A 144,179-nucleotide genomic window follows, 5' to 3' on the forward strand; every position below is an offset into this window, starting at 1 on the left:
AATGGGTTGAGTCATCAAGACAATGCCAGATGCCAAAGGTGCAGTCAGAAGAGTTTGTGTGCAGACCAAAACCAGCACACTGGACAGACCCGTGAATAAACTGTGCCTGCTTCAAGAAACAGCCAATGTTTGAAATATGAAATTTTTAAAATGTTTGTTTGCAGTGTTATTGCTAATGATTTGAAAAGAATAGTTAATAAAAATAATTGGCTCATATTGAAGTAAAGTATAGTAATTGTCTCGCTCCTGCATAGCCAATTAGGGGCCGGAAATGTAAGAGCCAATCTTAGAAAGTTAAAGTTTTGAGTTAAACTCATATTGATGTTTGCTTAATTTGAATAGAATATAAATTCCTTTCATAGTCATAACTTATGGTATAGTCTTTTCCCCCTATAAGTTAACAAGAGATAGAACCTTCTTACTATAACTGAATAACAGTGTGATAATAAGCTTTTGTTTGGAACAAGTCCCAGTAAAGAAGGACTTGAAAGACCATTTAAGCTTAGAAATGGGATAAGCATACAGTTTTCTGACCGTTTTGAAATGGTTCAGAAATATTAAGTAAATAGTAACGATTTGAGATGTAACAAGATTAAGCTTAGAATTGAACTTTTCTTAACATTAATTTTTCCTTTTTTGCTATTTTAATTTTCCTTTTTTGTGTAAACTGTTTTACTTTAAAACTTAACTAAACTTTTAAAAACGAAGATATTTTGTCTGTGGAATCATTTCTGCGCGTCAGGCTTTTGTTGAATCCCATTTTTTGAGTTGAAGCTGCAGAACTTTGATAATTTTGGGAAAAACGCAGCTACAGTATAGATATGTATATATATGTTTGTGTGTGTGTGTAAATATATATATATATTTATATATATATATATATATATATATATATATATATATGACAGCAACACTCATCACTCACAACAGTGACAAAACAATTACATTGACAATCATGTTACGTTATTTTCAAAATGTTTCCTTTTCTTTTCATTGCTTCTTTAACACACTACTTCTCCGCTGCGAAGCGCGGGTATTTTGCTAGTCTATACTAATAAAAGGCAAAGCCCTCACTGACTCACTCACTCACTGACTCATCACTAATTCTCCAACTTCCTGTGTAGGTAGAAGGCTGAAATTTGGCAGGCTCATTCCTTACAGCTTACTTACAAAAGTTAAGCAGGTTTCATTTCGAAATTCTACACGTAACGGTGATAACGGTCGACAATGTCCGCCATGTTGAACTTTCTTATTTATGGCCCCATCTTCACGAAATTTGGTAGGCGGCTTCCCTGCGCTAACTGAAACCGATGTATGTACTTATTTCGATGGTATGACGCCACTGTCGGCCACCATATTAAACTTTCCAACGTCACGAATTTTCCAACTTCCTGTGTAGGTAGAAGGCTGACTCCATCTTCACGAAATTTGGTAGGTGGCTTCCCTGCACTAACCAAAACCAATGTACGTACTTATTTCGGTGGTATGACACCACTGTCGGCCGCCATATTGAACTTTCCAACATCACTAATTCTCCAACTTCCCGTATAGTTAGAAGGCTGAAATTTGGCAGGCTCATTCCTTACAGCTTCCTTACAAAAGTTAAGCAGGTTTCATTTCGAAATTCTACGTGTAACGGTCATAACGGTCAACAACGTCCGCCATGTTGAACTTTCTTATTCATGGCCCCATCTTCACGAAATTTGGTAGGCGGCTTCCCTACGCTAAACAAAACCAATGTACGTACTTATTTTGGTGGTATGACGCCACTGTTGACTGCCATATTGAACTTTCCAATGTCACTAATTCACCAACTTCCCGTGTAGGTAGAAGGCTGAAATTTGGTACTTATTTCGGTGGTATGATGCGACTGTCGGCCACCATATTGAACTTTTCAATGGTCTTTGTTACTTATAGGCCCATTTTCAAGAAATTTGGTACGCGGGTTCCCAACGCTAACTGAATCCTACTTACGTACATATATACGTCCATAGCTTGCAGCTCAGTCACCGTGTGAGGCAGCGTTGGGTCCCCCATCCCAACCCCTCAACACATTGTTGGCTGCCTGCCTATATAAGGCCGTCCGTCGCTCCAGTCTCTACATTCCCTTCCTTGCTTCGCCACAGAATTCACGTCTCCCTGCTGATAACTACAGCCTTTTTATTTAATCCATGGTTTCGCCGCTGTTTTATTGTTCATTTATTACGATTATAGTTATTGTTTAGGTATTTTAGACTTACTTTACAATGTTCAGGTACCCATTTCCTTTATCATTCCAACCGTACCCCCATTAACATGTCTATCGAGGTGATCACCATCGATCAAAGAACTGTCAATTACTGAGTGGTTTCCATGCCTGGAGATGGCACCTACCTTTTCCATTCTCTTTGTTACATATTGCACGGCCATATCAGGCTCTTGATATCCGGAGGAACATTGTGTCTTATGTATTGAATGACTGGGACAGGTTCAAGGTGTGGACTGATGATGGTACAGGAGATAATTATACTACACAGGAGCACTAGAAGAGTGAAATACTTAAGCCCTTCACCTATGCATCTGCATGTGAGTAGATGGCTGCCGGTGAATTGTTCGGTTGTCGCTTCAAGTGTACAGAAATGGCCAAATATTTTACACCTTTCGACAACCGCCAATGCCTCTTAAACATCTTAGATTGACAGGTGATGATTTCAGTAGTGGACACTTTGATGTTTATGAATGTTTAAACTCTCAAAAGCTGGATGTGAAGTTATTGATGAAACCGGTTGTATACTTACAACGCTTGACAGATGCCGAATGTCTCTTCAACACAAGTCCTACAAATACTGTTGTAATTGAAACAAACCATGAAACTCAAACCGATTATGACAGCAGCAATCCAAGCTGTGAGATTTGAAACAAGATTACTGTTCACATGGCCAACTGTATATTGCATGCTTAAGAGTAAGCTCAGCGCATAGCTTGGTCATATTACAACCGGAGGGCCGAACTCACAATGTGGTATACAAAGAGATCCTTAACAAATGATTATTGGTATATTTTCCCTCAGTTTAAAAAGGTTTAATTTTCTTCTTAATAAAAATTTTAAGGCAGTACTTCGCCGCTGCGAAGCGCGGGTATTTTGCTAGTATACTATATTAACTGAGACTTTGTAGGTATATAACCCAGTACATGATTTAACAGAGATAACAGACAATCAATCAATGACATATTGAGTTGATTAAATCAAAATGAAACAGAAACATGCATATATGTTATAGTTTAAACTCCCAAATCATCACTTCTTACACCACAGCATAAGTGAAAATTGCAACAAGACACAAGGTGGTCATCCTGTAACAGCAAAGGCCTCCCCCACTGACAAATTTCAAATTTCATAGATTTAATATGTGCTGTCCAATGAAGAAGCTCCAGGAAACTGGCAGGGAGAAGAAACCCAATGGTGGAATGTCATGGAAACTGCACTAAAGATGATAGATTAATCAAAAAGGTGTTCCTTCAACATTAAAATAAATGGTATAAGGTCTGGAATCACAGAAACAATTGAAACACCAGTACATTCCTCTGCAGTCCAGCTTAACCTTCTCAGAATTGGTCTTCATGGAAAGGTTGCTACCAAAAAGCCAAAAGACTCAACAATGCACAAAAGCACAAGGACTGGGGTGCTGAACAATGACACCAAGTGCTCTGGACTGATGAATCAGTTTGTTTATACTAGAACTGGACAGCCCTACATAAATAAGTGTCTGCAGCCAAAAACTGAAGGACAGCAGGACAACTGAAGGACAATACTCGGCAAATATGAGGTTTGTGACTCGTTTCATATTTATCAGGCATCACAGGGTAGGGAAACTGTCCTAACTTGCTCTAAAACTGCTTAAACCTGAGTAAAATCAATTTTACTTAAGTTATGAAACTACTCCTAACTTCACTAGGATTTAGGTTAGCTAGTGAGCTGTCCTAGCTCGCTAATATCCACCAGAAGATGGCATTTAGAGATCTGCATGCACATCCCGGGAAAGGCTGAATGTTTTGGAAATTCTGGAAAATAATACACTCAAAATATGCTGATTTGAAAGTGAATTAATAATATTCATAGCATTATATTATTCATGTACATTATGTAATTGATCCATATATGCGGAGAATCAATGCACTGTCAGCTGAAATTAAAGTGTTGGTAACAGTATGTTTTTAGGCCATAGGGGAAATTCAGCTTTGCAATAGCAATGATTTAGGTATGTCGCAACCAAAAATTATTCCACTTTTGCACCAAATTTATATGTAGATGTATATATTTTCTCAACACTCCAGGTTAGGTAATGTTAAAGCAAGCTGCATTCATGCAAATCGACATGTGCATTAAGATCATTGCTCCAGGTGTGGATGAGCATGCATATATCTATCACAATTGATATCCCAGTATCAACACACCTGATCCCAAAATCATCAAAGCTTTCTGGGATTACCTGGAGAGACAGAAACAAGTAAGATATCTTGTGTAAGTTCTCCAAAATGCTTGGAACAAACTACCAGCTATTTTTTATATGGCCAGGAGCCATGCCAGATGCACTTCAGAACAGGTAATCCACTTGAAACTAAACATGTTTGGGCCTAGCCTGTGCTTGGATGGGAGACCATCTACAGAAGGAAAAGCTTAGGTTTCTGCAGGAAGAGGTTTTGGAGTGGCCAAGTGGGGGCACTTACCCTGTGGTTTGTGTATGGATCCTAATGCCCCAGTGCAGTGTTGGGGGCAATGTGCTGCAAAAAATTGGGCTGTCATTTGGATGAGATGTAAAACTGAGATCCTGACTCTCTACAGTCATAAATGATCCCTCGGCATCCTTCATAAAGAGTAGGGTGTAACCCAATGTCCATGCTAAATTGCCCACCACAGCCTAATCATTCCCTGTCCTAATTGGCTATCTCTTAAAACCTATGAGATGTATGGTGATCATATTGGCACAAAATGGCTACCATTGCATCACCCTGGTGGGTGCTACACATTGACGATGGTTAAAGTGGCTCCACACTCTCTATGTAAATTGCTTTGACTGGTTAGAAAAGCCATATATAAATAAAAAGAATGATTATTAATTTTTATTAAAACTGCATTACAATGTACCTAAGAGAATTAATATACTTGTAAAGGGATAGATAGATAGATAGATAGATAGATAGATAGATAGATAGATAGATAGATAGATAGATAGATAGATAGATAGATAGATAGATAGGGTGCACAGAGCCCCAAACCTGAACACATAAACAGTTCTGGGTTTAAAATAAGGGGAGTTTATTACACAAAACATCTTTTTACAAACAATGTATACAGTGACTCTCTCTCTTTTTCTCGCTCTCCACACTTCCAATCCTCCAGTCAAGTGTTTCTTTCCTTCATCCCAGCTCTGACTCCCAGAGCAGAGGCAGACACTTCCTTTTAAGTAATCCCTGGAAGTACTTACATGTTCCGAAAGTTTGACTTGGGAGCACTTTTGGGTAAGGCTGCCCAGTCCCTGCAGCACCCACAGCACCCAACCTTCGTTCTTTCTTTCCTTTTTTTTCCCTCTTTTTAGCTGACTCGCGCTTCTATTTATCAAGAGGGGATGGCAGCTGTGGCAAATCAGCGGCCCCAGGAACAATAACGGAGGTGGATAGTTTCTCACCTGTGCACTTAGGTGAAAAATGTTCACACCACGAATAGCTCCGAGAACCTCTTCAGCCACACTACCACGCCCCCTCGCTAAACCGCGAGCACTGTGATTATTTATTTAAAAGTGGCCCTTTTGTCGTGCGCTGTGGACCCGCTACACCACAAATACTGGCCAGTAAAATTCACAACAAAACCAAAAGCAATGAGTATGTCTCACTTCATTAAAATACTGACATTATTCAGATACTAAACAATTAGTATCTCATCATAAGCTTTAATATTCTGTATCTAAAAAAATATTGCCAATTTTAAGTATACTTATACAAATATAGGCATACTTTTTTTCACCTGTATTTTTCGCAACAAAAATTAGTAGACTAATAGCCCTATTTTTATTTTAACATTATCAAATCTAAAAGAAACTACAAAAGTAATTTCAATTTATTAAGCCAGTGCAGTTTTAACAAATTAACATAACTGCATAAATTCTTTCCAAAATTAACTTTACAAATGAAAAATAATCTGTACTGTTTCTTTTAGTAAGAATACTTCACATCTATAGCTACTAGCTCGTGACAAGAAATCTCTCAAGCATGCAAAACTCTAGTTTGCAGATGCTTATTGACAGGTTTCTATGAGACCATATGACATGTCACCCTCTGGTGTCAGCATTTAGAAGGCACAACATGAAAGAGATGTAGGAAATGAAAAAAAAATGTCTTGTTAAAAATGTTGAGGGTTCTAAAATAATTATTTCATCTGTAAATTCTTCCACTGTGTATCACTGAACATGTTCGAAATGAAACTCAATTAATTGACTGATAAATTGCTTTGACAGAACAACTAACTGAATTATTTATGTCAGTTTATTATATAATATTCATGGAGTTAAATCTTAGTCAGTACTTTTTGACAAAACTATTACCAATGAGCCAAAAAATGTAATCATTGTGAAGATAGGCCCATTCTGCAGGGCTTTCCAGTGTAGGAGATGGGCCAAAAGTTGCCCCAGTAGGAAGTGCAGTGTCTATTGCTCTGTCAGTATAAATAAGTTGCTATCACTTTGAGATACTGGATCCGCTGAAAATGGAATGTGCCCCATATTAAATTGTCTTAGGAATTAAATAATGATTTATATTATTTACTAGAGTATGAGTCTCCTATAGTTGGCAGCAAAAGCACAAGACTTATTATTTTATTCATGGTTCTTTGGTGTATATTGTATATTAGTTACGTTTAGGGTTTTGTTGAATACCCCTGCATGGACGAAGTGGTAGCTCCCTATGAGGGTGCAGGCAGGATTGGGGAACTACACTTGATTTATAAGGATGGTGCTAGCTGTAGCAAGAAGTTGGACTATAGAAAGATAGAGCTTTGTGGCCAAGAAATTGGCTGTATAATCGGGTTGTGGTTCCCATTAGTATAGACTCCTGAATTTACTGTTTGGAGGAGCTTAACTTTTGTCTGTAGGGTGATTCAGAGCTCAGATTTTGGCTTATTATTGATTATTTTTAAAGGAAGTTAGAAACCCATGGTCTGAGTTTATATTTGGGTAAGATGTATACTTTTTTCTGGTTTCATCAAAGGAGTATTTATGTTTTTGGTATACATATATTTATTTTAATTATTTTTTCACCTTTTTTTAATGACTGTAAAATAAAATAAAATCTACCTATTGTTTATACATCTGTTACTTTTCTTACCTTTCATTCCAATCCATGGTCCCTGTTGGTTCAGAACTTCTAGCAGGGCACCATCTCCCACAAGTGGCTTGTGACATCTCTTCCATTCTATGATGGAAGCACTTCCAAAATTTCACCTATAATTTCAGATGGACCCAAACCCATGAGACGCACCTAATGCTCACAAGCATGACTCCTCCAACAGGTCACTGTTACAAGTATCAACCACCTTTTGGCTACTGCGCCCTCCACTGCTGAGGTCTCCACTTCAGGATCCACTTAGAATCCTTGTCCATAAACCATGTGCTTCACTTTGATCATATCCCTTTGTTGCTTCCTCATAGAATTCCAGCATGTTGCTAAAACATGACCACCAACTTCTGAACCCAAGCTGACTGTTTAGTAAAACTCCTCTTCTTGCCATGTGTTAATCAATCTTTGCTTTAATAATTCCTTCTATTAACTTATCTGTGATACATGTAAAGCTTACTGGTCTATAGTTGCTTGGATCTGCCTTGTTACACTTTTTTATATAACTGGATAGTATTTGCCATTTTCCAGTCTTTTGGAACTTCCCCAGTGTGTAGTGACTTCCTAAAAAATATTTGTCAAGTTTTTATATACAGTATGTACTTGCTAACCTTCTTGAGAACCAGATAATAATAAATATTACCTGGTCCTGGTGAATTGTTTAATTTCAGTCTAAGTAGTACTTTTCCCACTATAATTTCCTAATCCGTCAGTGCCTCCTTAGTAGTTTCTTTTACTGCTGGAAGGTTATCTTCCTTTTACTGCTGGAAGGTTATCGTCTTCCTCACATTTGAAGACCTCAGAAAAATGCGAGTTAAGAACATCCGCTATTTCACTGACTGTATTTTTTAAATCCCCCTTACTATTCCTGATTGACTTCACCTCCTCCTTGACCTTTTACTACTAGAATTTTGAAAGACTCTCTTTGGGTTGTCTTTCGCCTTATTTGCTGTATTCCTCTCTAACTGATGTAGCAGACGGCCGGCAGCTCAGCCCGGCCAGGATGCCCCTGAGATGGAAGGATGGGGGAAGGCAGCTTTTATGGGACACTGCCTCCTCCAAGACGCTAGATGGCAGCTTCCCTGGACTGCAGCGGTGCCCCGGATTCCCGCAGGGCACTATGGGACATGTAATTTAATACCACAGCCCTGCTGGGTACCGTGGGTGCAACCAGGGATGCTGCAAGAGAACCTGGGGAGTCATGTCTCACCCATAGCCCGGAAGTACTACCAAGTCACAAAGACAAAGGCCCAGAAGTACTTCTGGATCGGGGACTATTTAAAGGACTGTTGGGACCCAGCAAGCGAGCCAGAATCGGATGGAGTTGGACAAAGCTTGCTGGGAAGTGCGGAAGAGAAAATAGAGAGAAAGAGAATTGTGTTGATTATTGTAATTACTTGACTGTTTATTATGGCTGTGGTTCTTGGGAAGCACTGTTGTAAAAATAAGAGAATTAAAAGGATCTTCTCAGTGCTTTTACCTGGTGTCCTGAGTGTCTGTCTGTTGGGTTTAAAGGAGCAACAGTGCTACCTAGCATTCATAGTGGCATAGTCAGCAGGATTCTGGCCATCAGTTTTGGTCAGAATCCTTTAAAATTAATATGGACACAAACCCAACAGGCAGCGCTGTGACACAGGGGAGCCGGTGAAAAAACCTTCCACTTACATTGGACCGTCATAGGGAAGAAGAAGATGAGGCAGATCGGCAACGCTGCAGAGAAACAAGTGCTCGAGGACGTCAGTGTCAATAAAGAGAAGGGAAGAGACATTCGGCTTCGGGAAAGAAAACTGCTGGATAACTACGTCCAGGATGAGATATGTGCCCGGGAAGGACTTGGTAGCTTCTACGAATTAATAAACTGTAATGCTTGGGGGGGCCCTGCGGTGGGCTGGTTCCCTGCCCGGAGTTTGTTTCAAGCCCTGCGCCCTGTATTGGCTGGGATTGGCTCCAGCAGACCCCCGTGACTCTGTAGTTAGAATATAACTGGTTGGATAATGGATGGATGGATAGTGCTTGGGGAGCACTATTATAAGAAGAAGAGAATAAAAAGGATCTTCTTGGTGCTTTTACCTAGTGTCCTGAGTGTCTGTCTGTTGGGTTTAAAGGGGCAACAGTTCACACTGACTTTCAGCTTCTCTAATATCCTTCTTAATGGTCCTCATGTTCTCATACGCCCTGTGATTCACATTGGAGTTAAAAGTTTCATATGCTTTATACATCTGTTTTTTTCCATGGAAGCTTCTTTTTCAACTCTTTATTAACCCACTGCAGAGTTTTAAAAAAAATCTGTTCCACTGTTCATCAACTGTCTGCACACATGAAAAATTATCCCAGTCCATCCTCCTTAGACTTTGCTGCATCTGCTCAAAATTTGCCCAACCAAAATCAAACTTAACAGTTTTAGTCCTTGCATCCACACTCTTCCAAAACACTGAGGATAGCATTATATTATGGTCACTTGATCCTAGTGGTTCACTAACCTCTACACCCTCAATCATATCCTGATTATTACAAAATACTAAACCTAGACAGGCTCCCCTGCATCTGATATATGTCTGTATATTAATGTGAATTGTATTATTGTTTCTTTGCTTTTCCCAAGTTTAGGCACAATTACACTATAGGGTGGTCCAGATCTAATTATGCAATTTTCATTATGCTAAAACTTATTAAGTTTATTACATAGAATATCACCCGAAAAATCCCGGACCATCGAGAAGTGTGAGAACTGACGACATGAAGAATCGTCTTCACGCCGAACTGGAATTGTCCCCGCATAAATCAAAGTCATCCAGATGATCTGGATCTGCATAATTAGATCTGGACCACCTTGTAGATGGAATATTTGATTAACAAAATACCACTTTTTGTTCCTTTTTTTTGAGGCAATTATTAAAGAAGAAAAATGTGAAATGAATATTAATGACTTGTTTCTAACAGTCACATATGGCAAAATTCTTCCTTCTTATTTTGCCTCTTGGTGCAGCTTACATTAGTTGGTCTTTGCCTGTCACTATTTTTCCTCTATCATCATGGAGATATATTTTTACATAATTGGCAGAGTTTAATGGTAACCTTGTTAATTTGACAGTGGGCAGTGAAATATTGCTTCTACACAGTGCTTTGCCGAAAACACATTCATAAGGGTTTCCCCTCTGTTTCTTGAGGATTATTCTAGAAATATCTCTTAATATATTTGATTTTACTGAGCCAAGTAATAAATTTCAAATCAATTTTATCAACCCATGACACATAATTTTTTAAAAATGGTCCATGTTACAGTGGAGAGTGAGAACAATTTCAATAAGACAGACTTGGAATGATGAATACAATAACAAGGAGTATCATTCCCTAGTGTTTCTCTTACAAGGTGAAAGTGTTTTGCTGTGACATTTTTAAAAAGTGATTTAATTGAGCAGAAGAGATCAAGTGTGGCTATATTTGCAAACAGGTATTGTATCAGTGGAAACCTGAGCGTGATTAATTCAATAAATGTAAAAGGTCAGTGCTGGTGATTAACAATGACTGCAATAAATTTCAATTTACAGAATCCCATATTTTACTATGTTTATTTTGCATTTTATGCAGAGAACTTTGCCAAAACATCTGTTATGCAAGTGACCGGGAAAAAAAACATTAAAGTTATTTTCACAGATCAGAGATCTGACATAATGCTGTAATCTTAGTCAAATAATTCAAGGGCATTGCCAAAATTCAAACAGATGTATTTAAAACCATTAGCATGAAGTAATGCACTATGCCACATGTACTGTATTTTATGAATTTGAAACTATACAATAGATAATGCAGATTTATCATTTTTTAAAACATGAAAGGACATGGGATGCAATTAAATGTTTTTAAATAATTGCAGCAGATTTATTTTTAAAAAATAATGCACTGCATGTAATAGGAATATTTTAAACACAGATAGCCAAATATTTACAAAGTAATTATGAATAAATATAAACATCTTACTGTATGATTTCAAATGAATGTAAAAAAAAGAAAATATTAATTTTGAAGTAATTATTCAGGCCAGTGGTTCTACACTTCCATGCTCTTTTGGTCTGTGTATCAGTAGCATAACCTCTGTTGAGCTGGTGCTTGTTGGAAAGTTCCATTTGACAGATTTTTATCTTTTGATACTGGCAATATGCAAAGTATCTGCCACGAAAGGCAACAGTCAGTTGATGACATAGATATGTACACCATCTGTCACCATTTACTATTGTAACATTTTTATTTATTTATTTCTACGAGATTGCTGTCTGTCCTTAAAATGTCAAATCATGTGATATAATTGATGCAATGCTATTTAAACCAACTTCATGTTTTTCTTTGTCCAAGTTTGTGGATACCCTCTGAAAGTCTAGTGCAATCACTTGAAGTGTTTTTTTTTTTAGTTTGACTTTGGATTACTCCAATTTAAAATAGGCCTAATATGTTGTTTTGACCCTCGTTTTGTATTCCAGACCTACATTTAATTTCCTGGTCCATTCACTCCTTTTCTGTTTGTACCTTAGTAGTTAGTATGGTTCTATATTCTTCCTTTCTGATCATTTCCTTTTGTGATTCTTTTGTTCTGTAATGAAAGGCTGAGTAAGACAAATCAAGTGTTATAATTATCTCTGACAATTAATTGGTCAACAATATTGTCTGTACTCTATAAGTAAATATACTGCTCAAAAACATTAAATGAACACTTTGAAAACACATCAGATCTCAATGGGAAAAAAAATTCTGCTGGATATCTATACTGATATGGACTGGATAATGTGCTAGGAACGAAAGGATGCCACATTATGTACAGCGCTTCAGTCAGTTGTAATGCTGTGTTCTTAAACGCTCAACAAATAAAAATGGTATGGTATGGTACATTGTTTGATGGAAATGAAAATGATCAACCTACAGAGGGCTGAATTCAAAGACACCCTGAAAAAATGATGAGGCAGGCAAGTCCATTTTGCCGAATTTTCATTGCAGCAGCTCAAAATCGTACTCAGCAGTTTGTATGGCCCCCACGTTTTTGTATGCATGCCTGACAACGTCGGGGCATGGTCCTACTGAGACGACGGATGGTGTCCTGGGGGATATCCTCCTACATCTGGATCAGGGCATCACTGAGCTCCTGGACAGTCTGAAGTGCAACCTGGTGGCGTAGGATGGACCGAAACATAATGTCCCAGAGGTGTTCTATTGGATTTAGGTGAGGCGAGTATGGGGGCCAGTCAATGGTATCAATTCCTTCATCCTCCAGGAACTGCCTGCATACTCTCACCACATGAAGCTGGGAATTATCATGCACCAGGAGGAACCCAGGACCCACTGCAGCAGCATAGGGGCTAAATATGAGTCCAAGGATTTCATCCCGCTGCCTAATAGCAGTCAAGGTGCCATTTTCTAGCCTGTAGAGGTCTGTGCGTCCCTCCATGGATATGCCTCCCCAGACTTTCACTAACCCATCACCAAACTGGTCATGCTGAACAATGTTACAGGCAGCATAACGTTCTGCACGACTTTTCCAGACCCTTTCACGTCTGTCACGTGCGCAGGGTGAACCTGCTCTCATTTGTGAAAAGCACAGTGAGCTAGTGGTGGACCTGCCAATTCTGGTATTCTATGACAAATGCCAATCGAGCTCCATGGTGCCGGGCAGTGAGCAAAGGGTCCACTAGAGGACATCGGGCCATCAGACCACCCTCATGAAGTCTGTTTCTGACTGTTTGGCCAGAGACATTCACACCAGTGGCCTTCTGGAGGTCATTTTGAAGGACTCTGGCAGTGCTCATCCTGTTCCTTCCTGCCCAAAGGAGCAGGTACCAGTCCTACTGATGAGTTAACGACCTTCTATGGCCCTGTCCAGCTCTCCTTGAGTAACTGCCTGTCTCCTGGAATCTCCTCCATGACCCTGAGACTGTACTGGGAGACACAGCAAACTTTCTGGAAGTGGCATATATTGATGTGCCATCCTGGAGAAGTTGGACTACCTGTGCAACCTCAGTAGGGTCCAGGTATCGCTTCATGCTACCAGTAGTGACACTGACCGTAGCCAAATGCAAAACTAATGAAAAAAACAATCAGAAAAGATGAGGAGGGGAAAATGTCAGTGGCCCTCCACCTGATAATCTATTTCTGTTTTGGGGGTTGTCTCATTGTTGCCTCTCTAGTGCACCTGTTGTTAATTTCATTAACACAAAAGCAGCTGATTATCAACATCCTCTGCTATTTAACTGACCAGGTCAATAGCCCAGATGTTTCATTGACTTGATTATGTACTCTTACTAAAAAGTGTTCCTTTCATTTTGTGAGCAGTTTATAAATACAAATATATTAATTTGTCAGTGTGTAGTCTGTTTTGATTCTACAGATATCAATCAAAAGGGAACTACAGCAAATGATGGCAAAATACATTGAAAGTGGGATGGATTACTTACAGAATATTGTCTATCTTTTCAAACTCTTCCAGTTTTACAGCATGTTAACTTCATTTTTATAGGTGTGTGTCAAGGGTCTTTTGACTATGCAATTAAAGGTGTTGATATAGTTATGTTTCAACTAAAATTATTTTTTCCCCTTCTTTTTTTGTTTTTTACTTCACCTTATACAGTTTCTTGTTTTAGGAATTTATTAGTTTTCATATACCCATTGGGGTCAGAGCGTAAGGTCAGCCTTTGTACAGCACCACTGGATCAATAGAAGGTTAAGGGCCTTGCCCAGCAGAGTATTGGGATTTGAACCAGCAGCCTTCAGGAAACCAGCACAGATCCTTTTGTTGCAGTTTCATAACAGTTACTGTAATATTGTCAGATAAATTTATGCTTTCTTTAAGAAATAGAAAAAGTTAAAGCTATGATGTGTTCCCCTTAAATTTACTTATTTAATGCCAACAAGCACCAATGAGAAAGAGGCCAAAGCTAACCCATTAATAAAAAACATAAAATGAGTCTGCAAGGGCTAGCTTCACTCACCTGATTTTGTGCATCGAAAGGCATACTTAATAAAAAAAAAACTGTCTTAAATAAGTACAAGACTAGTACAATGGTAAAAGGAAATAAGAATAAAATTCTAACATGTTTGTGTCATAATTCTTTAAAATTTTCTGCAGGAAATATATTTTTTCTATAGGTTTTTAATGGGGGTAATTATGGTCTTTAAAGTTAGGGAACACAATTGTATTATTAATTTTTCATTTTGTACTTTAGGGAAAAGGATTAAATTAATTGTTGCTATTTTTTTTTTTTTATTTATTTACCACACCGGAGCCCTGTTTTTCCTTTGGGTCATGGTGCTGTGAGTTGTTGCTGGGGGTATGGCTCTGATTTTTGGTCACTGTGATGTTGCTGATGTTGCACTTCATAAGCTTATAGAAAAACTCTAAAAATTGAAAGAAATGCCTTTCATGTGAATATGCTTAGTTTTACTGTTCAACTGCTTTGTGTTTTGTTTGCTTCTTACTTTATGGCTTGGGTTTTGTTATTCATTTATTTTACCTTACCAATTTTGACTCCTACTAATTTTTTTGCTTACATTTTCATTTCTTGCACCTTTTCCCTTGCCGTTTGGCTCACCAATTCTGATCTATGGCAGAACAGCTTGAATGGAAAAAAATCAACTTGTAAAAGTACTAATAAACCAAAATGAAACTGTTATAATGTAGCAAGGAAAAAGATCAAGATGACAAAATCTGATCTTCCAAAGAATTATCAAAAGAGCGTCCTACCATTGTCACAGACATGTGCTTAGGAGGCAGTCAACAAGCCCTGAGGTGAGTGAAACATCGCGAGGTGAAGGGTTGATTTATGGTACTAACGCCTCTCTCTCTTTTTCATCAGACCAGAAGAAGACAAATAATCCAACATACTCACCACACCAACTTCCAGATTCCCAAAATGGCCACCCAATGTCACTCCCACACTAAATCCCAGATGAAAAAGTCACTTCTGGTCTCCCACTGATGACGTCACTTCCGACTGCTGATGATGACGTCACTCCTGTCATGTCATTTCCTCCAGTCATCTTTTTTTCTGTATAAAAACGCCATTTTTCTGTTTCCATTTGTCAATTGCTTTTTTGAAGTATTTTGATAGTTTTTACATCTCTTCTCTTTGCTTTGTCCACCGGACAATATACGAGGTCATTTCCCAACTCTTTGTTTGTGGTGGAAAGTCTATTATTTCACAATACCATGCTTCCTGGTCTTCTTTTATAAAGAGAAAAATTACCTCCATTCCGTCACACCTTCAGCTCCAATTGCCATGTCCATCATGGCATACAGTAATCCCTCCTCGATCGCGGGGGTTGCGTTCCAGACCCCCCCGCGATAGGTGAAAATCCGCGAAGTAGAAACCATATGTTTGTGTGGTTATTTTTATATATTTTAAGCCCTTATAAACTCTCCCACCCTGTTAACATTATTAGAGCCCTCTAGACATGAAATAACACCCTTTAGTCAAACGTTTAAACTGTGCTCCATGACAAGACAGAGATGACAGTTCTTTCTCACAATTAAAAGAAAGCAAACATATCTTATCTTCAAAGGAGCGCCGTCATAAAGGAACGTGTCTGGAGCAGAGAATGTCAGAGAGAGCGCTCGCAAAGAAAAGCAAACAATCAAAAAATCAATACATGCTTTTAAGTATACAGAAGCACCGCGATAAAGCGGCATTTTGTAGAGGAGCGTCCGTGTCCTCTGTGCAAACAGCCCCTCTGCTCACACCCCCTCCGTCAGGCAGAGAGAGCGAGAAAGATTGAGAGAAGCAAACAAGCATGGCGCGGGAAGCATATCTTATAGCATTGAGGAGTTTTAGTTAATATGCAATACATGCTCTGATTGGGTAGCTTCTAAGCCATCCGCCAATAGCGTCCCTTGTATGAAATCAACTGGGCAATCAAACTGAGGAAGCATGTAACCTAAATTAAAAGACCCATTGTCTGCAGAAAGCGGCGAACCAGTGAAAAATCTGTGATATATTATGTTTAGATGTGCTTACATTTAAAATCCGCGATAGAGTGAAACCGCGAAAGTCAAAGCGCGATATAGCGAGGGATTACTGTATAATAATGCACAGATTACCTGTAACAATAGACGATTACCAACCAGACACTAATAGATGAAAAACAAGCAAAAATAAATAATAATAATAAAAAAGACTAAAAACTAGACAAACATTATCTAATAACATGGGAGGTAGTGACAGAAATGAATGATTTTGGGTCTGGGCATGACTAGAAGAACCATAAAATTACATTCTTAAATGAGTTAATTCAATCTAGCATCACTGGAGACCAGGAATGAAAATTTGAGACTGTAGTCAAAACAACAGACCATTACAGAACCCACTTGTCTATAAACCAGACTAATTTTACAACCTTAAACTACACAAACATTTAAGTCACTGGTAATGAGGGATAAACACTTCAGTACCCAGAGGAAAAATCAAAAGCAACCACACATAGAATGGGCAAACTTCGCAAAGATATTGATTAGGCAAGGAATATGAACCCATAATCCATAAAACAGCAGCACTGTTTAACACGGTAAAAAGAGCCATTCTTAACACACGCACAAAGTTGATAGCCCCTTTGAATAGACGCTTAATACCTGGAAAAATTCTGAATAGTTTATCTACTATATAATAAAATACTAAGATCTGTATGTCCTGTCCCAATACAATTGGCCAGTTTGGTTTAGGTGTGATTGGTCAATTTGGCTTCAGTGACATGGTTAAAAGAGGAAGTTCGAGTGCTAGACACACAAGGAGGAGAAACGGCAAAGGAGGCGTGTAGAGCAACAGAGATGCCTTCAAAGGTGAGAGTATAAAACCAAGACAGGAGGAGAGAAAGGTGCTTCAAAAATGTTAGAGTCCACAAATAAAAATAAAACAAAATATAAAAAGATGCATTCCAATAATTCATAATATGCATTTTTAAAAGTGACTTTCTGAAGATGCAGCATAATTTGGGCAACAGGGTTAAAAAATATGAATGGCAAAATTCTGGATGATCTAAGTATCTAATTTTAAAATATCTCTGACCTGTTAAGTTAAAAATTAAGATTCATAGTCTAGACATGAAATCAGAAGGCCCGGAAGCATGCATCATGTCAGGTATGCCGAAATAATGCTAAATTTTCTGTTGGCAATAAAGAGAAATCAGGCAGGAGTATATTTAAAAGCAAATCCCACTTATAACCTTGGCACTCCTGCAGTGTGGCAGATGTTGATCATTGACATTAAGTCACTGCAGGCATTTATTTGAGATATGACCAAGGTGTAATTAGAGATAATGGTTTGTATCTTGCAGCATAATGAAATGATTTCACATTTTGATTTAAACTCAGATCCCTTCTCAGTTCCTGAATGAAGCCATCAAAGAGCAATACTGGTACAAAATAAAACTGTGAAAACTAAAAAGAATCATTTAAATTTTCGATAATGCTCTCACCTATTTAAATTTGTTGATGTTAATAAAGAATTATAATGTGATGACTCAAGTTTATTTTCCTGGTAAAACTCCCTTTTAAATATAAGGATGGCCTATAGACATGCACTACTACAATATGGATTTTTTTTTTACTTTCTCCAGTGTTTTTAGTCTTCCCTTATCATGTCATTTACAGAACCTATATATATATATATACTGTATATATATATATATTATATTAAATATATTATATTATATTATTATATATATATAAATAATTCTAAATTATAGCTTTCAGGATTGGGAAATGTTTTGATCAGGCTCCATGTGACCGTAAAAAAAATGGTTGAACGAATGCTTAACAGTTTCAACTAATCATATGCATAATTAGACTGATATTACTCCCAGTTTTGCATTGGTTATTTCTGCTTCTCACAGGTCTTTGAAACTGAAGTGAGGTGTATGGTGACTGTAGGTGCTCCTCATATTTAAGTGAGGTTTTTCAACCAATTTGCTTTTTTTTCCCTCTCATATCTCAAAGTTGCTTGTATCTGCTTAAATGACAATATTATTTAACCTGGAATAAGCTAGTGTACTGTGCTGTTCCTCCAGAGTCGAACCTTGCACCTAAAACTGCTGGTACAAGCTTTAGCTCCCTTGTCCCTAAAATGTTCAATAAATAAACGGAATAATGTGTCCTCAAGCTATACCAATATAATTCTATCTGTGTAGTTAGCAAGTTCTCCATGGATTTTCTCTGCTTTCCTCATATTTTCAAAAGATATGCCAATTAAATTGACTTGTGACTTGGCCCCATATGCGAGCATGAGTGTGCCAAGTACAGGGCTAGCTTCCCATCCAGGGTCAGTTTTTGGTGTGCAACTCCAACTATCATCTCCCATTGCCGCACCAGACTTATTGGGATAAAGCATGCTAGTAAAATAACTGTGAGTGATGTTATTACAAGCTGTTAAACAAAATATTACTTCACATGCAGTTTACATTAATAACCTGGATGTGAAACAACTGTCTGTACCTCTATTCCTAAATGGCCTGCTTAGGGCAGATATAACAACACAAAGAAGTCCACAGAATACTTAAAAGACTCTGAAGTACACATTGTTAATTTTTATATGTAATTTTTATCTTACACATTCAAGATAATTTATATATATTCATATAAGAATATGCAACATATGAGACAGAAAGCACTTCTCCACATTTTGTATATCTTATAGTTCAGTACTGTGTACAAAGAAAGTGGTTCAGTAAGCCACACATAAAAAATAAATAAATCTGGCCCATAAAAGCAATGAGTACATGCATACAGTAATATTCAACACATCAATTGATCAATATTTTTTTTTTGTTTCTGCAAATTATATTTTGCTAAATATAATTCACTTGTGATAAAAAGAAGGATGACTGGAGCCCTTATACAGTAAATGTTGTGCTAACTGAGCCACCCCGTTTAATGTAATTGTCCAAAAAACTGAAAAGAAACAACCTCTCGTTAGTGCAACAGAAAACAGGCTTCTAATGTGTCATCTCAGCCAACTAGATATACATAGTGTGGCAGTAGGGGGCACTAGTGCTCCCTTGAACCCTCAGGGATGACTCCAAACAGCAGGTAAAAGTCCAATACTTTTTATTTTGACTCACAGTGCACCAAGCACCTTCCACACTACTCATTCAATAAATCAACACAATAACCACTCCTCCTCGCCCAGACACTTTGCTCCTATCCCACCCAGCACAGCTCAGTGTCTGGACTGAGGCACCGTCCTTTTATAGCCCCTGACCCGGAGGTGTTTGTCCCATCAATCCATAGTTCCTAATTCCTTCCGGGTCAGGGCAATCAGTCCTTTTATTCAACCTGGGAGCACAACATTTCTTCCCGTCACGTGACCGTGACGTACTCCACAGGGCCCATAAGCCCCCCCACAGCGACTCCTGGTGGTCCCCAAGGTATCCAGCAGGGCTGTGTATAAACACTACAAAGTCCATAAGACCCTGCTGGACCTCGGGGCACGATCCTGCTGTCAGGAGAGCTCCTCCTGGCGGCCTGGGGGTGCGGACTGACATGGGAAGCCGGCAGTCCTCCACAATAGACAAAGTGGCTCAATTAAGTGGGTCAGTCACACGGAGTTCCGTCATGCGGAGACTTCTTCCTAAAGTGAGATACCCTCCTCTGGGAACATCTCAGTTTTATATTGTCCCAGTCCATCGGTGAGGGGCCTCAAGGGGTGGCTTCTCAGCGCTGTATAGATAAAAACACATGACATGGTTAGCGACCATTCCCCCTTTTGTCCTGGGGTGATATTACACACCTTAGTAAAATCTGGAAAGTTACCCTCAGATGCCCATGCGTGACACACTATAATGTATTAGAACACAATTCAATAGAAATGTGCATGAGTTTTTTCAGCCTATATATTTCTGACTTCATTTCATATATTCAAAATTTATTGTGTATTTTTAAAAATTATTATATTTATATATATTGTATTTCACTTCACTTTACATATACAGGTTTGACTTTATATATGATGACATTGACTATTTACTGTATATACTGATTTTGTCTTTAAATATTAAGTTAATTTCTTTACACAGTCAGAATACATATTATGTACTCAGAATTTGACTATATATATATATTCAGATCGTGACCTTGTACAGTATATACCAGGCATTCATTTTTAGAATCTTAGTTTTATTTTTCTTTAAGTCATTGTATTTTTGGGACTTACAACTATGCTAATTTTAGTTTCACTTTTGTTTTGTGGTTTCATTTTCTATGAGGTTTTACTTTAATTTAAAGCTACATACTAAATTAGACTCTACATATTCATAATTCATGCATTCAAAACTGACATTATATAGTATATTGACTTATATATATTAAGAAATGAATTCAAATACTGTATTCAGCCAATTTATGTATTCAGAATATTACGTTATACATTTAGAATTTAACTTTATATACAGTGGATTCAGAAAGCATTCAGACCTCTTCAATTTCTGTATACTTTATTGTGTTGTAGACTTAAACTTAAATGGGTAAATATGACATTTTTGCCCACCAATCTACACTCAAAAACCCATAATGACGAAGTGAAAACATGCTTTCAGAATGGTTTGCAAATCATGGCAGGGCATGAAAGTACAAAAATAGGAGTTTATTAAAAAAAAGAAAAGGTGATACCAATAAAATCAAATATCAAAGGTTAAAGAAAGTGATTTCAGTGTTACACTAGTTACACAAGCACATTCATTAAATCACTGTTCAGGTGTGTAAATAAATATGATGAAAAGAAAGTAAAAAACTCATTATTTCCCTTCATTCTTCTACAGGCTGCTCAAAGGGACTTCTAAGACTTTCTAAATCAAAAGACAAGCACAACAAGAATCCCAGTCCTTTTCTCTTATTTTGGGCTCTTAACAGGATGAAAAGATTTCATTGCTACCTCTCAGTGCTCTATGGGTTAAACAAGAGTAAGGGCTCTCCCTTCTATCCTTAGAAGGGCTACTCAGGAGTCCTGCTCTGCACCCTCCACTAGTGAGAGACTTTCTGCTGCAAACAAAGATGCTCTCTGAACCCCATCTTCCCTTTCTTATATTCCATGGGATTGCTTCCTCCAGTCCTAAAGGATACCTCACCCAGCCCCTCCAATTACCAAGTGTGCCTTCACATCATCATCTCTACACACTGTAAGCCCATACATCTGTAACTGACACTTGTGTGTGTGCACAGCCACGGACATTCCAACAAGTAATCTTTGTATCTCTTCTGTCTCTCTAAGGCCCTTTTTTCACACCTGAAGTGGTTTTGCTAACTTTTACTCATCACCTGCAGCTTGGTACCTCACACTTGGATGACTTCTGACATCCTGGCTGGGTCAAGTGGTGTAGTGCTCACCCCTCACTCTCACTCACTGCCACAGATGTGTGCACCCATAGAACTCGCCTGCTGTTTCTCTCTGCCAGAGTTCTCTCACTGGTAACAATTTTCAGCACTCAAAAAAAGCACAGTTTGTAGCTATTTAAACCAAGTGAAAACATATAAATTGTTAAACACACATAGGTAAACACTGTTACCATAGCGTGACTTACCACAAATCTCGAAAACCAAACTATAGACTTACAAAGACTAGCAGACAACTGGGCGTTTTGGATCTTACAATTTTAATTGGCCATGACATTTAATTGATGTCTCACATGCAGACAGGAAGTTCGCAAAGCACGTTAGAAACAATTGCGTTACTATTAAATCATCTGGCATAGAGAGAGCAAGTGCAGAGTGCCAAAAGTTATTCATATTGTGCCTAACACAATGTAAATAAAACAAGACTGAACACACTATTTTGTTATGGATTTAAAAAAAAAAAGTATATGACCATGTGAGTGGTTCTAGTAAGGCTACAGCACCGGTTATGAGTAACAGGAACTATTATTAGAATCAGCATTGAAACAAAAATACACACAAAAAAAACAACTTTTCAGATACATTGGAAGTATCAATTGGTTAAATAGGGAAGATATCTCATAAGCTGGTGACAGCTGCGACGACAGCTAAAAGCAACACCCCTGTGTTCTATGCACCCATAAACTACTGATACAAGTGGTCCTTTTTTCAGACTCAGTGAATTTTAAGATAAAAATGATTAAAAAAAGTACAACAACATTAGCACGAGAAGGTACTACAGTGACAAAAGAAACACCAAAAGCCAGAAGTATTGATATGCAGTCGCTCTTTAACTTGGAATATGTAGTTGCAAAGAAGGCTAAACATCTTTCTGACTATAAGATGTTGTGTGCCACGCAGATGAAAAATGAATGTCCATGACCTGGGAAAAAACTATTTGTCAAGAAAAAAAATAAAGTTCTATATATTGCTCAAAAAATGAAAATTGCTTTCACAGAGGAAGTAAGACTTGCAAAATGTGCTTGTATTTATGGTGGTTTATCTAATGATAAGGCAGTAATTGAAAGGAACAATTTTCTTAAAGTATATCAATAAACATAGTGAACCTATAACTAAAGTAGTCAGTCTGAGTACAACAGGAACCCTGCAAACCATAAACTCTGGCCTGGGGCTTATTAGCCTTTGTTTGAAGGACACAAGCCAGACTCCTAATTTAGTTAGCTGTAAATTTGATGGCACTGCAGTCATGATGGGTCCAAAAACAGAGGTAGGTGGCTTGTAGGGCCATACTAGTTAATTGTTTGAATCATAAAGTTGGAATTGTGGATGTAATAAAAGAGTTCAGCTGCATTGCTGAATTTGAGAAAAGTTTGGAAAACTTGTTCAAGATGTATTACTATTCTCCAAATAGGAGACACAATTCTAAGAAAGTACGTGAATCTCTGAGTGAAGAAATTGCAACATATGGAGATATTACTTCAATCAGATGGGTTTCATCAAAGTTGAGAGCAGCAAGGGCACTTAAATCTCATCTTGTTGCAACCTCAGTCCACCTGGAACATATAAGCAAGAGCAAAAAAGTGTTGATGAGGCATCCAGGGCTGGGACATTTTTTAGGACAATGTCATCATTCAGAGTTGCTCATTTTCTTCATATAATGTAAGACTTCTGAAGAGCTGTCACAATTGCTTCTCTTAAGTTTCAGAGGAAAAACTGGGCTTTACCAGAAGTTGTGCTAGATCTTAAATTCCTTAAAGAAAAAAATATATATATTAACGGATCTGAAAGAAAATGGTGGTGCTGCATCACTTTAGGAATGATTACAATATGGAGGAAAAAATGTTCACTGCTGCATTAGGCAACTCTTTTAAACTGGCAGAGCTTAATACAGCTGAACACATGGCCTCTGATATTCAGCAGCTTTTTGATTACATATATGAAGACCTCTCTATATGATTTGAAAGTTTTCACTCCTGTCTCAAAATTTCAAGTGTTCAACATTAGGAAATGACCATTTGAGGGAGACTTACTAAAGTAGGGCAAGGTGGAAATTAGAGGATTGTACTGCCATTACAAACAGATCTTACCTGACACAGTTACAAAAAGAGATCTAAGAGAGTAGAAGCTCATGAAATATCATATCAAAAAGATCACGGATTCTCATAGTTAACAGTATTACCACTATGTGAAAGTGCTAAAGAATATTAATACGCTTTTTCAGGACTAAACCTCATTGTTATTAACATGAGAACCTGTTTAACATAGCGAAACAAGGAAAGCCTTTTGAAAATTCAACATGATGAATCATACTTGACAGATTTCAATGCAGATATTTACATAGATCACTGGTTGTTCTCAACTAAAGGTTCATGACATGACACTGCAAAGTTTGTATTGCACCTCAAAATAGCACTGACTGTCAAAGTGACAACGTTTTTCAAAAAGACAGCAATTAATTTTGGGATCTAAAAGGATTAAAAACAAAATTTCAGAAAACTGATGCAGTGTTAATTTCATTTTTGATAAAATATTTTTGTATACATATGAGCAAAGACAATTCCTCAAAATAGCATTATCCTGTAAAATTAATTGGTTTATTAAAACGTTTGCTAATTACATATATATTGTTGTTGAAGATGGAGTGCTATGCACTTATTTACAATACTTCACAAATAAATGATGCTGTAAACAGTTGCAGTTTATGTACTAATGGAATGTGTATCTGGTCTGACAGATTTAGAAAGCTGGAAGCCCAGGAGAGTAGCTTATGCATTAAACCTGTCCACCCCTGCAAATGTATTAGAAATCAAAAAAATGTGGCTTTATTGTCATACCATCCATACACAGTTTTGCAGCATACAGTGGCAACAAATGATGTTCTCCAGGACTACTGTGCAATATATACATAAACACAGTGCAAAACAGCTAAAGAACTATACTATACTATACTGTAATAGGCAAGTGAATAGATAGAAATAATGTGAAAATAATGTGAAATAGTAATAAATAATAAATAACAGTAAAATTTATTCAAAAGCAACCGAAGTGACAAGAATAGCATTAATTTGCTACTAGGGGCAGATCTGAGGGCAGGGGGGCAGCACAAAATTCAGAGTCTGGACAACCAAGAGGCAGAGGCTGTTGTAGTACCTGACAGAACTGGTTCAGATTGACCTTCTGAAAGACAGAAGTGGGACAAAGAGACCATGGAAGGGGTGGCAGCCTTCCTTCACAATGATGTAAACTTTGTGGATAAACACTTTTCAAAGATTTTTTCAACAAAGGGCATAAGGGACCCAATGATTTTTTTTGTAGTGTGCACTATCCCAAAAATATTTATATGTGTACATATTTAGCCCCTTAATTAATTTCTTTGTAGAAGCTCCTTTTTGCAGCAGCTACAGTTTTGAGTCTTTTTGGGTAAGTCTTTAGAATCTTTGTATGTCTGGATCTGGGTAGTTTATCCCATCCTTCCTGGCATATCCTCTCAAACCCCATTGGACTGGATGGCAAGCATCTGTAAGGTGCTATCCTCAGGTATCTCCACAAATGTTCTATTGGGGGTTAGATCTGGGTTTTGGCTGGGCCACTCAAGGACAGTCAAAGACATATCTCACAACCATTGCAGTGTTGTCTTGGCTGTATACATTGGAATATTGTCAGGCTGAAAGGTAAACTGTCACCCCAGTCTGAGGTTGTGTACATTCTGAAGCAAGATTTCTTTAAGGACTTCTCTGTATTTGGCTTCATTCATCCTTTTGTCAATTTTGACCAGTCTCTCTGTCCTTACTGCTGAGAAGAACCCCCATAGAATAATGTGGGACCTTATATAAACATGTGTGTCCCTTTCTATATTATGTCCAATCAATCCACAGAAGGACTCAAGTTAAGCTAAGTTAAACACATTTAGGGTGTACTGTTCCAACTCTGGCTACTAAAGGATGCAGATTTAGGAATAAAAACAGCAGTCTAGTAGGATGCAAGTTGAGGATATGGCCAGAACATAAGGCAAAGGAACACATCAAGTTAAGAAAAACATTTCACCCAAACAGGATCTTCCCCTGATGCCCCCGATGTAGTAACTGCTAATTACTGTACTTTATTTTGAGTAGCAAAGGTTGAGTAATCTAGGCTGTAGTTAAAAACATAATCAAAGCTGCAATAGACTGAATTGAAGCTCTTTCTTAATGCCCTTATTCTTTGGTCAAAAGCCCTGTCTTCAATTTAAAAACTTCCCATGTGAATTGCATTTCCTGATTTATTACATGCAACGACTTTTCCGTAAATTTCTATTTAACAATATTTTAGCAAAAAACACATCTTTTACACAATTTGAGTATATGATTGGATAACCGACATGTGGATTATGCAACATAATGTGAGATTTTTTTTTAAATGGATGTTTTGCAGGTTGTATACCATTGTTCAGAATTGATCACCATTGGCTAATATATTTTTTCATTCTGTATGAAAACAGGACATTAAAACTTTCTCAGCCATCACAACAAGCATTATACAAATTTCAAGAGTCATTAATGTCATATTTGAAGCAAAAGAAAACATTTTAGAACACAGAATTTATAAATCCTTTAATACTTCCTAATTAAAAATCAATTACTTAATGATCACGCTTGGGAGGAAGCATTTTGAACAGATGACAGTACCTTGTCAAATAACCAGTCAAATTCATCAACCTATTTCTAAAAATAATTCCACTGCACCTTAACTGAGGAAACCTAGACAACACATCTAAGATGAAGCAGCAGCAATCAAAATTAAATCTGCATGCTTGTGGAAAAGAAATACAGTATACGTTGTTCCAATATTTGTATTCCTGTGTGCTTCTTGAAACAATTAGTTAACCCTATATATAATAGATACGAGTAAATGATGAACTTAAAGTTGCTAAAAATATATTTTAATTTGCATTAATAAACAGAGAACTAATGTACATTTTTAATGATTTTAAATCACACTTGCACTCAAAGGCCATTTAAACACTATTTTCCTCCATAGTGTTCTTTTGAATAACATTAGCTGACTCTCAGAATCATTAAGTTTTTTATAATTCATTTTACAATTTAAATATACCATGTTTTATTGTTAGTTCTCTGTTCTGGTGCATTTACTTTCCCTAATAGAGCAATAATAATAACATAAAAAGGGCAAAAATGGCAATATTATAATAGAATCAGGATCTCTTGGTATTTAATTTTAAAGAAACTGTACCTGTAATAATGTAACTGTCCATTGCCTACACAAACAGAAAAATGAATATTTATGCATATCATAAAATATTCACACAATTTCTGTTATTTCATCCATTCAGAGAATAAAAATAACTGTAGTATCATCAAATGTACATCTTATACAACAAATCTTTATACATTTTTTGAATTTATAATGTGTTATTTTGGCTTAAATATTTTTATGATGTCAGCCTACCTCTATTAAGTATAAAAGGTATTTTCTCAATTCCCATTTCTTAAAACTTCTAATTGTAATGGCCATCTTCTTTTTGAAGAATTAAATAGAAAGCATCGAGCTGGTTGTTTCATGCTTGATTTGAGGTTCAGAAAAAACAATTAAATCTAGAGCGAAATTAGGTAGTGTAAAAGGCGCTATATAGTGCCCGACCCGGCACAGACCACGCAGAGGCACGTGTACAAAAACACACAGGCTTTTATTTTTCTTCAGCTGTGTGACACGTCTTCCCCGTGCCACACAGCCCAAACACAGTCCCAAAGCACAAGCAATACTCTTCCCTCTCTGGTACCACCACTCCTCCCAGGCAACCTCTTCCTCCCAATTCTGGCTACCCAGTGGTGGAGGCTGGCTCGTTTATACCCCACCCGGAAGTGTTCCAGGTGCTTGACCACCTGGTCCTAATTGCACCTCCGGGTGGGGCTGAAGATTCGTCCAGCAAGGCTCTTGAGTCGTGGCAGTGCCCCCTAGCGGCCACCCCTTCTCCCAACCAGGCTGTAGAGGACTCCATGTCCCAGGGAGCCACGTGGGAGAGTGGGAAATGAACATTGGCCAGGGAGGCTGTCACCTAGCGTCCCGGGGGAGGTAATGTGCTGTCCATGATGGCTCTCCCGGAACATATGTAGCAGGGGAGTCCCGACCGGGCATGGGACCCAGCTGTCCATCACAGTAGTTATTAATAAAGAAATGAATCAGAGGCATTGGTCACTTTAACAATTTTCATGGGCACATTCTGCGTACCAGCACTAAATTCTATCATTAAATTTGTTGTAGACAACAAGTTTTTTAGGTCTTTTTACCATTAATAACGTCATGTTCTAATGAGAAGTGGTTTGCCTCCTGACAAGATGCTGCTGAGAACAATCTCCAAAAACGTCATCAAAATCAAGGACTTTAGAAAGTAAAAGGCAGATAACAAGAGTCAGAGGCTTTAAATTTCCTATACCGATCAACACTAACACCCTAAATTGGCAACCGTATATACTGACTATCGTCTATAAGGCTCTCCAGTGCCTTTACTTCCTCAGACATCTGAAGAACACCCAGATGTCTTTGGCTGGATGTAGACTGTCCATGTTTTTAATTTAAACGATGTTAAAACCTTTGGAGGTTGATTTTTTTATTTTCATTATATACAGTTATATATACACAGTATATATAAATATATATATATATATATATATATATATATATATATATATATATATATATATATATATATATATATATAGTGGAGGAAATAATTATTTGACCCCTCACTGATTTTGTAAGTTTGTCCAATGACAAAGAAATGAAAAGTCTCAGAACAGTATCATTTCAATGGTAGGTTTATTTCAATCGAAAAAATAACTTTAAATAAAAGATAGAAATTGATTTGCATTTCATTGAGGGAAATAAGTTTTTGAACCCCTACCAACCATTAAGAGTTCTGGCTCCCACAGAGTGGTTAGACACTTCTACTCAATTAGTCACCCTCATTAAGGACACCTGTCTTAACTAGTCACCTGTATAAAAGACACCTGTCCACAGAATCAATCAATCAAGCAGACTCCACACTCTACAACATGGGAAAGACCAAAGAGCTGTCCAAGGATGTCAGAGACAAAATTGTAGACCTGCACAAGGCTGGAATGGGCTACAAAACCATTAGCAAGAAGCTGGGAGAGAAGGTGACAACTGTTGGTGCGATTGTTCGAAAATGGAAGGAGCACAAAATGACCATCAATCGACCTCGCTCTGGGGCTCCACGCAAGATCTCACCTCGTGGGGTGTCAATGGTTCTGAGAAAGGTGAAAAGAATCCTAGAACTACACGGGAGGAGTTAGTTAATGACCTCAAATTAGCAGGGACCACAGTCACCAAGAAAACCATTGGAAACACATTACACGCAATGGATTAAAATCCTGCAGGGCTCGCAAGGTCCCCTGCTCAAGAAGGCACATGTGCAGGCCCGTCTGAAGTTTGCCAATGAACACCTGAATGATTCAGAGAGTGACTGGGAGAAGGTGCTGTGGTCTGATGAGACCAAAATAGAGCTCTTTGGCATTAACTCAACTCGCTGTGTTTGGAGGAAGAAAAATGCTGCCTATGACCCCAAAACACCATCCCCACCGTCAAGCATGGGGGTGGAAACATTTTGCTTTGGGGTATTTTTCTGCTAAGGGCACAGGACAACTTAATCGCATTAACGGAAAATGGACGGAGCCATGTATCATGAAATCCTGAGCGACAATCTCCTTCCCTCTGCCAGGAAACTGAAAATGGGTCGTGGATGGGTGTTCCAGCACGACAATGACCCAAAACATACAGCAAAGGCAACAAAGGAGTGGCTCAAGAAGAAGCACATTAAGGTCATGGAGTGGCCTAGTCAGTCTGCGGACCTTAATCCAATAGAAAACCTATGGAGGGAGCTCAAGCTCAGAGTAGCACAGAGACAGCCTCGAAACCTTAGGGATTTAGAGATGATCTGCAAAGAGGAGTGGACCAACATTCCTCCTAAAATGTGCAAACTTGGTCATCAATTACAAGAAACGTTTGACCTCTGTGCTTGCAAACAAGGGTTTTTCCACTAAGTATTAAGTCTTTTTTTGTTAGAGGGTTCAAAAACTTATTTCCCTCAATGAAATGCAAATCAATTTCTATCTTTTATTTAAAGTTATTTTTTCGATTTTCCTTTTGATGTGCAATCTGCCACTGTTGAAATAAACCTACCATTGAAATGATACTGTTCTGAGACTTTTCATTTCTTTGTCATTGGACAAACTTACAAAATCAGTGAGGGGTCAAATAATTATTTCCTCCACTTGTGTATATATATATATATATATATATATATAGTCTTGGATGGCCGAGGCCTCTTCCTTGGAAGGACTGGGCGACAAGTATGGATAGAGCATTACCTCCCTGGAACACTAGATAGAAGCCCCCCTGGCAGCAGCGATGTCTCAGAGTCCTGTAGGGCTTCATGGGAGATGGATTTGGATACAGCCCTGTTGGGGCACTGCAACTGTTCCTGAGCCAGTATGGATGGCTCTTCTGCCACACCCAGAAGTGCTGCTGGAAGTGGGGCAACGAGCACCTGTAGCACTTCTGGGTGACTTATACAAAGGGTCAGCGGATTTTACTCGGTGAGCCAGTGTCAGGTGGAAGGTGGACGAAGCTTGCCAAGGAGGAGTGAGGGAGAAAAGAAAAGTATTATGTTTGGTGCTTTGGATTGTGTTGTGCCTGTGGGAAATGAGGAAGGTGTTACCCACAAGGTGAAGAAAAATAAAAAAAATGTGTGTTTTTATCAGTGTGCCTCCTGCATCTGTCTGTATTGGGTTGGGTGGCTGGCACGCCCCCATAGAGTTGTTACTATACCTGTATATATATATATATATAAAATACATATATAAATATATGTATATACAGTATATGCACTGTATATATATATATATTTTTTTTGATTAGAGAAAGATCTCAAAATACTTTTTATTACCATAGTTGTGTTAAACATACTTTACAACTTCCAAAACTATGAACACTCTTTACATTCTAAGTTTGAAATATATATACTGTTCATAGCAAATACATGCATTGCTAATTCACTGTTTTAGTTCTTATAACACCTCATTTTGTTTTTGCTTGTTGCTACAAAGCCTGGCTTGTGCTTTCTGTTCTCATAGGTGGCTGGAAAATGATGAAATGGGAATATGTTGTTAACTTACAGGGAGAATCAGAAAAAAAAATATTCTCCATATCTGTCTCCACCTTCACCAGTTCAAAAACACAAAAAATAATTAGAAATAATCAGCTGACTCTAAAATGTGTACCAGGATTCCATGTATTCTTTGAAGTAGTCTTCCGGAACAACAGTCACAGGAATTGTTATTGTGATATTGCTGTCACTCACACATGAAGACAGATCAGCAGCATTTTCATTGTCACTTTCTTTTGACAGGTCAAAATTCTCATCTAACAGTGCAAAAGCTGTGTCATCTTCTACAGACTATTTCTTGTGATGAGAGTCATGGCTGGTATTTGATGCCCTCCTGTAAAGATAATTTAGGCCTACTAGACACCTACTAGATAACGTCTAGATGACTATTCAGGATGTTTAGGACTTCCAGTCCTTGATGTCAACTTTTGTCAACACCCACATTTAAAGAGATAAGGATTAGATTGTTATCCTGGCATTACTAAATAAGATGGTCAGGTCTCTTCTTTGCAAAGTTCCCCATTGTTGGAGATTAGGGCTATAATGGTGTGGAATTCAGCAGTTGTAATGTTGGGGGTTTGAACTGTTTCTGGCAAAAGAGGCATAAGTGAACAAGCAGTACAATAAGGGTGTAACATGCTACTCTTTGTGGGGCATGTGTTGATGATCAGTGCAGAAGAAATGTTACTGCAAATCCACATGTCCTGGAGACTGCAAGACAGGGAGTTTAAATCCCAGTTGCAAAGAGATTCTTGTGTATATATATATATATACAGTGGAACCTCGGTTTGCGAGCATAATTCGTTCCGGAAACGTGCTCGCAATCCAAAACACTCGTATATCAAAGCGAATTTCCCCAAATGAAATAATGGAAACTCAGATGATTCGTTCCACAATCCAAAACTATTCATATAAAAATGATTAATACAAAATATAAAGTAAAATACATAATACAAATTAACCTGCACTTTACCTTTAAAAAGAATCATGGCAGTTGTGAGTTTCTAAACTCATGTGGGAATCCACCCAACAGGACGACACGCGGAAGAGTGTCCCAAAGCAATCGCAGTCTCCCAGCGCTGTAGCAGTTCGTCGTATAAGCGCATCCAAAAAGATCGCAGACATGCTATAAGCGCCTGTCGTCAATGGGTCATACAAGGAACATTATAAAGATCCCGCTGCAATAAATAACAGCGCTGTTGCTGTTTCAAGCTGAATAAAGCTAGTGTTAAACTACTGAGACTCAGCTTCGTGTTTTGGGGAGCAAGTTGGGGACTCGCACTTCACAGCGCACACACACATAGTCACAATGCTGTAGTAAACAGAGAGACGCGCTGGGCGAGCGAGATAAGGAGAGAGAGAGAGCGCTGTAAACAGAGAGACGCGCTGGGCGAGCAAGCAAGATAAGGAGAGAGAGAGAGCCGCTGGGCAAGCGAGCGAGATAAGGAGAGAGAGAGAAGAACCATCAGCTCAGTTGTGATCACATGACGCTCAGCAGACAAAGTGTATCCATACTGCTCGTATTGCAAGACATCGCTCGTTTATCAAGTCAAAATTTATTAAAAATTTTTGCTCGTCTTGCAAAACACTTGTAAACCAAGTTACTCGTAAACCGAGGTTCCACTGTGTATATATATATATATATATATATATTGTCATGCACATGTGCTTAGGAGGTAGTCAACAAGCTCTGAGATGACTGATATAATACAAGATAAGGGGTTCATATGGGGTACTGATGTCTCTCTCTCTGTCCCCACAGAACAAAAGAAGATAAACAGTAAATACACTCACTCACCGACAACACTTCTAGTCTCAGAAAATAGCTCCATACAGACAACTCCATCTGTGATGATGCCACTTCCGGCTCCACAGGATGACATCACATCCGGTCCATCCTTGTTAACACCACTTTTCTGTGCATCATGATGATGTCACTTTCCAGTCCACCTTTGATGACGTCACTTCCAGCTCATCATGATGACGGCACTTCTGGTCCCTCGATGATGACATCACTTCCGGCTCCTCAAGATAACGTGTTGTTTTTCTGCAGTTATATTTTTTGAATAAAAGCGCACTTGTTCTGTTGTATTTGTACCTTTTGTGAAAGTGTTTTTTTGATATTTGGACTTCAGGCTTCACACATTATAAATTTAATGTCTACATTTTGTCAATTATTACTAAAACATGAAAAATGTTTCTTTTTTAACGATGTGTTTACATAGATCGCTGTAGACACAGAACACACATGAAATGCATGTGTTCCAAATAACGATATAGTATTTATAAAAGGTGTCATTTTGCTTGACTTCTCACTCTATACAACTCCAAGCATCTGACATGCAGGTAAACAGACTTGAGCTGAGAAAACTGTGCACCGGTGGGGAATGTGATATCAGACTGCTTCCTGCTTATCAACACATTTAAAGGACAAAAGACGCTGACGGAGAGGTGAGAAGTGATTTAAGGTGGGACGGATCTAAGAGTTTTTTCGTAGTCTCTGGTAATTCTAGTGTTAATAAACTGACTTAATAACCCCCCCGCCCCCCATTACAACTTAGTTTAAAGACCTTAAAGTCTAGATTTTAAATTATATCAACAGTAATATGCATGAACTCCGACTTAACTGTTTTCAACTGATGAATTATTTGCTATCCCTTTAAAAACACCCAATTAATGTTTTTAAACACAATGTAGCCTACACTTTAACCTGGTTTACCATTATTATACAAGCACAATTTCATTAAGGAAATCGACTTTTAAAAATCAAGATTTAGATTCCCCTCTCATTACAAACACTCTCCATGATTAATTTTGTTAAACATCATATGACCGGTATTTTAAGTTGGATTAGCAATAATCTGCATGTAAAATTTAGCCAAAATTGGTTAAGCAATTTTTCCATGTTTGGCAAACTAACAACAGATAAACAGACAAGATGCTATCTGAGGATAGAAATCATTTCCTTAATGCATAGTTTCATAAATAATAAAGATTGTGCAGAGTCATGAATCACTGTTATATTCAATGGGTAAAGGTCAAGGGTATTTTGTGAAGTTTCTGATGATGAGTCACCACGAGCAGTTTAAGTACTTGACATTACTCTGCTTTGACTGTCAGTGGCGATTCTGATCTGATGGTTGTCATGGAGTGGATCTTGAAGACACTAAGGCAAGATTGTTTCATAAGAAAAAAATTGTCAGTGTACAGAATTGATAAATAACATCAAAAAGTTGAAAATCTGAAAGACAGACAGAGGGTATTACAATTTTATTTACATAGAAGATTTGCACATTTATACACTAATAAAATGTACATTACCATGATATTAATTGTAGTTTTCATTGATCTTTTATAATTTAAAACTTTTGTTTTCTCAGCACTCTGTTATGCTGTGTATGAGGCCAAATTATTTATTTTTCCTCCTTATAGATGTTAGCTTTCATGTTTCATACAACACTGCCATTAGTCCAGACACTCCATTTATGGTGAGTTGTACTTATGACTTAACATTCCACAAACACACACACACACAAACAATTCAAACAACCAAAACAAACCTTTTAAAATGGTGCAACAGAATAAATTCTCTTACTGATCAGGATCCTTGATGTTGTTAGAGCACTGTTAAGGATATTCTCATTAGCATGGATTCCACTGTAAGGCTGAGAAGGCTAAATCATTTTTAAGTGAACTTTTAAGAAAAGGTACAGAACCAGAACCAAGTTTAGTATGGTTCAGAACTTGGCACACACCTGGAAAATGCAATTTAATGTAGAAAATTGCAAAATGCTACATGTGGGCAAAAGGAACATCTATTGTAAATTCAAGGTGGGAGACACTGCCATACAGGAAGCAACCCCAAAAAGAATATAGAGGTACAATACTGCATGTTGATGCAGCTAAGCAATGCACAGAAGAAATTAAAAAGGCAAATAAAATGTTAGGTTATATTCTAAAAACTGTAGAATTTAAGTCAAGGTAGTAAGGCTACATCTGTAGTATTGTGTTCAGTTCTGGTCATTACGGTACAAGAAAGACAGAGCACTTGAAGCTGTGAAGAGGAGAAGAACTAGATACATCTCAGGACTTAAGGACATGTCCTACTCTGACAAACTCAGACAATTTAACCTGTTCAGTCTTGAACAGAGGAGAGTACATGGGGACCTAATCCAGGTACTTAAAATTCTCAAAGGCATTAATAAAGTAGATCCAGCAACATTCTTTCACCTTAAGAGTGAATCACATAATCAGTGGAAATTAAGGAGAAGTGAATTTAAAACTGAAGCCAGAAACCAATTTTTTATGCAAGGAGCTGTGGGACTCTGGAACAAACTAACGATACATATAATTAGAACAGAAACCTTGACAACCTTTACGAAGAATCATGGGTGAGATATTGAACAATGTAGCTATTAGGTAAACAAAATGGGCTTGATGGACTAAAGGCTCATCTCTCGTTTGTCAAATTTTTTATGTACTTATGTTAGTCCCTGGTGCTACTGGTAAAGCATCATGTTTAAATAGGTCAGAAATTTATATATTTATTTTGCATGTAATTTCCCTTCCCGCAAAGTGAAATCTAGCAAATTGCGATATAGCAAATTAATAATGACAGCAAAGGTACACTTCTGATTACTTTCCTTATAACAATTCAAGATGGCAAAAACTCTGTCATAAAAAAAACCAGGAACATTCCTTTTCAGTCTCTTGCTAAAGAATTGCTAAGGTTAGGAGAACAGGAAGAATAAAGCAACAAACCAAGAAAAAAAAGAAAGCACAGTAGAGGCTCTAGCTTTGAAGCAGTGTCTTTTGATAGTAAGGCACACAAGCTGCAGTGTTTTTCAATCCATAGTAAAGAGGGAAGGCTTTCTTCTCACATACAGCATATCATGTTAGTTCATCAGACTCCACACGTTACACACCTTTCTTACATTTCAAAGAAAAAGCCACAGTGACTCAAGGCTCACTGCTTCTGCTCACACATACACACTCTCATCACCAGCTTCCTCTGGACCTTATTGTGGCATAACATTCTTCACAAGCATTCCTTTCATTTATGTAGGGCTGCACTTCTTTAGCATCATTAGTTCAAATTCAGACTTGGTTTCTATGTATGTTTAAGATGACTGAACAAATACCTTTGGAGTTGATAGGTTTGATTGATCCAGTGATACACTTCAGCATTCTCTTGCTTTTCTTTTTTTTCCTTTGCTTCCTATTGAACCTCTAACCTTCGTAATAGTTTTGTTCTTTTAAAGCATTTGGCTTTTTCGATTATAGTCCTCTTTCTCCAATGTCATCTTTACTTATTCTTCTCCTCCTCTGTTGCATTACCCTATATTACTGTACCTACTTTTACCAGAGACGGATAAGTGATACGAATAGATAAAATCATTGATCATTATAAACACCATAGGCTGCTGAAAGCAATTTATCATGAAATTCATTATCACAACTCAGAAGAAGAAAATCAAAAGAAGTTCTACATAATTAACTAAATACATTATAAATTGTTAAAGAAGTTCGATATTTTTCAAGTCAAAGTTATTTCTTCATAATCATGATAAATATTAGTTTGCCACAAGAAATGGTGTTCTAAAGTTAACTGCATTTTATACATTTTAAAAAATAACTAGCTCACGCTTACATTTTATCACCGAGTTTATGTATACACAGGTCCCATTACAAAGAGAAGGCTTAAAACTTACTGAATAAATCCATTTTTCAAGCCAAACTATTATTAAATATTAATCAGTATCTTGATACTATATACTTAACTGCAAAACAGCATAGCATATTCATGTTGTTTTTAGAAGGTAAAAGAGTAAAAGGAAATCATTGTTGTGAAACTCAGCCCTGTTTGTCTTCCTTCATGGCACCTTTTCAGTTCCAGGGACACTGTCCTCACTGCAGTCTGCAGGACATGGAGAAGGTACTTGGCCCCAGAGGCAAGGATTCACCGAAAAAAATCATTACTAAGCACTGTTATTGTCATTGAATATTGATGCCAATTTGTGAATTGTTTTTTTCTGTTCTTGTGATGGAGTTACACCACCACTATTATTACTAGTTTACAGATTGTTTATCACATTGACTGCAGGATCATACCATAACAGTACACTGCAGTATAGGCCTATGCTTGTATGATAAATAACGAACACTATGAAAACTCATAACTCATCTTCAAATCCACGATTTAAGGACAGAACGTCCTTATTCTGACTTTTACATCACTGGCAGAAGCCTCAAAATTGAGGCCACTTTGCTACACTCCAGCAATTCTGTTGTTTTCACAATATTGCACATTATTTTCGTTTATAAAAGAACTAATACTAAATGGGGAGGGTTGGCACCCCAAACTGCTTTTTGACTCACTGACTCTTCTTCCCTTGACCACAGAGTGTCAGTGTGCTTTCTGTAATCTACTTAGGGAAACCTCTGTCTCTCTCTTACAGAATCAAAAGCAAAATTTCAAATAAAGAACGAAATTAAAAATAACGAAGAAACAGTCAGCTTTCTTTGTTTGTATACGCATCTTCTGTTACACAATGCATTAATGTGATTCAATACGTGAGCCAACATTTCAGTATAGCTATACTAAAATCATATTTTCACTTCTAAAATGCACCGCATTAATGGACAAACGTTCTATCAGTCCTGCTGTATTTACAATGAAAGCTAAACATGTACAGTGATGCTAGCAGTGTACAGTACAGTGGAACCTCGGTTCACGAACATCTCAGAACACGTACAAATCGGTTTACGACCAAAAAGTTCGCCACACTTTTGCATCTGTTCACGACCACTGACTCGGTATACGAACAAGCCAGTTTCCCTTTTGGTTTGTGTGCGCCAATGATTTCTGCACGTGTTCAGTCTGTCCCTGTGCAGCATGAGAGACACACACACACGAGAGAGAGAGACGGCTGGATGCATAAGGCTTGTTTTTAAAGAGACAGATCCAAGCATTGTTTTAACCTCGTATTTAATGAAGACTTTTTTCTATTGGATTTTAACCTCCACTTCTGTTTACTGCGATTGGTTTGTAGCATGCATTGTTACAATGTTACTTTTCTTGGTGGTTTATTAAATTAAGGATTTTTCAAATGTTCGTTTGTAAGCAAATGTGCTTAAAACTCATTTAAAAAAAGTGTTTTTAGCGAGTGGTTCGTAGCGCTACGGCGCAAACTCTTGCAGTGTTAGTTTTCTCTGTTCAAGATTTTCTCAGTGTTATTCAATGTTTTTACATTTAGTTTACTATTACGCTGTGCATTCTATGGTATTATTAACTATATTTGTGCTTAAAAATCTTTAAAAAAATATATTTACGTACAGTTTGTATGGTCTGGAACGGATTAATTATATTTACATACAATCCTATGGGGGAAATTGCTTCGGTTCACAACCAAATCGGTTTACGACCAGAGTTTTGGAACGAATTATGGTCGTGAACCGAGGTTCCACTGTATTTTGTATTTACATTTTTTTGGAAAACACTGCAACGCAATTTAAGTTTAGTTTAAAACATTTTTTTTAGATAAATGAAAAAAACTGGTACACTGAACAAACTGTTGACAGTTTTATAATTAATTTAATATGCACTTTATGTGCATATACTATTAAATAACTTTTATTTTACATCAAACCTTTCATTTAACTAACATTTTATGTATTAACTTCATCTACCTTTTTTCTTTATTAATTATTTTTGTGTGCATGTGATTGAAATATGCTGTGTGCTTTTTAGTAATAAATGCTGAAACAGTTTGCTGCTCCTGGAAAGGTTTTTGATTTTAATTGAAAGTATCTGACAATATTTAAACTAAAAATATATGCAAATAATATATGATGTGTTATACAAAATTAAGTCTTTATTTTTACATTTTATGAAGCTGTATTCCCCTATCTGTATTTTCTGTGTGTAGGGCACAGCTACACATGGAGTTAATGGGCCATTACGTTTATTTTTTGTATTTGTTCCCTGCCCCATACCAAACAATCCAGCAAGAGGTGAATGGCAACATCAGGTTCTTTGTTTTATTCCATTCAAAATAAAATACGCTAATCTAAGATATGCAAATCACTGTTGCCTTTATCAAAATAAATTGACTTTGAATCGAGCAGCAAACACAATGGTATAAACTGAAAATGCAATCTACTAGAAACAATAAAAACTGACTACTTAATCTAGCATTACAAGTTCTTAAAATTTTGGAATTATAATTGAAATGGTATTATTTTCATGATGAAATTAAATAAACCATCCAAGGAGATGTTCAAGAGTGAATTTCATTGTACTGACAACTTCTAAATGCTGAATCCGCTGCTGTCACTTGTGCATATATTGCTAATTTATTTATGTTGTCATTTCCATGTTAAGGGATTGACTAATGTTAAATTATTTATTATTACAGATAATATAAATAACTTTATCAAACTTATCTCAAAAGCAGGAGAAATAACTACACATGCATATCATTCTATTGTTGCACTGAATGAACAGAGCCAAAAAACTTTATTGATACGTCTGCATTCACTTAACAAGGAACATAGCATGTGACAGCAGTATTAGAGTACATCTCAGTGCTCCCACTTGCTCTCATACTATGCATACTGTCGCCTTTAAACACTGTCTCTAATTATGATGACAGGTCCATGACACACACAAGAAACTCCTACCCTTGGTAAGAGTTTAATTCTAATAGGTTCGGAAATGGACAGAACCCAAGCCCTAATTTGATCCCCTTTCTAGATGTTCACCTTTATAAAGAGAAAATAACTACCCAACAACAACAACAACATTTATTGATATAGCACGTTTCATACAAATGATGTAGCTCAAAGTGCTTTACAAGACGAAGAAAGAAAAAATATAAAAATTAGGCAATACTAATTAACAAAGAATAAAGTAAAGTCCGATGGTCAGGGAGGACAGAAAAAACAAACAGAAAAATACTTCAGAGGGCTGGAGAAAAAAACAAACTCTGCAGGGGTTCCAAGGCCATGAGACAGCCCAGCCCCCACTAGGCATTCTACCTGATATAAGTGATCTCAATCAGTCCTCATTGTTTTCAGGCTTCATGTGGAAGAATTAGTTGACGATGGTCATATGGACCTTTGGCCTTCAGTCCATCAATGTAGAGACTTCATGTTGCTTTGATCAGGTGGAAAACCAGAAAAAGAACAGTAGAGAAAGTAGGAGTTAGTACGGAATTTGGAGCGATGAAAAAAAAAGATAATTAAATGCATATACACATCATCAGGATTACACTAAAATGAAGCTGTGAGAAAGCCATGTTAAAGTAAAGGGTTTTTAGCAGTTTTTAAACTGCTCCACCATATTAGCGTGGTGAATTTCTATCAGTTAACTATTCCAGATGTTAGGTGCATTACAGCAGAAGGCTGCCTCACCACTTCTTTTAAGTTTAGCTCTTAGAATTATAAGCAGACACTCATTTGAAGATCGATTACGATTAGGAGTGTAAGGTGAAAGGCATTCTGAGATATGGGATGGAGCAATATTATTTAAGGCTTTGTAAACCATAAGCAGTATTTTAAATGGCACAGGTAACCAATGTAGTGACATCAAAACTGGAGAAATGTGCCTGAATTTTCTTTACCTAGTTGAGATTCTGACAGCTGCATTCTGCACTAGTTGTAATCCATTGATGTATTTTTTGTGTAGTCCCGAAAGGAGTGTGCAGTAATCTAGTCAACAAAAACCAAAAGCGTGAAATAATCTGTCAGCATCTTGCAAAGTAACAAGGGGTGTAATTTTTGCTATATTTCTTAAGTGAAAAATGCTGTCCTAGTAATCTGATTAATATGTGATTTAAAATTTAGGTCAGAATCGATAATTACCCCTAGGTTCTTAACTTTTAAGCCTAATGGATCAAGTTTATTTCTAATACCCTCATTATATCCATTTTTGCCAATCACTAAGATTTCCGATTTCTCCTTATTTAGTTTGAGAAAATTACTACTCATCCCAAACCAAATTAACTCTATAAAACAATCAGTGCATATATTAGAAAAATCCAAAAATAATTAGATACATATTTCCCCTTAGAATATCATACATGAAGGAAAACTGAACAAATAAACAAATGATTTAAATGGGTATATAACTGAATAACCATCTCTATAATGGAACTGTACTTTGCAGAAGAAAGGAACAGGAACAGAAGGGGAACAAAAAAAATACACCTACTTACAGACTGAACATGAATATAAACGACACATACATATGTTTAACATACAGTATACACACCTTTCTTTTACCCCACCAAAAACATCCCCAGTCCCTTTTTTTTACAATTATCCTTATCCTAGTGTTTGTCTGAATGATCCAACCCACATGGGTATTCCACAGTTAAATCCAGATTACAGGGAAAATGAAACAATTGGTGCACTTTCCTTTTAAAGTTATAATGGACTGTTCTCACCAGTTCTGAGCCGAATCCTGTCCTATAAGTTGTTGTATGCTTCACCTGGATGTATCGTGTTAAAGCGTCCCTCGCTATGAAGTGGAAGACGCAACCTTCAATAATAAGAAAGGTACTGGTGCACATACAGACACCTCCAATGCTTAGCCAACACTTGTAATCATATAAACCAATCCACCAAGTCAGCCTCTCATGCTTTTTGGAAATGCACAGGGAGAGACTAAACATGTACAAACCTAAAGGGAAACTGGCTTGTTCGTATACCAAGTGTGTGGTTGTGAACCGAGGCAAAAGTTTGGCAAACTTTTTGGTCTTGAACCGAGTTGTACGTGTATCGAGATGTTCGTGAACCGAGGTTCCACTGTATATATAAATGTTTGTTTATATCAAGAAAGAAATAATGGAAAGAGTATAATGGAATAGAACCTATAGTAAGATGTGCAGTGACAACTTCAATTGGTATTTTACCTGTTTGTTCCATAAAAAACAATGATTGTAGTATGAAATATTTTTAATTTCTCACGCATCTTAATTAGTTCTGATAAAATAGTATTGGAATATTTTTCAAGAATGTTGCATCCATCACAATAGCATGTTTATATATCATTCTCTCCAAGTTTAGTAGACTTTTTTTAGGTTCACCCAGATTTGACAAACATCCCCCAACCCAACTCCCACCAATCAATCCCACCAAAGTAGATATTGCAGTGGATATTTTTACAAGCTAGATGCTTTTTCTTCCCTCAATCTCCTTTAGTTGCCTTTTGATAACATACAAAAAGGACAATAATCTCATTTTAAATCCAGGTCATGGGATAAATATTTACCATGAATCATATCAATTCTTTACAAAATAAATATGCACTGAAGGACTTGATGCGGTGTTTTCTCTAATACATTGGCAATAAAATTCAAACATGAGGCAACAAATTAATTTCAGCATAAAATCTAATAATGGAGATCCATTTATTATTAAGGAATATAACATGTCAAGAATTTTTCATTCCTTGAGCAACAAATATTGTATGGAGGACACTAGGTTTATAGTAAGTGACCATCTTGCAACCAAAAATTGTTAAGTGTCTGGAATATAGACTTATGCTGTCAAACTTGATTGCAAAATGTTTTTAATTGGCCCCTAGACAGGCTAGCACCTCCAAAATGCACCAATGGAGTTTACTTTATTGAAAAACACAGCACAGCTTGAAACAGGACAAATAGTTGTATCAAAAATAACTGCAAAATAAATAAATCGAACTCTGGTAAAATCTTTCATGACAGCAAACAAATTACATGAAAATATTGCATAATGCTGTATGCTGGGAACGCTAAGAATGCTGAAACAAGTTTCATAATAATAATATGAATTACTTTTTTTATTGTTAAAAGTGAAGGTACCTACTGTATGTTTCTCAGTTAGTAAGGGAGAAGCAGTGTTGCTCTGTCATTAAAAAATGTTACAGAATAATAAATCTGTTGAGGGCAGTTAAAGATTTATCTAAACTACCAAGCAGTTGCTAATGTCAGCTACGTACACTGGGTTAGCAAGAAAGATTGCAGAGAAGTATCTTTTAAATATATCAAGAAATCCAAGATATTTAAAATATATGTTAGATGTTGTAAAATTTTGTATAGTTTTTTTTCACCCTTGTTTTCAATTTTAGTGGCAGCAGGATTGTTGATAAGCGTTTGCAAAATGGTATTAATGTTACATGCTCCTCATGTTCAGAAAATTTATCAGTCTCACCTGGTAAAAAAAAAACCAAAAAAACAGCATGTGCTTTAAAGCAAATTTGAAAAGGATGAACCATAAGATGAACACAAGAGAAAGTAACAAAGGAACTGTCAAGAAATGTGTCCAAGTCAAAAATCAGACCTCAAATTGATTTGCTCTACATAAAACAAGACGAGAAAGACAAGTCCAAATTCAAAGCCAAAATTCAAAATCAGGAATCAAAAAGTCTAATTCAAATCAAATCAAGTTAGTGCTTTTAGGGAACCATACCAATATGGGATACTGACTGATTTGTTCAACCATATTTTATACTGGCAACACAGCCTTACATTTACTACAAAGTGGTCCACTACTCCTGCCATGGGAAGAACTCCATTTCCCAGCATCCCAAGGGGGATTACCCACATAGGAGGACTAAAACCGGAAGCAGGGGCTGCTGGGGAGGAAAGAGGCCAGCAGGAAGGTTGAAAAGAGAGGCCTGACATAGCAACATGAGATTGGTGTTTATGTATATTCTGTCCAACGTGTCAACTAGAAAGTCAATTGTGTCTGGATTGTTTCCCATTAGGATGAATGGATAGTCTTGTGCCTGCCTGTCTTGTGTATAATGGTGGAATAATTGTCGTGTGTCATCAAAAGGAGCGCTCCTGGAAATCTCATCCCTCGCCTCCCAGAACTACCAGTAGAACCATTTTACTAATTTTCTACAGATGCTGTTCTCGGGATTCTCATCTTCACACCATACCATTTCACCTGCTTTTGCTGTATTGGACTGTATAAGGACGTTGTTGTGAGTGTTTATTGTTGTGATTCATTGTTATGTTACAATTGTATCGCCGTAGGGGAAAGGGGAGGTTTGTCTGATTGTTGTTGTTTTTCTTGTATTGGGTTTTAATTTAATATATTATTTATTCATTCGTAGATTTTGTGTCTCTACTTGTGAGTGTGTGCGGGTCGGGCCAAGGCTGGGGGCGTCCCTGGAATCTCCACCAAAAAAATAAATAAGTCGCCATCTTATCGACGGTGTGAATCTTGGCAGCATGGAACCGTTACAAACCACCATGGCAATGATACTCAACAACTGGAAACTCATGAAAATTCAAGACACTGTTGCAAGAAAATTAAAACATAATAACAAAGTACAATAAATAATGTAACACAGACAAGGAAATAATAAAAGTAACCAGAAGAAGCATGACAAGGATTAAAAGCTTGCACTTTCGATGCATTACATTGCAGGAAGATCTGTTTTCTCCATTCTTCACCCTCCACAAGGATCTGGAGGTCTAACAACCTTACCTCTTTTAAATTGTGCTCACAGTTCAAATGTTTAGATTATGAAATCACTATACCATACTTTTCTTAAAAAGGTGACAGATTTTTGATTTGTATTTATAAGGATATTGATCTTTTAATTCCATAGGGATCTTGTTCAATGACCGTGTTTTATGGCTGCCTTGATGAACAGATGAAAGTCCTAAAAGACAAGCAATCCATTGATTTCAGTAGGAAAACTGTTATGAAACTAAATTACATAAAATGAAAGAACATCAAAGCTGGTACATTGGTAGATTCACCAAGCAATATAACCTTTTCCTTATCTTTAAAACTACTTTAATTACATGAAAAGAGATTGAAAAAAGGATGATAAGTTGTTAGAAATGAAATTGTATCCTCATATGCAGACCCAAAGTGTTTGCAGCTTTGCAGCTTAAAACCTTTTTAGAATATGAAACAACAATGGAAGATTTGATTTAGATGCAGCTGTGAAATGCATTGTCGTGAATTTCCGTACCCTTGTGCTATATATAGCTAATTAAATTACTGTATTAACAAAATGTACAAGTCTTTCAATATATAGTAATTAGCAATTATAATGTTCAGGAAAACAACCAGAAATGTTGGAGTGAAAACTTTCATTTGTATTGTATTATTGAAAAATATACCACTGCTAATTTGAGTGAAAATTTTCACTCTTGACTAGACACTGTATGACTGACACAAATGGAAATATGCAGTAAATATGCTGCTAGTCTTTTATTGTAAGGCAAAGGAAATTAACTTAAAATTTTAGGTGCTAGAATTTGAACTACGTTGAACTGTAAAACTGAGAAATTCCACAACCTTTCTTTTTAAAACTAATACATTTATTACTACTGCATCTGAACAAATAAATTAAGTATTTTTATTATATTTTTTTAGAAAAGCTCTTAAACATTTTATGCCCAATATTATTAAGTGAGGACAGTTGAGTTTTTTTTTTAACTAAACATTTCATCATTCTTATGAAAATTATGTGTTTTCTTTTTTTCATAAAAGTTTAGATATCTAGGAGATATAATAATGCAATGATTTTGAAGACCTGTTCAAATTAAATGTTAACAGTCACTTACAACCTATTAAACAATATTTTAGTAGAACTAATATTTGCTTGTTATTGGTTAGGAGAATTGATATAATCAAAACCAATATTTTATTCAGATTTTTACATTTGGTTAAAAACATGACAATAAAAAAATGATACCAGGTGAAAATAATGGGAGAAGAAAATAAAGGGTGATTCAGCTTTTCTCATTCTTTATCTGGTCTATCTTGTACAGCTGCAACCACGAGCTGCAACAAATGCAGAAAAAAATTCATACAATTTAGTATCATCATAGGAGATTCCCTAATTGAGAAGGTTTATGGTCAGTTGTACTTTTAGAAACCAATCATATATTTTCTCCCTTGCTAAAATATCAACTATTCTATATAAAGCACATTCTTGCAGAGACCTTCTGAGATTAATAATGTCAAAATATTAAAGTGGGGCTGGAAAAGTTACATCAGCCAAGCTATAAGTCACCAAAAGAACAAGATTACATTGCATCATCAATAGCAGAGTCGCGTGTGCTTTTTCAACTATTGTGGCAAAAGGCCAGCAGTCCTTTTAAGGATGCGAGCCATGTAAAGAGCAGAGAATCCAGCCATCGTGGCGTTCTACACCAACGCTATATTGTGCTTTGTGGACCTAAAATGAACCTGCTATGTTCTTTGGAGGAGGTTCTGGGGAGTCTTGAGGCTCAGACCTGTAGTCTGGAGTGCCGTTTGCAGCAGCAGAGATGAAGACAGCTGAATCACCAACACCTCTGCAACTCTACCACTGCTTCTCCATCTGCTAAGGTCAATTCGCCTGAGTGCACGGACACTGACACAGCTTCAAGCTGATGAAGCTGGGAAATAGTGTGACAGATTGATTTACCACTTACCCCAACAGAGCTTGGAGAAGCAGTGCTGGTAGTAAAAATGCACAGGCAAAGGACAAGGCAAATCATTAAGGCACTGCGGAGCAGCTAAAAAGGGAGAGGCTCAAAACTAAGATTCAGACCTGGAACATGGTTTGCAGTGCCAGTTCAGTAAAGGAAAACAGCAGAGTCCAGAACATCTGTATCTGCATCCCTACAGCTGACCAGTGTTGAACACCTCTGTTGTACTGCATGACAGCATAGCACTTAACATCCCAGTTATGCCACCTGCCAGTGCAGCAGGCAACATCCCTGCTGTGCCATCTGATGACACAGCGCTCCCAAACCCTGCTGATTTGTCCTTGTCAACAGCTGCACGACCGAAGTAGGACAGAAGACCACCCATCCATTTTGACGAGTTTGTGCACTGTTGCAAAGATTTGGAAGTGGCCACTGAGGACAGCGTCTTTGAAGGAAGGGCTATGCAATGGCACTGGACAAGTTACATCAGCCAGGGGTTGTGATTGCATGATCAATAGCAGGAGCTCCTATAAAAACAGAAACTCTGTACTGTCCCATGTGCTTTTACAACTAGTATGGCAAAAGGGAAGCAGTGCCTGTAAGTATAACGAGCTGACTCAAAGAGCCATGTAAAGAGCAGAGGATCCAGCTATTGTGGTGCCTGGTGCCTACATTACAGTATATTTACTTTTTTTGAAAAATTATTGTAAATACAGTGATCCCTCGCTATATCACGCTTCAACTTTCGCGGCTTCACTCTATCACGGTTTTTTCTCATACACGCTTACGTCACTACGCATGCGCTTTCTGAGAACTTTTATCTAAGCCCCACGATGGCTTCTGACAATTAAACTAAGTGCCGGAGGAAGATGCTTGCTTGAAAACTCTTGGATATGATCAAAGATGGCAATACCCTACAAAAGCCTCCTCACGCATATGAAAAGACAGTGCCAGCAACTGCCTATCAAGATGTTCTTCAGCCGTGCACCCAGATACCCACTGCCTACTCTTAGTACTCCTTCAGCGGAAGAAGACAACGATGCACCTGCTGAATATACTGCACCACCTGAAGACTCTCCTACTGAGGTTGTGCCTTCATAGGTTAGTGGTTGTGTGTAAGAACTGTGTGTGTGTAATTAACACTAGAATTACCAGAGCCTACAAAAAAACTCGTAATTCCGTCCCACCTTAAATTGCTTCTTAAATCACTTCACACCTCTCCGCCAGTGTCCTTTGTCCTATGATAAAGAGAAGCTAGGAGCAGCCGGCTATTCCATCCCCCAACCATTTTAGAACGTGCACGAACTTCTCCCAGCTCATGCCTTGATTGAGTATCTGGGAGTGAAGTGGAGTTTTAGAGTGGAAATAATAGATCGTTATTTGGAACACACACATTTCATGTCTGTTCCGTTTCTACAGTAATCTGTGTAAACACATTGTTAAAACAGAAAAGTTTTTTATATTCTACTAGTAGATGACAAAATGTGGGCATAAACTATATAATGCATGAAGCCTGAAGTCCAAATATCAAAGAAACATTTTCACAAAAGATACAAATATAACACAACAATTGCGCTTTTATTCAAAAATATAACTGCAGAAACAAAAAGCCGCCTTAACATGCAACATTGACACCATTTTATTGCAACTGTCTCTGTGGTGCAATAGAATCAGTTCCCACCTGAGAATCAAAAGGTCGCAAGTTCGATCCTGCACCAGTCCGTTTTGAGAAGTAAACTGCTCTTAGTCTTACTATTTTTGAGTAAAAGCATACATTTGATTTCAGTCTGTAACAGCCGGTGCAATTTATGATCCTTGTAAAGGTTAGCTTTTTTTTGTTTTTTAATTCACTTTTCATTCTCTCAGTCGCGTTCAGAATCAATCCATACAACCCCATTTGACACGGCTGTTTTCACATAAAGACGTGCTATAGCTCTGCAGTGTACCACAATGCATACTAACGCCCCCCCAAAAAGGGTTCTGACACACAGATCCTGGCGAAGCTGCCTTCTTCGTATCTCACCGTCACTTGATTTTCTTTTTATTCAGTTTTATTGAGTGTTCCTGCAAGTCGCCGCATGTTGCTGTATGCTGTTTCTTTTATACTCCAGGACATGCAGAGGAGAGAATGGTAAAGAGCAGTAACTTTGGCGCTATATGCAATCATCAGACACTCCCCATCTGCCCGCTGTTTTGTTATACTTTTACACCAGCATATGTTCCTGTGTTTGAGCATGCTCAAACGGGCATGCTCAAAAAATATCCCGTGAGTGCAGAGCGTAACGCTATTCCGCTTATCACAGACTTACTACTTGCGGTACGAAGCGACGTGATGTGAGCAGAGTTCTGCTGCTCCCATCATCCCCTTGCTTTTGTGCGCGATGCGCTGGAAAAATAGACAAAATTATGTCTCTGGAAATAATTAATGTTGATGGAGTACAAATGCCTCACCACGTAGTAAATATCAGGGGAGATGGTGCTTGCTTATTCTCATCTATAGAATATTTAGTGCATGAAACTCCGTCTTTAGTGCTACAGATTCGGGCTGACATTGTACGACTTTGGACAGCCACTCGAGGGGATAAAAAAACGTAGGTTTTCGGGAGATGTTATGAATGGGCACTTTAATGTTCTCATTCCCTACACTTACATGCCTGATGTACACAAGGAGCGCACACAAATTGAGGATAAAAGTCGGTCGCCTTAAAAGGCAGGTGAGCCTGGTAATAATATATTTGTAACGTCTAATATGTCTTATTTTCTCTTATTTTGTCTAATATATTGGGTAATATGAGCGTGATGGTGACTAAAGTGTGTTATTTAATGTATAAAGAACTCTCATAATGTTACAAAACGTATTTAGAAGGTCGTAAACAGGTTTTCTATACTCTAACTGCAAAAATATTCGATTATTTTTAACAAAAATACTCTGTAGCACAAGAAACTCAATGGAGCACAATGGAATTTTCTCAAAAGGAAACTCAAACCAAAGCAAATGCAGTACCAATACAAAATACAAAACAAAGTCAAAAACAGAGCACAGGTTTAAAAAAAAAATCCAGTAATCACAAAGGGTACAAAGCACAGCAAAACACAAATAAACACTCCCCTGCCTAGTGCATTTGGAATGAACTGCCAGGAACTATGGGAGGCCCTCCATATTTAAAGAGTGCAGGGCAGTTCCTGGCATTGATTGTCAGGTGGTCCTGTCTCTTGTGGAACCACCCATAAAACACAAGGAACATAACACTGGCATTGGCAACAAAACAAAAAATAAACAAAAATTACTACTAACATAAATAAAAGGCCCAAAAATAGACAAAAGCCCAGCCAGGTGAAGAAACCCTTGCTGAAATATGACACTGTCTAAAAAGAAAGGGGCCATGTGAAAACTTTACTAAAAAGTTTTAAGTAATTTGAAACAGAATTTTTGAAGCAATCACATTCTCAGACAAGGAATGTAATTTACCCTTGGCCAGAACACAGTCTTCTTCATTTTGTACACCATCTAATTTAATGCTTGTCCACATCTCTAGACATGACAGAAATTTGCAGAATAAATTTGCAGAATAAATATATATATATGCTTGTATATATATATATGCTTGTGTTCTCTTGACAATTTTTTCTGCCCATGTCTTTAGGGCACATCCAATTCAGCTATCCTTTGTCTGTTTAGCAAGAATTATTGGGCTTGACATAGATTTGTTATTACCAAAAAAGTCTTTTCAGAGAAACATTGGATAGTGCACTATTGCTCTATTAGCATTCTTGTGTCATACTATAACATAGACTGAAACATAAGTTTGTTTAATTTTGCCAATCTTAATTATCTATTATATTACAATAATAAATATTTTGAACCTTTGAAGTTTATAATTAAAAAAGTATTTCTTTAAACAGAACATTTTAAAGTGTGTGGTAGCCCTTTATCAACAACCTCATTAACCAGCACTCATGACTGTAGGCTTTGATCCCTTTCAATAGCTGTTTCCCTTCTACTAAATTTACTGACTGCCTGCTTTTCTACTACTGTATGTTTCCAGTTTTTCTTTCTTAATGAGAAAGGATCACCTAAATGGGACTAGTGTACTTTTTGAGAAAATGTATTAAATAGGTAAATAGATGTATTTGACTACGCAATCTGCAATGTTTTGGTATTTGCTCTGCTTCTGAAATGTAATTGGGTTAAAAATCTAGATGCACAGTTTTATACCCTATATTCATTCAAACATCCATCCATCCATCCATCCATTATCCAACCCACTATATCCTAACTACAGGGTCACGGGGGTCTGCTGGAACCAATCCCAGCCAACACACGGCGCGAGGCAGGAAACAAACCCCGGGCAGGGCGCCAGCCCACCACAGTCATTCAAACATTGGCTATTAAAAAAAATATATATATAAAAAGCTATTATTAACATGTTCATCCTGGTTAACAGAAATAGTCTCTCTTAACTTTAACTATAATTAAGAAGCAGCAAAATCAGACAATTGTTAGAACTTGATGTCTTGTCCACAATCTTGTAAGGATTAACTCTGACTCTCCACAAACTGTTCCTTGGATTGCAGGATGGATGTTCAACAAGAAATGGAGGGAATGAGAAATTAGTATAAAGAGAAATGACTAGCTGGGACTCAAACACTGGTCCCTAGAGTTGTAAAACATCATTACTAAGCTCTGTGTCCTATAAATGTTTCACAAGTTACATTTTCCTTGAACAATGGTAAAAGTCTGACTTTTCAGGAGGTAACATTCAGTTTGTTTATATAGGCATACTTGCAGGGGTAAACAGCACTGCCTAGAGTGGATTAACATGCAGGTGAGTTCACTAAATAAATTTACCAGGGAAAAAAAATTGGCTTCTAGTCCTAATATAATTATTCCAGACAAAATAAAATAAATAAATATATATGCAAATAAAAGTATTGTAAAAATGTGACAACAAAAAAAGAAAAAGAACATGAAATGTGATCATAAATAAATAAATGTGTCACAGATGTTTTTGTTGCTTATTGATTTACCTGGGGTTTCCCCCGCTCACTTCGCTCGCCAACCCCCCTGGCCTGCGCTACGCACCAGCCACTTCACATCTCTGTTGCTCGCGTTGTGAAGAGGGGGGCTGAACGCACCCCAAGGAGACGTGGTCACTCCTTCGAAACCCCCTCTTAAATGGTAATACAATGGGAAACAAATACAGTTTTTTTTTACCTCCTCTTTGCTTGATCAGCTGCTGGCCTGTTGCTGTGCCGCGTGATCTGCATCTCGTGCAGTGCTTCAAACATTTAAAAGCCTCTACTGCAGCGGTCCTACTCTTTGTATTTTATTTCCAGCCCCGGGCATGGTTAAATACCATGGCACAAAGTCTCGTCTCATGGGGCATGAGTTCTTGATATTTTTTTAGTTTATAATTTAAAAACAGAATAAGAATATGAGAAATCTAATAGCATCACATTAAACTTCGATAAATTCTGAAAAGAATGATACCAAACATATATATGTACATTTTAAAATAAGTCTGATTTAAAGCATGACTAAAAATGTGACAAAAAAAGTCGCATAAAATTGTTGCACAAAATCATTGCACTTTTAGGCTTAAGATTTTATATATATAGAGTAGATTTAATTTTGTCTGGAATATTCTTCCAAATGCAAAATTAAATACAGTTTGAATTTAAACCTTTCGCTCATCAAAGCTGAGAGGGCAGGCACTAGCAAGTGCTGTATTCTAATTGGTGAATCATTGGTACAGCAGACATAAACTTTCATCTTTCAAATACTACCTTTACAGGAGACACATCAGATACTGGCTCCCAATGATGAATTCAGAGTTTACAGATTTAAAGTAGCCGCCTTTACTAGTAATATTGGTCAATATATTCTTGCAAAGTAATTTTTTGTTATGACCAAGTAACTCAATTATTGTCTCAACAGTCCAAAGCACTTTGTTCCAAAATTAATCTGGCTTGTCTAAATGAGCATTTGCATACAACAAGCGACTCTGTTTGTGGCGTGAGTTTAGAAAGAGCTCCTTTCTCATCACCCTGCCATATAGATGTTCTTTTTGCAAATTGCGCTGAACGATGTTCAGATACACCATCTGCAGCAAGATGTTCCTGCAGGTCTTTGGAGGTGATCTGTGGATTGTCTGTGACCATTCTCACAATCCTGCGCATATGCCGCTCCTTTATTTTTCATGGCCTAGCAGACCTGGGTTTAACAGCAACTGTGCCTGCCATTTCCTGATTCCATTCCTTACAGTTGAAACTGACAGTTTAAACCTCTGAGATAGCTTTTTGTAGCCTTCCCATAAACCATGATGCTGAACAATCTTTGTTTTCAGATCTTTTCAGAGTTACTTTGACAATCCCATGCTGTCACCCTTCAGAGGAAAGTCAAAGAGAAGCACAACTTGCAATTGACCACCTTAAATACCTTTTGTCATTATTGGACACACCTGTCTATGAAGTTCAAGGCTTAACGAGCTTATCCAATCAATTGGGTGTTGCAAGTAATCAGTATTAAGCAGTTACATGCATTCATATCAGCAAAATTACAAGGGTACCCAAATTTTTGCACAGCCAGTTTTTCATATTTGATTTAATTTCATAGAGCTAAATACTGCTTCACTAAAAATCTTTGTTTGGAAAACATCTCAGTACTCAAATGTTCCTAGGAAATGAAAGACATACCACTGTTATCTTTTTTGTTGAAAGTAAATTATTATGCAGGCTGAGAGAGGTTCCCAAACTTTTTCATTTGACTGTACAAAAATGCTTCCTGGGGGTGTTTCACTAATAAACTGCAGGTGTAGCCAGACAATAAAGGGGTAAAATTTCATAATGAAATATAACCTGTTGTCTTCCCCTATACAAACAGAGAGTCTGTGCAAAATTTGGCAGAAATAGGTTCAACACTATGGATTAGGCTATGATTTTGAGTCTGTGTAATTCTTAGTTTTGTCTTTCTAAAACTTCTGTGAGAGTAATTAAAGTTTTGGCTGCATTTTTGAGTATATTCACACAAAAACTCAGTTTGTTTTTGCTCAATCACCTATTTAGTGTTTTAAGCACTTAATTAAAAAGTGTCCCCTTCAGAGATAACATTCCAGTTTATTAAGGAACAATGTATACTCACTAGATCAGTATTCTGTGGTTTTGAGGGATAGTGAATAGCTGGTAGCAACAGACCTACAAGAATAAATAAAGTAGGAGTAGTAGGCAGTGGCCTGGAAAAGAAAACTGTACAATGACATCAAAAGAAAGACAGCACTTTTAATATTTTTCATGTATTATTTTATTCTGTATTGCTATTTTCTCTATGTTTTATCATCAGAAAAAAAAAAACGTATAGAACTTATCAATGACAGGAATCTGTGTTTTTGGTCTGAGTCATTTTGGCCTCCTGAGGTGTAGCTAAATAGTGCCATGACTGTGTGAAAAAGCACAGCAGGAATAAAAGTGAGCAGAAGGCTGTTAAAAGCCTAAAAGCTGCATTCGAGTCATTTTTTTTCCTGTCTGTTTTCTGAGACAAAAGACTGTATGGTATACAAGTGTAAGGAGATCAGACATGTGTCTGGAATATATAAACTAAAATCCTAAACGTGAATCTCTGAAGCTTTTTTTTTAACAGCAATCATTCTCCTCTTTCAATGAGAATCATTTATTCAGTTCCCAAGAATCATGAAGTTTTGCTTTATTATTATTATTATTATTATTATTTATGGTATGTATTTTTCTTTCTGACAATATTATGTATACTTTGTGTAGGTCAAAAATAAATTTTAATGCCAGTCTCTTATTTGCTCTTATTTTGCAATTGGGTAACCAAACTTGTAGCATAGACATCTACAGCTTTTTCACATAATGGGTTTAGGTATCCTATGCACCATACTTTTAATTAAATATATGTGCCAATAAATGATAAAATATGGAATGTTATGTGGATGGGGGTTGAATTTTTGTTTTGCTTTTTCTCTTTTTTATTTCTCTGGTGTTCTTTCTATGTTGATTTTGTTGTAAATGTTCTGCAAATTTTATCTGTATGATTGTACTGATCACTATGTTACTTTTGTGAAATAAAATTAAACTGATCTGTGTGTGCATTTTTGTATTTGGCAATCCTCAATTTGCATATTCAGTACCACCTGAACCAGAAATGACAGACAAAGAAATAGATAAATGGGGAAAGGAAACCAAATGTTTGGTTGTTCACTTTTCTAGTAGTTTTATTTTTGTTTAGGTGGAAGGTGTTTAATTCATAGTGTTTAATCTTCAGTTGCTTAATAATAATGATTAAATTTCAATCTTGAAAGATGTGGTTTACATTCTAAAATACACAATAATATTTATAGATTTAAAAGTGTTATATTGTTTAAAATGAAACAATCACATAATTTAACAGTTAATTACACTCTTTAACATGTCTTAATGCCAACATTTATTTGTAGGTTAACAAGCGTTGATTGTGTTAAACCCATTGATCAATCCCTACCTCATCTTGAAATAAAAGTAGCGGACTGTCAACTTTTCAACCTTTTTTTCAGACGTTGTCTGATGGGGGTGCAATTTTTTAAAACACTCATTGATACTGCTTAAGATTTTTACACCTTGACTGTCCATAAAAGAAAGTGGGTAACGTAGTTTGGATGTCATATCTTTTGACAAGAGTGACAAGGGACTGTGAGATTGTTTTGTTTTAATTTTTGGTGATAACATCATTTCAGGATTTTGAAGTTTGGTTTGATTTTATCATTGCTGTCTTTCTTATTTTGGGCTTGGTTCTGTTTTGATGGTTTTAGTTTGAACTTGTTTTGAACTTTAAACATGACTTTCCTTTGTGAAGGCGCTTACTAACTATGTCACTCAGCTAACAGCAATCTAGAAAACTAAAATCATAAATCATCCTGACTTTTTTCTTCTGCTCTGCTGGATCAGGACACAGCAAGTTCAGCTCAACAGACATGTCCCATTATTGACGAATCATTATAATTTAATATGATGCATAATAATAATAATCTCACAAGTTTCAGAATCCCTTATGAAAGTAAGAATGGAGTGAAACACAGCTTTATCACTACCATTACGTGCTCAACTTTTGTGATCAAGGTGTTAAACTAATATACTGAACAGAGGTAGTAATATGCTCTCTAACTTAGTAAAACAAGCCCAACAAATGCAAATTTAATCTGCATTTTTTCACATTGCTGTTGTGCACTCTAAAACAACTATTGAATTTTTACTGAGGTAAATAAAGCTCATAAGACACTGAGCCTCTTGTAGCAAAAATTGACGGAGTAATCATCTACCTAGCTCAGCACATTGAGAAGAATTGGTAACATTTCAGAATATTCCATATTAATGAAGCCATTGGTTTGTAAACAGACAACATTAATGATAGGCTGCATGGTTTCCAATGCACACAGGTTGATACTGATCTCTTGAAGATGATGACATGTGAGGATTAATAAATTATCTGCAAAAAATAAAGAGCAAAATTAGGCCCTTGGCGGCAGAGCAGAAAAATGGCAGTTTCATGTGCCATTCTGAGCCAATTCGGCCAGGTAGAATGATCAGCTCTTTTAAGCAGGATAAGGTCAGGGCGGTTATGCGCCAGGTTAATTCCTAAACTGAGACACCTTATTCCGTGGGCTTTCATTTTTATGGGGCTCGAGCAGAATAGGTGGGACTTCTCGGGAGGAAGAAGGACAAACTCAGCTGCTCTCAATGGGCATCTTCTCAGTACTGCATAGTTAAAAATAGATGATACTATTAACAACTGCGCCCCTCTCATCCTGGGGTGGTACTGCATACCTTAGCAGAGTCTGTAGGGTGAACCTCAAATGTCCATGCATAACACTTTATAAGGCATAACCTTGGGGTAAATTTCAGGTTTGAAACCAAAGTATACATTTTACGACATCACCCCCTCCTGAAATTAATTCATGGGTACACCTCTGTATGTTATTCAACATATTATAACCTTACTAACATAATATAAATAATGATACACTACTGATCATATATAACTGCGAATGACATGCTTAATAAAATATTTATAGACTGTTAATAGTTGGTTAATAAAAGGTACCTATTCTAAAGAACCATTGACTCTAATAGTCTTTACTGATTGTACTATTCTCTCTACATGTGCGTATAAAGTGGCTTATAATTAGACAGGCAGCCGATCCCCTTTTATAAAACATATTTGTGTCAGGTAACAATGGCCTAGCTCCATTCTTTACTTATCATCAAAATAGTTTGTTCTTAATATGAATTAGAATGAAAAGTCATTGTTTTCCTAAATGTTACAAGGAAGGATTAGCATGGATGTTCTGGAGCTTATTCACCACTCTTAACCATGAACACAGTAAAGCTAATTCTTGTTTTACAATACCCTTGCTAGACTGTCCATACAAGTTACCTGAACACAAGGTAATTGCAAATGGCAGATAAAGCTAATAAAAATCTAGATAATCAAAAATAGCAGCAACAAAATTGGTGCATGACAAACACTCTTTCAATGCAGAAAAAACATGTCTTTCCAACTGTAAATAGCAAAAATTCTAAGAAGTAGGACTGGATGAAGGTCATCAGGTAAACACAGAAAAGTCCATCATCTCAGTTCAGTGACATGGAAACTAGCAGTGAGCTCTTTAACTTACTAAGGGTAAAAACATCATAAAATCCTTATTAATAATGATAGATTTGACATCAGACTTTTTTATCAGGATAATTAATCTCCTATAAGAAGTGGAATCTGGGAATATAAATCTTTCAACACTTTAAGAAAGATTTTAAGATTAACAAGCACTTTATATATGTATAGTTCTTTCACTCTATGCCTCTGGGATGGATTTTTGCATGTCATTCTAAATGACACCTTCTTGTTTTTCATTTCTTTTTGTTGAAAACTATGTTATGATATGTTAAGACTATGGAATTGAAATTTCTACACTGTTCCATTTCTATTACCCAAAATAATTATAGATTTAAAATGTCTGATTAAAGCTAAAATGTGTAATTCAGATAGTGAAATTCTGGCTGTACCAAAATTTCTACATGTTTCTGCCTGGGGAGATGAGTTACAATATCCTGATTAATATTTGTTTTCCTCCCTCTGCAAATAGGGACTCCGCAACACAAATGATTGACTGCTACCAACACTCTAATAACAAATCATTCCAACCTTGTAATAGGGGTGACTTCAACCAGGAATACTGACTAACTTCCATCAGTATGTGCCATGTTCCCTTCATAGACACAACAATCTGGACCTGATTTATTTAAATATTAGAAGCCTGTAAATGTAAACATGTGGCACAGATCTGACCAGAATTGGATCCATCTTACTCTTACCTACAAGTCTGTTATTAAATGGCAACAGCTGTCTTATTATTATCCAAGCCAGAATGTCCTGCGTGTGGTTTTATGTATATCCGTCCATCCATTATCCAACCCGATACATCCTAACTACAGGGTCATGGGGGTCTGCTGGAGCCAATCCCAGGGCGCAAGGCAGGAAACAAATTCCGGGCAGGGCACACACACTAGGGACAATTTAGGATCATAGCATGTCTTTGAACTGTGGGAGGAAACCAGAGCACCCAGAGGAAACCCGCCCAGACACGGGGAGAACATGCAAACTCCACACAGGGAGGACCCGGGAAGCAAACCCGGGTCTCCTCACTGTGAGGCAGCAACACTACCACTGTGCCACTGTGTCGGCCATTAGTTTTATGCTGTTTGTTATAATATCTATTTTGCTTGAGGTTCTGTAAAATCTTCATTTCATCATGCAGGCAAAAGTAGTTTATCTATCTATCTATCTATCTATCTATCTATCTATCTATCTATCTATCTATCTATCTATCTATCTATCTATCTATCTGTCCACAAGGTTTACTGTTATTACTAAGTTTCTACACTATTGTTCGAGTATACTACACCACTATCTTCTTAAAAAAAGAAAACATATTGTTGTTCATGTATTTTCCTATCTTTTCTCCTCTAGTATATCAGCAATAATATTTCATATTTTAGTAATAACTAGTAAATTACAGTTTTATATGTAATACTTCATAATATTAAAGTAACAACAATTTTTGTCATCTTGATTTAAAGTAATTTGCTATGGCTCTGCAATATATACAATGAGCAACAGGTATAAAGTATATATGTAAAAAATAGTAAGTTACATTAAAGCATCCTCTAAAAAGGGTCTCAAAAAGTACCTGCATTTTATGTTTAATGTTGTTTTTAACAATTTGCAACATTTTTTTGCATAAATGCCACTTACATTGTCTATTAAATACCATTCCATTAATTCATTTTCAATAACAGGTCAGCACTTGGGCCAAGACATCAGTCATGCACACACTCCTATGCACAGCCTCACTTGTTCATAAATTAGTCTTTAAGAGATGGGAAGTCAGCTGGAGAGACATCAGAGAAGAATATGCAACATCTATACAGACAGTGATTTGAACAAAGTATACCACTGCACCATTGTGCTGTTATTGTAAAATCAATAAAATAAGCAGAATAAAATCAAGGATGAAATAATTTATCCCATTATGCATTTCTTTAACTATCAACAAGTACTCTTTACAAAGGTGTATATTTCACTGCAGCACCTCACTTTGGAGTACTGAAGATATTTCAATACTTTTATATGTGCAACTCTTAATTCATTATATTAGAACATATTAGGACACTTCATCTAAATAAAATGCGAATAAACATATTGTTATAGAGAATAAAACAGTAAAGTTTAAGTTATTCATCTGTATAATTGCATTTTTTACATTGATGATAGTTAAAAGTAAATTCTCATTGGATGAATATTCTTAGACCTTGTTTGTTTATCATTTTTGATGTGTTATTGTTAGCTGAGCACATTCAGATTTCCATAAGGTTTCTCTGGTTAAGGCAGAACAATAGTATTTGTTTATGGTTTATGGCCTTGAGGAAACTATAATTGCCCTTCAAAATTATCACCATAAGACAGAGGCAGTTGTTTGTTTTCTACAGAAACAGTGACTTAGTTCAAGAAAGAAAAAATTGAGGGCAACCATGTTAAAATGGTCTAGCTGTTCTGTGTATTAGCATGTTTAAAATTCTATATAGTACAGTATGGGTAGCCTAGTAATGAAGTAATTTTAAAAATCTCAAAGTAATTATTTAAGTCTTTACTTCTCGCTCACTGTGTGACTTTCAGCAAGCTCCTCTAAATGAAAGTGTTCCAATTAGAGAAATATAGCATTTGAAAAATAGGCTCTTGTATACTTTAAATACACTAAATTCCAGGGAGGGACATAAAGTGTTTGGAAATGTGTTGATTTAGTTGTTCCTTTGCACACAATAATTTCCTATAATTTTTTAATTGTATCTCTTAAGATATTTGCATTTGTAGTTGATAATATTTGTGTCCAGGATCTTAGAAGGTGTCTTGTAGGCATTTGGCAACTAATCCATATGGTAGTTGTTTATAGCCAATTCCTAAACATCTTCCTGAGGGTGAGCCAATTTGAACATCTAGGGCCAAATATATAAGTGATATTTATGCAAAAAAATGTTGTGTACGCCAGTTTTCCATGTTCACTTTGAGATGTATGATAGCTGGTCCCCCTGCCAAAGCTCAAATTGGTTTTGAGCTTCTTGGCTGCTTTGCTGAATTTTGCAAACTTCAAGTTCATAATCTTGGTGTCATTTTTGATAGTAACCTCTCTATTGAAAATCAAATTAACTCTGTAGTCAACAGTTGCTTTTTCGAGCTTCGTCTTTTAGCTAAGGTCAAACCATTTTATCTCTGAGGGATCTTGAGAAAGCTACTCATGCTTTTATCTTTTCTCGGCTTGATTATTGTATTCTTAGATCAGCAAATCCCTGATACATAGGTTGCAGTTGGTTCAAAATGCTGCTGCCCGTTTTTTTGGTTGGGGCAAGAATGTTTGATTCTTTTTCTCCAATATTGGCTTCTTTAATCTGGCTGCCTATTAGTTTCAGAATTAACTTTAAAATTTTGTTGGTAGTTTTTAAGTCATTCCATGGGTATGCTCCTGCCTATTTATCTGAATTGTGTGTTTTACACCAGCCATCCAGAAAGCTTAGATCTTCTGGTCAGTTGTCTCTTATGGTCCCTCACACTAAGTGAAAACTAAGGGGGGCAGGACTTTTGCAGCTGCTGCCCCTCATCTGTGGAAATCTTTACCTTGTTACATTAAGGAGTCACCTCCAATTGAACTGTTTAAAACTAGTTTTAAGACCCATTTCTATTCTCTAGCTTTCAGTGACCTTCACTGATACTGATGCTCGCCCTACTCTTAGTCATCTTTCTTTTCTTTAACTCACTGCTGGCTGTATTTCATTTATTATACTGGATTTCTATTTATTTTATTTATGTTCATTGTATGTTTTAATGTAAAGCACTTTGGCGACAGCATTACTTATGTTGTTTTAAATGTGCCTCATAACTAAATCTACATTGACATGTTTAAAAACTAAACTTCACGTAAAGCCACACACATTTTCATGGCAGCTTCACATCATGCGTATAAACTTTTCATGCTCGGTTTTGCAAACTGGCGGCACCCAGCGCCAAAGCAGTGGTACTGTTTCAGTGGTCTTTCTTTTTTAGATTAAGACATTAATTTAGTTTTGAAGAATTGGAATTCTAAGCTTACAGCTCTTTGTCATTTATTACAAACGCTTATTGTATGGCACTTGGTTACGAGAAAGGAAACAGAAGGACAGAAATTGCTGTAATAAATTATTTGATATTGGGTTACGTGTATCACAGCAACCATCACGCAGGAGGCAGGAACAGTCCCTGGATGGGGCGGCAGCTCATTACTACCACTGCACCACTGTGCCCTGACATGTTTAAAACACACTTCAATGCATTTCTTTTCATTAAAATCATATCAAGTATACATATTAATATTCTAAAATGTTCAGAGAGCTGTAATGTCATGAATGTAATGAATTCAGTGTGGCGATCACTGCCTGAGCGCTCATATCAGTGGTGTAAGAGTAACCCTGTTTAAGAAGCACATAGTGATCCATTACTGGATCAGGGAACACTTATAATACAAAGCATTTAATGTCCTACTTTAGTTACAATGGGATATGAGAAACTCTAGTAAATTTAACACCGATTTTAAGATGAAATTTACAACGCTGTACTTTAATGACAAAATAAACTATGAGTTTAAAGTGGAAATTTCAAGATTGAAGTCATTTCAAACTTGAACTGAATGGAAGTGCTATTTATATTAATTTGCATATTCAACTATGTAAAATTCTGGGAGGAGTCAGGGTGGGGATATAGGTGTGTGCACGTGTGCTAAAATTTACATTGACTGGGATTTATAAAGGGGAAGCGTGTGGACCTTTGCTTATTCATAGTTCTGTGCATCTGAATTTTTTTGTGCGTATGCACATTTCTGTTTTTGTCAGTACGCCATGTTTTAGTGTAAATTCTATGCATGGCATTATACATGAGACCTGTAGTGAGGATAATATTCCGCACTCATTCTAACAGGTATGTTCCACTGGGAGGAATCTGGGCCAAACACAGAACAACTGCTGTAATTGCTGACCTGAGAATTCTATATCAATGGAATGTAACAGTCTGCATTATTATGTATTTTATGTTTTATTGTTGTGTTTGTTATTTTTGAGTTATTATATTTCTTATTTCTGTGTTGTTTCTGTTTATCTTGTTCATTATTGGTTAACTGGTTATTGGTGTGTTTGTACCATGTCCTTTGCGGGTGGTTCCCCAAGAGGTGGGGCCATCTTAACATCATCAGTCCTGAGTTGTCCCTCTGTTTATTTGCACCAGAGGAGCAGGAGCTCGAGCAGCATTTTCATTGAGGTCATTTCAAGGTTTTTGTGAGAGCACTGCTAATTGCAAGTGCTATGGTCTGTTTCCTGATCTTTTTGCAACAGTGCTTGATTCTGATCTTTGGATTAAGAAACAAGGTCCTGTTTGCACTTGGATTATCTTTTAGATAGCTCTTTTATTATTCTTTTTTTTTTTGTAAAAAATATCTTTAATATATACAGGTTCTTCGTTGTGTTTTTGGTCACAAGCTGGAGTTTTTGCGTGATATTCAGCATCATTTGAACTTTGTTAAGCAGCTATCCCATTATTGGGACTAGTCACGCTGATCCAGCTGTTGTACCTGGGAGTAGGCTAGACTGAGTGACCTTTTTGACAGCTGTTATTCATTTTTGCTATGTTTAAGACTCAATCTCATTACAATTTGGGGATAAAGACTGTTTTTAGGAATACAGTGCTCAGGACTAGCTACCTCAGCATGTTTCTACAGGATGGTCCAGATCTAATTATGCAATGATGAAAAGCCGAACACATTGCAACCGCTGTTCAACTAACCACCATCTCCATGCCATTTTGGAATGCAGAGTAGGTGCTGCCATCTTTCGGCAACAAAAATAATTTTGTGAATTCTCTATGTAATAAACTTAATAAGTTATGAAAATTGCATAATTAGATCTGGACCACCCTATACAATAACTCTTACCAGCACAAATATGGGAGATGAAAAAGTCAGTAAGCATATTATTAGATTTGTAAATGGTCTCATGTAATAGTCAGGGAAACAATTGTTTTGCCATACCCTGTCATTTTCCAGATCACTTGTGTTTTACATTTTCCTATAAATAACTACCTGAAGGCAGATTTGAGAGAAGAGTATTGAAACATAAATCAAAATTGTTTATCTTTTGTTGATATAAACACAATTCAAGAAAAATCATGTCAGAGTTTTTTCCCTTGTAATAATACATTCTAACAAAAAAAAAAAAATTGAAGTGAAAATCAAAAATATTTTTTATTGAAAAATTATAACTATAATTCATTAATTGCATAATATGTTTCCCTAAATGTAATATGTATTTTTTCATTTTAATAAGGCTAATACAGACTTACTAACTGAGGTGGGGTATCAGAAAATAAAATCAAGAAGAATATTGTTTTCCTTATATATTACATAGACCTATAAATACAGGCTGTTACAACCTAAGAAGGAGACTGTAATTTTTTTTTTATTATTATTATTATTATTATTATTATTATTATTGTTGCTGTTGTTATTATTATTATTGTGGTCAATTTATGACTCAATACTGGGCAAATGCATAATCAATTCTTAAGGTTAGGTTATCACCATATATATGTACATAGATTATTACTTAATAAGGTATAATTTACAGAATATTATTACTATTTGTGAAAAAAATATTTTTTACCGAACAACATTAGAAATAATTCAGGTTGATTATTAATTATTCTGGCATGTCCAGTTTTGTTTTTTTTAGTGTACTGCCTTCACTTTAAATTATGCCTAGCAGCTTTCGTCTCTGAAATAAACGTATTTTACTAGAATATTACTATAGTGTCATTCAAAATAATATATCTTAATATTTGTAATTAGACAAAATGACACTTAACACAAGTTTGATCAAGTACAAAAAACATTTGAATTATTTTTATTGTATGCATGAAATAAAAAAATGGCTTTTCATATTGTTTACATTATGCTTACGACTCAGTCAATATTAAGCTCTAATTCAAGTTATGAAATTCAACTCTCTTCATTGCTGAAGTAACATGCCACATCAATTTACCCTTTATTGCAGTGTAATGGCCACCATGAAAAGTCTGCTCTTCATATATGGAAAATGGATAAAGGTCGAGAAGAAGGATGATGATGTTTACCTTAATCTTTGCAGCCTTTTTGTGTATTGATTTAAAATGCATAAGACTAGTATTTTGTGGTGTTCCAGTTTTGCATATTTCATTCTGTATATAATGTGCACATTGTTTATGTGCGTATTCCTAAAATGAACTGAGCATTGCTCAATTAATTAACCCATCAGTCTAATTTTATAGAGTGTCTTTCATTAAACCCACTTCAATTTTCCAAAAGCATTAGCAATTTAATTGCTGCTTCAGACTGTGGTGAAAAGTACAGTATTGCAATATCATTATTTCAGTTTATAAAAAGGCAGTATAGTATGATGTAGCAGTAGTTAGCATCAGGCTTTATTTCAAACCCAGTCATGTGTAAGATTTCCCTGTTTGCCTGCTTAGGCTTTCTCTGGGGTGTACTCACCACGAAAAAATGCCTAGTAATTGGCAAACCAAAAATGGCCTTTTGTTAGTATAGGTCTATATGTCTGTGTAAATTGTAAATGACCGGTGTTCATTGTATTAAAATACTTGCTCCAGTCATGTAGTTGTTACTGCTGGATTTGTCCTATGACACCCTAATGAAGAGAGCAGAAAAATAATGGATAGCTGCCTGCTTCAATGAATCAATAGACCTCCTGATAGTGACAAGAGCTTTTGTGCTGTGGCAAATGTTACTGTGAAAAGCTAATTTTGGACCAATCCTTACAAGTCATTTATACTTCTTTTGTAACAATGGAGTTTGAAAGAAAAGTTACTTTTTTTGTTTGACATTAGTAATATTTTGGTAGTTGCATGCATTTTCAATGATCAATTGAACAGCAAAACTCTTTGTCAGGGCTTTTTTGGTAAAAAATATGCAAGCATTAATAGGGGTGCCACTCTTATCTCTTTAAGTAAAAATGTAACACATGCTGAAAATGACACACGTCTCAGGAAAGCAGTGAGGAGTCTAACTGTGCAAAGAGCCACTGCTTCTGCAGTATGCCTTAAGATAAAAGATAAAAAGTCTCAGAAGCCGATTGAAAGTTTTGATCACTAGATGAAGGGTCCTTTCATGCAACAAGATCAAAGGAATGAGGCAGGAAAAGCAACACATTGTTGAATATTGCAAGTGGTATTGTTGCTACGCATGAAAAAACCAACAACATAGTCACTGCCAAAAATGCCAGAAACAAGTCAAAGATATCTTTTATGAAAGACAGGTTGAATTTTGTTTAAAAAATTTGTTTGACGTGCTTTCAAAGCTTAAAAGTTTCCGCTCGTTTACAGAAACTGAAAGAGGTATTCCGAGACAAATATCTTAAAAATATATATATATAAATAAATAAAACTTGAGCTTTAAAACCCATAGTGTCTGAACTAAGCCTGTGCCACACACACATGTTACATTTCACACATATTAGATTTTATATAGTAGTCTCTGTTTTGTACTATTTAAAAAATAAATAAATTGTATGCATACAATACCTCACAAAATATTTACTGCTAAAACTAGATTTCAAATGTCATACTTTATTAACTAATTCCCATAATTTTAAATGTGAGTCTTTCAGGACTGAAGAACTGCTGATCTTCTCTGAATAATAATCTGTGTTCTTTTCAATTATGTATGTTATTTTAATTTTAATTGTCTTAAAGGTGTTTTATAAGTTGAACTACTTCATTACTGCACAAGTTTATTAGCTCGAACAACCCAAAACTGGAAACAAAAAATCACTTGTCTGCTTGAAGAATTCTGTTATACTATATATATTCATTAGAATGTTTAGGATAAAACGATATTTCTAGCCATTGTACTATTTGTGAATATTTTTGCATACAAGTAAAAAACCTTATTAATCTCTTCTTGAATAACAGTATTGGTTTTATTGGGTATATGACTATAATTATGTTTTATATTATTCTTTAGTAAAGATATAAAAAGTTCTGTTTTAAAAATATGAAAATAAATTGGATTAGTAATATAGGAGGTTGAAAGACAAAAATGAAACCAAACACTAAAGCCCAATATGTTAACCAGAGTCAAAGTCAAATACACAAAAACTTTCAACTTTCTAAAATATTTTCAAATAAACTAGCGAATTTGTTTGAATGTTTTAAATTCTGGAACTGAAAACTAAGAATACCATTGTCTGTACCAAAAGCTAAACTGGTGGCCTTTTGTGGACTTGTTCTTCAGTTATTGTTTTGTGCCATCTGCAACTGCAAAGAGTATAATAGGAAATGACCTGTGTACACTGCTTTTTCTATAAGGGTTAAACCACAGATTCATTAGATCAAAACAGATAAGTGCAGTTGAAATTTGTGTTGTTGCTGTCTACAGTGTGTTTTCATTAATTCTGACCAACAAAGTTCACTGAAGTGTCTTTCTCAGTGAATATGCTATGCTTGCCAGTGACCTTGATTGCTGGATATTTTTTTAGAAATTTACTGAGCAGACAAATTAGACAAACTTTTTTTTCCCAGCACCCCTTAGAGCTTTGTGAGGCCAGTGTGACATTACTGAGCTGCAGCAGCTAATTTTGGATGGGATCACCCCTTCCAATTATGTCATGCTGAACCTAACAGTGGACTAAAAATTAGTTTAAACACAAAACTCGCACACAGAAGGAAAATGGAAATGTTTCAGCGTATTAGTGTCCTAAAAGCTAGAAGCAGAAGAATGAGCAAAAGCACCTGGTAAAAAAATGAACAAACTGTGGTTTTTCAGTTTGAGAGAAGTGAGTATCTGCTATCAACATTTTGTGAGGGCAAACCTTAGTAAATTTATACTTTCTGTCTCCTATTGTCTGCAAAACTTTTGCTGTTTTTTCAATAAATTTTTACAGTGTTGTTCCTGCTCCTATCAATTGTACAACAGGACTGAACTGCCCCTGGAACACTATTCCCCCCCTCATAGGACCATCAACTGTCTAGCCACCCTTCTATGACACCAGCACGCCTCCTGATTTTACTCCCATCACTTTCTTTCCTTCTTGATTTTCTCCTCTCTAACCTACTCATGCTTCTTTTGTATTATTGTGGGTGCTGGTACCTTGATTACGACCTGTAGAGCATCAGTAAGGAAACCGGCTGAATTGATTGCATCTGCAAGTGAATATGTCATCAGCCAATTTCCATTTTAAACACCTTAGGACCACCCAGCTGTGCTGCTGTACACACCCTCACCCACAGAACCTGAGCCACACTATTTTGTATTTACTAAAAACTCTGCATTGCCACAGATCCCATATTCGCATCACCACAACATTGGATCCATCAGTTTGCCTGGTCTGCTAAAAACATTATTTCTGCATTAGTCAAGTGATGGACAGGTCACTTTCTTCAATGCTTCAGCATTTTGTCAATTTTAGCTTGTTTGAAGGTTTCTGATTTAGTCAAGGACTTTATGTAATTCTAGTAGTAAGTGTTTTTTTGTATTTTTTTTCCGTTAGTATTTTAGATACTTTCATCTGTGCTTTCTGTGCTACTCTTACCTTTTATTTTTTTAAACTTAGTCTGATTTAGATTCTTTTTGTTGGATTTTAGAAAGTAAAATGCTATTTTTCTCATTTTCTTGTCTTGTGATTGCTCTTCCAATTCTGAAGGCATCATTACATTCTTCATCCATACATTGTGGAGAATTCTGATGCATTACTAGGTTGACCACTTCTGTTTTCTGAAATGGAACAAATACTATAAATTCAAATTGATCTTGTTCTATACATTACACAAAAGGGCATTAGATCCATATCAGGAAAACTGATAATAAAATGTGTAGTGCAAATATCCTGGCTTCCACCAATTTTGTCACACTTGATCTAGTATGTGGTCATCGAAAATTGGGTCTGGTTTTTTTTGCTGTAATTTGCTGTTTAAGTTTTCTCTGCTCACCTAGAAGAAGGATGACTATTTGGTAGTCTGACAACCTGGAGAGGAACTAGGAACATAATCTATATCCATGAAAAGGGGAGAGAAAGAGAGGTGGAAACAGAAAACCTGCTATCTATCAGTTTTTTTGTATGATTGTGATATAGTGACTGCCAGCAGTATACTTGTTTCATGTTGGCTTGATGCTTAAAATTTGTCAAAGAAATACGCCTACCTTTCTTTGAACCTCACTACATAAGTTATTAGCATGTGCGAGTGTTCAAAAGCTTGGCATTATAGAAAGAGCTGTTATACCATAATATGTAATATAAATTCACTGATTGTATGTGGCCAGTAGCTTGTTGAAAACTTAGACATATGCAGTATGGTTAAGAGTGTAAAAACTTCTCATGGACATCATTTTATGAGCCAAAAAGGCTATTATTAAGGCAGAAGATAATCAGAATTATAAATTAGGTACCATAATTTTAATATTAGCTTTGTTGAAGTGGATGATGCTATGCATGTTTCAATGCATAGAAGAAGAGTTCTGTACTTGTTGAAAATATAAGAAAGTACAATGATGGAGTAAAGTCAATTCATTTCAATTTAAAATCATCAAGAACAGATTAAGAAAATATTGGACAACTCTTTGTTTATACTGTGTGCATATAATACGTATATATACAGTATTTCTGGAAAGAGTGTGCATTTGGGCATTATCTTCAGTTTTCTATGGCACCACAGATTCCCACAGTGCTCCATTTGAGATGGAGTTGTGCTACTCAGCAACTCAGGCACTGTTAGGGGGTGCTGCAGAGACTTCTGAGCCCTACTTAATCAAACTCCAACTTCATTCAGAAGTGCTTCTGGACCACGTTAATGGGACACTGGAAGTAATCCCAAAACAGTATAAAAGGTGCAGCCTCACTTCATTCCAAGGCCAGAGTTGGGAGGAAGAAGATGAAGCTTGCTGGAGCAAGGAGGAGGCAGAGAAAGAGAAAAGAAGGCAGAAAGAAAAGAAGACAAAAGAACAGTGTGCTGTGTATTTGTGCTTCTTGTACTGTGTTTAGGTGGGAAATGATTGGGAAAAGCAAAATAAAAGCCATGTGTTGTGATAGGACTTGTTTGTTTATGTTGGATTTGGGGAGCTGGATCATCCCTTTCAGGCCGTAATATATATATTACAGGGCTTCCATGGATCGGATTTCTTTTTCCAGTACATCTCATAAATGCTCAATCGGATTGAAATCTGGGAAACCTGGAGGCCAAGTCAACACCTTGAACTCTATATATATTATCCTGAGCAATTTTTGCAGTTTGCAGTGTTCCACTGCCATACTGCAGCCATGATGAGGTGTATATGGTCTAAAACAATTTTTAGGTAGTTGGTACATGTCAAAGTAACATCCACACGAATGCCAGGATCATGGAATTCTCAGCAAATTATTTACCAAAACATCTTACTTCCTCCACCGACTTGCGTTCTTCCCATAGTTTATCCTGCCATCCACATGAGCTCAAAGAAAACATGATTCATCGGCCTAGGTCACCTTCTTTCATTGTGCCAATTCTGATGCCCATTATAGGACCTTTCAGTGGTGGACAGTTGTCTGCATGAGCTCTCCGACCAAGCTGTGGCTATGCAGCCCATACATAGCAAGCTGAGATGCAATGTAAGTTCTGTCTAGTTTTTTTTTTGGCAATTTGTGCCACAGTAGCTATTCTGTTGGATTGAACCAGACAGGCTAGTCTGTTTTAGATATTAGCCACTGGTAGGTATTATACCGGAAACTCCCCCAAAAGACTTGTTGGTTTGTAAATGTTCATACCCAGTCATCTAGCCATCACAATTTGGCCTTTGTCAAAGTTGCTCAGATTTTTATGCTTGCCAATTTTTCCCTGCATCCAATATATACATTGTGACAGTAGATGGTGCCATACCAGCGCTTAACCAGACACAGACAGACACCAGAGGTACACTTATAAAAACACAAGCTGTTTTTTATTTTATTTTCTCTCGTGGAGAACGTCTTCCCCGTTCCCACGAACCCACAACACAGTCCCAAACACAAGCACAATCCCAATACTTTACTTTCTCCTTCATTCTTATTCTTTCTCCTCCACTCTCTGGCAAACTTTGTCTCCCTCCTCCCGACACTCACTCCCATAATGGTGTGAGATGGCCCCTTTTATACTGCACCTTGTTGTGCTCCAGGTGCCCACTGATGGCCTTCCTGCAGCATTTCCCGGTGTGGCGTAAGTGCAGCAGTCTATGGCTCTGGAATGATCCAGGCGCCCCCTGGCGGGGGCCACGAGCCCCAATAGGGTTGAGCTTCTAAGATCCATTCCTGTGGCCCAATGCATTCCTGGGGGGCTGCCCTCTTGTCTCTTGCGTACCAGGGAAGATAATGTCTCTCTCCCAGTCCTTTCGTTCTCCAGGCGTCCCAGCTGTCCACCACAATATATACAGTATATATACTGAGATTTTTGAGACCCTGACAACTCCGCGACTGCACTGTCCACTGACACTCTATTACCACAGGCTAGGACTGGTTGTCTGCTGCCAGTGCAACAGCAAGTTTGTGGCTCCCCGGGTGACACGGTTGTTGTCCAGTGATTGATGTGGGGAATATTTAAAATAGGCCGCAAACTTGTTTGTGTGCTCACTTTCTGTCTTCTCGTTTGTGCAAGAAGGCTATCTGTTCCTTTGCTCTGAGAAGGGAGCAAATGCAGGACAACATCATCGTCCCTGCTTGCATGCTGCATGTATCTGAGTAACAGCTGTCATTTAAATAAATGCTTTGGGAACATTCCTGTCTTCACAATATAGCTGTTTTTTTGGGTGGACTCACTACCTTCTGTCCTGTGCAAGTCTATGACTCACAACAAGTGGTACTAGAAGTGGGGTCTTGCACAGATGGATCCGCAACAGGCACAAAATGTTCTTCTTCCACAAGAGCCAAATGAGGCCCCTGCAGCTACTCCTGACCGAGAATGTTTCCTATTCTGTTTTGAATGCACGGCCATATTGATGCACTGGGACAAAAGAGATTGGGTGGCCCTCTTGGCCCCTTTTTTGTCTGGGGAGGCCCTACAGGTCATATTAAATCTTTCTCCTGAAAGACTTGATGACTATGATTTCCTAATATTTGGAATGGGGCATCAAATGTGATCCATTATATGCTGGAAAGTTAAAGTTGTGCCATGAAGTCCAAACCGGTGCCTAATAAATTTGAAAAATACGTCAGGGGTGGCAAAACTGGATGCCTCAAGAGGTACTTCTTTGTTAGATCCAGCGTAGAGATATACAAGGCCTGACTGAGTTTCTCCAGCAGTTCATCGCTACGCATGCAAATGTGTATCAAATTTGGAAATTTCACTTAAGCCTCTAAAATCAATACAAAGCTGAATAATGCGATTTGGTTTTGTGACCAAGACAATCAGACTCTGCCATTTGCTTCTACTCATGAATCACTCCCAATTCGAACATTTGCTTCACCTTATTGCACACCACATTCTTCTTGCTTCTGGTATAGGATAAGGACACATTTCCACTTTAATGCCAGACTCAGTTACAATTTTATGTTAGCAAGTTTGGTGAGACCAGGCAAGGAGAAAAAGATATCAGTGTTCCTCTCAATCATCAACTCAGCATCTCAATCTCAGTCAGCAACACAGCCTTCTGAGTGTCTGTTGAATCATCACCAACAGTAACATCAGTCTGTGAGACTGGAGCAGTGGTTAAAATATCATTAGGATCAGCCACTCCTTCAAAAGAGTAACATGTAGGAAATAAACAGGCTTTGGCTGGCCCGGTACACTAACCTTATAATTCATAGGGCTCATCAGTTCTTCTACTACAGCTGGACCCTGATATTTTGCCAAAAAATTATGTAGGTCAAGCAGGATTAAAACAAATACTTGATCACCTCTTTTTGAATACGTGTAGTTTGCTTTTCTTATAATAATTCAATTTCTGTGTGTACTGTTTGACTGTTGATGCTCCACAGCAGAAGAGGATAATTTAGAAATTTGTTCCTGCAGTAAACGTGATCCACAAATTTCAAACTCCAAGTTTCAGTCTTCTCAAATAATATCCAACACACCTAGTGGACACCTGCCAAATAGTAATTCAAATGGGCTTGTGCCAGTAGAAGCTTGAGGGGAGATTCACGAACAGCAAACATGAGAAAGGGCAACACATTGTCCCATGTTGTTGGGTCATTATGACCCACATGCCTAATCATCTGCTTTAAAGTCTAGTTAAATTGTTCAGTCATGCCATTCGTATGAGGATGGTAAACAGTGGTGCTCAGTTTTTTAATCGCAAGGCTATCACGGTTGTACAAGAGACAAGAAGACAAGACCAGGTTTCCATGGAAGAATAACTTAATTGGTGAACAGGCGAGGACACTCTCTAGGCTTTATTCTTCAAAACACACAATTACCCAACTCTAGCTCCCTTGTTCATAATAAAATAACACAACGGTATCTTTGTCAAGCAAATTCAGTGGCTTGGAAGCAGCGGCTGGGGCAGACACAGTCTGGAGGAGAGAAGAGGTAAGAGTGAGCAATTGGTTTGGTCAGAGTTCGGACTTTTAAATGTTCTAAACATTGTGATAATCACGTAATGCACTAAGCCTGCCAACCTGCAACTGTGAGAGGCAGTGCGCAGCTAAGGTAGGAATATGTAGCTACCAAGCTGTCTTTGTGCAACTGTTAGGATGGCAAACCCATTACAACATCATCAGTCACCATACATACATACACATAAAGTACAGTGTTATAGTACCTTTTCATTTCCTTAGTAGCTAGCCTGCAGGATTACAGGGATGGTAACACTTAATGCTAATTCTATCAGGGTGCTAAACTGCCAGTTCTAACCTCTTGAATTGTCCAAGGCCTCACTTGCTTCATTTTAGCTTTTTTCTTTCACTGTGTCTTCCAAGCACAATTCCCTGCCAATCTGCCTTGAGTGTGACCCTAACTGACCTTGAACAAGATTACAACAGCCTACAGAAGGGATAGGTACACTCCTACATATAAAAAATAAAATGTAAAGGGCAATATCTGGAAATGTATTCAATTTAAAAAAAAAGCAATTCTTTGACAGAAACTGTGGAGTTGTTTTAACGACACCTGATGATTGGATTAGAAAGCTCTTTACTGCTGCTTGTCAGGCTAATCCCTCTTTTACTGAGTTGACTGCCTCCATAACCCTGCTACTAATGTATTTATTATGTATTTTATTGTATTATTCATTTATAAGAATACACATGTAGAGTACATACATATTTGATTTTTATAATGTTATTATGTGGCATTTGTGTGGTTTTATTTGGTTTATTTCATGATACATCTTATCTTTTGCTTTTCATAAAAAGCTCTTATAAGAAAACATATCCATTATTATAATGATTACATTGTGTACAAATAGCTGTCGTATTTGGTTAATAGTCTTTCAAAATGTATATATGTATGCTCACAGTATATGCATGTAATATATATAGGACGGCTGCTGCATTTAAATATTAGGTTGACTATACTCAAAAAAATCATTCAGTCTTTATTTAGTAAGGTAGCTTTAATAGTGAGTACAATCAGTATGCATTTAAAAAGCATATAATCAAATTAAAAGTTTACAAAAACACACATACAAACAGCTTGTAATGCAAGATGTTTGCAACACAGATGACTAGTTTAATGCAGAAGAAAGGCTGAATTTCATATGCATTTACAAAGAAGAAGATCTCCTTTTTTCCTAGTTTATGTCTCCTCTTGTCCCCCTTTTTCTTTTCCACATTCGTTTTTCTTTACCTGATATTGACACTTCATTAAATGAGAAAGTTTATCAATGTATATAAAGATAATTTAAGGTATAATTAATTATTATATTGGTAGATTGGGACTTTGTTTTATAAATAGATACTGTATGTTGAGACATCCCTTTCAGTAGCTATGACCATTTTTCCCTAAACACTGCAGTGGGAAATTGGATACTTTGCCAACAGTGCATAAAATAAAATTCTACAACCTACTTGTTCTAGTTAGTGGTTGAAGGAACCAGATACTACTCTGTCAGCATCAAGCATAAAGTGCTCAAAATAGAAATTGTTGTGGGATGATTGTGCAAACACAACATCAGTGTTTCACAATTGCCATCTAAGTCTTAAGACTTGAATCCTAATGAAAACTTGGGACCCTTAATTGAAGAGTCCACAAGCATATTCCACATACAATTATGGATTTCTGCATGGGAAAGTGATCCAAGTTCCTTCCCAACAATAGTATGTTCTAGTCTTGTCATGTTTAACAGAAAGAAGCTCAATGCTGTTATACACTGTTCACCAAATATTAATTGTAAGGGTCTGTTGTGGAAAATACTTTGTCAATAAAGAAGAGTGTTGAGCCATTGTCATAAGTAAAATTCAGACTTGTATGTCCTTTATTTACAGTGGCTGGTGGAGCCACACCTGCTTTATTTAATGCAACATGGAAGACTAAAGAATTCTAACAGAAATCTTCCTTTAATTGGCTTTGCTCCTTTACATATAATGACCATGGAGCATTTCAATCATACCAATAAATAAAAGGATAAAAGGTGTAGTCCAGAACCACACCTCTGCTTTAAGTATTATGTAAACTCCCAAAATAATTATGGGTGAGAACCTGGTTCATAAAAATAACACTTCTTATAAACTGTTATCAGAGAGAAAAATATAAAGTTACATTTTATATATGATCTGATTTCTAATTTAAATGTTTGATACAAATGTCAGGATGTCCCACTTTAACAGGCTGGCAGTTTGAAGAACGTTCTTCTCTTACAGGTCCCAGTCTGCAGAAAAAAAAATATTATTTAACACTTTTTTTTGTGCTTGAAAAACTATTTCACAATAAAAGTATACCTCTTACCCATGTTTTTGAGCCCAATATACAACTCATTGCATTTTGGTTTTGTTCAGTTTCATGAAGTACGGCAATAATTCTTAAGTTGACTGCATATCATATTAAAATAGCACTCTCAAACCCACTTAATCAAATTTAGGCTCAAGAGGAACCAAAGATTCAGGGCAAGACAGGAACCAGCTCTCGGCACCAGTCCATCACTGGGCCGACTAATGTACAAAGCTGAATGTATTACGTGCTGAATTGGAAATTCAGTTAGTTCAGAGCTATTCATTTATAACATAAATTACCAACTTTGAAAATAAAAGTCAGAAAAACAACATAATTGCTAATGTTTTTCAAGGCAAATATAAGCCACCAGAGTCTGTAGGGCACGCTTACGTAAAGTATTTGTCATAAAATCTTTTAAAAATGTATTTTTTTAATTGGGGGAAAAATACACAGTTGTGCGGAATATGTTAAGATCACTGTGCCTGGTAAAAGATTTGAGGTTGTATTTTTTTGTCTATTCAGTATATAATCTGTAATTCATAGAAACACTGAACTGTGAAAGTAAACTACTTTCTATTTTCGCTTTGTAATGAATACAAAAATACAAATAGTCCTAGTTTAAATACGGGAACATAATGGTTATTGATTTCGACATTATCTCATTATAAGATGATATATTCTATTTACAGATTGCACTCCATTGACTTTATAGCATCTGCATTCTAGAGAGCCACTAATCAGACAGTATTGCCCAGTATTTATTCATTTTTGCTTTTACATGAGGCAGTGTTATCAATGTCATCATCCTTTCATACTGAGAGCTACTATATGTAAACACTTGTATTTGGATTAAATGAAGCACTGCATTTGATTAACTGCTGCTTTAATGCCTCTATTTCCATTTGATGGAGAAGTCAGAGGTCTATTTTTATGACGATGTACAATGTATATGTCCAATACAATGAATATTATTTTTAAAAAATTAAATAAACATTGGTTGTCTCTGAAAAAATTAAATTGTCAGCTGAGATGTACATATGTTTTATGTTTTTTTCCAGGTAAATGTAAACTGAAAGTCTGACATGCAATATATATTTTCCACATTGTAACTAGGCTGACTTTCATGGGTCCTCATTGACATATTTGTGGAAACCACATTAATGATATGTGGCAGTATATAGGAAATGCTACACAAATACTTACCAACAGCTTGATGTTATAAGCACAATTAGGATTACATTAGTGCCCTTCATGTGGCTGTTCCCCAGCCATATAGATAAAATCCCTGTCCTTGCACTCAAGGACCTGCTACTGAAAAGTTTCAAAAGTGATTTAGTTGGCTAGGGTAGAAAACAATTTTTATAGCCTAGGTAGCAGCAGCACTGTAAGTATTTAAAGGAACAGTGTTATCATTTGTATTTGATGATTCTAGTAAACACAGGCAATCACACACTGTGGAAGGCAAAAGACACTACCGTACAAGTAATTCTCAGTTCTCTTGACTGAATACTCTTCAAACCCAGCTTTTTCAGTCCATCTGCAAATATCATAACTGGGAATGGAGACAAATAGTATGTAGCACTGGCCAGAGGCCTTACTATATATTTTAGTGCCTACTCACACAATATACTGAATTATATGATTTAAAGCCTTCTAGAATACAAAAAAAAAACATCTTTTGTGTTCATACCAGCACAAAAACATGTTTTTCAGTGGAGACCCTAGGCATGAGGTCTCCTTTTAACTGTAAAACATAATCTGGTCAACATTTAAATAAATGAGCTGTCACCTTCAAGAACTGCCTTACCTAAGCTGCACTAATATATTTTATCCCCTTTCTGGCAGAATCTCCAGTACCACACTGCCTTCTGAACTTCTTAACCACTACTGAAACTTCATCCACACTATGTTCTTTGAAAAGTAACATGTACGTAACAGTAGAATCCCTGAAGATTATGAAAAAACTCGTAATCCTGGCCCACCTTAAATTCCTTCGCAATTCTCCATCAGTGTCTTTTGTTTTGTAAATGTATGGATCAGCACAAGCAGCAAGCAGCCTGCTATTCCATCCCCCACCTTAACGGAGCACAGCTTGGGCAAAAAGTTCTCCCAGCTCAAGCCAAGGCTCCTTATCTGCGTGTGAGGTGCCAGGAGTTGTATAGGGTAAATAATATATCGCCATTTAGAATACATAAATTTCATGTGTATTCAGTGTCTTCAGCAATCTGGGTAAATGTAGGTTGAAATGCGAGGTAGGAATTGTTGAACAAATAACCAAAAAAGAAAAGTTTTTCATTTTTTAGTAATAATTGGCAAAATGTATACATGAAGTGTTTAATAACAAGCATCTCGCTGAAAAGTAAAGAAGGTTTTAATTTTTCTGGCTTATATGTAAAACAAAGGTTACGAATGTTTATGTCAAGTTATTTACATGATTTTTATTTTGTACTTTGCCTTTTATAGCTCTTACGGTGTGTTTATGAAAAAGGTCACGGAAACGATAATAAAATTCATAAACCATCAGAGAGTTGACCATCATTCAGCCGGGGTCGCTACAGTAAGAGCTTGACCACTCATCGTGTCGTGTTGTCCTGCCGAGTTGAAGTCGCAGGTGAAGCGCTGGTGATTCGTACCCATCGTGACGGAGTTAAAGGTAAAGCGCCGGTGATTCATCTGATTTGCAAAGGAGTTTAAAGGCGAAGCTGTGACGCTCAGTTTCCACTTTACAACGGAAAAGAAAGTACAGTTTAAGAATTTCAATACGAGGACTTCTGCAAGGGATTATTAAATATTAGTGGCAGCTGACGAATGGATTTTGGTGCGATGGTCAAATGCAGGCATAAACGGTTATAACGTCACCGTGAGTACTGTTAACATTAAAAAAAAAAAAGGACTGTATATTAGTAAGGTTAAGAGAAAAACAAACGGTTTATGTATGTGTGTATATGTATGAAGAGGGATTAATCCTGACCCTTTGAAAGAATTTGTCTTTAAGGACTATTCTGTATCCACTGTTTAAATGTTTAGTGTTTGCTCTTACAAGGGAACTGTGAAATATCTGACTGATTATTGTTCATTTGTAATTTTTTGGATAGAGTCATAGTTCATTCAAAGCTTTTAAAACTGACATTCTTTTACAGTGTTACTAAGAGATTCTGATATCTTTGTATTGTATTAGGTTTATTTGTGTAAACAAGTGCCTTTTTTTCACACTGAGTGTAAGATGACAGAGCCAGGTCTTATTCTGGTGTGGGAGCACTGCAGGAGCAGATTGGTAGTCTTCAGTTAAAGGTTTTAGAGCCAGATAGTTTGCTTCAAAATGAAGAGAGTGCACAGAGAGATTACTTAGAAAAAGCAATTCAAATTAGTGAAGAGATGCAGACTAGCATTCAACAAAAACTCCAAAGGGCTGACCCTCGTCACTCTAGTCGCAAGAGAAAGCCCACAGAAAAAATGGTTATATTTCAAAGAGAAGAAGCTCAAAGGAAGGAAAAAAGGCTAAACTATTTGTATGATCAGTGGAAGATCCAAGCTCGGGAAGTAAGAGAACAGCTTAAGACAGACATTACAGAAAGCCAACTATCTGTACTGATTGATGAACTTGAAAAAAGAAAAGTTGATGTCATAGCCATTTATGTAGCAATTCGAAATAACATCACACCATCTTCAGATTTAAGACGCAGAGTAGATGCATGGGAAGCAGTGACGGCTGACATTACCAAAATTGCATATGAGAGGTTAGCTGGCATCGATGGTGAGTTTAATGCTGAAAGAGAAAAATGTTGTCTTCGCCAGCTTCTGCATCATGAATATGCTAGATCCATGTATGGTTCTACAGTCTCAAGAGTAAGCAAAAGATCCAGCAACAATTCTGTAACTTCATGCATGGCAGCAAAACAGGCAGATGCTGCAGCAGAGTTAGCAGCAAAGGAGGCTGAATTTACAGTTATGCTGGAAGAAAAGAGACAGCAGGAAAGAATACGGCAAATAGAAGAACACAAAAGAAGGGAGCTAGAGACTCACAAGTGTGAATTAAAGTGACTGAAAGCTGAAAGGGGTTTGAGAGCAGCACGTGCTAGGCTGGAAGTTTACAACCATGAGGCTGCAATAGAGGGGGCATTCCTGCCAATTGATTACAACATAACAGAACAAAGGCACATTCCTTCATCAGTCACCTGTCAGTCCTCCAATGAAGTAACATCTCCTCACGAAAACACAAACTTGTTTGTGCAGGCCTTACAAAACAGCATAACACTGAATAGGCTTCCAGTGCCCGAGCCATCTGTTTTCAGTGGAGATCCACTTCGTTTTATTGAGTGGAAGACCTCCTTTGTATCGCTTATTGATGGAAAGAACGTTTCTTCAGCTCATAAGCTTTACTATCTAAGGAGATATATAGCTGGTCCAGCTCGTAAGATCCTAGATGGAATATTTTACAGAAGTGATGATGAAGCTTATCAGGAAAATCGGAAACTTGTACAAAAACTACCTGATTGGGTAGTATCTTGGTAGAATCGCGAGGTTACACTAACCCTAAAAGAGACTCAAGATTTTCCAAGCTTAAGGAATTTGCAGCTTTTCTGTCAACAGAAGCAGAGATTGCATGTAATCTGATAACCTCTCTAATTGCTCTTCATGCTTCGGAACATAAAGATGAGAAACAAAATCTCAGAGAAACCAAGAGAAACATGGCCAGTGTCCTTAACACTCAAAGTGTTAGTGAAAACCGTGATAGTCAAAGTTGGACTAAGATCAGTATAGGATCTCAGCGTATATTCTGCAGTAATGATGGTCATCAGCTCCATAGCTGTTTAGGGCTGATGTCCAAGACTTTGGATGAGCGACGGAAATTATGTGCAGGAAAGGAAACTTTGTTATAGGTGTTTGATTCCTGGACATAATGTAAAAGAATGCTGTCGTCGTCACTCCTGTGACCTCTGTAAGAAAATGCATCCCACATGTCTTCATGATAGTAGTTATGTGCCAAGGGCAAGAACATCAACTTTTGAAACCTCAAATGAAGTTAATAGCAATGAAACAACTACTGCAGTAGCGCTCACTGTGACCGAAGGAAGACATTCTACAATTACCTCCATGGTTGTGCCAGTCTGGGTGTCATCATGTAGGCACCCAGATGCTGAAAAACTTGTTTATGCTTTGCTTGATACTCAGAGTGACACTGCATTTGTAGACCAAGGCATAAGTGATGCACTAGAAGCAGATAAATTTCCAGTGAAACTAAAATTATCTACCATGATTGGAAGAGATACACTTGTGAAGAGTGAAAGGGTCTTTGGACTTTGTGTGAGAGGTTACAACTCCCAGGTTTATTTTGAGCTTTCTTCTGCATACACTAAAGAATGCATACCATTAAACCGTTCCCACATTCCTACATGTGAAACAGCACAACAGTGGAATCATTTGTCAAAAATTGAAAATGAAATCCCACCACTGCAAGACTGTGAAGCTGGGCTTCTTATAGGCTACAACTGCTCAAGAGCATTAATACCTAGGCAGGTAATTGAGGGTGAAAATGAAGAGCCTTATGCAGTGCGCACTGACTTAGGATGGAGTATTGTAGGGCCCTCATCACCACATATGGATTCACCTAGCAATATACGTCTGTGCTATAGAATCACAGTTAAAGAGCTTCCCCTGATGACACCTGCAGATGCAATTCATGTTTTGGAATCAGATTTCAAAGACACCAATGAGGAGGAAAAAAAGGTCTCAAGATGACATCCTTTTTCTGAGAAAATTGCAAGAAGACATTAAGAAAAACAGCCTTAACCACTATGAAATGCCCCTACCATTCAAGAAGAGACCCAGTCTACCAAACAACAAGTCACTTGCAATTATTCGGCTTGATCATCTGAAGAGGAAATTGCAAAGAAATGATATGTACAAGGAACACTATGTGAGTTTCATGGAAGACATCATAGAAAAGGGTGATGCAGAGAAAGTCAAAGATGAAGGTAATGAAGGTGAGACTTGGTACATTCCTCATCAAGGCATTTATCATCCTAAGAAGCCAAACAAATTGCGTGTTGTGTTTGATTGTTCTGCCAAATATAAAGGAACCAGTCTCAATGACCATCTTCTCACTGGGCCTGATCTAACGAACAGTTTGGTTGGAGTCCTTATTCGATTTCGTCAGCACAGTGTTGTTCTTATGTGTGATGTAGAAAAGATGTTTCATCAATTTAATGTATGTGAGCCTGACAGGAATTATTTGCGCTTCCTTTGGTGGAAGAATGGAAATCTGCACACAGACCCACAAAAGTTTTGAATGAAAGTACATTGTTTGGTGCTGCTTCTTCTCCTGGATGTGCCAACTATGGGCTGAAACATTTAGCAAAAATGAACAGTGTTCTATATCCTCTAAGCTCCCAATTTATCCTAAGAAATTTTTATGTGGATAATGGAATTACAAGTGTTAACAGTACAGAACAGGGCATGAAGCTTGCAAAGGAGACTCAAGAACTTTGTGCCAAAGGTGGTCTCCGGCTACACAAGTTTGTTTCAAACAACACAAGAGCGAAAAGGGGAGCGAAGGTGCGATCGTGAGTGCAGATGTGGATAGCTCGCCGATTGGAGAGGATTACCTGAAACTGGAAAAGGCCGGGAGGTCCGCGGCTTCAGTTACGCAATTACGCGGGACTGGAGCAGCAGGGACACCGCTTCAGCAGAGTCTGCTGCTTCATCTACGGTACAAGAAGGCACATTTGAGCTATCTGAACTGAAAGTGTTGCTCGCTGAGCTCACGCAAGATATAAAGAAAAGCGAGAAGGCTAATGAGAAAGCAACGGCAAAGGCACTTGAGAGACTGAAACAGGAATTAAAACAGGAGATGAAACAGGCCAATGAATGTCTGCGACAGGAAATCCAACAGGAAATCCAACAGGCAAATGAAAGGCTGCGTCAAGAAGTACAACTTGAACTTCGACAGGTGCTGGGTAAAATTGAAGAGCGCATTGAGAAAAACTCGGTTAAACTGAGCACGCTTGCTGATCAATTGGAGCATCTTAGTGAGACATTCACGAATCGGATCGAAATAGCCGAACATCTAGCTGCCAGTGCCGAGGAAAGAGCAGTAAATGTCAGTTCGGAATGTAAAAAACTCGGAGAAAAACTTGGAGACAGACTGGCTGCTTTAGAAGATGGGAGTAGAAGGTATAATGTCAGAATTGAAGGCCTGCCGGAGAATCGAAAGTTTAAACCCTGTGAAATTCGCAACTGAACTTTTTCTAAAATAATCGGGGGCGACTTTAAAGCAGAATCTGAGATAGCAGCGCTTACGCGTCGCTGATCAAACACCGTCAGACCCGACCAAGATCTTTTATAGTTCGTTTTGAACGATTATCATTTAAGTTAGAGGTGATGGAACTCCTCAGAAAAAGGAAGATATTATATATGAAAATTGCCACATTCGTCTTCCCTGACTTCTCTCCAGAAACAGCTATCAAACGCGCCGCCTTCTATAATATTAAACAGCGGCTACGGCAAGCCAATGTCAAATACGGCCTCCTGTATCCGCAAAACTGAAAGTGGAATGGCAGGGGCATTTCTATGTTTTCGCTAGCAAGGAGGAGGCAGAAAATGAATTAAGAAAGCTGATCCCGGGACTATTCTGATACATAATTGTGAGTCATGGCGGTAAATGATAAAGCTAGGATTAATAATCTACTGTCTGATCTATTTGTTTTTAAAATACGGGTTTTTTATCAGCATATATTCTCATATTCTTATATTATTATTACTTACTTATTACTTATCATTACTTAGTATTACTAGGGCTAAATGTTTATGTTTTATTGTGCTTAATTACGTTTTCCTCCTCTTTTTCTTTTCTAATTATTTCATGTGTACCCTAAATGAGACTGTTCAATATCATACCCTTGGTTTGCTGTTATTGCTATTACTGCATTAAGACTTGTTATGCTTGTTTTGGACACATCTTTAACACCATCACCTGGGTTTATTATCTGGGGATATCATCTTAATGCACTAAAATTGCTGAAGATTATATATATATATATATATATATATTAAGTGCAAAATATATATTTATATATATTTTTTTTTTTTTTCTTTTTTTTTCTTTTTCCTCTTTTAAAGACTATATTGGTAACAGATATCTCTATCTTTTAACCTTAAAGCGCCACTGCATGGGGGCTTGATGTGCTTTGGACGTGCTCTGTCTCTGGGTATGTCAGAGGACTGGGACTGCATGAAGTGGGTTTTAGCCTCACCTGGGGAGGCAAAAAGGGAGGGTGGGGGTTAAGGGGAAGAGAAAGAGAGCAGGCTTGATCTATATCTAATCTATCATCTCAATCTTTATAATTATAACTATCAACGTAATAATAAGCTGCATGGCAACAACTCTTGGGGAATAGGAAATTAAGACCTAAACTATTTCACTTCCAGTTAAGACTATAAAATGACATCAAAAACTCAGAATCAGTGTCTTCATGATGGGACAGTTAACTTCGTAAGCTGGAATGTTAAAGGCCTGAATCACGAATTAAAGAGAAAGAAAGTACTTTCTCACCTAACAGGTCTAAATGCTAAAATAGTATTTTTACAGGAAACCCACTTACTAAGTAAGGATCAGTTCCGGCTGCAAAAGACTGGACTGGCCAAATGTTCCATTCTAGTTTTACAAAGAAAACTAGAGGGGTGGGAATTCTCATACATAGAACAGTACCATTTGTAGCATCAGATGTAGTATTGGATCCTGAAGGGAGATATGTGATGGTCATGGGAGACTTATCTAACTGTAAAATGATTTTGATAAATGTTTATGCACCTAATGTTGATGATAAGGAATTTATACAAAATTTATTTGCATCCATTCCCAATCTGAACACTCATAAACTTATAATGGCTGGGGACTTTAATTGTGTTCTAAATCCACTTTTAGATAAGACTTCCTCCACAGGGGAGCGGCAACTAACACCGCAAAGATAATTACAAAGTTTATAACTGATCACAACTTATCAGATCCCTGGAGGTTTTAAACCCAAATTCAAGAACATATTCTTTCTACTCACCAGTACATCATTGCTACTCAAGGATTGATTACTTCTTTATAGATAATAACTTCTTGCCTAAGATTAAATCTTGTAAATACGATGCTATTGTTATTTCAGACCATGCTCCGATGATCTTGGAGCTGAAATTACTAAGCCCCATACACTCACCCGCAGATGGCGTCTCAATCCGCTTCTATTAGCTGACGAGAATTGTACTGAATTTATATCCAAACAAATTGAATTCTTTCTAGAGACAAATACATCCCCTGAGATCTCTGCAGGAATACTCTGGGAAACTCTTAAGGCCTTCTTAAGAGGACAGATTATCTCATATCTTTCCCACAGAAATAAATCCGAAGCGAAGAAAGTAGCAGAGATAAAAGCGAAATTACTAAAATAGATGAAGAACATGCCAGACTACCAAGCGAGACTCTACATAAGAGGAGGCAGGCTCTACATTCAGAATTAAACCTCTTGACAACTAAAGAAACCGAACAACTAATTTACAAATCCAGACATCATTATTATGAACATGGAGAAAGCTAATAAGCTTTTAGCGCAACAAATTCACAAGCAAGATGTGCATAGCGCAATCTCGGTAATTACTAACACGAACGGAGATAAAATCATCGAACACAAAAATATAATGTACACTTTTAGAGACTACTATAAATCCCTATATACTACTGAGTTTAAAGAAGACAATATACAATCTAATGCATTTCTGGATAAATTACAGATACCACAAATTGACGCTATTAGTGTGGAGGAGCTCGATAAACCTCTGTCATTATCAGAATTACTGGATGCTATAAAGTCACTCCAAGGTGGAAAAGCAGCAGGCCCTGACGGCTACCCTGCAGAGTTTTACAAGAAATTCTCCGCTCAGCTAGCTCCCTCCTATTAGCAACATTTACAGAAGCCAGAGATAACCAATCTCTTCCACAAACCTTTCGCCAAGCACTAATCACTGTCTTTCCAAAACAAAATAAGGACTTATTACAATGTGCATCATACAGACCAATTTCACTTCTGAATAACGACGTTAAAATACTCTCTAAAATCATAGCTAGAAGGATGGAGAAAGTGCTCCCCTCAGTAATATCACAAGACCAAACTGGATTTATTAGGGGCCGACACTTATCTTCAAATCTTGACGCCTGTTTAATGTAATATACTCACCAACTAAATCAAACACCCCAGAAATATTATTATCATTGGATGCAGAAAAAGCATTCGACATGATTGAATGGAAATACCTTTTTACTATTTTGGAGAAGTTTGGGTTTGGCCCGAACATTTGTGCATGGATTAAATTACTGTATACTAACCCAGAAGCTTCAGTTTGCATCAATAACATTTGCTCAGACTACTTTAAACTAGAGCGTGGCACAAGACAAGGATGCCCTTTGTCACCACTGCTGTTTGCAATTGCCATTGAACCACTGGCAATACATTGTCGAAATACTGATCAGATAAAGGGGATTAGCAGAGAAGGACTGGAACAGAAAATCTCATTATATGCAGATGACATGGTACTGTATATATCGGACCCAGAAAATTCTGTGCCTGCAGTCTTAGCAGCACTCACAGAATTTCAAAAGCTCTCTGGTCTCAGAATTAATCTGAATAAAAGTGTACTCTTTCGGTGAATTCTCAAGCATATAATATTAGATTAGACACCCTTCCTTTTATCATTGCAGAACAGTTTAAATACCTCGGGGTAAACATCACAAGTAAACATAAAGCTCTTTATCAACAAAATTTCGTCGTCTGCATGGAAAAAATTAAACAAGACTTGCATAGATGGTCAACCCTTCATCTCACACTAGCTGGAAGAATTAACACTGTTAAGATGAATATTCTTCCTAAGCTCCTTTTTATTTCAAAACATACCAATATACATTAATAAATCGTTCTTTAAGCAATTAGATTCAACAATAACCTCATTTATTTGGAATTCTAAACATCCACGCATCAAAGAGCGACCCTACAAAGACAAAAGGCAGAAGGCGGCATGGCTCTACCTAACTTCCAGTTTTATTACTGGGGGCAAATATACAGTCGATAAGAACCTGGACACAAATAGAAGAACATACACAGGCATGGACCGCAATAGAAGTAAAATCCTGCAGTACTTCTTTGTATTCCTTGCTTTGTGCTCCAATAAACACACGTTATCGGCAATACACTAATAACCCAATTGTGCTCCACTCACTTAGAATCTGGAACCAATGTAGAAAGCATTTTAAGACGGAGAAGCTTCTTTCTGTGGCACCTGCAAAAGAACCACCTCTTTCAACCCTCACAAACATATGCAGTTTTAATATCTGGAAAAATTTGGAATTAACTTGCTTAGAGATCTTTATATAGACAACGTCTTTGCATCCTATGAACAATTACATTCCAAATTTAACATTCCAGCTACAAATTTCTTTCACTATCTTCAAATCAGGAACTTTGTTAAACAGAACCTTCCAGATTTTCCTCATCTTGCACCCTCATCCACGCTGGAAAAATTATTGCTCAATTTCAAGGAGTTAGACTCCATCTCTACAATATATAAAATCCTTTTACAATCCCTTCCTTTCAAAGATCCAAGAGGACACTGGGAAAATGACCTCTCAATTAATATATCAGAAAAGGAGTGGAAAGTAGCAATGCAGAGAATTCACTCAAGCTCCATATGCGCAAAGCATACAATTATACAACTCAAAATTATATATCGAGCACATCTGTCTCGACTAAAACTCTCAAAATGTTTCCAGGGCATGATCCAACCTGCGAGCGTTGCAACCAAGCCCCAGCCTCACTAGGTCACATGTTCTGGGCCTGCTCCAAATTAACATTATTCTGGACAAAAATTTTTAATTACCTCTCAGACAGTCTTGGACTCACAATCCCTCCTAACCCATTAACAGCTGTGTTTGGGGTTCTTCCAGAGGGTCTTAAAGTGGAGAAAGACAAACAAATTGTGATTGCATTCACTACACTGTTGGCACGCAGACTTATTCTGATAAACTGGAAGAACCCAAACTCTCCTCTTTTAAGTCAGTGGGAAACTGATGTGTTATATTATTTAAAATTGGAAAAAATCAAATACTCAGTTAGAGGATCTGTGCAGACTTTTTTCAAAACATGGCAGGATCTAATCAGTAATATTTTGAAATGATTTTATAAAGCACAGAGAATTTGTTGATTTAGGTATTTTTAAAAGCCTTAAATTTTACACCGTTTGGCTTGCTCTCTCTCTCAAGGGTGGGGATCGATCTGTTCTTAGCATAATTCTTTTTTTTTGTAAAAACTTGATTGCTATGTATTGATTGTAATAAAATTAATAAATAAAAAAAAAAAACAAAAAAAAAAAAACACAACTGTCCTAGGCAACATACCACCTTCTGAGCGTGCAATTGATGTAAAAAATTTTAGTCTTGCATTTGATGACTTGCCAATAGAAAGAGCTTTAGGAATTCAGTGGCATATTGAACCAGACTGTTTTAAATTTAATTTTAGTCTCAAGGGCCAGCCTGAAACTCGTCGGGGAATTTTTTCCACTATTGCCTCTTTGTATGATCCTTTAGGATTTGTAGCTCAGTTCGTTTTTAATGGTAAAAGAGTTCTCCAAGAGATGTGTAGAAGGGGCATAAGCTGGGATGACACCCTGCATAACGAGCTTCAGCCACGGTGGGAGCTTTGGAAGAATGATCTAATTTATTTGAACCATGTAAGCGTCCCTTGTAGTTATGTTCCTGCCAGCTTTGGAAAGGTTGTACAGGTCAAGCTTCATCATTTTTCGGACGCTAGCATTTGTGGATATGGACAGAGCTCATACTTGAGACTTAAGAATGAAATTGGAGATGTTCATTGCACCCTTGTTATGGGAAAGTCACGTGTCTCTAATACAAAGGTTATAACTATTCCCAGGTTAGAATTGATGGCTACAGTGATCTCAGTTAAGATTAGTAATCTCTTGAAGAATGAACTTGAGTATTCTGATATTGATGAGTTCTTCTGGACGGACTCTAAGGTGGTTTTGGGATATATTAACAATGAGGCACGCAGATTCCACACATTTGTGGCAAATAGAGTACAGAGGATTCATCTTAGCATGACTACTCAACAATGGAGATATGTCCCAACTACTGAAAACCCTGCTGACCATGCTTCTAGAGGTCTTACTGTTTGTGGACTGCTTTCATCAAACTGGTTTACAGGGCCCAAATTTCTTTGGGAAAGAGAATTACCTTCACTCTCAGATATGATCCCAGAACCTTCAATTGGAGATCCTGAGGTCAGAGTATCACAAGTGCTGACCACAACAGCCACAGAGCAACAGAGCACATGCTGTTCAAGCTGTTGCACGGATTCTTAGAAGAATTCAAAAGGACAAATCAGATGGAATTTCCACAGTAACAGAAAGGCAGAATGCAAAGAGTCTTATAATAAAAACACTGCAGAAACAAGTTTACGGAAATGAGCTAAAGATACTTAAAACAGGAGTTCAACTGCCTTCACATAACAGTCTGTTTTCTCTTGATGCCTTTATAGATAAGGATGGTGTGCTCAAGGTGGGAGGAAGACTTAGCAGGTCTTCTCTTCCTGATTTGCTGAAACATCCCACAATTCTGCCCAAGAACCATCACATCACAACTTTAATAGTTGGTCATTGTCATGAAAGGATCAAGCATCAGGGAAAGTTCTTACAATTAATGAAAGAAGATGATCTGCCTAGAACTGAATGGCGTTTAGATAGAATAGTAGAGACCAAAATTGACAAAGATGGACTTGTAAGGAGGGTCAAAATTTAGGTAAAAAAGGAGAACGGCTTAGCAAACCATCAGTAGTTGAACGCCCTATTCAGAAGCTGGTCCTTTTGCTGGAGACTGGCTAAGATCTGCTCCCCAACCCTTTCCAAAACTTGACCTTTACCTCTTCAATTAGTTTGCTATTTCATTGAGCTTGTTGTTTAGTTTATAAATGCTGTCATCAATTATCTGTCATTGTTGAAATCATTTTATTTAAATCTATAATGATTTGGTGGGAGTGTAAAGGACACATGACGCTTCAGTAGGGCTTGAATCACAGCGTTTGCGTGACTTTATTTTGATACTTTTATTTTGGGTGTCTTTGGTTTGCATAATTAATTGTGCAGTTTTGCCGGGAATAGGAAAAGGAAAATGGCGACATATGGGGTTAACTAACAAGCATCTCGCTGAAAAGTGAACAAGGTTTTAATTTTTCTGGCTTATATGTAAAACAAAGGTTACGAATGTTTATGTTAAGTTATTTACATGCTTTTTATTTTGTACTTTGCCTTTTATAGCTCTTATGGTGTGTTTATGAAAAAGGTCACGGAAACGATAATAAAATTCATAAACCTCAGTCTTAGAGTTGACCATCATTCAGCCGGGGTTGCTACACAGGTAGCTCACACTTAGGAGACTTGGCTTGAGTTGGGTGAACTTTTTGCCCTAGGTGTGCTCTGTCAAGTTTAGGATAGCAGGCTATTTGGTGCTTGTGCTGATTGACACATTTACAAAATAAAAGACGCTGATGGAGATTTGTGAGGGGATTGAAGGTGGGCCGGGATTACAAGTTTTTGCGTAGGCTTCAGGGATTCTAGTGTTAATAACTGATAATATTCTTCCATATTGTTTTGTGTTTAATCTCCGCCATTTAAAACAATACAAGATCTGTAGATCCTCCATTATAGACATGTCCATCAATTCATAGTAAAAGTTAAGAAATGGTACATTGAGTGAGGCTAAAACACTGGCATTCCATGTAGCTACTCAGAATCTAAAATAAGATAATTTCCATCTCCAGGTTTTATTAGTTACTATAGTTGACTCTAACAAAATGAAGGAGCTTTTACATAATCTTCTCCAGTTTTGGTTGCAAAGGATGCAACAGATCTATACCTAGAGCAGTATGCTGGGGCTCAAAATGCTGTAGAAGTTTTCTAAATCAAAGACTTTGACAAAAGACCTCTGCTAATGAAAAAGCTTTACCTGAAACATAAACTCTCGAACTGCTCTATTTGTTAGTAGAGATTACATAATGAAAAGTACAGCAGTTACCAAAGTAGGGAATTGAATGTTATGCAAGTTCACTTGTTGGCAGAGTTTTCATACTTACCATGAAAGGTTAATTAAAACATTACAATAACAACTCTCATTACTTCTCTAATCAAGAAAACAAATAAAGGGCTTCTGTGGACTTCTGAGGTCTTCAAAGCTATCAGTCAATTAAATAAAGTAGATTTTGTAAAACAGATAATTAAAAGAGTTGAATGTTGCTATCTTAGTTAATGTCAGTGGTAAGAAACCATTTATTAATATGGTCAAGCAGTGGGCGTTCAGTAAAGAAAAAACAAAGCAACAAAGCAAAAACCAAAGCAACCAGGCTGCCATTAAACCTAATACTTTCTGTAGCCAGATGCCGTAACATAATCTATCCCATAACCTGCTGTGAGATCACTGAGTAGCACACCTATTTCAACTGAAGTATGTAGATAAGAGAGTTCAGAAAGTTGAAACAAACTAACAGATGGTACCTAAGAAGGTAAGAGATCAAAAAAAATAATCAGGAGCTGGACCTTACTCTTTACAAATTATAAATTAAAAACAGGTTGCATTTAACTAGCATATCTGAGGACCTAAACATTTATTTCATACCATAGGATTTTGACAAAGTTGAAATCTATCAGACATTCTGGATTTAGATCCATGATGTCTATGAAATGAAACTGTCAAGAAAAGATACTCAGTTCCTTGATTCATTATCAATTTAGAAAGGCCAATTTATTGACTAATGGCTTCCTATTTTTCAAGTAAAGAAAATGAAATAATATTATAAACATACCGTACCCACCAATGATTATTCTAAAAGAATCAAAATTCCTTTCTTGTTTTCACCTTGCTGAAATTTTAAACATCTCTGCCAAGAACACAGCTTAAAAGTATGATTAAATAATGTAAAAAAGAAAATAAAAGTAAACCAAAATTTCAATAACTGGTTGACAGTGTTCCATAAAAATAGCATGGTTATACACTAATCACATTTATCCATCTTCCAAACCAGCTAATCCAGAGCAGGGTCCCAGGTCAGCCGGAACAATCCTAACAATAACCAGGCACAAGGCGGCAACAAGCCCTGAATGGGTTGCAAGCCCTTCACTCAAATCCACTTATACCAACTGACAGTCATGGGCACCAGAGCCTATCCAAGCAACACTGTACACAAAGAAGGAATCAGAAGTGGGATTCAAAAACAGAATGCAAGGCCCATGAGGCAGTGACACTACCCACAGTACCATCATGCCACCTGATAACTTGTTTACATTTTGTGCAATTTAGGTAAATAATTCATCAGACATTTATACAATTTTGTGTAAACCTAACACAATAAAGTTAACTGTTATAATATAGTAATACAATTACAAATTTATTGCTGAACTGCAAATTATTTGTGGAAGGAGAAGGAAATGCTCTTACATATAACAATAACAACAACATATTTGTATATAGCATTTTTCAGGAAAAGATGAACCCCGCAGCACTAAACATTTCAAGGAACAGTAGACCTTTACTTAGTATAATGCATTAATTGAAAATTCAGACGGCAAATATCAGACATATACAGTATAACTGAAAGACCCGAGTTTGTGTTTATGGAGCACTCCACTCTGTTCATGTTCAACCACAGCCACTAGATGGTCCATGCATGCTGTTTAAAAATTTTTGTTGTGCTTGCATACACCTCACTACAAAAGCCTGTGTGCAGCAAATGCCACCATGCAACAACAATATCATGCTAATGACACAGATGAAGAGACACAATGCCGAATGGAAGAAAACACCATGGCTTAACAACGTGCAAGTGAAACACCTCATCAACAGAGGGCAAGGCTTGAAGTTTTCAATAAAAACATCGTCTATCTAGAGGTATTTTCTCAAGACAAAGATTAATAGAACTCACATGCTAGCAATACGGCTAAGATATGGTATCACCATTGTCATCTTATGAAGGCCAGTAGGGCAGCAAACACAGGTGGGTCCATGTCCTCTGCACTGGGTAATTCTTAGAGTTAACTGATGCCTCTCCATGTTCATGAATATAGTAAAACTGCTAGGGAGTCTTCAGGTTTTTTTTTCCCATGAAGACCACACACAGCTATATTGGTTGTTTCAGTTTACAACAGTGAAAAAGTTGTCTTAGAGTCATTACTTGTTATGCTTTTTTCCTTAAAAAAGACAAAGGAGAATTAATTCTTTTGCCATTCAATAAATATACTTTCTTCAATTGCTTATCAACAGTGAAAACACTTTGTGCAATGAAATTAATCTCTTATTTAAAAGATTAATTTCTAATGTGAACTGAACAATGGTTTATTCATTTGTTATTGCTTAATTCGAATCATGTTCACAAAGTGCCAGAAACCCACACCCATTCCAAGTAGCAATGAGTAGAATGCAAGAACCTACCATGAAGACAATGTCAGTTCATCCCAGAACACACTCAGAGGCATACCAAGTCAAAGCTAATATGCCACAGAATGCCCATACAAAAAGCGTTGGATAATTTGCTAATGCAGTCTCCTGGGGCCTCATGCATAACGGCGCGCGAAAAATTCATACTATAACATAGCGTACGGACAAAAGCAGAAATGTGCGTACGCACAAAAAAGTCCAGATGCATAAATACTGTTTGAACGCCCTTTCACATTCTTCCATCCATCCATCTATCCATCTTCTTCTGCTTATCCGGGGTCGGGTCGCGGGGGCAGCAGCTTAAGCAGAGATGCCCAGACTTCCCTCTCCCCAGCCACTTCTTCCAGCTCTTCCGGGAGAATCCCAAGGCGTTCCCAGGCCAGCCGGGAGACACGGTCCCTCCAGCATCTCCTGGGTCTTCCCCGGGGCCTCCTCCCGGTTGGACATGCCCGGAACACCTCACCAGGGAGGCGTCCAGGAGGCATTCTGATCAGATGCCCGAGCCACCTCATCTGACTCCTCTCGATGCGGAGGAGTAGCGGCTCTACTTTGAGCCACTCCCAGATGACTGAGCTTCTCACCCTATCTTTAAGGGAAAGCCAAGACACCCTGCGGAGGAAACTCATTTCAGCTGCTTGTATTCGCGATCTCGTTCTTTCGGTCACTACCTATAGCTCATGACCATAGGTGAGGGTAGGAACGTAGATCGACTGGTAAATTGAAAGCTTTGCCTTACGGCTCAGCTCTTTTTTCACCAAGACCGATGCATCTCTGCGGATGCCGCACCGATCCACCTGTCGATCTCACGCTCCATTCTTCCCTCACTCGTGAACAAGACCCCGAGATACTTGAACTCCTCCACTTGGGGCAGGATCTCTCCCCCAACCCTGAGAGGGCACTCCACCCTTTTCCAGCTGAGGACCATGGTCTTGGATTTGGAGGTGCTGATTCTCATCCCAGCAGCTTCACACTCAGCTGCGAACCGTTCCAGAGAGAGCTGAAGATCACGGCCTGATGAAGCAAACAGGACAACATCATCTGCAAAAAGCAGTGACCCAATCCTGAGTCCACCTAACCGGAACCCTTCAACACCCTGACAGTGTCTAGAAATTCAGTCAATAAAAGATATGAACAGAATCGGTGACAAAGGGCAGCCCTGGCGGAGTCCAACTCTCACTGGAAACGGGCCTGACTTACTGCCGGCAATGCGGACCAAGCTCTGACACCGGTTGTACAGGGACTGAACAACTCTTATCAGGGGGTCTTTCACATTCTTCCACTACATAAATCCCGGTCAGCGTGAAAAGTAACACACATGCACGTGCCTGCTGTCCCACCCCATCTCCTCCCAGAATCACATCTCTTTGAACATGCATATCAATATAAATAGCCCTTAAGCTCAGCGTTCTGTGAAAAGGCAATGGCTAAAGCACAGGGAAAAATAGAAGAATTTCAGAGAATACCAAGTGGAGGCAAGGAAAAACTTACTATTTTTTGGTTTAAACAGTGGTATAAACAACAAAAGGAAGTTGATCGAGTGACATAGAGTGTCGAAGAAATTCAAAGGCTCAAGTTCACTAAGTTGCACAGTGCCCGAAATAAAAAAGATGTTGCCAGATATCAGTCGCCGTAGACCACCGTCTGAGTGTCATAGAAAGCTTATTACGGTACAGAGAAAAAAAAAAGAGTGGGAAAAAATCACGAAATGTCAACTTTAATCTCTACATTTCCACTTTAATCATGTAGTTTATTTTGCCATTAAAGTAGAACATCATAAACTTCATCTTAAAATCATTTCATTTACTAGTTTCTCAAATCCCATCGTAACTAAAGTAGCACGTTAAATGTTTTTTTTTTGTATTTGATCTTCTATGTGCTCTATGAGGTAATTGTACTTATAAGTACAAAGCGTTCTACAAGGAGCAATTGATGGACTGATTGAGTGCGTTTATAGTTCTTCGGATGAAACTGTTTCTGAACCGTGAGGAAAGGCTGTGAAGCGTTTGCCATATGAGAGCAGTTCAATAGACAGCATGGCTGAGGCAGTGTGTGCTAGATGTTGTATACCGATAATTCTCTTTCCAGTCAGCTGCTGTAGAGCTGTGATTCCCCAATCAGATACAGTGATATAAATACTCCGAATGGTGCAGTGAGAGTAATATGGAAAACTCCTAACGGGAGCAGCTGAAAGAAGAAGAAGAAAAATGTGCAATGAGAATAATAACGCTAAAGCAGTTATGGTATTTAGAATAGTTTGACCATTCTTTGGACCATTATATTGTTACAGGTTAATTACAATCAGATGCATTAAACTAATAAACAATATGCAGTTAAATGTATTGCATTTATAAAGCCACGTCAGGGATGGGGACCTAAAAAAGAAAGGGAAACCACAATGGAACAGTAGCACTGCTTTGACGCTGGGTGCCGCCAGTTTGCAAAACCGAGCTGATAACTTGCGTACGCCAGGTTGGAGCTACCGTGAAAATGTGCATTGCTTTACACCAAGTTTAGGTTTTATACATCACGATTTGAACGTGAAAACGTTTGTACGCAACATTTTTGTGCATAAGCACCATTTATACATGAGGCCCCTGGAGATGTGAAGTAGCAGAGACTGTAAATTCAGTGCAAAATATTTAATGTACATTCATTGTAAATGAGATTGAAATCAACAAAATGTTGCTGACCTGCTATCCTTGCACAAAAAAAACAGTATCTTCTTACTAACGTGTCCCTGTTATGACGATCTTCAATTTAGTCCTAATGGATTAGGAGTGTTTTGCTTTATTTTATTTATAAGTTTAACACAAATTGTATTCTAAATATCCATCCATCCATTATCCAACCCGCTATATCCTAACCACAGGGACAAAGGGGTCTGCTGGAGCCAATCCCAGCCAACACAGGGTACAACGCAGGAAACAAAACCTGGGCAGGGTGTCAGCCCACCGCAGGGTATTCTAAATATTTGTTTGCTCAAATGGAAGAGCATGCTATAATTTAGACTGCCTGTTGAATTATACTGGTTAGCAATTAAAGACATTTCAAAAACTAATTAATAGAAACAGAAATTCAAAGAATATATGAATGAAGTGTACTTATATGTTAATTATGGTTGAACTATCTTGCAAATTTGCACAAATTGTAGAAAAAAGCAAATCATTTGCCTAGATAAATGTTTATTCTTCATTGTGGTGCAACGTAACTATTTCCATGAACATGGTTATAATTTACATTTTTCTCTAATATAAAGCAATGCATGTAAATAAAATTGAAATACTTGCCATTAAATGTATACAGCATGTCTGCAATATTTAGAGTAAACATGATACTTTATTTTGTTTTGTCAGCAGACATTGATCTTCATCAATATTAATTTAATTTTCAGTTATGTGCTGGTGAAACTGGATTGTTATCCAGCAATGCTCAAGCCTGTTAAAATGACTCAGAATAAATTTTACATTTTTTTATAATGATATAAGCAGCCTTTGCATGCATCACAACAGACTGCCTCGAGCAACCATCTAATATTAAAGGACCCGAGGCAATTGCCAAGAGCTTCTCCCAGCGTTCAGTTATTCCTTCTCAACTATGTACTGAATATGATTGATGAACTTTTGCTTTTACACCAGTCAACATAGTGTAGAACTTGCAAATCAAAACCCTGATAAATTCACATATTAAAACCCTGCAGAAAACCATTCTGGTTGCTGGTTGTCAGTTAGAATGCTGCTTAGAAGTGTATGCTATGGACTGATATCAATCACTTAACACTGTTACTTAGAGTGAAATTAAATTCCTGGATTTTCACATTGCCGCTTCTCTACATCCTCTAAGCAGTTACTTAATAATTTAATGCTTGTAAAAAGCTTTATACCATGCAGTTTGCTGCATATGGAGATTTTTGTAAAAGGAAATAATGAAATATGTGCCATATGTACAAAAGGTGTAATCAACAGTGTCCGTGTTGATCTGCCAGTGGATTCTGAAGCAAGCAAGGTAAAAATAATTTAAATGTTTTATTTCTATATTTGCTTTGTAATTTTATATGAAATAAGGTAAATGTTTTTAAAATGATATTTTTCTTTTTTTGATTCCCAAGGTTCTTCTGGTATATGGCAGTGCTGGATTCTTTGGTTTTATTTATATAAAATTTTGCATTTTGCATTTATTGTGACCACATTTTCTCAGTAATGTGTCTTCTTTTGATTAATGCCGTGTGGTCATCCAAGGAATTGAAGGTTCTGACAACAGAAGAATTTTGGGGTGCCCACACTGCCTCCCTGTTTACTCTCAGTTTTTTTAACAAAGATAAAGAATGAAAACAAAACAGTCGCCACATGAGTAGAGTCACTGCAACTAATTTGTCTCTGCTGTTAGGTCTATTGATGCGGAGCTCATTTGGTCAGGTTGTCCCCCTATTAAGCCCATGGATCAGAAGGTGCAGGGTCAGTTCCCCTCACTAGGCAGTTTCTCAGAACTGTAGATGAAGAAAATTACAAAACAATGGCAGCACCCCCTCTCGGCCCAGGGTGGTATCCCATACCTGTGAAGAGTTTGTATAATGATCCTCAGGTCCACATTCGTGACTGCCTTTAATAGTGCTATATCAAATACAAATCCATATTATTTTTGCAAGGCAAACTGATTTTCCCTTCACAGAGTTAATGGAGATGCAAAAAAAAAAAAAAAAAAGGAACAGAATAAAAAGTATTTGGGAAAAACGTAAAACTTACACATAGTGTTATAACTGTTGCTGCGTCTTTTCCAGGTTCCCAAAGTCAAGCAGCTACTGACTTGGCAAGGTAGGATCCAGCAGGAGTCAAACATAGTCCAATAAAAGGTTTAGTAAAAATTTAAAAAGGAACAAAAATTCAGAAAAAAGTTATCACACAGGCAAAATAAAAGACATAAAGGGAAAAAAAATATGTCTTCTCTATTTTGTTACAATTTTAGCTTTGTTTTGTTAAACTTCAGTTACTTTCTGTACTTAAAGGTTGTGTTATTTCCCAATGGCAAACTTACATAGGCTTCATTTAGTACATTCAGTTCATTCTGTACGCATGGTTTGAAACTGACTGCCTTTCATGCCTTACCAACTGCAAGGCAGACCATAAACTGGAACTAGTCCTAGGGACAACAAATAATTTGAATATTCGATTTATAATTTACCTTCTTATTTTAGTGGTTAAGTTACAAGAGAGCCTCCAATTGAATATGCATTAATATATAGGTATACATTTTTAAATTCACTAATTTAAAATAACCTAATTAACTAACAAATGTCTCTTACATATAACATTTAATTAACAGAATGCGAAAGACATTAGAAAATAACTAAAAATGTAAACAAATATAAAATGGATGTTCCTATTACAGCTTTGTAACCTACTGACCTCCGGTTAAAGTCACTGCTACCATCATAGCATGGTGAAAAGTAGGCCAGTGGAACATCCATGCCTGTTTGAAAAGTGTACAGCAGCAATGGACACTTGACAGTAATTAGCACTAATTAATAGTGTAGTATCCAGAGAAACCTATGAAGACACAGAAAAAAACAATTAAAAATTTCAAAGGCAATAACCGGGAAAGGATTTGAACATAGACTCTTCAGACCACTGTAGTACTCAGCACTTGGAATATCTCATTTATTCTTTCTGAGAATTAAATATTGTGATTTGAATAATACGTGGAAGCTTGAATGGTGAGTGAATTGTAGTGTTTTAAACTTGATATTTTAACTCATTAAATCATTTATCTTTTTTCCTTTTTTTGGATTTAAATATCATTTGTTTTAAGTATCTTGGGTATCATATTTTGCCATTAAATTACTTTAAGGAATGTGAAGATAATGTGTCACTCATAATGCTGAGATGTGTGAAATGAAGAACATGTTTCAAGTAGCTTACTTTTGCAAAGAAGAGATTGTCCTGTTTTTTTTTGTTTTTTTTTTTACTTCCAGGTGGAAAACCTTCATTAGCAGGCACTTTGACACTATAATCTTGCATCATTCTACTTCCAGACTTCAGTGGCTGTGGAAAGACTAAATCATGTAACTGTTAATTTTTTCATATTTGGAACCACGTGTTAATGGCAGGTGTAGAAATGAGGCAGAGTATAACTAAAATTCATTATCTCTTTGTTGTCACCTCAGCCTCTGCCTCTCAAAAATTATACTGTACCTTTTCTCAGAGATTTGCGCAACTTAAAATATGTTAATTTCTCAAATTTTCGAAATATATTAATATGCATCATATTTTTACATAAAATATTTATTCTCACTCTGGGGTATCATATGACCAAGTTCAACTCTATGCAGTTAAAGTGATTTTGAACTGCATTGGATGTTTGAGAGACATTTAATTGTACAAACCGGATTCCAAAAAAGTTGGGACACTAAACAAATTGCGAATAAAAACTGAATGCAATGATGTGGAGATGGCAAATGTCAATATTTTATTTGTAATAGAACGTAGATGACAGATCAAATGTTTAATCCGAGTAAATGTATCATTTTAAAGGAAAAATATGTTGATTCAAAATTTCACGGTGTCAACAAATCCCAAAAAAGTTGGGACAAGGCCATTTTCACCACTGTGTGGCATCTCCCCTTCTTCTTACAACACTCAACAGACGTCTGGGGACCGAGGAGACCAGTTTCTCAAATTTGTATAAAATGTATGGTCCATATAACTTAATTCTAAACTTTTTAGGAAATTATATTAATCAGTTAGTTTATCTAGTGTTTCCCAATTATTTTCAACATTCATTGAAATTACAAGCTGATACATTCACTGTAGGATCCCAAAATGTACATGAATTTGAACCCTATCTTAACATTCCTTCAGTATTAAACATGAAGTTAGTCATTAAAAGCCAGTTTCCTAAAAATACTTTCTAGACTGCCACACTATACTATGAAATATTTCAAAATGGACTGCCTGTTTTATCCATTAAAGAAGCTGAATTAAATCAAAATAAAAATGTTGACAAAATAAATTCCACTTTGTTGTTTCAGCTATACGTTATTAAATGTAAATATTTAGTTTGCACAGATTATACACTGAAATGATGTTTGAAAGGTAAGCAAATATGATTTAATTCCCTTAAATAAGTAGTGTCGCTTGGTGCAGAGCCATAGCATGGCAAAACGACACCTGGTGCCGAAATGAAAAATAGGCGCACTTCTTCAATAAAAATGGATACAAAAAATTTATTGTATTCACAAAGAAAACAAAATATTATTTTTGAATTTTATTTATTTACATAAACAAATTACAACACTTTAGATAAAATTAACACAATATATAAAAAAATAAAGATTAAGGACAGAACAACATGTGTGCCAAACACTTTGCACCCTATCAGGCTTAATCAAAATCTAATTAGCTTCAAAGGACCATATTTGGAACCCAGATATTGTTTCATCATAAATACAGATTGTATGCATCAAACTTCTCCACACTTATATGTGTTGTGGTGTGGTGGGGGAAGGGGCGAAAAGCAAAACTGTGTATTAACATAAAAAAATGTACAGTACAATATTTTCAAAAAAAATGGCAGAAGCACACCGAGAGCATAGAGATACGAGTAGATAGAGGATCATTATGAGAGCTTAATGACTGGTTTTGCATTGCGGTTCTGACAATAAATGTGCGCACATATTAGTGTGTTTACATATTAGTGCTGTGGTGGTCTTCAAGCAATGCGTCATTCTCATTGTTATTTTACTTAGAACTGCACATTTATTTCCAATAATTCGACTGCAATTGTAAAAGACAATATAAACATATTTCAATGTGCAAGTTGTTTACAAAATGATAAAAAGTAAAGGGAAATATCTATAAAAGTTTTACTAATTTTCAGTGATATTAATGTTTTTATTAATTTTTTTTCTTCTTGTTAACCCGAAACAACCACAAAGTTGATCAGCACCCTTCGAAGATTGGATCCTGGTGTGGGTGAGCCCTGGGCCTCAGCAAGTAAGAAGACCCTTTGAAATAATAGTCAGTCAGTCATCTTCCAGCCCGCTATATCCTAACACAGGGTCACGGGGGTCTGCTGGAGCCAATCCCAGCCAACACAGGGCACAAGGCAGGAACAAACTCTGGGCAGCCCACTGTAGGGAACACACACTAGGGACAATTTAGGATGGCCAATGCATCTAACCTGCATGTCTTTGGACTGTGGGAGGAAATTGGAGCACCTGGAGGAAACCCATGCAGACACGGGGAGAACATGCAAACTCCACACAGGGAGGACCCGAGAAGCGAACCCAGGTCTCCTTACTGCGAGGCAGCAGTGCTACCACTGTGCCACTGTGAAATAATAATAAAATATTTATTACCATTTACAAAGTATTTCTATCTTCATGAACGAAAAGAGTGCAAAGCATCTACGCAGAGATCAGAAACCAAAAGGACACCCCATGACTGAACTTCAAACAATGGGAAAAACTTCTGCTCCATTGCATTTCTGATGCATTCCTCAAGATTGGAACTGTATGAGCTCTGTGATATATATTAATTTAAAACATATTTGTGGCAATTTGTTGTATTTTGTTAATGGTTATCGTTCCGTTTGCATCTTTTCTTGTTTTAGGCATTGTGTCACAGTGGTTAGCACTGCTGCCTCAAAGCTCAGATAACATTTTCGGCCACAAAAATCAGTCCAAGAGACTCTTGTCTGGGATTCACAAACATTTAAATCACCATTGCACCATCATAAGCATTTAAAACTAGTTCAGTTCCTTTATTGACTTCAGTGTATTTCATGGAGATTGGAGAGGTTCACAAACATTTCTGTGATGTGAAGCGAACTCTGCAGGGATCACTAATCACTATTAATGAGTGTTATCTATAGTTTCCTCATACAGATGCTTTACTTAAACTGTTTGGTTTTGGTGAAAGCAAACTGTGATAGCTTGCTTTATTGAAATGCATATTTTATATGTCTGCCAAGGCATTTATTAAATTCATCATACTGTGGTATAATGTAATATAATTAAACAAATGCTTCTAAAGAGTACATGTATTTGTTCATTTTGTAATAATTAAGAACATCACATTTTGTTGAGTGCAGATACATATGTAAAGAGTAGTTAAGGAATATGTTTGAAAAAGAGAGCAACAAATGATAGATAGGGAGAGGAATTTTAGACAGGAAAGAAAAAAGTGCATGACCAAGGCAGACCAATTTTATTATTCTGGACGTAATCCAAAAACCAGAAAATGAGAAATGGATTGGCACAATTTCTTTCATGGCTTCTTCTCGTAAACACTAAACAGCCATTATTGGACCCTCTCAGAAGAGCAGCTCCATGGTTGTTAATTTGGTGAGACTATCACCAGAAATTAAATCATTAATACTATATGACACCATTTATTCACTTTGAGATTGCTTTTATCCAAAGCAACTTACAAATGAGATCAGCATAATTGTGTAATTGTGTGTCAGTCTGCGGTTTGTTTTAAAACAAGAGTTACAGAATGAGGATACAAAATTAACCATCACAAGTCAAGAGCTCTAAACTAAGCAGAAGAACACATGACTAGTTACTCTTTTCTTAGATACTAAGAAACTAATATCAAACCAATTATTAATTATAAATATATTCAAAGACAAGAGAATCTTCAAACACTTCTTAAACACAGTGAAAGAGTCAGCAGTTGAAATGGAGGTAGGCAGCTCTTTTCACCAATTAGGAGATAAACACAAAAAAAATTATTAAAATATAATGCCTGCCACAAAAAATGTATTAAGTTATAATGCCTGTGGTGATATCACCAGACGCTATTCACTACCATACCATAAGGGTGTGAGCAAGTATAAGACCTCACTAATGGCTCCATCTAGATAGGTAGTGATCCATTGACTACTCTGGAGGAAAGCTCATTTGGAGTGGCTTGGTAGCATGTAGGTACTTCTGCAACTAAAGAGTTGCACTAGTTCAGATGAGATAACAACAATGCCTAAACCAGAAGTTGTGCTTCAAACTCTGTTAGATATGGCTTGATCTTGTGGATGTTATACAATGACTCTGTATAAACATGAGACAACTACAGTGTGGTCAGTGAAGGATATCTGGTCATTGATCACCACCATAAGTCTGCATACTTACTTGACAGATGTTATTGATAATGAGCCAAACTTTGCAGGCATAGGGTTTTGAATAGACAGACTGGCTGTGACAGCAAACAGCTTTCTCTTTGCAAGATTAAGTTGGATATGGTGTTTCTTCATCCAAGTTGAAATGTCAGATAGATGGCCAAAATTCTAGGCAGGACCATGTTGTCTTCTGGAGGTATTTACAAACATATAAATACATGTTAAGCACTAAACAGACAGGAAACGTCTAATGTTTAACATTGCTATGTGGATTAAAAAGTATACACTCACGAAATTGTGTAATCCATTGTAATAATTCTAAAGAGTATTATTCCATGTGAGATATTTCTAAAACTTATTAAAGAAATGGATGACAGTGTATTAAAATTCCAACTTCTAAAGAAGCTTTGAAAAACAGATGTCCATTGAAGGCTGAGTTTAAAAAAAAAAAACATTCCCAAGAAAGGCTGTAGTGTTAGTTCTAATCCGGGGTTGACTTTTCTGTTTGTTCTTAGAGAAGTGTATATGGAGTGTGATATTAAACTGTAACACATTTACTCATCAATTAGGAGCTTTTATGATTACAAAGCTAAGACTTCCTACCAACATTTAGCCTATCTAAAGGTAAGCTTTTCTGCAGATTTTCATATAGTTTACGTGAAGGGTTGCTTAGTCACACTGTGCCTATAGTAGTTCAAGTTAGGAAATTGAAAATACATTACAATTGACAAACTCTAACTTGAAAGTAATGAAAAAATGTTTCTGCAGCAAGTTTTATTTATTACAGAACTGTTAGAATGATACAAAATATTTTCTATATATAAAAGTCTCTAAGGGTTTCAATTGCTTGCTCTTACCAGAAATTTGTAGGTATTTCAAAGAAGAAGGAAACTTGTGATATGACATATGACTTTAAGAATTAAATTGAATATCGGTGCCAGATTCTTAGTCAATAATAAACCACAGAGTTTTTGCTGTAAATACATCAATTTATACAGTTGACAGCAATGCACAATGTAATGCCTGCAAAGAGGAAGAATAAGAGATTTCTTTAATATAACTCATGTGTGTCCCAAGTAAATGGTGAATCTTGTTTCCCAAAAACCCATTGCCTGTATATCTGCTAACTAGCAAGATACTGTAGCTGCAAGTCAGGCAGTAAGTAGGACTACTTATTTTGAATCACTGGAGCAATGATATTCTCAAAAGGGAGTATTTTTGAATTTAAATGGTAATGTACAGTACCTTCATCTGAATAAAAGGACTGACATATAAACTATTGTACATTAAATAAGATATAAAATCTTTGGAAAGGTCTTAATTTTAACTCTTAAAACTCTTAACACTTCTTGTTTCCTTGTTTGATGTTGTTCAGAAGCACAGTGCAATGTTTATGAAAAGATTTAGAAAAATAGTTGATAATTATATAAACTTTTATGACAATGAAAATGGGTGGCACAGTGGCGCAGTGGGTAGCACTGCCGCCTCACAGTTAGGAGACCCGGGTTTGCTTCTCAGGTCCTCTCTGCGTGGAGTTTGCATGTTATCCCCATGTCTGTGTGGGTTCCCTCCGGGAAAACTCCTCCTCCAACAACATGTAGGTTAGGTGCATTGGTGATCCTAAATTGTCCCTAGTGTGTGCTTTGTGTGTGTGTGTGTGTGCCCTGTGGAGGGCTGGTGCCCTGCCCGTGTGTTTCCTGCCTTGCGCCCTGTGTTGCTTGGGATTGGCTCCAGCAGACCCCCGTGGAGGATTAGGATCTAGCGGACTAGATAATGGATGGATAGATGGATGTTTCAAATTCTGATATTTGAACTTGGAAATTCATGAAAAATAAGAATGTATAACATTTATCATTTAATATTCAATGAAGAGTGAAGAGTTTTTGCTAGAAATACTGAGATTTATATTGTTTGCAAAATAGGAAACCTTTAGAGTTTTTCTTTCAAACACTCTTAAGCAACAAGTTACTTATTGGTGAATAGAAAAAGAAGAAAAATGACCCTTTTCTCACATATCAGGTCTTAAAGCAAAAAAAAAAATGTATCATTTGCTCTATTGCAAGCTTCAAAATTAAAAAGTAAAGTAATGAAGACTCATTACTTTGGAGACATGTTGAGCATTAATTAGTGTTCCAACTGGTTCTCTTTTTAGAAAAACTACATATAGGCATATAGAAAACGCCTGTCTGGCCCTTAGAGGGAACACTGCTGTTGACTTTGTCTCCTTGTCAATTAAGGCTGTGTAGCCTAATAAGCATGGCAGGGTCAGCTATCTATAAAGAACATGTGTTTGAACATGGACACACACAAAAAATTGGTTGTAAATTGGAAAGTACTGTCTGGGAGTACTTTGAGTATGACACTTATAGAAACAAAAGCAAAGGTGGTTGGATTTTGCGAAACTCAATTAAAGGGAAAGAACCTGACAAATATATAAACTCCCTTTAACTGCTTTCATAAAGATGTCTATACAGAGGCTAAGGACTGTGGTATGCTGAAAAAAATAAAACTACTAAAGAAGTTAAAATGATATTGTAGGTTACATTGGTCATTACATTTTAACTCTCTCCCTGAAGAAAGCTGTTGTCGGATCACCTCAGCCAACTAAACACAAAAACAGAGAAAGTGTATTGTCACAGTTATTTATCCAATATCTTAGACGCAGTGGGATTTCACTGCCTTCATAAGGTACTATGAAGTACTTGATCCAAAGTTTAAAATGGCTAGCATTGCCAAAGTGGACAGTCTGCTCTTGGGACAAATGGACACTGCTGCCCCAACGAGTGACACACATTTTATGACTCTTTATGTAAATGCCTAGAGCAAAAAAAAGTCTCAGCAATTCTGCTTTAGGCATACTTATGTGTTTCTATAATCCTTTGCTATGTACACACATTTTGCATTTTGTTATCTTCCTAATATGGTAATTTTAAGCTAAAATTAAAATCAAAACAGAAATGGAAAAAATATTATTAAATTAAACTGTAAATTAAATAACAGGATAAAATAGTATAGAAATAAAAACTAACTTACAAAAATAGAACAAACAACCTCGCTCTAAATTATAATTTACTGTATGTCTGAAATTTTACAGAATATTTAGAGAACACAGACTTTCTGTCTTCTTCATATACTGACATGTTGATTTATAGGGATTCTTTATTCATTTTCAACCCAAAGCTGTAAAGAATGTGTTCCATGAGAGAAGCTAAGAGATGATCTCCAAGTGCTATGTGATGCCTGTCTGTCACCCATAAAGTTTTGTTTGTTTTCAAGTGCCAGTCACTGCCATTCATTTACCTTGATGTTTAAAAACTTCCTTGAACACAAAAGAACTGTGTGCATTAATTTCTGGCAAAGATTGCTGTTTACTGTTTCCTCCTGCATCTTCTTCAGATGCACTCATCAACCCATCTAAGCAGATTGTTGAGGAAATAGCAGACGTTTCTCTCACTAAAAAGTAGATATAATGAATATAATCACAATATTTTTAATTTAGTTTATTGTCCCCGATTCCCTCAAAATGGAAATGATATTTAGATCTGAATATTTCTAATTTACGGTTTCTTTATGATGTTTTGGAGAAAATTTTAATCTCACAATAAATACCTTTTTTAAGTAATGCAGCCTTTATTTAAATTGTAAGTCTAGCTTTTCTTCCATTCAAATACAGAAATAACCTTAGCACTTGCTCAAAATGATGCAAATTAGTCTCCACTGCAGAAAATACTATTGTATATTAAGCTGGTAGCTTTATTTAAGTCTATTTATCAGAGAGGTATGTATTACAATTCCAGTTTACTTTTTTTGTGTAATAAACATGAAGTAAGTAACTTGCTCTGAGTGTTTGACAAAGAAAAGAACCTGAGTTTGAATTAGATTTCCCCTTCAAGGTTGTTCTGCCCCACATGCTGTTAGCTGTTAGTATTATTTGTTGAACTGTGCTCCCCCTTTGTCTTCTCATTAACACACTGTTAGTCACAGTGGTGTTATAAATGTCTATGAAGATCATGTAAGGCATGTACTGCCGGTCCCATAGTGAACATTTAAATACAATGCTCTCCCTTGAGTGTCACGTAGGCGCGCCTTTTATTTCTTGTTTCGGTAACATCCAAAATGTATGTTTAAGATATATAAACCCCTGGGTCTGGTTAGTTGTGGTACACAGCAATGTGAGTCCCTGTCTATGTGCATCTCTTGTCACAATCCAACCCAAGAAATCACTCACTTTATTGTTGAATGTATACTGTCTGCTATGTACTGCTTTATAAACATATTCATATTCACATATTCCCCAACGTAATGACATGATACATTTTTAAAGTCTCACATACCATCTTCTGTGCCATCTTTTTTTTTGCTCCTTTATAACAGCATCGGAATGTGCAGCAGTGTATTTGAGCCACTGAGAAAAAATTAAGGACACAGTGAAATGGTCTATTTTGTGATTTAGTGAATATTTCGGTTTTAATCTTGAAATGTCCACTTTAACCTCATAGTTTAATTTATCATTTAAGTAGACCATCGTAAACATCATCTTAAAACTGACCCAATTCATAATCGTTACCTGCTTCTGGGGCTTCCTCCAGATCAGAGGACAGAGGCAAGCAGCAATAGATCACCACACAGAACACATTCAATTTATGATATTCCAGCTCTCTGCATATTGGGAATCCTTACTGAGGACACGCAGGTGATGGGTATAACACAGCAAGATACAGAGGACAGGAATATATGGAAAAAGATTTTCCTCTGTGGCAACCCTTAACAGGACCAGCCGAAAGAAGAAGATTTATATTTGATATCACATTCATGATGAACTGTATTAAAGTATGTATGTTACATTTTACAGATAAATCGTTAACTTCATTTAAATAATGAACACTGTTAATAATTGCACAATGTTGGGGCGGCACAGTGGCAGAGCAGTAGTGCTACTGCCTGGCAGGGAGTCATGTTCCTGGTAGCACTGCTGCCTCGCAGGGAGTCAAATCCCTGGTGTTCCCTGCCTGGAGTTTGCATGTTTCCTGGTGGGTTTCCATAGTGTGCTCTGCTTTCCTCCCAAAGACATGAAGATTTGGTGACACTAAAATGACACTAGTGTATGTGTATGCTTGTGTTCACCTTGCAATGAGCTGATGCTCCTTCCAGGAATTTTGTTTCTATCTCACGCCAGATGCTTGCTGGAAAGGGCGCATCCCTGTATTGGTGGATGGATGTAATTATTAAACACCCTTTTCAGAGATACTGTGGCAAAGTGTCCTTTGAATTTAATGGATGTTCCAGGCAATTCACAACACAGCGAAGATGAACGTTTTCTCACTGTGATATCTCGCACTGCCACCTGGTGGAATCTTCCAGAATTATGTAAAATGTGCACACAACTATAAACAGTACAATGCTTGCGTAGCAGTAGCGTCCGCTAGAGCACACGTCACGTAGCATGAAGTATAAACCTGGCCTGTGCTGAAGAGGTGTTGGATAAGGCCATGAAGTTTGTAGACTTTGAGAGTTACATGTTTATTAAACAAGGAGCTGCAAATCAGGTACAAAGAGGATATCATTTGTATCCAGTGTGATCTAAAACAACTTGTGACAATAAATGTTAAATATGCTGCATGTAGAATCTCTGGTAGGGAAGTACAGGTATGAGTGACACAGAGGTGGAAAAGACATAAACATATTTTCTATGAGGAAAACCAGATTTTCAGAGTAAGTAGTCAGGGAATGCCTAACAGTTTAAGTGAGCTGTTCAACGTTCCTCAAATTGCTGATTCTCTCCAATGAGAAATGGAGGTTAGAGGCTGATCAAACACTTAAGTTTATCTTTAAAGAAGAGTAAGTAACAAATTATGTATCAAACAAATATGAGAGATGTCCATTGCCCACTTTATTTTAGATCGAGGACTGTTATATGTGGTGACAAGGGATTTTGTAAGCAAAACTATAAGACAGGTACTCAGATGTGAAAAAGAGTTAGTCTCACGGTTGTCAAATTCACACATTTTTGGGAAGCACCAAGTTCAAGCTAATGATTGAAGTATTGTTTAAAAGAGTAGAATTTGGTATAGTCAGTCAGTCCTAAAGTTAAAAGGTAGCTGTCAGCTCAGAAGCTCAAATAAGCTACAATTTCCTTTACAAAAAAGTGAATTCAGCGAATGTGACAAAGTCATCCACCAAAATATTCATGCTCATGACAGTTCCTTACAAATTATTAGCATGGAATCTCACATTGCCATTCTCTTCTAAACTGATTAAGCAGTCATTGTAGCGTTATATGTGTAAAAAGATGAAGTATTAATGTGTATCATATGTAGTTTAATGGAAAGCTTTATCACAAGACTAAAACAGATGTTTTGAAATGTCTGTGTGAAGAAATCTTATTGATTTAGGTCATTTTAAGCTGTTTTGCCATTAACCCAGTTGGCTTACGTTAGGGGGCGGCACGGTGGCGCAGTGGTAGCGCTGCTGCCTCGCAGTTAGAACTCCTGTGTGGAGTTTGCATGTTCTCCCCGTGTCTGCGTGGGTTTCCTCCGGGCGCTCCGGTTTCCTCCCACAATTCAAAGACATGCAGGTTAGGTGGATTGGTGATTCTAAATTGGCCCTAGTGTGTGCTTGGTGTGTTTGTGTGTGTCCTGCGGTGGGTTGGCACCCTGCCCAGGATTGGTTCCTGCCTTGTGCCCTTTGTTGGCTGGGATTGGCTCCGGCAGGCCCCCGTGACCCTGTATTCGGATTAAGCGGGTTGGAAGATGGATGGATGGATGGCTTACGTTAGCCTCAAACTACATGAATTAACACAAATTCAAGGCAAGAGAACATGTCGAACTTAACAATAGTAGTTGCCCGCTGCCTCTGAGTATGTCAAACTATACAGCTACAAATTGCAGGAGATAACTGATTCACTCAAAACTTTTTATCACATTTCCAGGCATCTTCACCTGACAAAAGCATCATAAGATTATCTAATCTTCTTAGACAATTAAGGCAATGTTTTTACTTAGTCTAGTCATCTAAAATCACTGCTAATCTTTTTTTCTTTTTTTAAACAGTCTTTGCACAGGTGCTGGGAATGTCATGATCACCTCCAGTTGGCATATGATCACAACCAGTCCAAGAGAGAATGCCATATCTGTTTTTCATATGGATAATAAACAATATTACGCCTCTTTATAGTTCAGCATTTAACACTGTTGTATCATCAAAGCTGATTAACAAATTCCTCAATTTACAACTCAGCAGCACCATCTGGAACAGGATTTTGGACTTCCGAATTAAGAGATCTCAGCATGAGTGGACTGGCAACATCACATTCTCCACACTAACCCTCAAAACAGGTACTCCACAGGGTAGTGTGCTGAGCCCTCATCTGTATTCCATATTCACCTAGGTAATGTTTGTTTGTGCCTAAGCGCATACAATTTTCAATTACAAGAGCATTTTCTGGAGGTGGATTATTTAACAATATTTTACTAAAGATACAAGTGTTTAGGACTTTGTAAGTATAAGACTGCCTGACTTTGCATGTGGATCATGTAACACAAGAAACACAAAACTTTTTGATTGATGTTTCTGATATTGTTTGCTGTTGTCCGGAATTGGTCACTGGCAATTATTACATCAGAAATGTTATTATCTCCATTCTGCATGAAAAATTTAATGATTTGTTTTCTCTACAATCAATATAAACTACATGAGACAAGTGACATATAAATAAATATTGTTTTTGGGTGGAGCATTCCATTAACAGTAGAATCCCTGAAGCCTACAAAACAACTTGTAATCCCAGGCCACCTTATATTTCCTCACACATCATCATCAGCATCTTTTGTTTTGCAAATGTATCAAGCAGCACAAGCAGCAGGACACCTGCTATCCCATCCCCAACCGATGTAGTTTTAGTTGTAGACCAAATTCTGCCAGCTAAAGTCTGTTTATCTGGGTGTGAGGTGCCTTGAATTATATAGGTTAAATAATATATATAATATATTATTTGGAACACATACATTTCAGATGTGTTCTGTGTCTACAAAAATTTGTGTAAATGTAGGATGACAGGAAATGCAAGGCAAGAAATGTTGAACACATAGCTAAAACAGAAAACTTTTTTCATGTAATAGTACTAATAACAACATTTTGACATAAAGTGTATAATGTGTGAAGACTGAAGTCCAAATATTAAATAAACACTTTCACAAAAGACACAGATATAACAAAATAAGTGTGCTTTTTTTCCAAGAATTTAACCAAAGTAAAAGAAATTGGGATAGGGTATGGCACATCCACATATATGTCTGCTTGGCTGGTGTAGAGATAAGAACTGCTGTCTCTAAGTCGAGAGATGGCAAGTTCAATTCAGGGTCTTTTGTGCACTGAACTGTTTTGAGTAGTGAGCGGCTATTATTATTACTATTATAATAATAGTAATATATAATATATTAATAGTAATAGTATAATAATAGTTATAAAACAGGTGTAAATTTATGGTTCTTGTAAAAATTAGTATTTTCTTTTATTATTCACTTTTACTCTGCTCTTTCACGTTCATGCTTCCCCTGATCTGACACTGCTGTTTTCAAAAAAAGACGTGCTATAACAGAGGTGAAGTCAGATGAGGACGAGGGTTCTACATCGGAGAAAGAGAACAGAAGCCTTCCCCGCAAGAAACGTCCACTCACACATAAGAACAACACAGCTGCACCAGGCGTAAAGATGAAAGATGGTACTGTTTGGATACATCGAGAGGTTGGCTGTCATCCTACCAGTGAATCTACCACATGTATGTAATTCAACAAAACTGCAGGGCTTACAGAGCTTGTCAAGGTATCGTGCAAAGTCCTATTTGTGATTATGTTTTGTGATGGTCTTTAAACAAAAAACATCTATATGTTACTTATATAAAAGCCAGATCAAATATTACTTACCTATATTTATTTACTTATTTCCCTGCAGAGTAAAGTCAAAATAGACTGCAGAGCTTCCTGTGTTTGATTGACATGGGCATGCTGACAAGGTACACGTACAATGCCACGGATTATTCAGGAAAAGATTCCAGTCATCCCATGGGAGAAAGAATTTCTAAAGCTAAGGTCATAAAGCTTATGGAGCCGTTTCTGGACAAAGGCAGAAACGTAACAACAATTGCGTAAAATGCGACTGGTGTTTCCACCTGCAGCTAAAATCATTTTAGTGCAAATGTGAGAGAACACATAATTTAGTTAATTACGATCTGAGAGAACTTCAAGCAGAAGAGGTATAAGCATTAATCAAGAAAAGCAAATTGGTCCTTTCCTTCCTTAATTCCTTCCTACCCTGCAAGATCTGTCTTTGTGAACAATTATAACTTGTGCTGTTAAAAATGTTAAATTCCTCTATACATACTTCCCAGAAAGCAGCAAGCGGCAATATCAGAAGAACTTAACCAAGTATTAGATGTACAAGTGGTTAGGAAATTTAAAAACTGAGAGGTAAAGTCTAAATTACAACAATTTGCTTTCCCTAAGTATGTTTTTCCAATTGTTAATTCCAGGTCCCCTTTATGTTTTATAATTCTGTCTTGCTTGGCAACTAAATATTTTTATTTAGTAACATAAGGCATGAGATGTGACTATGTCTATTTATTTATGGTAGTTCAAATCAGTTTTCAAAGCCTTGCTAATGTGCACAATGTCTATAGATAGATAGATAGATAGATAGATAGATACTTTATTAATCCAAAGGGGAAATTCACATACTCCAGCAACAGCATACTGATAAAAATAAACAATATTAAATTAAACAGTGATAAAAATGCAGGTAAAAACAGAAGATAACTTTGTATGATGTTAATGTTTACCCACCCGAGTGGAATTGAAGAGTTGCATAGTGTGGGGGAGGAACAATCTCCTCAGACTGTCAGTGGAGCAGGACAGTAACAGCAGTCTGTTTCTGAAGCTGCTCCTCTGTCTGGAGATGATACTGTTCAGTGGATGCAGTGGATTCTCCATGATTGACAGGAGCCTGCTCAGCGCCCATTGCTCTGCCACGGATGTCAAACTGTCCAGCTTTATGCCTACAATAGAGCCTGCCTTCCTCGCCAGTTTGTCCAGGCGTGAGGCATCCCTCATCTTTATGCTGTCTCCCCAGCACACCACCGCGTAGAAGAGGGTGCTCGTCACAACCGTCTGATAGAACATCTGCAGCATCTTATTACAGATGTTGAAGGATGCCAGTCTTCTAAGGAAGTACAGCTGGTCCTGTCCTCTCTTGCACAGAGCATCAGTATTGGCAGTCCATTCCAATTTATCATCCAGCTGCACCAGGTATTTATAGGGCTGCAACCTCTGCACACAGTCACCTCTGATGATCACGGGGTCCGTGAGGGGCTTGGGCCTCCTAAAATCCATCACCAGCTCCTTGGTTTTGCTGGTGTTCAGTTGTAGGTGGTTTGAGTCGCACTATTTAACAAAGTCCTTGATTAGGTTCTTATACTCCTCCTCCTGGCCACTCCTGATGCAGCCCATGATAGCAGTGCCATCAGCGAACTTTTGCACGTGGCAGGACTCCAATTTGTATTGGAAGTCCGATGTATATAGGCTGAACAGGACCGGAGAAAGTACAGTCCCCTGCAGCGTTCCTGTGTTGCTGACACAATGTCAGACCTGCAGTTCCCAAGACGCACATACTGAGGTCTGTCTGTAAGATAGTCCACGATCCATGTCACCAGGTTTGAATCTACTCCCATCTCTGTAAGCTTGTCCCTAAGGAGCAGAGGTTGGATGGTGTTGAAGGTGCTAGAGAAGTCCAGAAACATAATTTTTACAGCACCACTGCCTCTGTCCAAGTAGGAGAGGGATCTGTGTAGCATATAGATGATGGCATCCTCCGCTCCCACCTTCTCCTGGTATGCGAACTGCAAAGGGTCGAGGGCGTTGTGGACCTGTGGCCTCTGGTGGTGAAGCAGCAACCGCTCCATGGTCTTCATCACATGTGTCGTCAGAGCAACAGACTGGAAGTCATTCAGCTCACTAGGACGTAATACCTTTGAGACTGGGGTGATGCAAGATGTTTTCCAAAGCCTCGGGACTCTCCCCTGTTCCTGGCTCAGGTTGAAGATGCACTGTAGAGGACTCCCCAGCTCCAACGCACAGGCCTTCAGCAGTCGTGGCGATACTCCATCTGGACCCGCTGCTTTGCTGGCACGAAGTCTCCTCAGCTCTCTGCTCACCTGGCGCCTCATGTATAATGCTGTGCGTAGAACTCGCACTATAACATGGCGTAAGCACAAAAGCCGAAATGTGTTTACGCACAGAAAAATCCAGATGCAGGAATCTGTGCGTACTCCAACTTCCACGTCCTTCCGTTACATAAATCCCGATCAGCGTGAAAACTAACGCTCGTGCACGCGCATTATGTAACGCCCCAAATCCTCCCAGAATTACGCCTATTTGAATATGCAAATCAATATAAATCACCCTTAAGCGCAGCCTTCTGTGAAAAGACAATGGGAAAAGCACGGGAAAATATAAGAATTTCAGCGAATACCAAGTGGAGCCAAAGGAAAAACATACTATTTGTTCAAATAAACCGTGGTATAATCAACAAAATGAAGTTGATCGAGTGACATAGCGTGTTGGAGAAACTTGAAAGCTCACATTCACAAAATCGCACAGTGCCGGAAATAAAAAAGAAGTCACATATCAAAGTTGCCGTGAAAAGATGAGTTGTAAGCCCACTGTCTGAGTGTCATATGAAAGCTTATTAGGGTACAGAAAAAAAAGGCACACGGTGGGGAAAAAGCACGAAATGTCAACTTTAATCTTGAATTTTCCACTTTAATCACGTAGTTTATTTTGTCATTTAGTAGAACATTATAAACTTCATCTTAAAATCGTTTAATTAACCAGTTTCTCAAAATTACATCGTAATTAAAGTAGCATGTTAAATGCTTTGTTTTGTATTTGATCTTCTACTCGTATGTGATCTATGTGTGTGAATCACTACTTGCTTCTTAAACTGGCTCTCTTCCTCCAACTGGACACAGAGTCCATTACATTTGTGATATTACAGCTCTCTGAATAACTAAAATACTGAGATGTATACGTGATGTCATTTTCATGGTGATAGGAACTAAAGCACATTATTAAACATGTGTTTCATGAGCCTCGTGCTCATGACAAGCATTTATCTTTTGTCGAAATTTGTCGCTGCGTTTTTAGTTAGTTAGTTTTTAGTTTAGTTTTGTTATTTTCTTTCTGTTTTATATTCAATATATATTGGTGTGGCCGCCCCAAGAGTCCTTGCTTTTCTTTCCCCAAGTAACCGATCGCCATACAATCAGCTCTGTAATAGACGTTAAGCCATCTGTAAGCTTAGCGCCGATTCTTCAAAACGTTTAAAGAACATTGAAATATCTTCGTAGTATATGTTTAATTATTCTATCCTTAACGACACTCCCAGTGAAGAATATAGATTATTTAAATGAAGTTAAAGTTTTATGTGTATAATTTAACAAACATATTTTGCTGCATTTCACCTTAAAAATGATATCATCATCATATGTAAATACGCGCTTTATAAAGTGGCCCAGGTTGTGAGATATTATAACTGTAGTGCAAGTTTACAGTGGGGTGATTGTACTTATAAGTACAAACAGTTCTACAAGGATCAATTGATTGAGTGCATTTAAAGTTCTTGGGATTAAACTGTTTCTGAACCGCGAGGTCCGTACAGAAAAGGCTTTAAAACATTTTGCAGTGGCTGAGACAGCGTGTCCTTAAAGCTGTATACCGATAATTCTCTTTCCGATCAGCTGCTGCTGTGATTCACACTCAGATACAGTGATATAAATACTCCGAGTCGTGCAGTGAGAGTAATATGGAAAAAGATGATCCGCTGTGGCAACTCCTAACGGGAGGAGCTGAAAGAAGAAGAAGAAGAAGGAGAAGAAGTGAGAGTAACAACGCTAAAGCAGTTATGGTATTTGGAATACTATGGCTGTTCCCTGGACCATTATATTGTTACGAGTTAATTACAATCAGATGCATTACACTAATAAACAATATGCGGTTAGTTTCTGTGTATTTATAAAGCCGCGTCATGAAAATAATGAGTAATCACACAAGAACAGTACCATTGCTTTGACGCTGGGTGCCGCCAGTTTGCAAAACCGAGCGGAGAACTTGCGTACGACAAGGCATGAGGTACCGTGGAAAAGTGCGTGGCTTTACACCAAGTGTAGGTTTTATACATTGCGATTTGAACATGGAAAAGTTCTTACGCAACATTTCTGTGCGTACGCACCGTTTATACATGAGGCCCCTGGGCTGCTGTAATTGTGGGTGGGGAAGTCTCTCCTAAGCTGTATCACCAGAAGGATGAGTGGAGGGTGCAGTATTTCAAGGTGAGAGTGGGTTAGGGTGGTCAAACCTTTTAAAGAAGTTGTTCATTTGGTTTTCTCTCTCCACATCTCTCTCAATTGTGGCACCCCGCTTTGAGCTGCAGCCAGTGATGATCTTCATCCTATCCCACACTTCCTTCATGCTGTTATTCTGCAATTTCTCCTCCAGCTTTCTCCTGTACTGCTCCTTTGCCGCCCTGAGCTGGACTCGGAGTTCCTTCTGCACGCGCTTGAGCTCATGCTGATCACCGCCTTTAAAAGCCCTTTTCTTCTTCTTCAAAAGGCCTTTGATGTCACTTGTAATCCATGGCTTGTTGTTAGCATTGCAGCGTACTGTTCTTACTGGAACTACAATGTCCATACAGAAGTTGGTGTAGTCAGTAGTGCAGTCAACAACCTCCTCAATGTTCTCATTATGTGATCCCTGCAGGATATCCTAGTCCGTAGTTCCAAAGCAGTCTCTCAGAGCCTGCTCTGCCTCAGGGGACCACTTCCTGAATGAGCGTGTAGTTGTAGGTAGCTCCCTCACTCTTGGTTTGTAGTGAGGCTGAAGCAGAACCAGGTTATGATCTGCTTTCCCTAGCGCAGGCAGCGGGCCGGCACTGTATGCATTTTAACGTTTGCATACAGTAGGTCAATAGTTCTATTTCCCCGGGTGTTAAAATCCACATACTGGGAGAAGGCAGGTAATGTTTTGTCCAACGTCACATGGTTAAAGTCTCCAGCGATTAGCACAAGCACCTCATGGTGCTACGTTTGTAACTTAGCAACAGCAGAATGGATTATTTCACCTGCTATCTCTACGTCTGCCCGAAGTAAATGTAAACAATAACAACAATGACGAGTCCAAACTCTCTGGGCAAGTAATAGGGACGCAGACTTTCGGCCAACAGTACGAAGTCCCTGCAGCAAGTGGAGATTGTGCTGTTTACATGCCCAGAGTTACACCACCTTGTATTTACATAGAGAGCGAGCCCTCCTCCTTTATGCTTCCCACAGGTATTTGCGTTTCTGTCCGCTCTAACTGTGCTAAACCCAGGTAGCTCCACGTTAGCATCTGGGATGGTAGTCGTTAGCCACGTTTCACAAAAACACAACAAACTGCATTCTCATTTTTCACCAGCGTAGCCAGTTCGTCAATCTTATTTGGTAGTGAGTTCACATTTCCCAGGATCACAGAAGGCACTGAAGGCTTGAAACGCCACTATCTCGCAAGTCGCTTTGCTTTTTGCTTAGCTCTGGTTCTGCAGCCATGATACCGCCTTCTTACCTCGTCAGGTAAATAGGGAACCACACCGGCACTGGCATTTGTTCTCAGCACTTGAAGTTGACTACTTGAATTGGCGAGTCTTGGCATGTAAAAATCCATGTTAAAGTAGTAAAAGTAGTAAAAAGTGTCCAGGGAACGAGTCCACATAAAAGAAAGTGATAAGAGTGATCAGTAAAATTAGTAAAATAGAGAAAAAGGCAGAAAAATAAAAGTCATACACGGAGCTGCTGAAAAGGCTGCCACTCATGGCGGTGCCAGATTTAGATGTTTATTCAATAATGACCATATTGAAATAGATGTTTAAATTATTTTATGTAATATAAATCATTTTTCTTTTGTTATCGCAATTCTGTCTCTACAGTCTCCTGAAAAAAGACTAACACCCATCATGGTTTGCCCGAAAATTAAGCGACATTTTAATAAAACACAAGTAAGAATAGTAATCTGTCCATTTGTGAGGTAGATCTTACCAGGGTATCTTTAAAACTCTTCAGGAGTACATGACTTGTCTGCTGAGATAGGAGTAAGACATTTTGATGCATTTGCCTAACCAGTGGAGGTTGTTTAGAAGAATCATGCCTTCAACACTCATCATTTTTCCCTTAGTGCATTTAAAGAAAATGATAAACAACAAAAAATCACTATTCATTCACACAATAATTCATTTTCCAAACTAATCCCATAATAAAGATTAAGCAATGAATGACATTTCTGATTGAAATAACAGCATTCCTTAATTTTTACACTAAAATATCTTATTACCTTTACAGAAAAAGATTAATTGATTATTATGGACAGCAGTGAAAATGCCAACACACTAGCTGTAAAATTCAAACTCATGGAAGCAATTATTAATTTCACCCAGTGTACTTAGTTGTCAAAAAACAAAAATTTTTTGAAATAAATCTGCTTGAGTAAATCAGTAAGGGCAGACTGAAAATGAAAGGCAGCAAGGAGGATAAGTTCCCAACATCGCCAGCCATCAGGTAGACATTCATCCACAAGTCTGGTAACCGAAAGGCACTACCCGATGTTAGAACCAAATGCTCTGTTATCCAAAAGATCAAGAAGAGTTAATAATAATAATAATACATTTTATTTAGAGCGCCTTTCAAAAAACTACAATCAGGTTAAAAAAAATAAAAACATTCAATGACTAGAAAATTTAAAACCCAAATAAAACATCAGATAAAACACCAATAACAGTTACAGTGAATAAGCAATTTTGAACAAATGAGTTTTGAGATTAGCCTGAAATTGGTGAAGGGTAGTCATGTTTCTAAGGTAAGCAGGTAATGAGTTCCATAAGGAAGGTGCCGATATGCTAAATGCTTAGTATCCCATCGTGACAAGACGTGCTGGTGGATTATTTAAGTTGATAGAAGAAGAGGATCTGAGCATGCGAGAGGGTTTAGTGACTTGTAGGAGCTCAGAGAGATATGTGGAGGCAAGATTATGAATGGCCTTTGTGATATTTGGCCGGCTTATCATCCCGCCCAATACCCCCAGGCCACCAGATTGAGCCCTCCCTGCAGTATGGAGGTGCCCCGAAGACCAGCAGGGAATCATGGACGATGTAGTTTTTATCCTCAGCCCTGCTGGATATCTCAGGGGCCACAAGAGGGTGCTGCAGGGAGGACCGAGGACTCATTTGGGCCCTGTGACCCGGAAGCTCGTCATAGGAAGAGCGACGGGCTTCCGGGGTGAAGAAAGAACTTTTACCTGACCCGGAAGTGATTGAGGATCACATGGACTGAGGATTGAGAACACTTCCGGGTCAGGGAATATAAAAGGACTGTGGGAACTCCCAGACGGCGAGCTGAGCTGGGTGGAAGGGTGGCAATGCGTCTGTCAGCTGAAAGATTGGTTATTTGTGTATTTGTGATTAGTATTAGTGATTTATATGAGTATTGTGGAGGAGAGTGTGCTTTGTACACTGTGGCAATTGAATAAAGTCGATTTGAGTACTTTTACCTGGTGTCTGGAGTCGTGGACAGGGGTTCAAGGGAGCGAGAGCGCCCCTTATCGACCACACCTTATATGTAAGGACTAAAATTTTGTAGTTGACCCTAAACTTTATTGGCAGCCAACGAAGCTGCTGAATAACGGGTGTAATGTGATCAGAGTAGGGTGTTTTAGTAATTATACGAGCAGCCGAATTTTGAACAAGTTGAAGTTTATGTAGTAACTTTTGGGGCAGACCAAAGAGAAGTGAGTTGCAATAGTCCAGGCGGGAGGTGACCAAACTGTTGACTAAAATGGCAGTAGAGTGATTTGACAGAAATGGACGCAGGCGATTAATGTTTCGCAGGTGGAAGTAAGATGCTCGAGTAACAGAACTGATGTGAGACTGGAAAGACAACGTGCTGTTCAGAATTACACCAAGGCTTTTTATCTGATCTGTACAGGTAAGAGATGTGTTGTCTATTTATACTGAGATCTTTGATGCCTTCGCTATTGCAGATTTCGTACCCATAAGAAGCACCTCAGTTTTATTGGAGTTCAACTGCAAGAAGTTAGAAGAGAACCAGGACTTAATCTCAGCAAGGCAATCAGTAAGTGAGGATGGTGGAAGCGATGCAGATGGTGAAGTTGAGATATATAACTGGGTGTTGTCTGCGTAACAATGAAACTTTATCTTCCATTTACGAAAAATAACACCCAAAGGAAGCAGATAAATGATAAACAGCAGGGGTCCAAGGACAGAACCTTGAGGAACCCCATATACTACAGGAGTGGGAGTGGAGGTACATGTGTCCAGCTGAATGAATTGAGTTCTATCTGTAAGATATGACTTAAACCAGTTTAACGGAATGTGAGAAATACATAGTGCAGATAACCTTTTTAGTAAGGTGAAATGACAGACAGTGTCAAATGCAGCACTGAGATCAAGAAGAACAAGGATTGTGATTAGGCCTGAGTCTGCAGCCACTAAGAGATCATTAGTAATTTTAATTAGTGCCGTCTCAGTGTTGTGAAAACATCGGAAGCCTGACTGTAATGGTTCGTATAAACTGTTAGCAGATAAATGCTGATGTAGTTGGGAAGCCACAGTTTTTTCAAGAACCTTTGAAATAAAAGGAAGATTAGAAATTGGTCGGAAATGATTGAAGATTATAGAAAGATGGTCCAGAAGAATCAAAAGAGACAAAACAGAAGAGAACAATTTTTCAGACACTACTAGAGTCACTTTCTCTATTTTTGTTTATTTTGTTCCTCACATGGTGTAGGAGGGTGGGTGCTGGTGGAGTAGGGGAATATTTTATCTTATTATCTCACTTTCTTAGGTATTTCATATATTCGGTTTCTTTCTGTAATATTCTTGTTTCCTTTAATAAAAAATGTTCACAGAAAAAGTGCAAACAAAAAATTTGTGCCCATAACCCAAGGTAAGTGAAAACACTTCTGGTTAATTATGGCAATGACTGCCCACTTAACCTTTTGATGGAACAGTCATCAAGGTAGTAAACAAAACTAAAGTGATTCATCCAGCTATACAGTATTTGTAGTTTTATTTTCCATGACTTAACAAAGTTTCTGCAGTTTTTAACAGTTATCTCCTTACTATAACTCTTTTAAAATCATCCAAATGAATACACTATGTCCCCTCAGTTTCTTAACTTGAGGATCATGAAATAGCTGCAGATTGTTTCTGGTAGAAAATCCTGAACAGAGGTGTGCTCACGCTGAATTATGCATTTCAATTGTAAAATTGCCAAAGGGTTTGCCCGTGATAGTGATAGTGACGGTGATGATGTTGATGCTGTTTATGTGTTAAAGATTCTCATGATTAAAGTTTCAAAACACCTAGATTGGAATCTCCTGCAAGTGTGAAGACACCACATTCTAGGGAAAAATGACATGATTATTTTCAGCTGAAAATTTAAGAGTTATAATTAGACGTACAGATTAAAAATTTGTTTTGTGTTTGATCTATGTAGACAGAGCAATGGGCCTGTAAGGGAGGGGTCTCCAGCTTCAATCTTAGAAGGCTACAGTGGCTTCAGGTTTTCATTCTAACCCTTTTCTTAATTAGTGGCTAGTTTTTTGCTGCTAATTAAGTTCTCCTGCCATACATTTAACTGAATTGCTATTTAAGACTCAGTCCCTTTGTTTCTTTTTAACTAGATTATCAGTCAATTAATAATTGGATTCAAAACAAGCCATCATACAATATCTGAAAATAAAGAAAGGTAAAGGACTTAATGATTATGATCTGTTTACATTCATAAAATAATTTAAAGTTGGTCTTAGAAAAAGGAAAATCAACAGCTTTGGAAATGTTTGATGTACCAGAACGAGAGCACCAACAAGCTGCACAATTATATAAAGGGTTTAATTAACAACAAGAATTGGCTTCTAATTAAGACACTACTCGGAGAGAAGCTGTTGGAGTTTGAGGCCCTAACTTAGAAGGTCATCTGTTGGGTCTCTTTACAAGTCATGTTTGTTTGGCTACCATTTAAGGAAAATAGATGCAATTTAGAGGATTAAAATAAAGGGAAATTTAGTCAATGGTCACGTATTTAACAATGGATGCTGATATGTTATGGATCCTCCAGTCTCCTATATGTTTCCATGGGGTCTGACTGTCTGTTTTTCTTCTGTCTGTCACCTCTCCAAGTGATGAGTGATTTTTGTTCTCTCCCTCCCAGCATTAACCTGTTCACTTTTATCCTTCCTGGCAGGTGGTGCCCAGTAACTATGGTGTAAATTTATGGTACTTGTAAAAGTTAGCTTTCTTTCAGTTATATTCTCTCAGTCACGTTCACGCTCTCCCACCCCACACCCTGATCTGATCCTCACTAACAACGTCAGCATAAATTTACACCAAATCTGATGCTGTTAGTTTTCAAATAATATTGCATTAGTGCGATGATGTTTTCTGATTGGTACTATTCAGGTCATAAAATGATTTCTTCAAAATGTCACATTTATTTGTCTCTTTCTTTTTTTCCCCCCGGTGCTGCGCCATGCATCATACACCAGAAGGCATGAGTTTATTCAGTGTGAACAGGAACATGCAGATGGCCGGTTGCTGTGTGCTACTACATGCTTGACCTGGTGGCGATAAGCGCACATGTACTGTACAAGGCATGCACTGGGTCCACTGAGAAAAGAAGAGTGTTCTTTGCTCACCTTGCAGAGGAACTTCGTTGTCGCTTCTTACAAGAAAAGGCAATGGAAAAAGAAAAAGAGGATGCAACATTGACAAGCTTCTGTTCCAAGACAGCCACTTCCCCCAGGAAAGCAAACTCAGTCAGTGTAAGGTGCCCTTTCAATGTAATCAGAACTGCAGCATAGAGAGAAATGTGTACATTGTAACAGGTACACATGTCGTAAATGTAGGAAGGATGGTCCTTGGGTGTGTGGGAACTGTTAAAATTCGAATTTGATGATTGCATATAGCGTGAAACTGACCTCTCTGTACTATTCTTTCCTCTGCATGTCCTGGAGTACAAAATAAACACTACCATGCACCAAAATGTGAAGACTGGGCAAGATCGAAAAAAAAAAAAAACTCGGTCACTGATTACAACTGCAAGAATGCATGTGAATGAATATGAATAATATGGCTAATGTTGCATCAGTGCCACAACGTTTTCTGATATGTACTATACAGGTTATAAAATAAATAACTCCAAACATCATATATACCCATGTCTCTGTTTTTTTGTCAGTGCGGCTTTGACACCATGGACTATAAGGTGCATACTAATTCAGCGTGAGCAGGAACACTCTATAAAACTGAATTAAAAAAAATCAAGTGACAATGACATACCAAAAAAGGCAGGATTGACCTGTGTTTGTGCGTCAGCTTTTATTCCTCCAGATCAGAGAATTTCCAGTTCCATTGTTTCAAAACACCACTCATATCCACAGTTATTCCCAGTTTCAAATAAAAACTAACAGTGTCAGATCTGTGGTTAAAAGTTATATTGTGATTGCGACGGAGAGAATACAAGTGAAAAAAAAAGCACTAACTTTTACAAGTACTATAAATTGACACCGGCTGTTACAGATGTAAATCAAATGTATGTTTTAATTGTATAATATTAACAATAAGAGCAACTCACTACTCAAAACAGTAAATTTGCAAGGCAGCCAGAACTGAACCGGCGGCCTCTTGATTACAAGTTAGCAGTTCTTACCGCTGCACCGCAAAACCTGTTGTATTATACTTGTACCTTTTGTGAAAGTGTTTATTTGATATTTGGATTTCAGGCTTCACACATTATATGCTTCATGTCTACATTTTGTCATTTATTACTAAAACATGAAAAACGTTTCTGTTTTAACAATGTGTTTACATAGATTGTTGTAGACATGGCACACATGAAATGCATGTGCTCCAAAGAACGATATATTATTTACCCTCTAAAATTCCAGCACTTCACTCCAAGATAATCAAGACTTGAGCTGGGAGAACTTTTTGCCCTTTCTGCAGCAGTTGGGGTGATGGTATAGCAGGCTGCTTGCTGCTTGGGTTGATCAGCACATTTACAACACAAAAGACGCTGATGGAGAGGTGCAAAGGGATTTAAGGTGGGCCGGAATTATGAGTTTTTTTATAGGCTTTGGTAAGTCTAGTGTTAATAGGAGAAATTGAAACATAAACAATTTATTTTATGATTGTCTTTTAATTCACTTCATATAATGCCCTTTTCATTATTTATGCTTATATCTTTATTTACTTGCACAATACAAAAGTTTTACAGTAAAACAGAATGCAATAGATAAATTAATATGTGTATCAACAAATATAGCTGTATATATTGTAATTCTTTGCATAGAAAGATTAATTATTTTTTGAAGATTGTATAATCTTTAATTTCTTTACGGAAGCTAATGGTTCTAGATGGAATAAGCAAAATAATAGAAAGTAAGTAAAAATTAGTTTGACATGAGGACGAGAAAAACAAAGGGACACACAGCTTACAGTACTTTTTTACACTACCACAGAAACACAAAAAAAGGAACATAAACCTTTCATTTTTTCTGTATGTACTCATCATTTTGTCATTTTTTTTTATGAGTAAGTTATGTTGTTAGGACAGATTCAGGAATTAAAATATTCTGAATTTTTAAAAGCTTTATTATGCAATTCATATTGCATTTCAGGGCCCCAGTATGAAGTAAGGTGTAAATAGACTACATTTAAACTGTTTTTTTTTTTTTTTCTTGATTAAAAATGGGTAGGAAGAAAGACAATATTACATAACATTTCTTAACAAGGCAGAAACACAGTTAGATGTCTTGTGCTGTGAATAGGGGGTTGATTTATTATTTTGGTTTTGGCTTTTGTATTTACTCAGCATAAGGTTTAAATTGGCTGTGCTATATCTAGTTTATCATTCTTTCCAATTTTAATGATACTACTGGGTTTTGTAAATTAATGACATGTGAAAGAAGAATGTATGAATAAGGGCAGTTAGTTGGTGTGGGATAAAAGAAGTTTGAAGATAAAGATTTTCAGCCTGGTTGTGTTTTTCCATTGTTATTTTAGAATATTCCTTGAGGTTTTAGATTGAGGTTTTTCTGCAGGATTTGTTAATAGAAATTGAAGAAGAAGAAGAAAATTTATGTGGTAGTAACATACACTTTAAGACAAATTAAAAGTTAGGTTTTGCTATTTTCATTGTAGATAAGTTTGATGTCATGGTTGGACATATAAGAAATACACAAGATGAATTGGAATGGGGATTGTCAGATGGAAACTGAAAGAAAGGGGCACGGCAGGGAGAATAGGAATAAAAGAACACAGCATGGTGTTTTTATGACCCACTAGTTTGCAGACAAGCAGCTTTATGCCTTGGCTATTTTGAAGCGTGTCATTTTATTTAGTTTTTTTTTAAAGCAGGATAACAACTAGAACTTATTTGCAAGATCTTAATGCAAATGCATGGATGACATTTTAAGGCTGGGTCTCTATTAACTTTTGGGCTTGTTGGGAACTTTTGCTTTTCAAGGGGTGTTTTTGTTTTTTGTTTTTTTTTTACCAGATGGGTTATTATTTATTTATTTATTTTCAACTGGCTAAATCAGGATAGCCATCACTGCTGCAGTTGCTGTTCTTGTGGAATCTCAAAATAAAGGAAGTAATAAGAAAAAGAAAATGAATGTGTAAAGATTGCTTGTCAGAATATCATAATGGCTTTATGGGTTTCATAGTTAAAATAAATCAAATATATTCTTAGTTTTCTTTAGTTCTGGAGTATCCCCATGGCTGGATGTTTTTATTCAAATGAATTTCAAAACCAGTTCATCATATTTTTAATCTATTCTCCTTGTGTAGAAATTCATAAATATGTGTATTCTTTACCAGAGTTTAAATGCCTATATTTAGTTTGTTGCTTTTTGTTATTTTACCCATTTCTGTAAAATTTGCTCTCTTAATTGTACCCAAATGCTGATGACTAGCAATGAGTACTGCAGTCATTTTAGTTTGATCTTTCACTTGTCTTCTCATTAAGGAAGTTACTTACAAATGAGCAGACATGCAGAAATTGGCGCTAAACTAAGCCCGCCCCCCCCTTTTAGCATCCAGTGTTCTTAGGAGAAAAAGCTGAACAAAAACAAAAACGGCAAATGAAACTTAAGCATTTGATGTTTTTTTCAAAAAATACCAATATTTTAGAATTTCTCAAAAGAAGAATATAAAAATAGACAGCTCACTAAGCAACGAGATTAATTTAAAGTAAGAATGATGTACTAATTGAGAAACTGGGTGAAAAAAAATTGCAGTAATAGGATCCCCCCTGACTAAAGTTTGACTGTGATTGCATCTATTACTCATTTACTATTATGTAACAAGAACTTAATACACACTTCTTTGGACTTCATAACACAAAACAACAGTAAAGTGTTTATTCATCTCAGCAATGTGGCCTACTAACAAAACTTCACCTTGCAGTGGTCTGTGGTGGCTTAACTGAGACACACTTCTCTTGATATTACATATTTGGTATAGGACCTGGGAATATTTCAAATTAATACGTCAGAGTTGAATAATGTTGAATGTTTTAAAAGTTTTATGAAAACCAAAAGAAGTCCTTGTTATGGTCTTGTTACATAAGAGTAAATGAGTAAAAGATGCAATTTTGCAGTACCTTAGCTAAAGTGTTACCAACTATTCTTCTTTAATATATATATATATACAAGTGTATGTCACTATTCCTAAAGTATTTGTGTAAAAGTAAAAATATGTGTTATGATTGCTTTTATTTAAAACTCTGGCCTCAAGGCTGTAACAGGGCCTAGAACCAGGACCAAATTGATTTACTTTACCTACCTCACACAAAAGTGAAAAGAAGGCTTCACCTTCAAAACAACATTTTAAGGCTTTAATGATATCTAGAAACAAACATATCTGGCTCCAAACTCAAAAAGCAGGCTTTGCTGCCCACATAACAAAAAGGAACCAAGCAGTTAAATCTCATCTGAGTGAATACTGGAAATAAGTCAATTTTGCTTACCTCATTAGCAGATTGTTTTGCTAAATAAAACTACTTTTTGCCAGTATGATAAGCAAATGTATTTGACAAGATTTTTAAATTAGCTAAGTATCTTTATCTTATAAACCTAGGGTATGAAAATGGATCTAAAAATGTACTGCGTCCTTACTATGGAGTGGCAAAATCAAGTCTTGACAGCCATTGGAACTAACTGAAAATGTTTTCACTGCAGAGTTACTGACTGTCAATTTATGCCAAGAATTGTATATTTCATAACAAGTCTTGGGTTTTTGAGCCTTTGGCGTCTTGCACATCATTCACTGTGTTGAATTGCTCACCGTTTTGTTGATCCCAGTTCACTACACCAATGAGAGGATTACTTTTTGACCAGCCTCTTGCTGAACTGGCAGGAGGACTCTTAACTTTGAAGACTTAACTTTCCCCCCTCCATGTGGGGAAACAAAAAGTAAGCCTTTATAATAAACCACTAGTCTGTGCGACAAAGAGGGCTTCTAACGTCAAAGAGCAGTGTCACTCATAAACTCATACACTTCGAAGCAGACATATTCTCTAGAGCAGGGGTGGCCACACTTTTTCGGCTTGCGAGCTACTTTTAAAATGACCAGGTCGGATTGATCTACCTAAATTAAAAATTATATATATATATATATATATATATATATATATATATATATATATATATATATATATATATATATATATATATATATATATATATTCGAAGTCTGAATCACAATCTGATTGTATGGGTGGTTACCTACCAGGTAACGCGTGTGTTTGGTCTGCAAGTCGGCAGACATGCACCACGGGTGCCCTCTTAGTTGCGGGAAGCAGACCATAGAATGTTACATAGTTAACTGTCAAATAATGCAAAGAGTACTTGACACGTGTTTCACCCTATTTTGGGCTCATCAGGCGTACACACTCCACTGCACCCCTCATTGGGGATCGAACATTGGATGTCAGACAGACGCACTTCAATTGTGACATTGTGAGAAAAAATATCCTCTTCCAATTCCACATCCAGCCCATACCCTCCCTAAACAATTTTTTTAAATCCCTTCTTTAGTCGATATAAATTGGAAGGCTAACTAAATCTCATCTGGAGTTTTGCAGTAGCTCGCACGTTTGATTGTGCATGCGGGATGGCCAGTGTGAGAAAAGAAGAGAGATCTCAGACTGGCCTGTATGTCAATCAAGTGGCAAATAGCATAGGGAGGATATATGATAAACTAACATTTAAAAAAAAAATTTTTGAATGCAACGCGATCTACCTGCACTAACTTTGCGATCTACTGGTCGATCGTGTTTCACGCATTGGGCACCCCTGCTCTAGAGCAATGTTACACATGAAAGCCCTTTTAGTTAAGGGATAATGTGTTAACACAAGTTACGTTACATGATTAAACCAAATGTTTACTAATGAGTAGTGATTTTTATATTTCTTTTCAGTAAATCGATATCCTTGATTGTGTAGTTCCCTGGTGTTTGAGGGGTACCTTTTCTTTCTGAAAGTCTAAGGCACAAAAATATTGGAGATCTATAGTACCAGATAATAAGTTCTAGGCTTTTTCTGAATATTTGATCCACAATAGGCAATTTATAGAGAAACAAATGTTTGATTTTTAGTGCTACTGTGTGAACTCTTGCAGTTAAAGAACCTTTGCTATTTCATGTAACAGATAGACAGAAATTCATTTATTTTCTCTTTTGTCTTGTTAAGATGTGTTGTAATAAGAAAATAAAGTATACTATTTATTGTTGGGTAAGTAAATTAGGTGCAATAACACAGAGAAATAAAAGTGAATACTAAATTGTTTCCAGGATGAACATGTATAAAATCCGGTCCTGTAAAGTGCCTTTTCTCCCATTATGAGCCATTGCCCATTAAATGATTTATATACATCACTGGATATATGGGGTACCAGTTCAAGTAAGACTATAAAATGCTTCACCATGTGAACTATACCGACAGACTGCCTTCTTAAAAACCCTTAAAGCCCCAAGTCTCTTTTTCAAATATGTTATGCTGATGCAGGTTCAAATTTCAGAATGCTTCAGTGTTCTAAAATTAATCTTAATGTAATGGGTTGTTCAGGGTGTCAGAAAGGTGCCCTGCTAAGCAGGCTTCATGTACCACCACTCAGATGTGTTCTCTGCCTTGGCTGTAGCTAGAAATGCTGCTTTTGTACACAAAACACGGCGCAGTACATGAGAAAGGACAAAGGAATGTTAGCATCAGGCAACAAGGCCATTTAGTTACTGGATGGCAGTGGTGGATGACTGCTAACAAATGGAGTGATACAGGTAGCACCTTAGAAGAGAAACAGGTGCCATGGAGGTTTCATAAGAAGTTGAAAAACCTCCAGGTGCAAGATGCCAAGTTTTACTAAGTTCAAATGGCTGTCTGCTAGACATGGCCTATAAGATCTACAGGGAAGTAATGGGTGCAAGAACACTAAGGACTGTTTCAGAATGTTCTAATTTGGTTTCCCTGCGACCAAAGAAGAACTGCCTCAAACCAATGTGATTTTGTGGATTTGGCCAGTAGGGATGAAACGACTCAGTATAAAGCTGCCTTGAGCTAGATCGTTCTGTGAAAGGCTCACTGGTCAGAAAATGATATACAGTTTTAACACAGAGAAAGCTGGGATGTCAGTATTTTGACATACTTGATGGACATGTGGAAACACCATTTAACCATTTACATACTCTTGTGAACACCGGGCAAGGCAGGGTGTTCAGGGATGTTGTTTTATTGGCAAGAAAGATGACTGGGTAATGGATGTGGCAAAACAAGTGCTAGATGTGGTAGCAGATGTCCTGCTAGTAGTTTGGGACTGACCTGGGCCAAATGCGTTAAAAGAAAGCTACTAGAGAGGCTGACATATGAAAAATAGGTAGATTTTATTCTGCAATAAGTTGGTTAAAATGAACTTACAGTTCTTAGTTTAAAAATATTTAGAGTAATATATATGGTTCAAAGGAAAATGATTTCCTAAACATGCCAATTCAATCTAAATGCAAAGTGAAAAAATCAAAGGCTTTTCAATTTAGTCCAAAGGATTTTTAACAGAAACAAAAACAAAAATTCTAAAAACTGGGCTTTGAAACAATATCTTCAACAAATAAAGCTCCTCCTAAGGAACAATTCAGGAGCATATTCCAGGTAATAGGGGGCTCAAAATGCACCATTTAAGCAGCTAACTGCTTAGCTACCTAGCTCTCTATACTGTATAAGACTGGTCCACCTCTCTCACTCTCTCTGACTTCTAACAATCGATAGTGCAATCTTGTGCTGCAGCAAACACCGTCCTTTAATGCCTCCTTTTCTTTCTTCCTTTTGAAACGCACTGTACTTTCTTCAAACGTATGTAACCTGGAACCTGGCAACAGGAAATCCCCACCTCCAAAAAATTTTAAAGTTTTGCTATTGGTGACACCTTTACAGTTTATGGAAGGAAATGCTCCTTTAGGTATTTTTTAAAAATATAAGTCTTATAAACATTGGGCAAACACAACTGGCATTTATGTCAAAATACCTGGAGTTGTAGGAGATCCAATAGTTGCATGTGGGTCCACTTTCCAAAAATGAACCCTATTTTTTTTGAGGTTAGACACAATAAACAATAAACTATTAATAGGACGTTATTGGAAATTCATATGTACACATAAAAAAGAAAACACTTTTAAGTTCTAATCAAACACTAAGCTCTTACATAACAGCAATGATTCTAGAAAAAATGGTGTTTTTAATTTTTTTTTAGGAATTTCATGTTTTTCCATGTGTATCTATAAATAAATAATTTTAATAAATACAAATATGTAATTTTGATGTAAATTTGTACTGTATGATCATAAAATAAGTGTCACAATAATTTTCTGTCTGTGCAAGCAGAATCTTATCAGTCAGTCACTTTCTAATTTGCTTGAACCTGAATGAAATCTGAAGCTTATCGCAGCTATTCCAGCTAGCAAGGCAAAAACAAACTCTGGACATGGTACTAGTCTATGGAAGGGCACCCTCATATGTCCACACACACACACCGCCACACATTAAAAGGCTCCTTACAAAATAAACACACAATCTCTAGTCCAGTAGCCAAATTAGATCCTCCAAAGTTTCAGGGTCAGTACCCACTCTCCATAAAATCAGTAAATTAGATAGGTTTACTTCACCCTTACTTTATGTAAAATATATACAATGTAAAACAGGAGATAAAAACAAGATAAAGGTGTGGGGCATCTTAGAGGTTAACCCCTGTATTATTGGTGGAAAAAGGCAAAATTAATCAATCAAAATACAAGGTCATATGCAGAAAGTAGTGAAATCATTACTGGTTCAAAGATGGCAGTATCACTCCTTACGTCTAGAGGATACCAGACCGGAAGAGGTGGAGCCAGGTGACCGTGACACAGAAGTGACATCATTGGGACTACTGGTGATCTGATCTGTAGGAGTGAAAGAAGGAGAAGCATTAGGCAACTGTGTCCACCCTAAATTCAGAGTGGAATTACAATCAGACAAGCCTTTAAATCTGGCCTTTTCAAATGGCCGCCAGTGGGCCACATGCAGCACGGAAGAAATCTCTGAGTGATCCCGCAAGAAATGCAGACAAAAACCAAGAAAAACACATTTCCCAAGCTTTAATAAATTCCTACGTACACTCCTACAGTAGTATAGACCACAAATGCAACACTCCATATAGCCTTGCAACATTCAACCTAAAATGAAGTGTATTGTTGTGTGTCTAGAAACGGTGGTAGTAGTTTATAATACTGTGATGACCTGCATAATAAGACACACAGGAGCCACTTCTACGGGGGAATCTTCAAAATGCTGACTGGCTCTTTATTTGGATTTTATTTGCATTATAAACGGTTCCCTGTAGTGCAGTGGTAGCGTTGCTGCCTCACTTTAAGGAGTTTGCATCCCGTGTTCTCCCTGTGTGGAGTTTTCAAAGTGCTTTGAGAGGTAAGAATAGTGCTATATGTATGTAAAGAATTATTATTACTAGTAATATTACCGCTCCTTGTCAGGGTCACGGGGACACCTCCAAAACACCTGCCACTTTCTGCTTTTTTCCATTTGCTCTCTACTCATCCTGATCCTGTCACTTAGCTTTCTCTAGGGAGGTGCACTGAGCCCTCACAAAAGACTCCAGCCCCCACACCCCATTTAGAAACGAGACATATCACAATATAAACATAATGTGAGATGTGTAACAAAGCCATGCTTAATCATACATACAGTATGGTGACTTAATATGAACCTATGTTCCCTCAGTGTGCAGTAGAGTATTCATGTGTGTTAGTTACTGTTATCACTTATTATGGATTTGTGCACTGATAGCTTTGATAGCATGGATAGTTTTTTTATTCTGTTGAATGCACTTTGTGATATGTCTGGGTTATATATGACCAAAATATAAATTTTATTTCAAAAGGGAAACAAATGTTACTGCCAATACTGTGCACTTTTTGATCTTTTGAACTTCGAGATGTGCCTAGGTCAGATATGTTTATTTTTGTTTTTTATTTTGAAAAAAAAAAGGAAAAAAGTATTGCTTCTAACTCAGATTCTGTTCAGTTATAGCTTTTTAATTGTTTTTTAATGCACTTTTGTTTTTGACTATGTCAGATGTGATCAAATTTAAAAAAGAAACAATGAATGAACATTACTTGTTTTTTAATACATTCATTTGCGTTGGTTTAAAATTAGTCATTACCTGTTAGATACTGGCCAGTGAAAATGTCTGGCCCAGCTAAAATTCTTGGTTGGAAAATATGGCCCAACTGAATTTATAATTAAATAATTGTCTCCCAAACTCATGTGTGTGACAAAGTACATTATAAACCCAGTTTTGGAATGTGCAGGGGAAGAGAATGAATGTAGGAATAGTTAAGTAAGTATAGAAATTCTTCAAGTCACAGTGGAGAATATTCTAATGGATGGAAGTTGGCAAAGTTTCTCTGCCTGTCTTTCTCTCAGTCGTCTTCTCAATTTATCTCTCTCTCTGCCAGCTTAATGGCCATTTTCAGGGTTCAGTGAATTTTACCAACTCTCACCAAATACAGATTAAGCATTATCAAGGGATTTTTGTATGTGGCCATTAGTAATGAGCAAACCCTGCAGAGTTTGTTTACCATGGGTTCAGCGAAACCACGGAAATGTTGGGTGAACTCCACAAAATGCATTGAAGTTAATAGTTAAGGAGTAAGTGAACTAGCTTTGAGGAAATAATGATGGTGTGCTGGTTTTTAATTGCCTGTGAGGGCTATGAGAGCATCTACTAATCACGCAGAACCAATTATTGTTGCCAAAAATGTGATAGCTGTGAGGCAGTCGTGCTAACCACACTGCCTCAAACAACAAAAAATTCAGATGGAACGAATACCACAAACAAAATGCAACCAGTGGTTACAAGCTTGCCCTGCGGTGGGCTGGCGCCCTGCCCAGGGTTTGTTTCCTGCCTTGCACTCTGTGTTGGCTGGGATTGGCTCCAGCAGACCCCCGTGACCCTGTAGTTAGGATATAGTGGGTTGGATAATGGATGGATGGATAGTTACAAGCTACCAATAAGTAAAAAATACATATATCATTGGGCTCACAGAGTTCCATTCTTGGGACACTTATTAGCTGTACAAAACTGCCATGTGGGACTGACTTGTTCTGGTTCATGAATGTCTTTTTTTATTTCCAAACGCTTTTGAAGATGTTTTGCACTTTTTTCTTCCATGCAGATGATAAAAATGCCACCTTGTAAAATAAATCTTTTGTTATTATTATCATTGTTTCACAGGGTCATCTGTGCTTTCCTTCTCAGGAAGAGGGGTTGGAAGGGCTCTGTTTAGACTTCTTTTGAATTATAGCTCCACCATATGGCTACGTATGCATGCAAAATAGAGAGATTAGTGTTATATATTCGGTGGTGGTACTCATAATAATCTCATAGTGGACTTCTAATGTACCATTAGATTTGCAAGATTTTTATTTTTTTAAATGCATGAAGTGTGGAAGGCTGGTTATACAGTATGCATGCTTGAACATTTTGTGTGTGACTGCTACAGCTCTGTGATGTCATGCAGTTTTTGAACAGCATCATGTGGTACTGGGTAAAAATATTTATTTAAGCCAGCCAAAAGTTTAATTTCCAGGAAAATATTCAGTAAACAAAGTGTCACACGCATGCTCATGGGGGACAGCTTAAGCACTCACGTGATGGTAATAACCTGCCAAACCAGGAGGTGGCTCTTTGGTTTAATGCCTTCTCTCTTCCTCCTTTTGCAGAACAGAAGCCTATCTGCAACGCCAGTGCTGACGTCACTTCCGTGGTCTGCCTTTGTGGACCCTTTCCTTCCTGTTGAAGACCTATATAACCAAGAGGGTCACTACCCTACTTGAGTCTGGTCTAGGACTATTATCTAAGAAGACGTTTCCACACTTTGTTTTTGTGCTGGCATCAAATATACAGGGTTACCCAGGGTGGTGCTCCCCACACCTTTAACATTGTTTGTATCTCCTCTTTACAGCAGTCACCAGCAAACACAGCATATTCCACGCTTCGGTGAATTTTGCTGATCAGCACTAGTCGACCACTTCTGTTTTTTAATATACATACATAATGTACATAATATGTTGACATTTAACAACTACAGGCTGATTTGTATTAGACTTATTACAATAAAGACCTTAAATAGGGTTTTCGGCACAGCATATTCTTAGAACTCCTACCAAGTCAGTTCATTTTGCCTTTAAATAACTTTTGCAATGATTTTGATGAGCTGTTGCTATTTCTAACGTCTTGCTTTCCTTATTGTCCTTGCAGTTGTGATGAAAGTTATATCTTTGTAGTGAATGTGTTAATCTCTAGTGGAGGCTCATTTCTAGTATTCTGGTATGAAAGCATAATCCTTTGCTTGTGGTACACTGCAGAATGGCCACAGTGCTATAGGACTATAATCTAGGACTTGAATTTTTGATGCTTCAGGAAACTAATTAGTATAAAAAAACACTGTAGATACATATTTTTATGCTGCTAGACTTGAAAATACCCTTCTGAATTATATCCAAATATTCCATTTTTTAACAGTTTTAAATTAAATGCCTCTAGAGACTTATTTCTCGGCCTAGCTTTTGCCTTTTTATTGTCTTGAGAGTAATACATGAAAAAGAGTGATACTTTTAAAAGGCAACAGAATGTGCTCATTTCTAAAAGAATAACTATCAACCATACACTGACAGATTTTAGTGTATTCATGTCCTAAAACCTACAATTTGTTTTTACCTTTTATCCATTTTTTATTTCACTGGTGCAGAGAGATAGATTGTGGATGAAAACTTGTCGATTCAAACCATTTACACAATTGGAATTTAAGAAAGGCACAATAAATAACATTCAATTCTTACATAATCAGTGCAGTATCTTTATATTTTTTAAACATTTTATTTTCATCTAGTACCAAAGCATTAGCATAGTTTGCCTTATAAGACAATTTATTTAAATGTAAAGGGTCTGCAGTTGTGAACAAAAGCACCACAGCCAGATGCCAAGAAGAGGAAATTGAAGGAAGTTGGTTAGCAACAGCCATTTGTGAGGACTGCAGTTCTTATACTCTATCCAAAATAAACAGCTGGCAGATAATATAATATGAACAACCACAGCAGCAATTCTACAAATATATGCTGTATTAAAGTAATGCATCTTCAATTTAACTGTTGCATCCAACTGGGCATATCTTACCTTGACAAACACGCCAGTTTGTGAACACTGCTACTAAAAGCTTTATCATTTTTGTTCTGGGAGTTGTACACATACTGATAAGGCAAACTGTGCAAAATTGAATTTGCAGTAAAACTTAGCAAATGGTGTTTTGCAACCAGTGAAATTCATTGCATTGAATCAGAAGAAAAGGTGTTTAGTCTCTCCGTGGAAGTGTTTCCGTGCACTAATATCTGTGTGTTATTTAGTGTTTAAAAAAGTTAACTAGTGAGACAGTTTCTTTCACATGTAGACATTTTGCTATGCCATGAGACATGTGGTTATCCTAGTAGTATGATGCCAATTTCAAATATAATGACAATTTTCCCAATTACAACACTAAAGGTTAATCAGACAGGGAAATTCCTCCATGGCAGGAAGCAGGAAAAAGTGATTGCTCATTATAGGCATACAGTGAATTCCAATATATATAAACAGCATAAATATTTATTTCATATGAAGATAAAGGGGAGATGCACAAGAAAGATTTAGTGGGAAGAAAACATTTATTAAACGGGAAATCAAACACAGAAACAAGACTACATACTGTGTGTACAATTGGTAGAAGACTGAACAAGAAAGAATCCAATAGATAATGTGATGAAAGTAGAGTGAGGTGCCTTGAGTTTTTTAAAAAGTAAATTACTGAATGTTGAGGGATAGTGATTAAGTTTCTTTTCTAGGCTAAAAAGCAAATTTTACAAGTAAGAAAAAACTTTTGTATTCCAAAGAAGCATGCATAACTTGGAGATGTAAGTACAAAAGCTGCAAAAGAGTCCGTAACACAAACGTTTTTTGAAGCACTGAGTGTCGTCAGAGTTTGAACCCTTTCAATGACTCTACCAATTATGGAAAAGGTAAGTCAAGGAATTCGCTCAAATCAATTCAGTACAAAAAAAGCTGAAGGCTTCAAGTCCAAGTGCACCTGCTATACAATAAATGCAACACAAGGAGAAATTTCGTATTTAGATGTTATGGTTGTGACCTTGATGCTTCTCTAATTGGCAGTTTCAGTTTCCCACTATTAGGAACTTTGAGAGTTGGATGATTTACTGGTTTTTAATTCATAAAACAAATTTTGAAAGCAGATTTGTTTAGTGTTTCAGTTACTAACCACTTCCAAATACAATTTAGCAACCAAAATAAAATGTATTAGTTTCTTTCAGATTGTGAAAATTATGACAAATTAGTTATGTTTGATCTATTAATGTGCAGATTTCATATTTTATCACTGTAGATAGAAGGGAAAGAGACAGACCCTGACAGGTGTTAGGATGTAATCCAATGAAAATATTCAAATTGTAATCACCCAGACAGCTTGCTGAACTCCCAAGGGAAATGTCAAGTCAGCTACATCAAAAGGCCTGCCTCCTGCCAAGGTAGTTTTCTGTGTTCTTCAACTCAGGGGATTCAAATTCAGCTACAGGTTAATTGGTTGGATAAGCTCTGTTCCACAATCATGGAATCATTTGGAGAGCTGCTGGAATTTTTGTTAGCTTACATGCATCTTATAATTGTTTTAAAATCCCATTAATGGAAGCGTTTTTTCTTCTTTTTTTCTATATCATACACATTATTATTCTGTTAATGTTATTATGATGTGTATATATATATATATATATATATATATATATATATATATATATACTGTATGTTACACTGTAATACAAGAAATTGATGCAAAATACAGTAGAGAGGCTAATAATCACTAACATTGCCTCATAGCAGATTACAATTTGTACTGAAAATTTTGCATTTTGGTATCAACTTAGGACAAATCTCTAATAGAACCGCATTTTCATTTCAAATTGATTTATACTATATATGTCTCATTAATAAGATAAAGTAAATGAGCAAAAACTTCATCTTTCACATGTAACTTTTAATTAAATGCAAAAGATACCACATCTTGTGGTTAATAAATGTTTTGCCAAATTATTTTTAAATTTAGACATACTGCAAGGGCTGTTAATTTTCAGTGTGCCTTAGCGTTAAATGAGTGACAGCACTGCTTCTTTAGATAAGTAAGAAGTTAATTTCTTATTAGCAGCTTTTAGGTACTTATTGCACACCCTTATATCTCCTCCAGTCATTTGTCTACATAAAGAGAAACTCCTACTGTTATACAAAAGTGTTATACTGTATTTTAAGTAAAACTGAGTGAAAGCAATCAACAGTGATTGTTAAATATTTCATTTATTTTACCTTTATTGATGTTTGACTTTCAGTGCAATGTCCTCTCCATATTCTCTTGTTAAAATAGTCAAGGAAAATAGTGGTGAAATGTTTTAATTTTTTAAAATATTAATTAAAAGGCAGAGCAAATAATTTGCTATAATTTCTTTCTTATGCATTTACAGGCATATTTTTGTGGACTGAAAATATTGTGCACTTTATAGGTATTGTAATCGTCATTCCCTCTGATTCTGTGAGTGAAGATAGTTGACAGTTTACATGCCCTACCAGCATATGCTGTATTATTAAGAGAAATGAACACACACACACACACATATCTATATAGCATAACATACCTTACAAGTACTGTAATGTGTTCCCGCTTTGACTTTAAACATAATTTTAATTAACAGAAAAAGTTTATCCAAGCTCGTTTGCTTTATGCACTGTTAAATTACAAACTGACAGAAATCATGAAGCTGCAAGTTTTATTAAAATTGTTTTTGAATTCTTGAATAAAAACTAATTATTTTATTGTGCTTAGATGACTGAAGCTCAGTTAATTTATACTAAATATCTTGATGTTGAGTAAATGTTGTCCATTGGAACCAAACTGATTTGCTAGCCTAGTGGAGCAGCACAGCAGTGCAGTCAGGAACAGCCAGCCTGCTGGAGAGAGTCATTCCACCTGATAGCCCATCCTCAGAAACTGTTCAGTCTGACAGCATAGTGCAGCACTTGGTGGGCATTGGTCAGCTGTAGTCACCACCAAATATTCCAGCCCAATACAGCCTGCTAGAGACACACAGTGAATCAGCCTTTCTGTACTGTTAGAAACAGAGATGCAACCAGTGACTTCCAGCATGAACTTAAGAATGCAACCAATCTTTCCAACCATACTGATCAACAGGTCATATCATGGATTCTGTTATGGTTAAATAAATATTGATTAAGGTAGTATGACTTTGTTCTTGTACAGGTTTAGATCACAATGTAAATATATGAAATCCATCCATCCATTGTCTAACCCGCTGAATCTGAACACAGGCTCATGGGGGTCTGCTGGAGCCAATCCCAGCCAACACAGGGCACAAGGCAGGAACCAATCCCGGGCAGGGCGCCAACCCATCGCAGGACACACACACAATATTTTTTCAAATATGTTATTTCAATAAAATATTTATGACATAGCACAATGCAGCTTGTTTTGTTTTTTTTTAGTCCCAGTTAGTGTAGAGGTTGTCACATTTGTTCGCTTACAACTTAGGAACACATGGGCTTATTTCTCAGCCTTGGTGGCAAATTTCTTACTATGAAGTGGAGAGATGCCTCATGCCCTGGATAAAGGGGCGACAATAGATCAATAACAGTAAATGCAGACAGAGACATTAAGCCAACACCGTATTAATCTATCTATCTGTGCATCACTCATCTGGACAATAAGGACACATACGTTTGAATGCTGTTTACCGACTTCAACACAGCATTCAACATGATTATTCCTCAGCAGCTGACGGAAAAGCTGCGCCTGCTGGGATTGAACACCTCCCTGTGTAAGTGGATTCTGGACCTCCTGACTGAGAGAGCTCAGTCAGTCAGGATTGGAAACAACATCTCCATAACCACCACACTGAGCACTGGAGCCCGTCAAGGCTGTGTGCTCAGTCCATTATTGTTCACACTGCTGACTCATGACTGTGCAGCAACAGCAACAACAATGAGTCAGCATGCAGAGAGGAGGTGCAGTGGTTAACGGACTGGTGTAAAGTCAAAACTTGTCTCTGAATGTAGACAAAACAAAGGAGATGATTGTTGACTTTAGGAAGACTAAGAGTGACCATCTGCCACTGAATGTTGACAGCTTAACTGTGGAGGTGGTCACTAGCACCAAATTCCTGGGTGTCCACCTGGCAGAGAACCTCACTGGTCCTACAATACCAGCTCTTTAGCCAAGAAAGCCCAGCAGCGGCTCTATTTCCTGTGAAGGATGAGAAAAGCCCATCTTCCACCAGCTATTCTAACAACATTCTACAGAGGATCCATTGAGAGCATCCTGAGCAACTGCATCACTGTCTGATTTGGAAATTGCACGGTCAGGGATCGTAAACCCATTCAACAGATAGTGAAGACAGCTGAAAAGATCATCAGTGTCTCCCTTCCTTCCATCATGGACATTTACACCATACGCTGCATCTGCAAAGCCACCAGCATTGTGAATGACTCAACACACCCTTCACACTCACTGTTTACACTCCTGCCATTGGGAAAAAGGTACCGAAGAATTCGGGGCCTTACCACCAGAATGCGTAACAATTCTTTTTCCCCCAAGCAGTCCTGAACACTCATGGACCGGTCTGATATTTGATACATGTATTCTGCAATGTTGCACATGTTTGCACATTTGACTAACATGCACCTTGTTATATATTATGTGTCTTTATGTTATGTTTCGTGGATTCTTCGTTGTCCTGTGTTCTATGAAGCATCATGGTCCTGGAGGAACATTGTTTCATCTCACTGTATGCTGTACTACTGTATATGGATGAAATGGCAATAAATACTCTTGAATCTTGAGCTTGCTTACTTTCTTTGACCCCATGTGTTTAGTTTCAAATTACGTATCATTTAAGTTATTCACTTTTTAAGTTATTCAATTTCCTGTACTATTTACATTAAATTTAGTAGTGTATATAATGACAATTATATAAGTTAATGTACTTAATTGTATATTATTGTAGAGTACAATCGGTGTATTATGATGCAAAATCTTCCTTTGAATGATTTCTCCTAGTATTACTATATGTATAATTTACATGGAATTACTTTATTGACCATTCCAAACAGATTTTTTAGTTTGTTTGTCTGTTTATTGTAATTGTGGCAAAATAAGCACCAAGTTAGAAAATGGTGTGAACACTCTAATGATTATTTTATTTTATCAATTATTGTATTATCAATTATTATATGATTATTGTATCAATTGTCACTCTAAAAACACATTTTCAAACCTGGCTAATGGAATTTAGTGCCACTGAAGTGCTCCCCAATACTTATAGAGCCAATTAAGATTTTACAATCAACATAACACACATATGCATGTTGGGAATGCAGGAGAAAAAAAAAACAAGACCCGCTACAAGAACATGCAAACTCCTCAAAGAAACCAACCAAATTAAAGGTTCAAACTCAGGATGTTGAATAAGTGAAATACTGTATCAGCACTCGTTTTGAAAATGTAAATTAAACATGAATTTGTCTTGAGCCAGTTTTTATGAAAGACCTATGCTAATATAAAGTGATTCATTTTTAACAGCACTCTACTGAAAGAGACTTCTGCTCCACAATTCAACCTTGAAATCTCACTCCATCTGCTCCCAAGAGAATATGACAATTCAGAAAACGGGAGCATAACTTAACAAGTGAAATGGAAAGAAGAGTAAGGAGTACATGAGGTAAGCTTATTTGTGTTTTCATTAAACAAAATGAATTTATTTATTTTAACAATTGTTGTTTATCGTGGTACCAGAGAGTGGCAGTGTCTTGCATGTTGCTTGGACATGCAACTTAGATTTTACTCCACTCTGTACATATTACTACTACTATAAATAATAATAATTATTATTATTATTATTATTATTGTTATAAAAATAATAAACAAACATTGGATAAATGAAAAGGATTGTTCCTTTAGACAAAAAGATCATTTTAAGGTATTTGCCTTCATGTGCACTGATCTTACTCTACACCTAGGACTTTTATACTCTTCCTGTTAAACTCCTGTGATCTGCTGCTACCAATCTTCAAAGTTCAAGTTCCAACATCAAGGCACCAATAAAGGTCATTAACTGGACAAATATGTAGCTATGTGAATTTTGTTATAATTTTTGAAAGAATATTTAAGTGAATTATATAAAAAATATAGATTAAATTAATATACCGTATATTACACTATAACAAAATTATTACAAGATTCTTAAAAAATGTTTACAAATTATCTTTAGATATTCCTATCTGTCACTGTCACCATGGGCCTTTCTCAATAGAATTCTGAGTTCTGCAAGTCACATCACTGCAGCATTCATAGCATGTTACACTGCAACAGTCCAACTCTCATTATCTTCCTTTGATGGAAAAATATTTTGTCTAGTCATCATCATCTGGTTGGATTAATGAAACTCATTTTTCATCACACTTCCTGCATGAAGTATCAGCACATTACAACAAGTTCAAAATAATGCTGCCACAATTCTTACAGACTAAATGCAATGAATATGTCACTCTTCGATCGATTGACTACACTTACAGTATCACAATATCTTTAAAAATTTGCAGCTAGTTATCATTGCTTATCTCACACCAACTTGTCAGATTTGAGATTTTATGACACTAGCTTTCTCAGTATTCCAATCATCCATTTTACTATTCTTGTATTGGCTCGGCAAGAAATACATATCTAATATTTAATGACAAACCAGGAGATGCGTGCTAAAGGCATAACAAAACAAATAAAATACAAACAAAGTGACTGAAACCCAGACAAGAGGCAACAATCAAAATCAAAATTCAGGTGAGAAGTCAAAACTAGGCAAGACACAAAGATCAATAGCAAAGAGAAAGTTTCTTTGTGTGTTTAAATGATTTATCCGCAGATTGGATAAAGCTTGGTGCAAACACTGACCTTTTATCCCCAACGACTACATTCCTAGAAACGCAGAACACAGCTCTAACAATGATTACTCAAAACGGCATCTAATAAGAAAAAGCAATAAAACCTTAAAATTCAGCTCCGATCATGACAATTCTTAGTAAGTGTTCATTTAAAAGTCTTGCAAATGTCTAACTAAATTTTCTTGAACATTCTAAGGATGGCATGCTGGTGCTTTGCCTCACAGGTCCAGAGTCCTATGTTCATTTCCTGCCACATGCAATGCCTATGTGGAATATGTATGTTCTTCTTTTGGTGGCATGAGTCTTGTTCTCAAGTTTTTTTCCCTACTTCCCAAAGACAGTGAATCCATATTATTGATTACATAAGCTAAGAATTTTTCTAGAGCCATTCTTTAGAAATTATGACAAAACTGTACATTTTCCCTGACCTGTATCATATTTTTAACAATGTGGACTCTATGACTGTACTTTTGTTGCAAAGATTATAAAGCTGCCATGCATATTCAGTAATTAGTGTTTGAGACTGTTATTTTTTGTCAGATTCTCTGTCCCTGCATTTCAATGTAAGATTGACAAAGCAATATGTAACTAGCCGACTCCATAAATTTTAACAATATTACATATTACGTAATGTTAGATGTATCATTCATATTAGAAATCCTTAGTGTACTACCTTGCCTGTCCTAAACTAGCTTGGGTCTCCAGAATATTTTTTTACAACAGACAAAATGCATTATGCGCTGATCATCATGCATAAATAATTGTTTCTGTATTTCAGTGTTTCCTTGTGTAATTCTGCTGACTTATTCATTGTGACAGTTTTACTTAGTAGTCTTGAAATTGAAAATATACAATGTACTAAATTGAAAATGAAGACAAATAAAGTTAAACAAGGCCTTATGATTTATGTTATGCTCAGCCAGAGTACTTCTTCAGACTGAACTCCTTGTGTCCCAGTATCCAGTAACATTTTTCCATGTCTATGTGACCATGTCAACCTTAATTTTTGCTTTTTCCACTTCAGTGTTCACAGAATGATGTATTTCATTAACTCTAGCAATTGCTCATCAGGCCATTTCTTCGGCCTCCAATCACCCCTTTAAGGGATTGCATTGCATTGCCAGGAATATGTGTGTGGCTCAAACATGGAAATTGTTCCAAGGCACATTCAAGATAAAGATCAAATCATCAGCCTACTGTAAGGAAATTGATTTGGAGCTGATGAAACACCATTACTTAGGTATGCCTTTCCTGAACTGCTTCTTGTTTAGAAGATAATACAGTAATGACATGAGTGGTGTAAATGTATTATTAAGAAAAGATAAATATTGTGGGGACAGATGCTATAATTTATGTAAATACAAAGTTATAATAAAAAGAATCATAACTTTTTTTTTACTTATACTTATGAACACTGTGTTATTTAATAAGTTCCTGTCATATAAAAGTTTTACAAATTAGAGAATCATAATCTGCCAAACATTACAGTCTGAATTGGCTTCAGGTTACATTTGTTTCAGAATTTATAAACAGTTTCATTACAACTTGAAGACCTTTTAACAAATGGTTGACACATGTTTGCCAAGGAAAGAAAAGGCAAACTGAATCAATAAAGGTGACCAGGAGAAAAAATGTCAAAAATACCAGAAAAAAAGTTCAATACTAAGAATCAGTCCTACAGTATCCTTCATCAAATCTAAACACCAAACCAGGAATCAAAGTCAAAACCGGAAAAAAGGGTCTGAAATGCTAAATCAGAATCAGAATCAGAAAATGTTATTAATCCCGAAGAAAATTACTTATGTTACAACTTAACAACAGACAAGGGACATGTTACACTAAGAGCAAGTATAAAGTAATCATGTAAATATAAATAAAGTATAATAAATGTAAGTATCAAACTAGAGTGCAGAGTGTTGCACCTTAAGTTAATATTGCACATTCTGAGAACAAATAAGGTTATTCCCATGTAAAGAGAAGACAATTTATTGCACAAGAACAGATAGTATGTT

The sequence above is a fragment of the Polypterus senegalus genome, chromosome 5 (genome assembly GCF_016835505.1).
Source record: "Polypterus senegalus isolate Bchr_013 chromosome 5, ASM1683550v1, whole genome shotgun sequence".
NCBI classification, from domain to species: domain Eukaryota; kingdom Metazoa; phylum Chordata; class Cladistia; order Polypteriformes; family Polypteridae; genus Polypterus; species Polypterus senegalus.